This window comes from Mixophyes fleayi, chromosome 3, assembly GCF_038048845.1.
Source record: "Mixophyes fleayi isolate aMixFle1 chromosome 3, aMixFle1.hap1, whole genome shotgun sequence".
Classification (NCBI taxonomy): domain Eukaryota; kingdom Metazoa; phylum Chordata; class Amphibia; order Anura; family Limnodynastidae; genus Mixophyes; species Mixophyes fleayi.
The window spans coordinates 31,745,692-31,863,379 of record NC_134404.1 but is presented as its reverse complement, the minus strand read 5'-3'; the positions used below and the strand labels follow the sequence as shown (position 1 = coordinate 31,863,379).

The 117,688-nt window shown below is 41.8% G+C and overlaps 2 protein-coding genes across 8 annotated transcripts; both read right to left on the bottom strand.

Moving 5' to 3' along the window:
- Window positions 1–16,575: 16,575 nt before the first annotated feature.
- Window positions 16,576–69,148, bottom strand: TDRD6 (tudor domain containing 6). 6 transcript variants are annotated; one of them, XM_075201326.1, is made up of 15 exons: window positions 63,904–69,148; window positions 63,600–63,701; window positions 62,875–62,937; window positions 61,625–61,693; window positions 38,346–38,456; window positions 33,539–33,646; window positions 29,491–30,750; window positions 28,078–29,382; window positions 25,604–25,693; window positions 25,330–25,392; window positions 24,592–24,726; window positions 22,099–22,224; window positions 21,893–21,961; window positions 18,084–18,182; window positions 16,576–17,178 (listed from the first exon to the last, which is right to left on the bottom strand). In XM_075201326.1, the coding sequence occupies exons 1-15, from the start codon at window positions 69,113–69,115 to the stop codon at window positions 17,108–17,110; spliced, it is 8,883 nt and encodes a 2,960-aa protein (XP_075057427.1). In that variant the 5' UTR covers window positions 69,116–69,148; the 3' UTR covers window positions 16,576–17,107. The 6 variants fall into 6 exon arrangements, with proteins under 6 accessions (XP_075057427.1, XP_075057425.1, XP_075057426.1 ...); XM_075201324.1 differs by having other exon boundaries at window positions 28,078–30,750; XM_075201325.1 differs by having other exon boundaries at window positions 22,099–22,221; window positions 28,078–30,750.
- Window positions 69,149–73,536: 4,388 nt separating this feature from the next.
- Window positions 73,537–116,964, bottom strand: SLC25A27 (solute carrier family 25 member 27). 2 transcript variants are annotated; one of them, XM_075201322.1, is made up of 10 exons: window positions 116,827–116,964; window positions 107,023–107,211; window positions 101,163–101,247; window positions 93,595–93,717; window positions 93,182–93,294; window positions 91,993–92,077; window positions 90,496–90,588; window positions 88,441–88,543; window positions 75,539–75,623; window positions 73,537–73,780 (listed from the first exon to the last, which is right to left on the bottom strand). In XM_075201322.1, the coding sequence occupies exons 1-9, from the start codon at window positions 116,915–116,917 to the stop codon at window positions 75,552–75,554; spliced, it is 954 nt and encodes a 317-aa protein (XP_075057423.1). In that variant the 5' UTR covers window positions 116,918–116,964; the 3' UTR covers window positions 73,537–73,780; window positions 75,539–75,551. The 2 variants fall into 2 exon arrangements, 1 of the variants encoding a protein (XP_075057423.1); XR_012689534.1 differs by lacking the exon at window positions 88,441–88,543.
- Window positions 116,965–117,688: the final 724 nt, after the last annotated feature.

The following is a 117,688-nucleotide window of genomic DNA, read 5'->3' as shown; positions in this document are numbered from 1 at the left end:
CACCTATTCATAATATGCCACATAGTTGTCCCCCCTATTCATAGTATGTCAGAGACCCCCCCCCTATTTATGTCATAGTTGTCCCCAATATTGATAGTATGCCACATAATCGTCCCCCCTATTCATAATATGCCACATCATTGTCCCCAATATTCATAGTATACTACATAGTTGTCCACAATATTCATAATATGCCACATAGTTGTCCACAATATTCATAATATGCCACAGTTATTCCCCAATATTCATAGTATGCCACATAATCGTCCCCCCTATTCATAATATACCACATCATTGTCCCCAATATTCATAGTATACTACATAGTTGTCCACAATATTCATAATATGCCACATAGTTATTCCCCAATATTCATAGTATACTACATAGTTGTCCACAATATTCATAATATGCCACATAGTTGTCCACAATATTCATAATATGCCACATAGTTATTCCCCTCTATTCATAGTATGCCACATAGTTGTCCCCAATATTCATAGTATGCCACATAATTGTCCCCCCTATTCATAGTATGCCACACAGTTGTTCCCCAATATTCATAGTATGCCACATAGTTGCCCCCCCCCCATTCATTGTATGCCAGATAGTTATTCCCTCCCCCCATTCATAGTATGCCAGAGAGTCGTCCCCCCCTATTCATGATATGCCACATAGTTGTCCACGATATTCATAGTATGGCACAAAGATGTGCCCCTCAATTTTTAGTGTTTCAATTTTTACCTTTGGAGAGACACATCTTCCGTTCCAGGGAGTTGCTTCAGTAAAGCAGCTGATAACGGATGAAACGGAGCTTCTGTGCATGCAGAAGTTGGTTGCATCTCGAGATACAGCAGCATTTGCACAAGGCATACATCACACATGACAAGTGTGTAAACTTACATCCTACAACAGTGAACACAGTGTAGAGTTGTGTCTTGACAGTGTTCGTAGTAAATGCTAAAATCATATTAGCTTACTTGGACAATATATAGTGAAGTGTGGTATATACAAGAGGGAATGTTGTCTTTACAGTCATTAATAAATGCAAAAGCTGCATTTTCAACATAAAATGTAATAAAATAAAAATTAAATGAACAGCTACAACTTAATATAATATAGCTGCTAATGATGGAAGTGCTTCATACAGTACAGCCCCTAGTGATGGAAGTGCTTCATACAGTACAGTCCCTAATGATGGAAGTGCTTCATACAGTACAGCCCCTAGTGATGGAAGTGATTCATACAGTACAGCCCTAGTGATGGAAGTGCTTCATACAGTACAGCCCCTAGTGATGGAAGTGCTTCATACAGTACAGCCGCTAATGATGAAAGTGCTTTATACAGCACCGGCCCTAGTGATGAAAATGATTTATACAATACAGTCGCTAGTGATGGAAGTGATTCATACAGTACAGCCCTTAGTGATGGAAGTGCTTCATACAGTACAGAACTAGTGATGGAAGTGTACAGTATAGCCCCTAGTGATGGAAGTGATTCATACAGTACAGCCGCTAGTGATGGAAGTGCCTCATACAGTACAGAACTAGTGATGGATGTGATTCATACAGTACAGACCTAGTGATGGAAGTGCTTCATACAGTACAGCACCTAGTGATGGAAATGATTCATACAGTACAGCACCTAGTGATGGAAGTGATTCATAAAATACAGCTGCTAATGGGGGAAGTGCTTCATACAGTAAAGCCGCTAGTGATGGAAGTTCTTCATACAGTACAGCTGCTAATGCGGGAAGTGCTTCATACAGTACAGAACTGGTGATGGATGTGATTCATACAGTACATACCTAGTGATGGAAGTGCTTCATACAGTACAGCACCTAGTGATGGAAGTGATTCATACAATACAGCCCTTAGTGATGGAAGTGCTTCATACAGTACAGAACTAGTGATGGATGTGATTCATACAGTACAGAACTAGTGATGGAAGTGCTTCATACAGTATAGCACCTAGTGATGGAAGTGATTCATACAGTACAGCCGCTAGTGATGTAAGTTCTTCATACAGTACAGCTGCTAATGGGGGAAGTGCTTCATACAGTACAGACCTAGTGATGGAAGTGATTCATACAGTACAGCCCTTAGTGATGGAAGTGCTTCATACAGTACATAACTAGTGATGGAAGTGATTCATACAGTATAGCCCCTAGTGATGGAAGTGCTTCATACAGTACAGAACTAGTAATGGATGTGATTCATACAGTACATACTGTCGAAGTCGTATAATTGGATGAACAAAAGTATATTGGTTAATAAAAAATACGCACGCACACACTCGCATTACAACATTTAGTTATTTATATAATTCATATTCATATTGGTTCCGTTACACTGTAATTTATGAGCAGATAGTATTTGGTTTATTATTAGTCTATATATATTATGATTATATGTACACTTCAGTGATATTCAAGGTTCAGGTCATAGGAAAGGTATCATGCCTAGTATCATATTAAAACCCTATTCATCAGTCAGCAGCTGTCCGGTGCAGTCGGCGAAGAGATCGCACATTGCATACTTTAGTTATTGATATTAGGGAATAAACCTTTGTATGATGTTGGCTATGAAATGCTAATTGTAACTGGAGCATTGGCGGGAAGAAAGGAGCTCATCCCCTGGAGAGACAACCCCCACCTTTGGATTCCTTAGATTGAATCAGCCTATGACCTGTTTAGCCTGGACCCATCTGATGTCTGGACCTATAGAAGCAAGCCACGTCATTTGCATTGTTCTCTGTAACACTAAATGTGTATATATGATCATAGCTGTGCACCCAGATTTCAGTCTTCACTGATCACAGTATTCTAACAGATATACTGTCCACTGGGTCCCGTGGGTGGGCAGCGAGCGCATGCGATAGCAGTGGTATGTATTTATCTTTTGGTATTGGCTGTACTGTACTGTATCATAATATAATAATGTATTGAATTGTTGACTATTTACATCTGCTAAAATAAATTACTTTGTGCGTTAGAAACACAATACAATCGCCTATGCAATGCTTATTTGAAAACGATAGAATTACTTTAATAATTTGGGGGCTCGAAGGTGAGTTACGTTATCGGCAGGTATGCAACGCTTACGGTATTCGGTTCCTCAACAAAGGGTGGATTGACGGACGCGTCCCATATGGGAAAAAACGCAATGTGTTTAAGACCTGTGGTTCACTTTGTGTTGTGAAACCGAATGTCCGTTGTTGCATAGACTGAAGGAACGCTAATTTGAATCTAGGGACAAGAAAGAAAAATGTTTCTTTTTATTGTCGTTTTGCGTTTTAAAGGGTATTGCATTGCATAGAGTATGTGTATTTCCTGCATTGAGTATGTGTATTTCCTGCATTGAGTATGTGTACTTCCGGTATTGTTGCCACGTGTGTAAACAGTCATGATCATAGTCTGTTATATATACATAGTGTAATCACTTGGTTAAATCTCTGAAAAGATAGTGCCATTGTTTGGGAAATTTATTTTCTGTACAGAAAACAAAGGTTATGTGTGTGTATGTGAATGTTATTTATACATAAAGGCAAAAGTATACTGGTAACGGAATATAAGTTTTTGTTCGCGCGCTCAATATATATAATATATATATAATCACGACGCTTACTGATAAATTTAAACGGTGCGAATCGACCGCATGGTAAGGCCGTGATTGAGTATTGAGAGGGCAGCGGGCTTGTTCACGCACACAATGCTCATCACGACGCTTACTGATAAATAATAAGTCTGCATCCTGTCCGCACAACAGCAGTTCTCAATGGGAAGGCGGACAGAGATGGTATAAATTCTCTTTGAACGGTACGATTTGACCGCATGGTAAGGCCGTGATTGAGTATTGAGAGGGCAGCGGGGAATTGTTGAAAATTGATAGCGCTTTAGTTTAGGTGTGTCTGACGGGGCATGGTAAAAAAAAGGTGACCTGACAACAAAGGTTCTGTTCTAGGGCTGAGCAGGATATAAAGAAACCTTTGTGTGAGTGGTGTTCTGTTCTAACATAGAGCAGGTGATAAAGAGACACCACAGAGTATACATGGCATACTCGAAGCGAAAATAACAGGTTTTCGCGGCATTCCCAAATATTAATCACAAAGTTTACTGATAGTTAGTATCCGTTAGTGGTGCGATCGGACCGCATGGTTGATTTAGTGCAGCCGTGATTGCAACTTGGGAGATGTGGGAGGAAATACGCTGCAACCACCGATATTCTTGATTGATATCGGTTGCTAACAGTGGTAAAGTACTCAAACTAGGAAAGGCATTGATATTTTTAAGGGGACGTACCTGTTGAAACTGTCCACGGATAAAAATCTCTAGTAGGTTCTGTTTGAAAGGAGAACAGGTAAAAAGTATTTTTGTGTAGCGTTGAGAAATAGGTTGTTTTAACAATGGATACGAAGCAAACGCTAGAAAAAGTTCATGTTGTGCTGCCTAATGAATGGCCGGTTGGTTCGGCGAAGTATGTTATGTATAATAAATACGGTGCGTATGCAACGGCATACTGCAACAAATGGGTCAAGATGACCCGGGAGTGTGTGAAACCTTTCTCAAACATAGGTAGTTTCGAGGCAGAGGTGTTAAATAATGTTAGAGATAAAGTACGGTTGATTAAATCAACAAAAACGAGAATTGAACATGATGACTGTTTAAAATTGTGGCAACAAGAAGGGTACACGTGGCAAGGGAGCGCGTGCTCAGCGGAAGTAGACGTGGCGCAAATCGCGCGCACAACGGAAGTGAGCATTGGAAAGCGTGGAGAACTGAGCGCATGCGTGCCCTCGCAGCCAAATGCGATTGAGGTGATAGGTACAGCCAATACCAAAAATGTTAAAAATGTAATGAGTAAGTTGTATGATGTCTTAAGTAATGTTTTAGAGGAAGAAGATGTGCCCACAGTCATTTCAGCCATTGCCCATGCCAGTAACATACACGGACAAGGAAAGGGAATGGTTCCACCAGCAGGGGCAGCGGCTGAAATTGGTGAGAATAATGTAAAGGTTATCAAAGGGGGAGACATTCATTGTACTGCAACAGCGATTCCAGCAACTAGTTCAGAACATAGTGATTTGGTAGGCTTATATCCTGTTTGCACAACAGCAGTTCCCAATGGGAAAGCGGACAGAGATGGTGTAGTTCGCATGAAACAGGTAGCAATGTATTTTCCATGGACTAAGACGGAACTATTTACAATTATGTCTGATTTCCCTGATCCTAGAAAAGATTTGGCCAAGTGTCAGAAATTTATTAGACATTTAGGTAATGCACATGAGCCTACTAATAAAGATTGGCTTTAAAGCTTGTCTTCCTCTCGATACTGATATACAAAAGTTCATTAAGGATTGTAGGTTGGAGAAGGATAAACCCTTAACTGAGGATGACAATCAGGATAATATTGGACGTATAATCACAGAGTTGGCCATATATTTTCCAGTGACAATGGAATGGGGCAAAATATACACCATCAAACAAAAAGGTAATGAGAATACAACTGATTATTTTTCTAGGGCTCTAGCGGCCATGATTAAGTACACAGGAATATCAGATATAAGGGTAAATCCACATTATTTCTCTACCATAAGTTAGAAAGTCCGTTGAAAAGGTATGTAGTCAATGTGATACCGAGTTCTTAATGAACAAATGACGGACGACACTGGATTGCACGGTTGGTTTAAGACCCCCTAGTCAAGTATGGGGAGGGGTCATAGTTAGCAAATAGCTAAGGGGATTAGTGGAATGAATACAGCCATTTTCCCATAGAGTCCAATCCAGCTGTCATTTGTGTTGTAAAATCTCCCTTTCTGCATGTATGTTTGTATTCAAATCTTTGTATTCCTATTATTTGTTGCTTTCTTACTTCTCATTCTTTACATCTATGCTAGTACCTCTCTATCTTTCTTTTTCTCTCTCTCTTTCGCTCTCTCTCTCTTTCTCTCTCTCTCCCTTTCTCTCTCTCTCTCTCTCTCTCTCTCTCGTAGAGATAAAAAACAGACACAGTCTCATCAATGGGGCTAAGACATATTTTTATTTTTTACATAAGACAAATTCAGGGATACACACACACTAGATTGACATGAGTTACAGAAAGTCAGGGGTTTTGTTTTCATGTGTATAGAAACTGCTGAATTTAAGCAGAAAGGTTCTGTTGTGGAAATACGATTCATGTTTTATAGATTGCATATCTGTTTTGTTTTTTGTTTTTGTTCGTGCCTCCTGTACAAAATTGTGCCTTTATATGGATGCACAAAGGGTGGAGACAGGAGATTGCTATAGGATAGGCATACAGATATGCATCTCTGTGTAGAACATTGGAGTAGGATTTTTACCACAAGATACAACATAATGTGAAACCCTAGAAAATGTAGAATTTTCGTGTTTTATATTTTTCACTGTTAAACTGACATGTACTGGGTACTGTTATATTTGAAGAAAGTGTTATAGAAATAGACCCCTTTGTCTTTCTCACTTAGTCAAGTAGCTGAATGTGAGGTACTGAGAAGGGCATGTGAGTTGGCAGAGGGAAAATCAATTGATATACATTGGCCTTCAGCATTTTTCTAGTCTAGGGGGCGATGTTGAGTTGACTGAAAAATCTTTTTATAGCAATACCAGCACATGATTAGGACACTACATAGAGGACTTTATACAGTGACACAGTTACCAACTGAAGTAACTGCTAGTAAAGTCCACACTTACACACACGACCATACATGGCTGTCACACCAGGGCGAACATAGCTGTCAAATAGACAGCAGGGTTTTATATGACAGCTAACAAATCTATGTTTTGTTTTGTTTTTCGTTGTATTGTTTTAGTTTTAAAATGTGAACACACACACACAAACATGCACACATACACATATTGGTTAATATATGAAGATTTGTGTTACCTGAGGAATAAACTGTCTGGAAGGTGAAGAGATGTGGTGAGGAGTCTGGCGGACCCTGGAGAGATGGACAAGGTAGACTAGTAGCTCCCAGAGTGTATCTCCCAGACCCAGAGGAGGCAGCAAATGGTCTGGCTCAGCTGGGTACAGAAGGTATGTGCAAGCTGGTAAGAGTATATTGGGGGGCACCAGACATTTCGTCTCAAGCTAGTAGGACGGCAACGTCCTATCTTGATTAAGAGAATGTCAGGAAAATGATACCAATAGAGCCATCCCATATCCCTCCTGCAGATGGGTTTTCCTCCAGGTAAAACAAATCCACGTCATCCAATTACCACCATGCAGGATCCTCAAGTATGCACTGGTGTACCAATGAAATATGTCTGGCTAAAGGTGTATTGAAATGTGTCTAATGTATTACTGTGTCATACTCAAAGCTTTTGTTATTCAATGTGATAGTCCTAGAGTTATAATAGATGATAGGGGTATTCAATTTATTGATAACAGATGTATAATGTATGAGTAGTGGTAACAAATCACATACTTTCAATTAGCCATAAACCAGTGTGAACATAAAGTAGTGGTACTCGGTAGAACGAATTGAATAGAATAAGAGTTGGAACTTGATTGAAGTGACTGATAGCTTCGGCCACTAGTCCTTCCCCGCTACCAAAAGATCACTCCTGGGCATCTTAACCTGTCAGTTTTTGAAATGTTCTTGACCCTTCGTGAGATGAGATTGTAACTGGGAGGCTAGGTTAGACCTTGAGAGAAGGTAAATAGTGAGACAGTAACCAAGAACGTCCAAAACACCGTTTCCTTAAAAGTCACACTAACTGTCAGGATGTTGGATCGGGAGAGTAAGTTGTGGAACAGAAATTTCTTAGGCTCAGGTTATTTGACAGACAGGTACCAGGTGTAGGCTACCAGCATCTCGGCTTCAAGGGTAGCAGAGACACACTGGTGCCCATTCCACCCACTGCAGAAGGGCCAACACTCAGAGAAGGGTCCTAGGGCACTCATGAGTCTGTTCTGGAAGGCCTCGAATGCAGTTAGTAGCACCTGAGCAAAAGGCTAAGACTGTTGTCCAGCATGAAGTTGTAGTTTTTCCTGTTTTGTGTTCTCTCATTTCATTCTCTTCTCAGGACGGTCAATTCTTTTGATTATTAGCATGTGACAGAGGCTGGTTCAGGTAATGATAATGAGGTATTGTGGATGAAGGAGAAGTTAGTAGCATAATCGGTCCAGCCAATTACTCTATTCAATTCAGGGGTAAAGGAAAATTTGGAAACCTTGAAGCCTGGAGAAAGTGTGAGGGGATATTGTCTGAGTAGCCTTACGTCTGTAAGTGCGGCGACCCCATATTTAAAGAGGTACACCCAGCGATGCAAGTCCAGTAATATTCGGACTTGAGCAGGCATCCTTGAGAATGATTATCATTCTTGGGAGGGTAAGGTTTTAGACCAAACAAAGTACTGGGCGTGCTCTCACGTGCCTCAAAGATCTTATCAAGTAGGATTAGTTTTCTTTCCACTAAATATTCTTGAGGTACCCGAATTATGGTACCTCACTAGGGGAAAAGTACAACACCTAGGTCCCTTAGTCTGGAGTCTCCCAATAGTTTACAAAGCGATCACTGTTAAATCTGAGTATTGGGAGACTGGGAAGAACGTACAGACAATAGCCCGCCCACAAGTGTTGATGAAAAGAACTGATGACATTATTAGAAGTGTGTATATTAACGCAAGCTGAAGGAGATTGTATATGACATTGATAGACATAGGATGATGCTATTGATGAACATAAAGTGTTTAAATGTATTCTGAGCTTAAAGACATGCGTTGGACAGATGAACCTGTTAAACTTGAAGAACTGTAGTACAGTATTCTGTATAGCTGATACATGTTCTATTGTACTTTGTATCTTTCCAAATAATGTATTAAGTGTTTTATTGCACCCTTGAAGGGCATACAAAAGGTTATCTCCAAGCTCTAGAAGTGTACGGTTTATAGTAAAAGAAGAAGTCGTTTAGAGGATTAAGACTCTCTTATGATAACTTGTTTAGATCTACAAACAGCGTGGTCATACACCAAGGGGGACTTGTATTACATAACAATAAAACGTGGTACTGAGATCCTGCATATAACATCTTTAAGGTAATAGTTTATTATACTATCAAAGGGTGGACTGTAGAAGTCGTATAATTGGATGAACGAAAGTATATTGGTTAATATTGTTTTGCCGTGCGATTGTGATCTGTACACCACGTAACACGTGGCATGGTGCGACGGTAAAATACTCACGCACACACTCGCATTACAACATTTAGTTATTTATATAATTCATATTCATATTGGTTCCGTTACACTGTAATTTATGAGCAGATAGTATTTGGTTTATTATTAGTCTATATATATTATGATTATATGTACACTTCAGTGATATTCAAGGTTCAGGTCATAGGAAAGGTATCATGCCTAGTATCATATTAAAACCCTATTCATCAGCAGCTGTCCGGTGCAGTCGGCGAAGAGATCGTACATTGCATACTTTAGTTATTGATATTAGGGAATAAACCTTTGTATGATGTTAGCTATGAAATGCTAATTGTAACTGGAGCATTGGCGGGAAGAAAGGAGCTCATTCCCTGGAGAGACGACCCCCACCTTTGGATTCCTTAGATTGAATCAGCCTATGACCTGTTTAGCCTGGACCCATCTGATGTCTGGACCTATAGAAGCAAGCCACGTCATTTGCATTGTTCTCTGTAACACTAAATGTGTATATATGATCATAGCTGTGCACCCAGATTTCAGTCTTCACTGATCACAGTATTCTAACAGATATACTGTCCACTGGGTCCCATGGGTGGGCAGCGAGCGCATGCGATAGCAGCGGTATGTATTTATCTTTTGGTATTGGCTGTACTGTACTGTATCATAATATAATAATGTATTGAATTGTTGACTATTTACATCTGCTAAAATAAATTACTTTGTGTGTTAGAAACACAATACAATCGCCTATGCCATGCTTATTTGAAAACGATAGAATTACTTTAATAATACCTAGTGATGGAAGTGCTTCATACAGTACAGCCCCTAGTGATGGAAGTGCTTCATACAGTACAGACCTAGTGATGGAAGTGATTCATACAGTACAGCCGCTAGTGATGAAAGTTCTTCATACAGTACAGCTGCTAATGGGGAAAGTGCTTCATACAGTACAGAACTAGCGATTGATGTGATTCATACAGTACATACCTGGTGATGGAAGTGCTTTATACAGTACAGACCTAGTGATGGAAGTGCTTCATACAGTACAGACCAAGTGATGGAAGTGATTCATACAGTACAGCCCTTAGTGATGACAGTGATTCATACAGTACAGCTGCTAATGATGGAAATACTTCATATAGTACATCCCCTAATGAAGTAAATACTTCATTATAATACAGCCACAATTAATCACATCAATCATAAGCAGATACATAGTATTGTGGATCGCTATCAAAATCTCATCTTTTGCACCAGCCCTCCATAGATACTCCAATCTTATCAGCGGATGCACCCACATCTAATTGTATCACCATTATATAGCTATAGATGGACATATGCATTTTTGGTGCACCTACTCCCTATGTAAATGCACACTTTATGCAAAAAAAACTGATATATGTCAAACTCTACATGAGCCCCCATCTGTACTTAATCCCAGTGATGTTTACCATGTGGCTCAACACAGCTCAGCCTAAACATATCTATCGCATGCTTAATTAAGTAGAAGTGACAAGCATAGTGATTAGCATTTCTGCCTGACAGCGCTGTACTTTGTATTATTTTACCCTATGGACTATACATACATATATAGTTACATGTAAGTAGTCACGTGGCGTTGTCCATTTTTCCTAAAGGCTTTTATCCAGGTTGTTATTAATGATTTAGTTTGCTACCTATCATGCAATTACCATGGTAACCAGTCATGGCATGATTTAGTGAGCAAAAAGGCTTTGTAACATTTATTGCATAAAAACCCTGCCCCACCTACTTCCTTAGTCATATGACCATCGAAGAGCTTGGTGACTGACTGGCTCAAACTAAGAGATCATGTTACACTCTCCTGGGAACAAGCAGAAACCAAAGGTTTCCGGAATATACTTTTTTTTGTTGTTGTTTTGTAGCGAGTGTCCTATAAATGTAGGCTCAGTCCTAGGTCCTCTGCTGTTCTCTATCTACACCACTTCTCTTGTAAAACTAATAAGCTCCTTTGGATTTCAGTATCATCTCTATGCGATGATACACAAATCTATCTATCCTCTCCTGATCTTTCACCATCTGTGTTGTCTCGCGTTACTGTCTTTCTGCCATTTCATCTTGGATGTCTTCTCGCTAACTCCAACTCAATCTTTCAAAAACTGAATTAATAATATTCCCACCCAAAAACAGAAGCTTCCTGCCTGACATTTCTATTTCTGTTAATAACATGACCATAAATCCCACCACGCAAGCTCGCTGCCTAGGTGTAATCCTTGACTCACAGCTATCATTTATTCCCCACATCAACTCCATATCTAAATCATATTACATACATCTAAAGAACATTTACAGAATACGCACATATCTCACACAAGACACTGCAAAAACATTAATTCATGCACTTATCATCTCCCGCATCGACTATTGCAATTCCCTACTTACTGGTCTTTCAAAAGTTAGACTTGAACCCCTACAATCTATTATGCACGCAGCGGCTAGATGGATTTTCCTTGCAAAACGTTCTTCCTCTGCTGAACCACTCTGTCAGTCTCTACATTGGTTGCCTGTATTCCAACAAATCCAATATAAAATTCTTCTACGAACATACAAGGCCGTCAACAAAATTGCACAGACATACATTTCCTCACTTGTCTCAAAATATCTCCCTACTCGACACCTCCATTCTGCACAAGAACTGCGTCTTTCTTCCACTCTCAGCACATTCTTCCATTCTCGGTTACAGGACTTTTTTCGGGCTGCACCCACTTTGTGGAATTTTCTCCCTCGCACAGTAAGGCTTTCCTCTAGTCTCCAAACCTTCAAGCATTCTCTGAAGACCAACCTCTTCAGACAAGCTTATAGTATTCCTCTACCACCATCTTATTCCATAGTTGCCAACTCCTGGAAACTTGTTTCCAGGAGAGGGGGCGAGAGGGGGTGGGACGAGGCCAATCGCGTCATTTCGGCCCCGCCCCCGCCGAAAACGTAATTTGCATCGCGGGGGGGGGGGGGGGGGGGGCCAAAATGACGCGATTGGCCTCGTCCCGCCCTCCAAAATGGCGTGATTCACCGAGAATCGCGTCATTTGAAAAATCCGGGACGCGGGAGAAATGCCATCTCCCCCGGGAGCCCGACCCGAATTTCGGGAGTCTCCCGGACTTTCCGGGAGAGTTGGCAAGTATGTCTTATTCTCCCCTATTACCAACCTCTACACAGCTAACACAAGACAACAACCCTCTGACCAACATTGGTGCACACACAGCCCACTCAATACTTTTACCTTTGCGTTCTAGCTGGTGATGTAGCACATGCCCTTGTGTTTCAAACTCCCATTGTCCCATTGATTGTAAGCTTGCGAGCAGGGTTCTCTTACCTCTCTGTCTGTATGTATTACCCAGTATTGTTTTATTAATGTTTGTTCCCAATTGTAAAGCGCTACGGAATTTGCTGGCGCTATATAAATAAATGATGATGTTACTCAAAGATCGATTTTGCAAAGGGAACAGGGAGTTATAGGAGAAACTCCTGGAAGCATGGAAGCTTCATGTTCAAAACCATGAAAAAATAAGAAAAAAAATATGTGGGATTGCACCTTAAAATCAAAGACATGGTGGATTTTATAGTGAAAGACTTATAGTATAGCAATTGCCTTCTAAAACTCAGGACTTTTCTGCAATCATTCAATAAAACTTATATTGCATTTTAAAACAGGTTTAATCCACTTGCTGCAGACCAATCGGTAACCATCCCATCCTCTGGTACACAAGGGTTAATATTCTTAGAATTGAGTGTATAAGGACAGGATGACTTTTGGACAGTTTGTAATGATGGAAGTACCAATAAAACATTTTGGTCCTGATTCATTAAGAATAGTAAGGCAAATTTTCTCCATGTTACAATGCAAGGTGTGCAAATTAGTTTTTTATTTTGCACATAAATTAAATACTGGCTGTTTTTCAAGTAGCACAAATAGCTCGATCGCTTTATTTTTACACTGAAATTTAAAGTTTAACTTGTACATGCTCTACCTCAACTATAAATCTGTCATCAGTTTAAATCTACCCCCCCAACTAAAGTAATATGGTTTTGCCAAGCTGCAAAGGCTTTACTTTCCTTAAGAACTCAGGCCATTCATATCTTAAAACACTACGCGTTTTACTATGTCTACAACGTCTGTTGTGTTCGGTGTGTAATATACATACCTTTAGTGGGGAACCTTTAATGGATTTTTAAGGGCTTGGTTGGGAGCAATATATAACTGTTCTGCGTATACTATATGTATGTCTGAGGTTCTGGTTACCAGTGAATTGCTAGACTGCATTCCCCTGAATATTGGTTCTATTGGAGTGGCTGTAAGATATGGGTCATTATCTTGCTGGAGTAAAGATCTTCTACCAAGTCCTGGCTTCCTCCCAGATTGTCTACAGCTTTCTCCATCCATTGTTCACTCTATTTTGAAATTTTCTGAAGCAGAGAGGCTTCTCCATAGTATAAGGTCAGTGGCAAATGCCAGGAGAGATTCATGCACGTCCCTCCAAGACTTGCGAGGCAATTGTACCATGGACAGTATCCCCAATCCCTTTTCTATCAGATCTGCTATAGGGCTCTTGGTGGCCTCCCTCACAAGTGCAGTCCCCACGCTATTATTTTTGGAGTAAGGCCAATTCCACAGCGGTTTCCATTTCTTTAGAGTGGACAGTGCTCCTGGCAATCTTCTGCTACCCTTTCCCTTCTTGGTGCTTTTTAATAGACTTTTTTCAGGTTTTCCAAAGCTTTTTTTCCCAGTGGAGTGGCAACTAGATGAGAGTAGCCATGGGCCATTCAAGAGAAAAACTACCTATTCCGTTTAGTGTGCATCGGCCTTCGGCTACTTACCAGCTTAAGCTAAAACAGATCAGTTTTATCCAATGCACAGACCTGACATAATCTGTTGTTATAGTCAAGAGCAAAACTAAAGAATTATTAGAAGGTGTAATTCCTCTTCAGCACAATAAAGGCCACTAAGAACATCACAGTGTAAAGTTCCTATATGGGTAAAATCTTGGCTATGAAAATGTGTTTTGGTAATAAGGAAGGATGATCGCCCTGAATAGAATAAAGTATTAACAACTGCTTGTATTTTAAAATATGTGGAGGATAAAAAAGACAGACCAGGAGGCGCAACATTATTTAGGGCCTTGAAGTGAAGAACCAGAACATGCATCAAATGTAAACGACAAACATTTAATCGTAACATTATTATTGTTGATTTTTTTGAGGAATCACAGTTGTGTGTAGCACCGGTCAGGGATGATATTTGAGATGTATGAGGTAGAGTTGTAGGGCTTTGTAGTCAAGGGTAACTTGAATTGGATTCTGGAGGACTCGGGTAGTTAGTGTAGGGATTTGCAAAGTGGTGCAGTAGAATGTGGAGAGGTGAGAGAGGAAGATCAGTCTTGCAGCAGTATTTAGGATGGATTGAAGTGGGGATAGATGGATGAAATGAGTGCCAGATAGCAGGCGGTTGTATTAGTCAAGGCAGGAGTGTTGAGAGCAGAGAAAAATTTTGGTAGCATCTTGGACAAGAAGCTTATCTTGGCAATATTTCTAAACTGGAGGCGACAGGACTGGTTGAGACTGAACGAGAGGAATAAAGCAGAGAGCCAAGTCAGATGAGACACCAAGGCAGCGGGCTTGGGGGCGTTATGGTTAGTGAGGAAGATTTGAGGGGAGGTGTGGACTGGGAGGAGGGAAGATGATGATCTCTGTTTAGGTTAGACAGATGGTTACATAGATAGTACAAAAGGGGAGGAGAGGTAGATGTGGCTGTTATCAGCATAGATGTGGTTCTGAAAGTCAAATGATCAAATTAGTTCCCCAAAAAAGAGATTTAAAGGAATCTTTACTTAGCAGTGACATGCAAGATGGGTTGATGCAGTAGTAGCTTCATTATTATCTGTAGCCCTGATAGTAGATGGTTAAAATAATTGAAACAGGGGATGTGTCTATGTCTAATTATCCTGCAGTTACATGAACTGGCCCTCACCATACTCTGTCTACATTTGGCTCTCCGGGCGTAAGGGGGACGCAAGTAAACAACGCACAAAAATCTACATACAGACGTATGTGTCTGCAGTTTTGTTCAGTGTTAATAAATATTACATACCAAAAAAAATTGGTGTACAACCAACTATAACGGAGGGGCTACCTCAGGCAATCTTCATTTATGTTACAGAAGAATCAATACGGACACAGCTATGCAGCAGCGGGTGCTGCGCAGTTGATGTCGCTTTTTTTATTTTTTATTTTATTTCCTCTGGATTACCAATTAAAAAGTTTTACCTCATGTTTTATTTAACAATTTTATATATATTATGATAATGGGGGAGATGGTAGAACTGATGGACGTTAGGACAGAATGCCGGATTACTACGGTATGACTATTATGAAAGGTTTGCTGCCAGATACTAACCAGATCGATATAGGTATGAAGTTGGAAAATAACCGCTATCCGACTGTGTGTGGTCACGAAGAGGCCCCAGCGTACGGCAGAAGTGACGCGGCTGCTGGGAACAAACTCTGAACGGCTGGATCTTTGCCTAATTGGCGACCTGTGTGGGCAGGTAAACTGGACAGCCATCCCGTTACGTGGTGCTCAGGTCATGTGACCATGTGTTGCCAGCTATAGTTCCACAGTAAAGCTCCAATATGTGACAAGTTTTGCCGCTAATAACTTTCCTGGTGGGGTGATTCATATCTTACTGTATAATATAGGCCTGGACAACCGGCAGCCCTCCCGGTGTTGTGATTCTACAAGCCCTAAGATGCTGACATCTAGCATGGTATGCTGGGACTTGTAGTTTCACAGCACCTGCAGAACCACAGGCTGCTGTAATAACTATAAAACAAGGTTTCTCTCCTATTTCTAAAGTCAGCGGACATATTATAGTAATATGAGCAAGACAAAACAACCTTATTGTTTTTTCTCGTTTGGTAAACCATGCCAGATTGTATAACCGGTCCATAAGATGCCCTGTGGTGGGACACGCAGGAACCAGTCACTTTGCTTGAGTCAAGTGGCAATGTACGCCCAAATCGACAGCAACGTGAGCAAATTAAACATAGAATGCAAAGCAGACAGTACGGGCAGCATAACTGTGTTACATAACATGTCTAAATATGATGCTATTACTATATATAGCTGCTGCTTATGTATTGTGAGATCCTGTATGTGATTTATGTATGAATGTTACTAGCGCTGGCAGCCACTGTATGACAGCACAGAGAGAGATGTTGGTTCTTTATATAATAAAACAACTTGCATTCTATTGGACACTTCTTTGCATACTTCAACAACGCTACATCCCCAGTGGTATTCTATAAATAAAATACCCATACAACAATGATACACTTCAGTGGAAAAAAAGAACACAAAAACCAGCCATACAGAAACAATTCAGCTCAACTTTAGTGAAATAACAAATGGATTCATTCTATACCAAACATAAAGTACAGTGCTTCAGGCAAATTACAGGCAAAAGTCAGCCTAGCCTAATTACACACATGTAACGTTACACAAATGTGTAGTTTTTTTCTCAAATCGTTGTAAATGTCAACAGCAGTAATTACCTTTTTTGTTACTAGAAAAACACATCAATACAGTGGTCACTGGACATATATAAAAAAACAAACAAACTTTAAAATAAAACAAAAAAAACCTTAAGTATATCAAGAAAGTCTATGAACAGCACATTGGCTTATAATGGTCAAGTATACCTCACATGACAGGGTGTCTGTAAAACAAAATAAAGACTAAAATGTGCACTGATTAAGAAAAATAATCACTCATGTTAATAAAGAAAAACACATGGTGCAGTGTATGGGGCGCACTCCAGCTCTTTGGTAAATTCAAAATAATTTGAGGTGCAAAGCCAAATATTTTGGTTTCTTTTCAGCTGAATAGACGACCGCCGCGTTCACGGGTCTGGGCTCTTTTCCATCTCTCCAGGAAAGTCCTGGTCAATGTCCACGTGCACAACGTCAGGAACTGGAGACAGAGAATGGGAGTGAAACATTAAGGGTAATAAATCATGTTAAACAGTAGCAGAAAATTTAAGGCAAAGTACATAATCTGTGGCTTTCCAGCAGCCGAGAACTATTAACCCCAGCATGCCCGGTCAGCCTTTGATCTCCAGCATCTGTGGAACTACCAGTCTCAGCATGCCCTGTAGTTCCACAGCAGCGGGAGCGGTAGAGGTGGGTGAATCCTGCATGTAACAGGATGTAAGGAAGGAGCAGTAATGTCTAAGTGGATCTCCGTCTGTATCCGCTGATGATCCACCACACAGTAGACTAAACAGTATATAGCAGTAATATATAATAGTGTAACAATAGTACATAGCAGGTTAGACTAAACAGTATATAGCAGTAATATATTATAGTGTAACAGTAGTATATAGCATGTTACACAAAATAGTATATATCAGTTATATATAATAGTGTAAAAATAGTACATAGCATTTAGACTAAATAGTATATAACAGTAATATATTATAGTGTAACAATAGTATATAGCATATTACACTAAATAGTATATAGCAGTAATATATAATAGTGTAACAAAAGTATAGAGCATATTAGACTAAATAGTATATAGCAATAATATATAAATGTAATAGTAGTATATAACATGTTAGACTGTTGTATATTACTACTGTTGAATGACTTTTACAACAACTGTTGTATTGAAGCCGTATACTGTTATAAACTACCAATGTTATTAATCTGGAAATTGTTATTTTGTAGATTTTTATATTCTACTACTATTATATTAATTATATTGTTTTCTACTACGGTTATCAATCCATATGATCTTATATTCTGCTAACACAAATAGGCTCAGCAGGAAGGATGTGAATACATGGACCAGTCACAGCGTCATTTCACACTCACCTCTGTTTCCCGTCTCTCCCAGAACAGCGTATTCAGGACTATAATCATCCGCCTCATATGTATCATCAGTTAACGTGTTGTCTGCACTCTCAGGTAAATCTGCACACAAGACATTTCTCATTATACATCTGCTGGTCTCTGCTGCAGAGCACTGGCTTACGTTAAAAATAAAATATCTTTCACCTTGTTTATCTTTACATGTCAGATTGTCAACATTTAACACCTTGGTGGTGTTATCCACTTGCTCAGCACTCTCTCTTACATCTGTAGGGAAACGTAGGTGTCACGAACCCGCTCCCAGCTGCCGTGACGTTGGGGTGTTCGCTGAATGAGGTCACACATGATTTCAACCCGCAGTCTCTCTCTACCTATCACACAGGTTATAGACCTACGGAATCGCCCCCAAACACAGCGCTCTCACACCCCCAGACATTTTAGGTTTGCCACCACCTATTGAGTAAGGGCAATAGGACCCCAATATACTGTTCCACACTGGCACACAGGCTTCTAGCTATTCACAGACTAACAAGACCCGCACCAGTGTCTCTTAACTACACAGTCACCTTGTCACCCACAGTGACTTTTTGCAGGTTGTCCTTCCGGCCCCCTTGAGGTCCAGCAACACACAGTACAGCTGGTGAAGATTGCAGGGAAGGTACCACCCCCCCCCCCCCCCCCCCCTCACCCCCCAGAGGAGGATGAACTGGTCTTCTTTTCTGGACAAGCAGTACTAATGTGCACCACCTGGTTGCACACAAAATACCGGCGGGTGTCTCCCAGAACAGGCTTGTGGGTGATGGTGCTGAGGGGGGTGGCGTTGATCCTCCTGGCCGTCCCCCTTTTCAGGCAGACTGCTCTGGCACAAAAGTCCCTCTTTTAGCTGCAGATGCCCGGGTGACAATATACTTGTCAGCCAGTCTAGCTGCTTCCGCAGATGATGTAGGGTCCCGATCCACTACCAATTCCTTTACATCAGCTGAGCACAAAGTGAGAAACTGCTCTTGGATAATTAAATCTTTCAGAGCATCAAAAGGTGGTGATCTTTAACCCTTCAAACCACTGTTTGAAAGAAGTAGACAGTTGCGCCACAAGTGCTGAATAAGTGTCAGAGGCACTGCGTTTTAAATCTCGGAATTTCTGCCTATGCGCCTCTGGCGTGATATTAAAACGCTGCAACAGGGCACTTTTGATTGCCTTATAATCTCCATCCACTTCAGGTGGAAGATCTGCAAAGACCTCTAGTGCTTTCCCTCGCAAACCAGGGGTTAAATACTGTGGCAACTGATCTTTGGCCAGTCCATACTGTCGGCATGGTCTTTTCAAATCCTCGCAAAAAAGCATCCAAATCCCAATCTTTTTCCAATACAGGGAAATTCTCTGGACAGGGCCTGCTGATACCAGCCTCTCTGGCTTGCGTTTGAGCTTGGCAAGCTCCAGCTCATATCTCCTCTCTGCCTCTCGCTCGGCAGCTTCTCTTTCTGCCTGGAGCTCAGCTGCATCCATAGCAGCACGCCTCTCTCTCTCCTGACGGTCAGCAGTTTCCTTCTCCTGGAACTGCTGTATAAGTTGCATTTTAGTTGCAATGTCCGCTGGGCCCAAATACTTTAGGGCAGTTTGCAAATAAACGTCCATAGCAGTGTCCACACATGAACTATTAGAATCATCCGAAATTAATAGTCCTTGGTTTTGAGCAATATCCACAGTCAGGTTCGCTTCTGAATCCTGGCTATGCACTCCTGGGACACCTCTACGACTTGATGCTGATCCCTCTGCACAAGAGCTTCAATCAATTGCTCCTTGCTTTTGCCACTAGTGGGAATTCCTCCAGCCTCACAATGCGAAATCAGCGCCTCCTTTGTCATGCGTTTATATGCCGCAGCCATCTCCTCAGTTACGTTGCAAAATAAAAGATAGCAAAGAAAAAACAGAGAGAATGGAAGGGAACTGCTTTGCACGTATGTCTTCAAAAATAAAGCCGGAGTTTTGTCCTTGTAAGACTATTGTATTCCTCGCAAGGTTACAATCAGCTTATAAGTGTAAGGGTTAATTGCTTAAACCATGCACTTAATACTCTAAGAAATTAAATAATCCCACCGCTATGCCACCAATTTGTCACGAATACGCTCCCAGCTGCCGTGACTTTGGGGTGTTTGCTGAATGAGGTCACACACGATTTCAACCCACAGTCTCTCTCACCTATCACACAGGTTATAGACCTACAGAATCGCCCCCAAACACAGTGCTCTCACACCCCCAAACACTTCAGGTTCTGCCACCACCTATTGTGTACTGGCAATAGGACCCCAATATACTGTCCCTCACTGGCACACAGGCTTCTAGCTATCCACAGACTAGCAAGACCCGCACCAGCACCCAAAGGGTTACCTAGTCACACCTCCAGACTGTTACACAAATGTAAATGCAAACGCACACAGCTTGTTAATCAAATGTATCAACAAATCACACACTGGCATTCCAAGGGTTAACTTGGTCGAGCAATCTCTTCTAATAGGCTAATGGATTTGTTAGAGTATCAAGGACGCAACTTATTAAATTATAGATTTAATATACAAAAATACAGGACATACAGATAAAAAAAATAATGAACAATTAATAGATTGACATAACAAGCAAAACAGTTTAAAATAAAAGGGGTTACATTCAGAATAGCACTTACGTAAATTGCATAATCTGCGCCATTGGGAATTGGCTAGGAAGATGGACAGCTTATTTTCCCCAGAAAGTCTGACAGTTGTCCTTTCAAAACACAGGTTTTTAAGCAAAATGAAATGGGATGGTCTTCACAGGGGCAGTGTTTAATGCTAATTGGGGGCAGGGATGTCCCCTGGGTGTCACTATACTTTGCTCACAGATATTCCCAAAGTCTTGACCTGTTGGTAATTCTTCACAGATATTTCCCAGAGAAATAACTCCCTCTTCAATAAACCGGTCATAATCTCCCACACATTTAAATACTAAACATGATGGAATTATGACAATGTGACATAGCTTTTCCAAAGATATGTGATTTTAGCTGTTCACGGATACCACCCGTACCTGTCATTCACAACCCTGGTGTGATTTCTGCTCCTCAGTATGGAGTGACACCCAGATTTCCCAAAATATGAACTATGACAACATTTTCCTTTGAAGGTAATATTTCTATATACCTGTATAGGCTTTCACATGCTGCCTACCAGGATCTCCAGCTGTGATCGGCCCCACAAAGTCTATTCAAGTGTCTAAAACTAACAGTAAGAGATCTTTGAAGCTGCTAAAGGTGGCATGCTTATCTCCTCACACTGGGATGTGCAAAGCCATAAAACACATTACATCAGACTCTGTCTTTAAATTTTACACTTTAAACTTATCAATGGATTCATTTGATATAACCTATTTACACTGCAGTTATGAATTATCCCTTATAAATAACTGCAAGCTCTCTATGTTGATGACGGTAGGCAAATTACATTATAAAAAGAGGTAGCAGGTGTCTGGTATGGAACAAATGAGCAGTATTCTATATAGTATAACCTTATCCACATCATTGTATTACTGTATCGCTTACTTCATTTATAACTAGTTCCGATGAAAGATAATAATGTACAAATCATGGTTTGTGGGCTGAAAGCATTATTTCCTATGCACACCAAACATAAATGGCTGATTACAGCTAAATAAGACAACATACAATAACAAAGATTATAAATGTGTAATAATATATGAAGCTAGCACACACGTTTATGAAGGTTACATACTGGATCATAGTGTATTATTTGGATATTATAATAGCTGTCTGCGTTTCTCACCTTCAGTCTCTGCCGTTTCTGGCTGATAAAAGTCACTTCTACCTAGCTCTTCAGTGCTGTCCAGTGGTACTTTAAAACAGTAAGAAGAAACATTACAATGTATTCTGCACATGAAGTAATAGAAAGCAGGTATGGATATTGAGCAGAGATGTATAGGGTATTTATGTCACACAAGTGGCATAAGTCCGGGCAGTAAGCATGCTTACCTTCACTCTCCACGCTGTCCGCTTCAACAGCTGGCTCGCCAACATCACTGTCGTACACACTGTCAGTGCTCGCAATCAACACCGGACACGCTCTGTACACTAAGAAGTTGTCTAACCGTCTGGCTGCTAACAAAGATAGAGAAACACAATGTTCTTGTTCACAGCGATCACAGATTGTTATAAAACACTACACATACAACAAGTCTGGGATTAAGTAGAACACCGACTGCGAGCCTGGTCTCAACAACCATCAGTGCCCGACCTCACTAATGCTCTTTTAGATGAATGGATACAAATCTCTACAGCCTTGTACCAAAATCTAATGGAAACTCTTCCAAGAAGAGTGGAGGTTGTTATAGCAGCAAAGGGGGGTGGGGGGGAACCATTTCCATACTAAAGTCAATGGTTGTGGAATGAAATGTTCAACAAGCACATATGGAGGTGATGTTTGGTTGTCCATATATTATTAGCCATGTAGTGTACATTTACTGAAACTTCCAAAAACTCTAATAGCTTATTCAAGCTTGCCTTTACAAGCAATATTACCAGTTTCTACTCTTCAGTCTCAAGTCTTTACCAAGGATTTTTACCAAGTGATGCAGCTTCAGCTGCTAGACTACTACTTTTAGACAATCTTCTAATAAAAGCACCAACTTACAACCTGTACACTCTTCAGCTATTTATTACAAAAAGCTCTCTCTTTAATACTCAAAATCTTGTCTCTTCAAAAATGATTGACAAACTGAGACACAGACAATCAAATATGTACATTGCAACTATAGAAGGGCCAGGCACTGTTTTCACCTAAAATAACAGCACTTTACCTTGAAGCGGTTGCCCTTACACAGATTTATAAGCCTCAGGTACAAGTGACATGTCTAACTCAATGGGAAACATAATCAATGAGATTTCTCCCAACTGATACACTTGTCTCAGAAAAGCCTCAGCATTCTAGACTGGTGGATGACTCCATGACCTCTAAAGATCTAAAACCTTACCAAGCATATGGGAAATTGTTACGGTGGATGAAACTTTACAGGATGGGGAGAAGTTTGGAATTCAAACACACTGCTAAGGCTGTTGGTCACAACTGGAACTAAAATGTTGCATCAATGTTGTGCAGATTTTGAGCAGTGAAAGAAGCCCTTCAGAATTGGGAGGATGTTCCCAATACAAATAGAGTACACCACCACAGATGCAGCGCTTTTAAACATGGGGAAAAACAAGGATTTTGCACTTGAGGATAGCTTGGAAATATTAGTAAGGACAATGCCAAGTTTACAGTACATTTCTGTCATTTATATATCTCTGGAGTAGAAATGCAGAGGCAGATTATCCCAGTTGCCAATCAACTGACCCAGGGGATCGGATGCGTCCACGCAATCTCATGACATCTCGTCTTCATTACAGAAAATTACTTTGCAAATCTTGACCTCTGGACCCTCGGGTATCTCTTATCGATGTTAGCAGCTCCTTGGACATTTTTGGAGAGTGTACTACATCACAGCATTACCCTGATCCAATCCCATCTGACATTCAAGTAATGCTCATTGCCCTGGCTTGACAGGACAGTGGGAGCTTACTCAACGTCCCGGCTTACTATTGCAGGAAGCAATAATCCATATCACAATATGGAGATGCTTTCTATAACTGCTTGGAACAAAACGTCCACGACTGGCCGTAACTTTAAAGCACTCGATGGCATACATAGGGACAAAACCAATAGGCGGACAGGCCATGCTTATTAATACTATATAGTTGGACATACTGTAACCACTGGGAATTTAACCCTATGCCATATATCAGAAAAACAATCTCTATTCCTTGAATAACGTAATCTACTGAAGGTGGAGCAATGGACAAAGTAGAGTACAGACAGCTAATATGACCATTGTTCTTTCATCTATTAAAAGCAGACATCAATAGCACAGATGTATGCTTAAGGCATATTTTGGTTCAGAAAACTATCTGTAGTAAATCAACTAGGAGTAAGGTGAACATGGTTCACACACACACACAGACTAAAGGAACATAAACTAAAAGGAAGAAGAATAAAGCTGACACAACATATCAAAGCTCCTCACTTCAACTTGATTGTTTCTACTTACTATATATAACTAGGTTCTGACTCCACAATATCTCCCATGTACCAAGTTGACTGCGAGGACAAGTCTATATGGAAATATAGTCTGCATCTAGTATACAGAACTTTTTGATGAACCCAAAAGGTTAAGAGGATTTTATTTTGGGTTTCATGAAATACTTCTGGGGGTATATTTTCTAATCTACGGGTTTGAAAAAGTGGAGATGTTGCCTAAAGCAACCAATCAGATTCTAGCTGTCATTTTGTTCACTGCACTCAACAAATGATAACTAGAATCTGATTGGTTGCTTTAGGCAACATCTCCACTTTTTCAAACCCGCAGATTAGAAAATATACCCCTGATCTTTTCAACACCTGGTCATTTTATTGTGCTTCCCTCCGCATCTCACCTTGGTTTTCAAGACAACCCACGTCAGCAATTTCCAGGTGATGAACACCAGTCCCGTTCTCCTCATCGGAGCGGTTTACTGGAGGCTCTGAAAACTCAGGTGTGCTGGAACTGGCATGTGCGAGTTCTCTCATATCTATTGAGCAACAGGTATCACATTGTAATTTACTCACAGTGGATGAGAGGACAAGGCAGAGAAGAGACAGCATGCAAGTGTGACCATTAGCCTTTCATTTATCAAAAGCTCTTCCAGGCATCAATAAGCAAAGAGAGGGAACTCAATTCAACTATTGAGGAAGCACTAAATCAGTCTTCTCTGGATCATTTAAACAGAAATAAAAAGAATAATAATCCATAATCCACATTTGAGTGAAATTAAATATATGGACATACTTATTTGTTATAACAATGGTTATTTCTCCACCATACGCCCACAATGTGAGTGTAGAGGAAGTATGTGGCTGATGATGCTGCAAACTGCATGGCTGAGAGGTAGGGGGGTTATTCGCCCACATTAATCCCCATAAATTAATATAGAAGGAGGTAAAACGTGTTGGGGTTACCACTGACATTTGTTTTAGGAGACAAGATAAAAGTACAATTATTACTTTTAGGATAGGTATCTTTCTGGATTTATGACAGGGAATAACATGTATTAGTGTAGATCAGTGTCTTCAAAACAAGTTAAATGATCTATTAATATACACATATTATCTTCAGAAACATTTACTATGCTGACCTTCATCTTGTAATGCACAAATCTGCTCACATGCGCCAGTACTGTCATCTTCTGGTGTTATATCTGCAGGTGACACCAGACGTCACAAGGATATATGCACTGCTACCCAGAAAGGGAATCAGAAAGTGCTGAGACCAAAGAGGGATAGATATGTTGGAAGCAATGTCTGGCAAACAGGGAGAATGACAGGTGAATGTCTGGAAGAGAGACAGAGAGAGAGAGAGGGAAAAGAAAGGTCTGGGTATTGTGAGATGAGAGGCAGCATGAACCTTACCATAACTTTCTGGAGTGACGGTATCAGTAGCTGTCTCCCTGACAGGGATCCTGCACACATCCTGTACCAGGTCCTCTGGTACTGCATACTCTATAGTACAAATATGGAACGAACAGTGAATGAGAGGACACATATGTAGAGGTGCACACAAAGGAAGAGAAATCAAAGAACATTTTCAGACCATGATAAATTAAAACAAGTAATGATGAACTATAAAGACTAATTCTGCCTTTATAGTGAACATTTTAACATGAATCCACCACTCCTCTTACTTGTGAGGATAAATAGGTTTTAGCCTTATAAGTTGACGAGTCGAGTTGCGCAGTTGGGAGGCGCACCGCAGGAATAGGGCACAGGTAATGGATGGTTAATACGGCTGTCTAAAGAGTAACTGTCACTGCTTACTTAAATGATAGAACTCATTGAGACATAATCATTTAGGAGGTATATGCATAAAGCTGGGAACACACTGATGCAATGATCGTGCAGATCACCAATAAGCGACCGCTTGGTCAGATATTACAAGAGTCATTGTAATAAGATCATTTCTTATCATACCCAAAGCACATCGTATCTGTTCAAAATATTGGGGCCATCCTTTTCAAACAGATCCCTGGAACAAGGGGTACATCCTGCATGTCAGACTTGTAATAAGAGGATAATGATAAGAATTAGACATGGCTAACGTCATTCTGCAGGGAGAGGTCCCAATAACCCAATGGCTACATATGCTTCTTGGCAATGACGAGCCTCAACAAGTAAGATACAGTCCCACTGTCTGCAATACAGGTAAAAAGTCTGAGTTTACACAGCTGATCTAACCCTATAAAACCTAATGCTCATGATAGAGTAATACCTATATGACAAAGCATTCTGGCACACTATTTTGCACGCCTCAATAAGGAACAGCACCCAACTTGAAAATGATGACTTTACCAGTCATTTCATCCTGAGGGTGTCATTTAAGATAACAGTGGAGGTCCTAGTGAGCGTCCCACCACCTGACTTGTATGAGGGGGTCACTAATTAGGACAAGAGGTATGCTGAAGTTGGAGAAACCATTAAACTGTGCTTCCAAAGGGAGGCACTGAGGTACCTTTATATTCTTGTGGGGGTAATGTGAAAATACTTACAGAAGATAAAAAGCACCATTTGGGGATATAGTGAATAGGTGACAGGTTTACCTATGAACTGGAGGAAACATGACACGCTACTTAGACGATTTGGTAGGATTTTACAAAGACGTTTTAATGATACTGAAGGGTTAGGGCAAGACCAGGGGTCGGCAACCCCTGGCACGCATACCAGATGTGGCACGCCGACCACTTCTGTCTGGCACGCCGACCACTTCTGTCTGGCACGCCGGCACTGCAGCGGTCAGACTAAAGAAACCAAAGATACCTAAAACGGAGCTCCGTTTTAGTTATCTTCAGCTCCCGTGGATGAAGATGCAGACTCCAAAGGTAAGTATGAGGCACAGGAGGAACTGGGGGCACTACTATGAGGCACGGGAGGAACTGGGGGCACTACTATGAGGCACGGGAGGAACTGGGGGCACTACTATGAGGCATTGGAAAAACTGGGGGCACAACTATGAGGCACAGGAGGAACTGGGGGCACAACTATGAGGCACAGGAGGAACTGGGGGCACAACTATGAGGCACAGGAGGAACTGGGGGCACAACTATGAGGCACAGGAGAAACTGGGGGCACAACTATGAGGCACAGGAGAAACTGGGGGCACAACTATGAGGCACAGGAGAAACTGGGGGCACAACTATGAGGCACAGGAGGAACTGGGGGCACAACTATGAGGCACAGGAGGAACTGGGGGCACAACTATGAGGCACAGGAGGAACTGGGGGCACAACTATGAGGCACAGGAGGAACTGGGGGCACAACTATGAGGCACAGGAGGAACTGGGGGCACAACTATGAGGCACAGGAAGAACTGGGGACACAACTATGAGGCACAGGAAGAACTGGGGGCACAACTATGAGGCTTAACCTGAATTGAGGGCACAGCTATGTGGAATAAAACTCCGGGGTTTGAGGCATAATATGATCTGGGGCACAACTATGTAGCATAATATGAATTGGGAACACTAGTGTGTGGCATAACATGAACGTATATATATATATATATATATATATATATATATATATATATATATATATATATATATATATGCACACGCACAGTGGTCAAAGATGAGAGTAGTTTTTACTAATAAAACAGTAAAAGAAGGGAGGATGGCATAATGTTGACACAGTGTTGTTTGTTATAATGACTTATGTTTTGGCCAGCTCTGGACTAGAACAATACGTAAACCTCCAAAACAATATATTCTTCAGATATCAAGAATATCTTAGGCAATAGAAGGCAAAGTACAAACAAGGAACAATTCATTTTAGCTTCTGTGGATTAAAAAAACAAAAAAAATAATTATCAAGTAAACATTCAGTTTAAGTACCTTGTTTAGACGTCTGAAGCTTGCAGACAGTAACATTCGTAAGGATCAAGTGTTTTTTCACGGTTTCACTTTTGTTAGTTACTATTTCACTTTTCACAACATCTTTGCTGGTTTCAGTTTTCACATTTTCCAGAATGACTTTGTTACTTATAGTCTCTTCATATTCCCCAATGTCTTTTTTAGCTACAGCTGTCAAAACTTCCACACTGTTGCAAGCTATAGCCTCTTCGGTTTTTAGGTCTTCAATATCGACAGCCTCCTTACTCTCGTCAGCTACAGCCTCTTTGCTTTCTCGGACACCTTCATTAGCTACAGACTCTTTACATTTTATGACATCTTCAATTTCTAGATAGTCTTTGCTAGCTATAGCCCCCTTGCTTTGTGTAACGTTTAGAATAACTAGAGTATCTTCAAATTTCAGATTGTCTACATTAACGAAAGTCTCTTCAATTTGAAAGTGTTCAAGAGATTCTTCCACTTTGTCAGCAATAAAATCTTCACTTTCTGCAATGATTTCTCTAGCTGTAGCTTGTGAACATATCCCAAAATCATCCCTAGCTACAGTCTCTTCAAGCTCCACGATATTTTTGCAAACTACAATCTTTTCAGTTTCCCCAGAGTCTCCACCAGCTAGATCATGTTTACTTTTCTTGATTCCTCTACTAGGTACAGGCTCCTCGCTTTCCAAAATATCTTCATCAGCTACAACTTTTTCATGTCCAGTGATGCCTACACTAGCTACAGATTCTTCCATTTCAAAGTTAACTTCTTTTCCAACTAAAGCTTGTAAATCTACCACATCTTCCCAAGCTACAACCTTTTCGCTGTCCAGGGCGTCTTGAAATGCTACAGCCCCTTCGCTGTCCAGGGCGCCTTCAGCCGCTACAGCCCCTTCGCTGTCCAGGGCGCTTTCAGCCGCTACAGCCCCTTCGCTGTCCAGGGCGCCTCCAGCCGCTACAGCCCCCTCGCTGTCCAGGGCGCCTCCAGCCGCTACAGCCCCTTCACTTTCTTGGACGTCTTCAGACGCTACAGCCCCTTCACTTTCTTGGACGTCTTCTGACACTACATCCCCTTCACTTTCTTGGACGCTTTCAAAAGCTACAGCCTCTTCGCTGTCCAGCGCACCTTCAGAAGCTACAGGCTCCTCGCTGTCCAGCGCACCTTCAGAAGCTACAGGCTCCTCGCTGTCCAGGGCACCTTCAGAAGCTACAGGCTCCTCGCTGTCCAGGGCACCTTCAGAAGCTACAGGCTCCTCGCTGTCCAGGGCACCTTCAGAAGCTACAGGCCCCTCGCTGTCCAGGGCACCTTCACAAGCTACAGCCCCTTCGCTCTTCAGGGCATCTTCAGAAGCTACAGCCTCTTCGCTCTCCAGGGCATCTTCAGAAGTTACAGCCTCTTCGCTCTCCAGGGCACCTTCAGAAGCTACAGCCCCTTCGCTGTCCAGGGCACCTTCAGAAGCTACAGCCCCTTCGCTGTCCAGGGCATCTTCAGAAGCTACAGCCCCTTCGCTGTCCAGGGCATCTTCAGAAGCTACAGCCCCTTCGCTGTCCAGGGCACCTTCAGAAGCTACAGCCTCTTCGCTGTCCAGGGCACCTTCAGAAGCTACAGGCTCCTCGCTGTCCAGCGCACCTTCAGAAGCTACAGGCTCCTCGCTGTCCAGGGCACCTTCAGAAGCTACAGGCTCCTCGCTGTCCAGGGCACCTTCAGAAGCTACAGGCCCCTCGCTGTCCAGGGCACCTTCAGAAGCTACAGGCCCCTCGCTGTCCAGGGCACCTTCACAAGCTACAGCCCCTTCGCTCTCCAGGGCACCTTCACAAGCTAGAGCCCCTTCGCTCTCCAGGGCATCTTCAGAAGCTACAGCCTCTTCGCTCTCCAGGGCACCTTCAGAAGCTACAGCCCCTTCGCTCTCCAGGGCACCTTCAGAAGCTACAGCCCCTTCGCTGTCCAGGGCATCTTCACAAGCTACAGCCTCTTCACTTTGTAGGACACCTTCAAAAGCTACAGCCTCCTCACTTTCTAGGACGCCTTCGCCAGTTACAGCCTCTTTGTTGTCCAGGGCATCTTCAGAAGCTACAGCATCTTTAATGACTAGGGTGCCTTCGCCAGTTACAGCCACTTCACTTTCCTGGGCAGATTCAGAAGCTACAGCCTCCTCACTTTCTAGGACACCTTCACTAGTTATAGCCTCTTCACTGTCCAGGGCGTCGTCAGAAGCTACAGCCTCTTCACTTTCCTGGGCATCTTCAGAAGCTACAGCCTCCTCACTTTCCTGGGCATCTTCAGAAGCTACAGCCTCCTCACTTTTTAGGACGCCTTCACCAGTTACAGCCTCTTCACTGTCCAGGGCGTCGTCAGAAGCTACAGTCCCCTCACTTTCTAGGACACCTTCACCAGTTACAGCCTCTTCACTGTCCAGGGCGTCGTCAGAAGCTCCAGCCTCTTCACTTTCCTGGGCATCTTCAGAAGCTACAGCCTCCTCACTTTCCTGGGCATCTTCAGAAGCTACAGCCTCCTCACTTTCCTGGGCATCTTCAGAAGCTACAGCCTCTTCACTTTTTAGGATGCCTTCGCCAGTTATAGCCTCTTCACTGTCCAGGGCGCCTTCAGTAGCTTTAAAGTCTAATTTTTCCACAAATTCTTCTCTAGACACATCAGTGTCTCCTTCCTTTCTGACTGTAATAAGGATAGAAAACAAACAATTTTATTCTACAAAATTATACATATTATATATAAATTTCCAGTTTACAAAAATTCAACACTTCTTGCATCAATGTCTTATTGAAAAACATAACAGAAAGCCAATCTGCCACCTTCATACCAATTTAACCATTACTTAGTTCAGTATGACATTAATACAGCATCAGAGAAAGTATAATATTTAATATACTATTATAAGGGGTAGATAATTACTTAATACCATGGAGTGAGATTCAATCTGGGGTGAGGTGTCTCCAGAACATCCGCGGAGACACCTCACAGAGGTGCGAGGAAAAATGAGCGCAGATTCCTATTGTAATTGCCAGCAATGCGTGCAGCGCGATTTACGTGCGCCACATTGCCGCCATTTGAATCTCCCCTTTATGTCTAATTATACACAGAAAGAGAAAAGTAACCCATTAGAGGGCTATAAAAAGGTGGCTATATCCGACGTCTATAGTATGCACGTACAGTGATGCTAGAAAGTTTGCGAACCATTAACAATTTTCTGAATTTCTGCATAAATGTGACCTTAATGTGTTCAGATCTTCATCTAGTCATAAAAATAAAGATAACTCAATAAATCAAAATAACATAGAAAAGTATATAGCCTACATTTTTATTCATTTATTGACCAATTCGCAAAATTGAACCTATGCTTTGAGTAAATGGTGTGACCCCCTTGAGCAGCAATGGCTTCCACAAACGTTCATGGTATTGTTGATCAGTCCCGCACACAGGCTTGAAGGAAATTTCACCCATTCCTCCTTACAGAATGGCTTCAACTCACGGATGTTGGTGGGCTTTCTTGCATGAACACCTCGTTTCAGGTCCTGCCACATCATTTTGATTGGATTAAAGTCTGGGCTTTGACTTGCAAATTTCTTCTACTTGAACCATTTTTTTGTAGACTGAATGGGATTAGGGTCATTTTCATGCTGCAAGACCCACCTTCCTCAGAATTTATTGGTACAATTCAGAATTCCTAGTTCCATCAATGATGGCAAGCAGTCCTGGTCCTGTGGAAGCAATTCGACCCCAAACTATGATATTGCCACCACCACCATGTTTAACAGTTGGGATGAGGTTCTTACGTTGGAATGCAGGGTTTGGTTTTTCAAAACATAACATTTCTCACTTAAGATAAAAAGTTCTATTTTAAACTCTTTCGTCTTCCAGTAGTCTTCTGGCTCATCCAGGTGGTCTTTAGCAAACCTTCAACAGGTAGCAATGTTCTCATCACAGAGTAGTGCCTTTACTTCTAGCTATCCTCCCATGTACACTATTATTGTTCAGTGTGCTCCTGATGGTGGACTCATGAACACTGACATAAGCTAGTTGAGTGGGGCCTTGTTGTTGGAGTACGCCTTCTGGGGAAGATTAACAATGGTGATGAATTTTCTCACATATGTACACAATCTGCCCGACAGTGGATTTGTAAAGCCCAATATATTTGCATTTTCAGCATAAGCATCGACAACTCTTTCTGAGATCCTCAGGAATCTCCTTTGATCGAGGTATGGCATGTGTTCACAAAGCTGTGTGGTGAGGACCAGATTTATGTCTTTTAGATAGGGTACGGCCACCAAAAATCACACCCGATTGTCATCCCACTGACTGACACTCCTGATTGTAATTATCCCCTTAACTAAACTGACAGTTCTTGAGGTTACCATACTTTTTCCAACAATGAAATTTAATGTTGAAGGTGCTCTGTTCTACTTAATAGAAAACAATACACCAGAACTGTATAAAATACAATGTTAAAGCAATGGGAAAATACAAATGCACTTATCTATAGCAAATCTATGACATATACAGTACGTTAAAAAAATTAGGAGCACAGCAGACCTTTGTCTAATAAATAATCAATACCATGGAGTAAATATGAAATTGATATTTTACTCAGTAAAAATATATAGAACCACATAGCATTACTATGTACTCAATACTGTGATATGAACAGGGATACGAAATCTGAATCACATACTCATCATTAAAATGACCCAACAGAAGTCAAACATATATAGAAGAACCCCCCTCCCCCTCTGTACTCTTCATAGCCTCAGCGACAGCTGAGAGCACAAGGGTGGTTTCCATCTACCCAGCTGTAAAGTTATAACACTGACCTTATTCTCACTGAATGTTGCATGGTGGTTGGCGTTACGGCATCGCAGCGCTGCGGTAGTGGGTTAGATTTCGACTGGGACCCTGTCCATGTGGGGTTTGTGCTCTCTCCCTGTGTTTACGTGGGTTTCCTCTGGGTGCTCCGATTTCCTCCCACAGTCCAAAAACATACTGGTAGGTTAATTGGCTCCTGACAAAATTGACCCTAGTCTGTGTTTGTCTTCTATGTTAGGGAATTTAAATAGAAAGATCCAATGGGGCAGGGACTGATGTGAGTGATTATATATACTCTATAGAGCGCTGCGTAACATGATTGTCACTCTATAAATAAATGATAAATAATAATGTTGAATCATTTTGATCAATAAATAAATCAAAACTGGTATTTATTTTGTGTCTTATTTGATTTATTGGGTTTTCTTTACCTATTTTTATGATACATTTAAGGTCACATTAATACAGAAATTCAGAAAACGCTAAAGGGTTCACAAAACTTTCTAGTAACACTAACATACATTCATCAGAAATGTTTCTTTTTATATTTGCTAATAGGGAAACCAACCGTTTGTATAAGGTTCCGAAGAAAACAGTGATCCCTGCATATATTATAGCCATGCAATAACAAAAGAATACAAACCTTGTAAGCTGTAATTTGGGAGATTTACAATGAATTCTTCCGAAGTCTCTACTGCAGGAATCACCATTTTCTCAATAGTAGCCAATGCACTGTGTTCTGTAGTGATCTCTGTGTGAAATTAAACAATGGTGTTCAAAATGTGTCTATACAAGTTATTTCATCAAAGGCTATTCTTGCCAGTCTCAGTTTGAACAAAAAAGACAAGACAATTGAATCAGGCTATAAGAAAATACATTTAAGTATAGAGGTCATAGGAAAATATACAGATTACTCAGAAGCGAATATGCTTTTGGACTGTGGAAGGAACACAGAGCAGCTGAAGGTACAGTCAGTTGAAAAATAAGGTGCACCCTGCATCAAATCTGTGTTTACACATATCAGGACATAATTACAAGGCAGCGCCGCTTTAAATTTAAGCGCCGAAGACGCCGAACTCGCGGGAGTTGAAGAAACCGGAGGTTAATACATTTACCCCCTAATGTTTAGATCCCACGGTGGCACAGACACCTGTAAAAGCAAAGCTTTGACTTCGGTAGGTACAGACAAAGCAGAAACCATTATCTAAGCCCTGCTAGAGAAGCTTTGGAGGGCTGTGTAATTATTAGCCAGAAGAATCAAATACAATTTATAAGATGGAAACCTACAGCAAAGTAATGAGACAAACTAAGTATAAACTCTTCAACTGCTGCAGGTATTATTTATCTCTCTTACACACAGAATCTGATCTATAGTAAGACAGCTGTGACAATCTGCTAGATAATGGACCCCTGGTTCCTCCATAGGATCCAACATAACTTTTTTAGCATTAGTTTTACATTATAAAATGCCAGCTGTAATAGTTGTGAAAAGGAATATGCCAACATTAACAATAAGGTCCATTAATAAGTCACCAGCTGTAGGAAGACCCTACTCATGGATAGTAACGGTAATGTCATATAAACAACAACCAGTATCATTAATGTCCAGGGCCGGACTGGCCATCTGGCACTTCTGGCAAATGCCAGAAGGGCCGATGACCAGAGGGGCCGGTCCCCATGTCCGCCGAGCAGCAACACTCAGCGCGCTGCTCGGCGGATGGAGAATCAGTGACAGCCGCCTATGTGAGTAATCACATGGGACAGCACCTGTCACGTGGTTGCTGCTGGAAGTAAGGTAAGTGTCTGTGTGTGTTTGTGTAATATGTCTGTGTGGAAAATAGTGTGTGTGGGGGCTATTAGTGTGGCTATGCAGCAAATAGTGTGTGTGGGGGCTATTAGTGTGGCTGTGCAGCAAATAGTGTGTGTGGGGGCTATTAGTGTGGCTGTGCAGCAAATAGTTTGTGTGGGGGCTAGTAGTATGGCTGTGCAGCAAATAGTGTGTGTGGGGGCTAGTAGTATGGCTGTGCAGCAAATAGTGTGTGTGGGGGCTAGTAGTATGGCTGTGAAGCAAATAGTGTGTGTGGGGGCTATTAGTGTGGCTGTGAAGCAAATAGTTTGTGTGGAGGCTATTAGTGTGGCTATGCAGCAAATAGTGTGTGTGGGGGCTATTAGTGTGGCTGTGCAGCAAATAGTGTGTGTGGGGGCTATTAGTGTGGCTGTGCAGCAAATAGTGTGTGTGGGGGCTATTAGTGTGGCTGTGAAGCAAATAGTTTGTGTGGGGGCTATTAGTGTGGCTGTGAAGCAAATAGTGTGTGTGGGGGCTTTTAGTGTGGCTGTGCAGCAAATAGTTTGTGTGGGGGCTAGTAGTATGGCTGTGCAACAAATAGTGTGTGTGGGGGCTATTAATGTGGCTGTGAAGCAAATAGTGTTTGTGGCTGTGTGGCTATTGTGTGGAAAATAGTGTGTGGGGCTGTGTGGAAAATAGTGTGTGTGGCCCCATGTTGCTATAGTATGCATTTGGCCATGTTCATATAGTGTGTGTGTGCAGTATTTTAATATAATATGTGAGGGAAGGGAGGATCTTAACATAGTGTGGGAGGTATGCTATTTAATGGTGGAGTGAGGGTGGGGGCTAATTATTTAAGGTGAGGTGAAGGAACCGTTAATTTAATGCTGGGGTGGTTTAGGGCTATCAGTTAAATAAGGGGCTGATTTTGGGAAGGAGGGCTATTTATTAAATGTGAATATGAATTATTTATTGTCGGGGATGGTTGTGGAAAATGGCTATATTTATTAAACTTTAATGCTATTTAATTTATTGCTGGGACTGTTTGGAGGGAGGGAAATATGTTTTGAGTAAATGGGTATACTGTTAATTTAATGTTGGGGCTGGTTGGAGGGAAATAGGTCTACTTATTAAATGTGAATATTATTATTGTAGGGACTGGAGGGAGGCCTAATTATAAAACGTGAGTGCTATTGTTTTAACACCGGGGAGTTTTCTAAATCTCATATACCCATTTTTTTTTCAAAATAGGGCGTCCAATATTCCAGGATCAAGACTGAGCTAAAGAAACCAGCTGCTACAAGTGGTGAAAGTGACCAAGACAGGTAGGAGAGAGCAGGACAGTCTGCCAACTGTCTTGAATCTGGTGGGACAGTCCTGAATTTGGGTGACTGTCTCACTTAGTTAGGATTTGATCCGACTGCAAGGACAGTTGGGAGGTATGTCCCGCTTCACAACGTACTGCTTGTGAAGGCAAAGCTGTGTGCTTCTAACAGTAGTGCCTGTGTATTTGTCTAAAATGATAAATGTAATGTATCTTTATAACGTATGTATCAATGCCCCATGTTGGCCACACCCAAAACACAATGAGGGCACGCCCAGTTTGGCGCCGCCGCAGAGTGGCGGCACATGTTTTCTTTCCTGCTGGAACTGGGGTGGGACTGTGTACCTTAAATGCCAGGGCTGATTTTTAGTCCCAGTCCAGCCCTGTTAATGTCCTAGCCAGCAGTAATGCCCTGCCACAAATGGCAATGTCCAATAAAATGCCAGTAGCAGTACTTGGTAATTAACCAGTAATGCCCATTCAAATGCCACCAGAAGTAATTATGCTGAATAAAATGCCAGTAGTGCCCAATAATACACAAGCTGTAATATGGCCAGTAGAACTATCCCCTGCCGTCATCTGCTGCTTCCAATTGGCTGGTTGTCGTGCTTGTAATAGCCCTTCCCCAGATGGAGCAGTCAGCTTGAAATCGCAGGTGGATATCCACCGCCACACAATGTGAAGGTGTATACTTGGCATCACTAGCGGATCTTCCCTCTACACGCTGTGTAAGGAGGGGGACAAATAAATGCCTCTGCCAAATGGAGAGCCCAGTACATGCGGCCATTTGGCACCAGCGCTCTCTATAAGACTGTGTATTACACAGCTAATACATTTACATAAATAATTATCTATTTAGCTGCTCTCAAAACAAAGTAAAATCACTGTAAGACTTTCAAATTAATGAAAATAGTTATTTTCCTATTTTTTGTCAAATAAGTATGTGAATAAAGTGAGGAAATAGAGAAATAAACCTGCCAACCAGTGGCTTTATTTCCTCATGGCAGAGTAGAAAGCCCCTGGTAGGTTTATACCACCAGTTATATTAAGGCACCGTATTCACAGACACTCAAGTGACACATTGCTAGTATTCCAAGCCTTTCATTTTATAGCATACCACAGTAATGCAAAGAGAGTCAGGGGTCCAAAATGAAAAGTGGTGACAATTCACAATATAGCAGAGTTCAAATAAACAATGACAGTGCTGACAGTGTCTCAGGTGTTGTTCCTACAACGGGATCCTTTAATACTTCAACCGGGATCCCACTATAAACCACTAAGGGGGATGCCATTATCCATGAAGTGCTCCTGCACAGTAACAATGGAAGATTACATGCGGACATCGCGCTAGGCTCAGGCGGCACTTAGTAATTCAATCTCCTCCTAAGACTACTTGCACAGGTCTGCAGCTTCCTCATTATATTGCCCAATCTCGGCGGGTTAGAAATCAGTGAGGACATAAAACACTTTATTAATAATGCTTCATCGGGATATCTGCTCAGTGCTGAAAGTAGAAGAGCCCTGATGAACTCCGCCGGTGATGAAGTTTCAGCAGATGTCCTGGTGAGAGCGTACAAAGCTCTTCTACCATCTGGTATGTGTATTTCTATATTCAAGGGATGTGCATAAAATACGGAACACCCCCTCCATTTCTTCTTTATATAGTAAATATATATTTTACATGTTGAAAGAGATCTACATACACATGTAATAATAGGAACCCTTAAACATATGAGAAGTACCACCAAACATGACCATATTTAGCAGCTAGCCACATATTTAACATGCCAGTAAGACTGATTTTGAAGAGTATATGGGCCTGTAAATGTATTAACGCAATCTCTGTTTCCAAAGTGTCACTGCTCCCCGCACAGCCGCCCACAGCTTCCAGAAACAAGGAGAGGGTCCCGTAGGATCCAGCTGACACTGCAGTGGGGTTATCTGTTCCAATGTATCTCAATAGAATGCTAATGCTGCGTTTCATCTTTATTCCCAATGGCTTCTCACTGTGCTACAAACTATAAGTACCTGTATTTTGACCTGTTAGACAATCTACAGACATCACTATGAGCGAATCTTTGGAGCAAACATTATTACCAACTGGAAGCTGATGGCAATGCGAGAACACTGTGGATACATTCACAAGGATCCAAAGTCCATAAAAGGTAAAACCTCAACCTCATTTTATTTTTACATCTATGATTACAGCAAACTACACTATAAAAGTAAACTTACAAGAACCTCCTCATGATAATATTTTTGTAAAATATAAAAAGTGTCTCCTACCAGTGCATTTCACCATGTGTTATACTTGTGCTATGAACTCCTTGTATAAGGTACCTTGCTTTGAAGTATCCTCTGAAATTGCTTCTTCATTAATTAGAACCAATTTCTCACTGAACTGAAGAATCAGACTCTCCAGGGACTCAGAATTATCCCGCGTTAATATTTCTATGGGAAGAGTTTACAAAAATGAGTTGATACCATAGCAAAACCAACTACAGAAATAGATTATATTGATTGACAGACACAGGCAGAGGGGACAAAGAGTGAGGAGATCATGAGAACCTGAAGGTATATTATGTATGTACTATTATAACCAGACAAACATACCCAGTAAATGATTTATACAGACTGCAGCCCTACATCACGTAAAAAATATAAAGCCTCATATCCACTATACCAGGCCTGGCCAACATGTGACTCTCCAGGTGTTGTGAATCTACAAGCCCCAGCATGCTTAGGCAATAGATAGCCAGCCGATAGCGGGTAGGGTATGCTGGGACTTGTAGTTTGATAACACCTGGAGAGTCTTAGGATGGCAAGGCCTGTACTATACCATATAGCTTCACGCAGGGATCGAACCAGGTACAGTATTAGCAGCTGCCTGTAACTCTATCACTGGTTATACCAATATGCCCGCTAGTCTTTCAGTCAACTCCAGAAGCCAGTCTGTAGGGGGCATAACAGTAGAAATTTCCTTGCATACATAATTAGTTTAACAAAACCAAAGCAAATTGGAGACACATATTGGGGAATTGGATAGTCAGTAGGGAAGATGGATGTCTGGATCTGGGAGAATACTAAGGGCAGTGACCGAGATGTGGGTCAATGAGGGTGAGGGTGAGGGTGGTGAATAAGTAGGACAAGATATACACTAAAACAAGAAGGAAAAAAAAGGTGGGAAAAAGTATAGAGGAAATGACAAGTAAATGTAAGTTAGCCAAGACCCAAGGTCATTGCAAACCCCTGTAATGTATTTTGAGTATAAAGTGTAAAACACAGTGGGAACAACAAGAGCCCTTAGTTTCAGTGATTTCTGTAGCACATTCTGAAGGGACAGTAAAGTAAATCTTATTGTGGCTGTCCAAAAACACTTTTAGAACAATCAGAGAACAGGTTCTTAGGATACAGGTTCCCGGTATATTGAGATCCACAGTAACCAACTATGTACTGTGGAAGTGATTACTGTGTAGTGTAAGGACATTTAATGTACTGCTGCATATACAGAGCAGTGATGGGTGGAGATGGGAAGAACAGTGATGAAGTGTGGAGCTCTGTGGTGAAATATTTCCCATTTACATAGGTATATATAGTCAGTATGCTACTCCATACAATTGGCATACACAATTAGGGAAAATAATGTAGACTGAACTAGCCGTCTATTGGCGCTTTGTATATATTATTTTAAATGTATTAAAGGTACTGCAATTTTTGATGTACAGCCATGTGTGATTATACAGGATACTCATGAGTATCTGGCCAAGGAAGGGGATGGAGTTACCTTGACCACCACATTCTTTGGATTGAGTGCAGGGGAGAGTCTATCTGTGTAATGGGAGTTATACAAATGATAAACCAATGTTAATTGAGTATCTGGTGAGAAGGTTTAATTTATACCCATACTACTCCCCAGGAGGCCTCCACGCCTCAATAAAGACCTTTGAAAACAGGAGCTGAGGAACTCTGGTCAAGGATACTCTGTATCTAACAACCTACATGCACCCAGCAAGACAATAATGTAAGGATCCTTAGCCGACTGCTGATCACTGGCCACAGATTGAGGTTGGCAATGATGGTCCCAGCACGGATTTGGTTCCCAAGCATCCAATGAGCAGAATACAGCATTCAGCGAAAGGCTGGGCCAGCACCAAGGAGCCAGCAGGATTTTGTAGCAAAAATATTGCCACACAAAGCGCACCAAAGAGAGAGTTTAGGGATTTTATGCACTTTATATTATACAGCCCCACTGACCGGCACAGTATTCTAAGCTCTCACAGTAAACAAGCAACAGTTACACCACATACCAGCCTGTTCTCCCATTTACCAGCACAAGTAACACAGCATACCAGCCGGTGTCCCTAATTACCAGTACCAGAGACTCCACATACCAGCCTCTTCCCCCATTTACCAGCAACAGTAACACAGCATACCAGCCTGTGTCCCCAATTACCAGTACCAGTGACTCCACATACCAGCCTCTTGCCCCATTTACCAGCACCAGTAACAGCATACCAACCGGTGCCCCTAATTACCAGTACCAGTGACTCCACATACCAGCCTGTTCCCCCATTTACCAGCACCAGTAACAGCATACCAACTGGTGTCCCCAATTACCAGTACCAGTGACTCCACATACCAGCCTCTTCCCCCATTTACCAGCATACCAACTGGTTTCCCTAATTACCAGTACCAGAGACTCCACATACCAGCCTATTCCCTCATTTACCAGCACAAGTAACACAGCATACCAACCGGTGCCCCTAATTACCAGTACCAGTGACCCCATATACCTGCAAGTGTCTCCATTTACCAGTACCAGTGACTCCACATACCAGCCTGTTCCCCCATTTACCAGCACCAGTAACAGCATACCAACTGGTGTCCCCAATTACCAGTACCAGTGACTCCACATACCAGCCTCTTCCCCCATTTACCTGCATACCAACTGGTTTCCCTAATTACCAGTACCAGTAACTCCACATACCAGCCTATTCCCTCATTTACCAGCACAAGTAACACAGCATACCAACCGGTGCCCCTAATTACCAGTACCAGTGACCCCATATACCTGCAAGTGTCTCCATTTACCAGTACCAGTGACCCGACACACTAGCCAGTGTCGCCATTTACCTGGAGCAATGATCCCATATACCAACCTGTGTCCCCATTTACCAGCACCAATGAGCCCATATACGTGCTAGATCCCCCATTTATCAGGACTAGTGACCCCACATACCAACCTCTGCCCACACAGAATACAAAAATGAGAAACTGTACATAACAGGACTTATATAAAATCAATAATAATGATAATACGCCAGTGATATTACTTAGCAAGACCAAAACATACAAATAATAGCAGCAATAAACACTATACCATTGACCACATACATGAAGATCTAATATGCCAGTATTATTGGCCAACAACATATGACTGTAATAACAGTCTCAAGCAAAATGTATTGTCAGAGTTTATACCCCGGAGCATCTAATATGCTATTAACTCCAGGAACATAATATGCCAGCGGAAACCCTCGGCAAGACCTAGCTATGTCATAATGCACAACAACAAATGAAACTTCAAACAAATAGATACACCAAAGTTATTATAAAGTCAGCACTACACAAAATAAATAGGGAATCTTATTGTCCATAGTAGTCCAGTAAAAGGGTGACCTTAAATTTAGTAGAAGCTTAATTCCAGCTACTGTGTCTCACATAAAAACAAGGAACAACATCACAGGGATGAACATGTTCTAGTATCAAAATGGCGGGATAGGCGCTAAGAGAAAACATCACAGAAAGCAGCCATCCGTTAAGCCTAATAACCACTATACAGTGCAGCCTCATACAGAGATTGGGCCAGGTTCAGTAGTAGCAGATTCTTGTAACAAGCTAGGAGAAAACATCAAATAAAGTCACAATAGATCAAATAAAGACAGACTTCGATCTATAAAGCTATAAGCTATACACACTTACTAGCTGCTAGCTCAGGCAGACTGTGGGCACTTAGGTAGTCCCTTTGCCTCTTCTTACTGCAAGTGGGGATCATAGTGCTTGTGGGGTCATTGTGTAGCAAATGAGGGGCACGTGTTGGTATTTTGGGAGGAGTGATAGGAGGGTGATCTGGACATTTAGGGGTTGTTTTTTAAATTTTAGAAAAAATTAAGGATAATGTGTGGTACTTTTACAGGTTGCTGCCTTTGAAGTATGTCAAGATGCCCATCACTGGTTTCTCTGTATTATTGATGCACATATTACCAATGACTTTAACAACTTAGGAAAAAGGAGATGTTACATTAGTATCTGTTTGTTGTTCATCAGTGAATACAAGCCCTCTATTCTGTAAAAAGATAATGAGGTTGGTTTCATCCTCAGTCACCTACCTGTCCCATTTGCAGTTTGTTGAGCAGCAAATTGATGACAAATATGCAGTACACCGTAACAAACAGCTTTGATCAAGTGCAAGTAGACTACTGAATCAATACTGCATGTTAGTCATGGGCAACTGCACATTTGCATTTTATTTAGCCTTAAAAACAGTAAGGTTGTCATAAGAGGATAAAACAAAGATAATTGTTTAATAGCAGTAAACTTCTGTTCTCAATCTAAACCTAAATTAGGGAATTATTCTGACCCAAACTCTCTCTCAGGGTACCCTGTGTCAGCTCCCAAGTCCCATGTCTCTCCAAGCTTCTAGAGAGATTTGCCTACACTCATCTCACACTTTCTTTCCTCACAGTCTACTGACCACAGTCAGGCTTTCATTCCCAACACTTCAGAGATGGAACTGACTAAGGTGGTCAATTATTCCATCTACTGCTACAACAAAAGGCCACTACTCTCTTCTAATTCTCCTGGGCCTCTCTGCTGCATTGTCACCGTCGACCCCTCACTTCTCATACAAACACTGCCTTCTCTAGGTCTTATCTGGTTCTAACTGTCCTTCAGTGTACACCTCCTCTATCTGTTGGAGTACCACATGGCTCTGTTCTTCTCCATCTATACCACTTCTCTTGGAAAACAAGTAAGCTCCTTTGGGTTTCAGTAACCTCTAAGCAGATGAACCAAGTGTATCTTTCCTGTTTCTTTCACCATTCGTGTTGGACAACTTTGCTAGAGGTCTTTCCTCCATTTCATCTTGGACAATCTATTGCCATGTCAAAGTCAGGCTTTTTTAAAAACTGAGTTAATTTCTTTCCTACCAGTCACCACAAGCTACCCAACATCTCTTTCTGTAGACAACTCAATAAATCACAAACTCAAGTTTGCTGCTTACGTCACTCACAATTGTTCTTTGTTCCACAGAACCAATTTGTATCTAAATCTTCAGAATATTCCCATCTCTCACATAAGACATTGTCTGTATTACAAACCTCTCTAGAATACACACATATCTCACATGAGACATTGCTAGAACATTAATGCATGCACTCAATCGCCAGCATAGACTTCTGTAATTCCCATCTCACTGGTTTTGCCCTAAACAGACTTCTACGCCGACAATCTATTCTACTTTGTCATTCCCTACATTGGTTCACTGTACTTTGCATAATCCAATATAAACTACTACTACTTACAAACCCACTAATAAAACAGCCCCAACATGAATTTTTTCCATTGTCCCAAAATATCTCTAAACTTTGCTCTACCCAAGATTTACGCCTCTCAGCCACACATTACCTTCTCTAGAATACAGGGCTTTCCAAAGGCTGCACCCACTATGGAATTTCCTCCCTCATACAAAAAAAAATAAACTCCCCCCTGGCCTCCAAACCATCAAGTTGAAAATTCAACTATTTAGTCAAGCTTTTCAATTAACCCAAAATGGCTACTAAAGACGATTACCACCACTCTACAACAGTTCATTCAAAACGTTTGTTTATTCTCTTTCTGTGATCCCCAAACTAACACATACTTGCCAATTTGCAGTGTGTCCCCTTCGGAAGATCCCAGAGGGGAGAGCAGACTATAAGTGTGGGAGGGGGCATGTTGATGCCATTGCTCCACCGTACGCCGGCCCACTGTCACAATTTGCAGCCTTGTGCTGCTGTGGGTGGGGCTGAAATGATTCACGTCATTAAGCGCTGCCTCCCCCAGAACCCAGAAGGATGTCTGCTCTACCGGTAGTCCAGTCTAACATTGCTGTGAGGCTGGATCACGTAGCCCCACTCAGCACTTTTTCCCCACTGCAATTTGGCTGGACCGATGTTCAATCGGTGGCGCTTAACCTCATGTAGCAAACTCCTAGACTGTAAGCACTGCTCTCTTACCACTTTGTTAATAACCAGTCTTATTGTAATACTCTGTTTGTTCCCAATTGTAAAACCCTGTGGGGTGTGCTGGCGGGAATTGACATTTATATAAAAACTAGTATGAAATGTCTGGAACATTCTTCCCTGCCAATTTGAAATCCTTTTGTATACATACACTATATGGACAAAATAATTCGGACACTTGACCATTACACCAACAGGGACTGTAATGACATTGTATTCAAATACATATACTTTGATATGGAGTTGACCCCCTCTTACAGTGATAACAGCTGCCACTCTTCTTGGAAGGATTTACACAAAATGTTGGAGTGTTTCTGTGGTATTTTCTGTCCATTCATTCTGTAGAGCATTTATGAGGTCAGGCACTGATGTAGGACGAGAAAGCCTGACTCGCACTATCCATTCCAATTCATCCCAAAGGTGTTCAATCAGGTTGAGGCCAGGACTCTGTCTGGACCAGTCAAGTTCTTCCACACCAAACTCATCAAACCATATCTTTGTAGTCCTTGCTGTGTGAACTGTTGGAACAGAAAAGGGCCTTCCCCAAACTGTTGCCACAAAGTTGGAAGCATATCATTATCCAAAATGACTTGGTATGCTGAAGCATTAAGATTGCCCTTAACTGGAGATAAGGGGCCCAGCCCAAACCATGAAAAACAGCCGCATACCATTATCCCTCCTCCACCAAACTTCACAGTTGGCATAATGCAGTCAGGCTGGTAACCTAGACTCTCCCATCTGACTGCCAAACAGAGAAGCGTAATACGTCACTCCACAGAACACGTTTCCACTGCTCCACAGTACAGTGTCGGCGTGCTTTACACCACTCCATCCGGCGCTTGGCCTTGATCTTGGTGATATAAAGACTTGCATGCAGCTGCTCAGACCATCGAAACCCATTCCATTAAGATCCCGCCGCGCAGTTTTTGTGCTTACATTAATGCCAGTGAAAATTTGGAACTCTCTTCAGCTATGGAATCAGCAAAGCGTTGGCGACTTTTACGCACCATGCACTTTATCAGTCATTTACCCTGCTCTGTGATTTTACGTGGTCTTCCGATTCGTAGCCGAGTTGCTGTTGCTCCTAAACACTTCCATTTTCTAATACTATCACTTACAGTTGACCGTGGAATATCCAGCAGGGATGAAATTTCACAAACAGTCTTATTGCAAAGGCGGCATCCTATCACAGTACCACGCTTGAAGTCACTGAGCTCTTCAGGACAACCCATTTTGTATCACAAATGTTAGCAAATGGAGACTGCATGGCTACGTGCTTGATTTTATACACCTCTGGCAACGGGTCTCATTGAGACACCTCAATTCAATAATTAACAGCTGTGGCCAAATACTTTTGTCCATATAGTGTAGTTGTAAATGTTTAGTTTTCTACCTCTACTACGATTTTTAGTTTATATTATACACATGACCTACTTTCCTACTGCCTGCAGTAAATGGCATTGCAGCTTTCAAAATACATGGAATAATGTACCCCATATTGTGAAATATGAGGGGCCACGATAGTCTGGAACTCTATAACCAAAATTTTACCAATTCAAACTGCTCTGAATCTGCTGAAATATCTCAGAGAAGCAGAAACAGCTCAGGACTTCAAGAAGGAATATAAACCAAGCCTACTGCAGCCATTGCTTAACCCGAATCTGAGCCTGTTGCACACTGATGAAGAGGACCTGGGCCCAGGAAGAGACCGGATGGCCCACAGTGTTCACAAAGACATAATATAAACATCCCATCAAGAACTGTACAAGGCGATGGAGAACATTAGAGCTGCATTACTATATAAATATACTGTAAAATGTAACCATTATGCTCCTCGCCCAACCTGGAGCCCAGGGGCTGCTGTATGCAGCCATTTTTCCCAGGGCCCTTGCTCCATTCTTCTCACTGCCCCAGCCAAAATCCTGGGTTTCTCTCAGACCTTTATTCCTCAGCTGATGTCAAATATAAAAGGGTTGAAATTCTGCTTCATAATAGGGTTCCATTTGCCCCTATCCACACGGTGTCAGGCTAACAAAACATTATTCTATCTGAAAAGCCAACAGCAGAGATTCTAAGAGTGATAATGCAGATATTCTTCTCACAAATAAATGCTCTTCAAACGCAATTAACTATATTAAATGTAAATAGGGCCTTCTGTAGTTTTTGGAAAGTCTGGACCCCTCATTTTAATGGTTACTTGTTAAGACAACTTCCCTCAGTGTAATCTGTGGCTGCAGTAACTGTAGTAGTAGGAAACAGTGTATAAACAGTGATATACAGGGCATAAGGAATTCTGTATTGTAATTATGTACACAAGGTTGTTTTGGGGCTGTTTCTAGTTAATATTCTTACACTTCGGAGCCTCTACGAAGTCAGTAAACACCTGCAAAAATATAAAAGGTTGAACATTCTTTTTTTTAACAATTTTTATTGGAAGTTTTTTCAAGTTTTAACAGTATTTAGGTTAGGACATAAATCGCTCAATCAGTATACAAAGTTATTAAGAACTTTTGTTATAATAATATAAGACATCAACATTAGAAATAAAGGGAGGAAGTAGGGGCAATGTACAACAAAAGGGAAAGAGTAGTGGGGGAAAATTAGATTTGGGAAAGAAGGGTGAAGGCAAGTAACGAGGCAAGAGGGAAAAGAAATGGAGAGGGAAGGAAGGGAGGAGATAAAGGAGGAAGGGTCTCAACCCGGTGCCCTAACGAGTCTCAGATATTTAGTATGAAATAAGTTTAATACCATATGTCAGAATCTACCTCAAAAAGGTTTTTGATTGCTCTGCTCCGCAAGAAGCCAAGGTTGCCAGGTATTTTGGAATTTGATAGGTCGGTCATTAAGTATACTCGTAATATGTTCGCAGCGGTAAGTCTGCCAAACCCTATTGATTATTTCAGGCAGCGTAGGGGATTCCAAACGCTTCCAACTTGCTGCAATCGCGCACTTGGCAGCATTGAGAATATGGCTCACTAGTGCTGTTTCATGCCTATCTGCGTCAGGAATTGGTCTGTGTAGGAGTGAATAGGAAGGGCAGGGAGGAATTTGTATTGTGGTAACTCTACGGATAAATTTATGCACCTTTTGCCATAATCTGACCATCTTGGGACAAGACCACCAAATGTGCAAAAAAGAGCCTTCTTGTCCACAGGATCTCCAACAAGAGTTGGAAGCATCTGGAAATATAGCTCTTAGGCGAGTGGGAACCAGATACCACCTGTAGAGTAACTTATACGCATTCTCCTTGGTCCGCACACAGATAGAGCATTTAGCGATTCGAGTCCTGATTTCAGCCCAATCATCATCTTCCAGTTCCGTTCCTAAGTCTTCTTCACACTTTAACTCATAACGACTCTTGATAGGTTGACGAAATGCCACCAGAAGACTGTAGAATGTAGAGATTAAGCCAGTTGGAGGAGATCTATTTTGACAAAATGTTTCTAAAGGCGTAAGTTGATAAAAGTTTTTAAACGCTATAAGAGAGCGAAATAGATGCCTTAACTGAAGATATTGATAAAAGCGTTTATGGGGAATGGCATATATCTGCTGCAGGTCTGCAGATTCAGGAAAAATTTGCATGGGTGCTATATCTGTCAGGAACCAGAGCCCGCGACTAAACCAGTGCTGAGAGAAGGACTGTTGTTGCCCAGGGGAGAAGGCTGGATTATTCCACAGCGGAAACATAATTTCAGGATTCGCTATCAAATGAAAAGCACGAGTACTGTAGTCTCAAATCTGGAGTGAGAAACGAGTAGACGAAGGAAGTGATAGAAGTGGTGGACGGTGTTTGATTGAGATCCATAAAAGGGTGTAAGGCGAGAGCAGTTGGATGAGATTAGCCTCTATATCAACCCATAATCTTGTACCCGGCGGGGAGTGAAATAAAACTAATTGGGTCAAGTGCGTAGCAATGTAATATTTTGAGATGTTTGGGAGACCTAGTCCTCTCTCCGAGGTTTGACGATGGAGTGTACGGACCTGGACTCGGGGCCGTTTGCCTGCCCAGACAAACCATGTAATTTGTTTCTGAAGGGTTTTAAGAGGCAGTGAGGGTACCCTAATAGGGAGCGTCTGAAAGAGATAAAAATTTGTGGAACTAGAATCATTTTTACTGCTGTTATGCGGCCTAGCCAGGAGATATACAGCTTATCCCATTTCTCAAGATCTCGTTTGAGTGTATTCAAAAGATGAGGAAAATTGGCGGTAAAAAGGTTGAACATTCTAAATGTACCCCAATATAAATACCTTAGGGAGGGAGGAAACCTAGAAAGACGGCTATGGAAAGACTGCCCCCTGACAACCTAAATGGCATGTGTTGTTTCTGGGCCCTGTCGTGTGTCTGACCAGCCACTAATGCAGGTGTGGTGTTCCCGCACAGGGGAGAAACATGGGATGTGTTGTTTCTGGGCCCTGTCATGTGTCTGACCAGCCACTAATGCAGGTGTGGTGTTCCCGTACAGGGGAGAAACATGGGATGTGTTGTTTCTGGGCCCTGTCGTGTCTCTGACCAGCAAGTAATACAGGTGTGGTGTTCCTGAACAGGGGAGAAACATAGGACGTGTTTCTTCACTCACTCAAATTAAAGTGCAAAAGAAAAAGAAGCCTTTTTGTTTATATTTCTTTGCAGTAAAACTGTGATTTTCGATGAATCTATAAAAACACATATTGATGAGTCTACTATACCTCCTTTATAGTTTATGTATGACTATCCTACTAGATTATCTAGGTGAACGCTAACATGCCGACCTGCAATAAAGTCTCCTAACTGGAAACACGCTTTTTGGGCAATTGATGGCAGCCTGGCTATATGTTCTCCCTACAACCCTTTGGCTGCCAGATAACCAGCGTTCACCCCAACCCAGTCTTGCTGGCAGTACATTGCCTGATCTGTGTGGACTTTGTATGTTCTCCACAGGTTTCCTCCAAGCGCTCCAGTTTCCTCCAAAAACATACTGGCAGGTTAATTGTCAGCTAACACAATTAACACCAGACTGTGTGTAGGGTAAGGAATTTAGACTTAAGCTCTAATGGGACAGAGACTGATAGGAGTGACAAATATTTTCTGTAAAGCACTGAGGAATTGGTGGCACCATAAATGATCTGTTGTAATGATAATTAATTCTGCCAGTGGATGCAACGGCTCTGCATGTTGGAGACCGAGCGCTCTGGGATCCGGAGATTCAGTCACAGACTAAGCAACCGGTTACATGCTGTGTCAATGTGCACCTTATTAAGTAGGTTTACAGAATTCTATGTTATTGAAACATACAGTACGGATTTGGCACTACCAGCAGTGTGAAGCAATTGTGGCTTTATTACCACAGTTTAATATTTTTTTTAATATATCTATTAGCTTTGTTACCGTTTCTATTTTAATTCCATGCAAGCTATGATGTAACACGTCTATGCTCTTATATGACATACAGTTTCATATCTATAGCCTCTAACTGTGTGAATAAATAAATTGAGTGCTTAATGATTTATCCCCAGATTCCAGCACTTATCCTTGTATCTCTGGTTCTTGCCTTTAATCAAAATATAATCAAAGTAAGGTCTTTGTAGGATTCCTTCTTGTTCTAATTTTGCACTTTTGTGAACATTCTTGGTTTTAACCTAATCAAAGGCTCTTTGATTGAAATGTTGGTTTAATATTAGGACTCCGATAATGGTTTGATATGATGGCCTGATTTTTAGATGACATTGTGCAGCCTTGAAAGACTGCTGTGATTAAAAATCCCATTCAAGATAGATCAAAGGGAATTCATGTACAATTTCCTGTTTTTTTTTTATATATTTGTTGAATGTGAAAGCAATGAAGAGGATGACACTCAATTTGATACTGAGAACATTGGAGCTTATTGGTTTTCTAAGAGAATTGGTATAGATAAAAGCATTGGATTCAGGGCCAAGCCTTGTTGTACGCCAACTAAAAGAGAGGAGGAGGAACTAGAAAAACGAACACTGAAGTAGTAGCTAGACAGGATGAGAACCAGGATAGGACAGTTTCCTGAAGACTTAAGGAATATAGCATTTCAATGAGAGGGGTCAAGTGTCAAATGCAGCAGAGAAGAAGAATTATAAGGGGGTAGTGGCTTTCATATTTAGTAGTGTTTAAATCATTGACAAGAGCAGTATCTGTGGAGCACCGAGAACAAAGGCTTCACTTAAAAGGGTCCAATAGGTTGTATAAGAAAAGGAAAGCCTCTCAAGAAGCTTGGAGAGGAACGGGAGTTGAGAGAGGGCATGGTAATCACAGAAAATTTGGGTCAGACTTTATTTTTTTTTCCCAGAATGGGTGCATGTCTGAATAATTTTAATACAGATGGGACATAACTAATACATTAAGCAAAGTCACAAACACAGAGGCAATTATGCATAAGTAACACAGATGAGCGTTAGTAAAACTATGGTGACCCGCACAGAATGTAGGAAAAGACATAACAGAATGTACAAGGGAGTCAGACAGACAAATAGGAGACAATAGGTAGATAGGACACTGCCCATGACAGTCTACCTGCTAATGGGAGGGGTGGCGAGCAACTAGGAAAGAAATGGTGAGCAAAGAAAGTGGAGGTGCTAGAAAAATGGTCAAGAGGTGGTAGTATAGGCAAGCATGAAGAGATGAGTTTTGTGGGAGTGTTTGACAGATTGTACATTGGGGGAGTCAGGTGAGGCGGGGTAAGGGGTTATAAAGGTGAGGGCAGTATGGGAGAATTCTTGGAGGCAAGTGTGGGAGGAGGTAATTAGAGGCTAAGAGAGGCGTAGGTCAGAGGCAGAGCGGAGTGGCCGGGTGGGGGTGTACAGCGAAACGATGTTGGAGCTGTATCGGGGAGATGTATTAGTGAGGGCAAAAAGTTAGAACTAAATTCTGAAACGGATAGGAAGGCATTGGAGGTATTTACAGAGAGGAGCAGCAAAAGAGGAGTGACGGGAGAGGGGGATGAGCCTAGCCGCTGCATTCTGGATAGACTGATGGTGGGAAAGAGGGGGAGTCAGTAAGGTAGGTGAGAAGGAGTTTGCAGTTGTCAAGACGAGAAATGATGATGAACGAATGGACCAAGATTTAGTTGCTTCCCAAGAGAGGAGGGGGTGGATTTTTTTTAAAAAGTATTTTTATTGAATTTTGATACAACAACAATGGAAAAACAGAATGGTGACATCCTTGAGTAGAATGCAACTTATGACATACTAACTTCAGAGGAAATTCCAATTTCTAAAAAGAAAAACAAAAAAAAAACAAAAACTGAAAACGAGCTGGAAGAGAGGGAAACAAAGTTTGAATTTTTACGCTAGGGATAGACTCGGACAAGGGGAACTTTTAAGAGTTCAAATGCTCAGTCCATGCACTCCAGGAAGGGGTAGATTTTGGTATATTACGGAGGAGATGGCAGGACTTGGCGATGGACTGAATATGACAAGTAAAGCTGAGAGCAGAGTCAAGGGTGACTCCAAGGTAATGAGGTTGGGTGACGGAAAGAGTGATTTTATCAACCATGAGCAGTGTTCTCCCCAGCATTAAGATGCTGCCGGGTGAGGGCAGTTGTAATGCTTTTCAATAATAATGAAAAATGTTAGGCGGTTATTGCCCACACCTGCCAGGGCTGGTCAGACTGGTCGTCAGTGGTCTAACACTCACTGCTGGCTGTAGTGCTCACATAGTGCCTGTTATACTAGGAGAAACAATGGTTTATTCTATTATAATAGGACTCTGTTGGGCTCTAAGAACCGGGTGGCAAGAAAAAATAGCCAGATGGAGCATCCGGGAAATAGGTGCTGGGGCGAACACTGCGTGAAGGGATATATTGGAAGGGATAGGAACATTGGCAGGAAGAAGGATTTTAAGCTTCGATTTAGAGATGTTGAGTTTGATGAAGTGCTGTGACGTCCATGTAGTGACAACAAGGAGGACGAGAGAGCACAAGAGGACAGATAGATTTGCGTGTGGCCAGCATAGAGGTGGTATAGGAGTCCAAACGATTGAATAAGTTCGTTGAGAGAGGTGTGCAGAGAGAAGAGCAGAGGGCCAAACATAGCATTTAGGGACTTCAATAGAGAGAGGAAGAGGGGAGGAGGAAGAGTCAGAAACAGACACTAAAAGGAGCAGACAGCATCCGGAGACAAATCAGGAGAGAGCAGTTTTGCAAAGACCTAGGGAGCGAATGGTGTTCAGGAGAAGAGAATGGTCGACAATGTCAAAAGCAGCAGAGATGTTAAGGAGTATGTGAAGGCAGAAGTGACCTATAGACTTAGCTGTAAGTCATTTGTGCGTGAGTTTTCATTGGAGTGAAGGGGCAAAAACCAGAGTGGGTCAAGAAGAGACTGGGAAAAGAGAAAGTAGATCAGAAGACTGAAGACAAGTCTTTCAAAAATTGTAAAAGTGACTGGGGCTGCAGTATCATGGGCACCAGAGTGTAGAGTTGTAAAGAAAGACTGCAGTGTTAGGCCAGGACAGGGAAGAAATGGGAGCGAGGAGGGGTTCAAGGGAGGTTGTGAAAAGGATGGAGACAATGCTGTTGAGGGAACACTGTGTGCACAACTTAGGGTGAGGAGGCAGGGGGTAAGAAAGGGTTAAGGAAAGAAGATTGTGGTCAGAGAGGGGGGAAGAGAACTGGAGAAGTTAGAGATGCCACAAAGAGGGGTTAATACTAAGTCCAGGATGTGACCATCACGGTGGGTGGCAGATGTTGTCCATTGGGAGAGGCTGTGGGATGAAGTGAGAGTTAGGAGTTTAGAGGCAGCAGTAGCAATAGTAGAGCCGTTAGGAGAACTCCAATGCTACGTACAGTGGGTGATGAAAGCCTAGAGGATCCAATTACTTACATTATTATAACCGTACTAAAATATTTATGTGAAGTGACCACTTGTTTAAATTTGTGTTTTATGACATTATATTGTATTCCATATCCACTATGTACCCCTGCCCTCCCTTACCCCAATATAATGTCTTACCCCTTTTCTTTCTTTTGTACCCTTCTATAAAATGCTTACAACACCCAATAAAAAATTATTCAGTTAAAAAAAAATTACAGTGTCTAACAGAAGTTAGAATCAGCTGTCGTGGTGGTGGGGATGGGGGGGGGGGGGCAGGGAGGTGACTGTGCAATTAGTACAGCACACTGACTAACAATGGGGATATTGCAGGGACATTTCTTGAAGTGAGAAGAAAGATAAGATCAGAGCTCAAAACAGTAACACCAGACTTTAATGTACCCATCATCCATTATCTGAGAAGTGCAGATATTATGATGAAAGCTTTAAAACACATCTACCTATATACATATGTATTCTGCACTTAATAACTATGGATGTATGCATTAATATATTGTAACAATGTATCAATCTACGTATGGAGATTCTGCACTCAGATATCAGAGAGAAATGAATGTCTGCAGTCAAAAGCCACAGCAGCTGTGGTTGGCCACCTAAGCTCCCTGCTTAAGCAGCAGATAACAGGACCGCAGCTCAGCAGTTCAGTTAGGACAGACTCATGGGGGCATATTCAATTGTCGGGAAATCTCGCCTCGTAAAAACTACTACCGTTATTGCGGTAGTAGTTAGCTGGATTTCAGCTCGCGGCTCAGGGATCTGCGAGCTGAAATCCAGCGAGAAAATTACCGTAGTAACGGTTTTTCCGTGCACTATTAACGTAATAACGGTAATAGTGCGCGGACCGTGGGATTTTCGGCGTTTCCGCCGACAATTGAATACCCCCCATGGAATGACAGATGTCAGGTCGTTTAAGAACAACTCTTCAGTTTCAAATTGCACCTGGCAGTCTTACTAGTACCAAGTCATCAACTGTTGCTCTGCAGACATGCATGTGACCTTGCCGCAACATAGTAAAAATACATATTAAAAAAAAATAAATAAGAAAACTCCACCAAAAACACTGCAAGGTCCTGGGTTGACTTTGCATTGTTATTATAAAATACAATCATCTACTTTCCCGGGCTGCAGCGTTACTCAGACTCAATGAGACCACATGAAGGTTGCTATTATCAACCGCCTGGGGCCAGAAACCAGCACAGGGTCTGTAATCAGAGCATGCTGCATGGTACCAAGAGGCCTGAAATTAATATGTCAACTAAAAAAGCACTTGTTCTAATGTGCTGACATCATTTACTACTGTTGTCCATAACAATAAAGCATAATATATATATATATTTATATTTATTTATTCCCAGTATATAGAATAGCCTCCCCACACAGATTACAATATGGCTCCTTATCACAAATGTTTACCACTCTACTGTATAATATTTCCTATACCCCACCGTTACCATTCCAGCCAAAATTACCACCTTTCCAACACTACATCAACGGACTACGGACTCACAGAACAAGGAGGATCTATGTAGCTGGAAGCAGACAGTGACCTGACCGCTCACTAGTTGCAGACCTGGGCCATTATTACATAACTAATCGTCCCATGCGCAGCGACTGCAGAGCGGAGAAGTATTGTACAATACAGAGGCCTGTTATATGATGCAATAGAGCAGAATTAAATTTATCAATTGCAAAGATAAACCAGGAGCGGACAGTATTCAGTAGCCAAAAATGAGAGTGAAATACATAAGAGAGGGAACAGAAGAAAAATTAAAGGCCAGTACAATCTGTCAAAATAACGTGTCCAACCTCATTAATGTCCTAGATCACAGAAACACCAATCTGCTTTATAATCTAGTCAATAACATTTAACAGCCCAATGCAATTTTTTTTGTTAGTATAGCCCCCCGTCAATCATACAATAAAGACCCCCACATGCTCAGTACAGAGAATAGCTACCACACAGTACAAGTCATATGCGAAGCATTCAGTACAGCCCATGCCAAACATATAATATGGCCCTACACCCCTAGTTTATTAATCCTCTAAGTCCCTGTAATGCCACTGTACTAGGCTGTCCATTTAATAACCCAATGCCAATATCCAGTATAGCAATCACATGTACAGCACTACTCAATGTGGAACAGACCCTAAATCCCATGTTCAATACAGTCATCATGCTCAGTATAAAGTATTGATGTATGCCAAGTATACAGTAAAGCCCCACACCAATATACATTATTAATGCCCCAAAAACCAGCAATACCAGTGTGCCGATTTTCCTTAACATGTTACACAGTATAAGAACCAGGCCAAGTAAACAGGATAGCACCATCCATAGCGTATAATACAGCCATCATGCCAAGTAAATTGTATAACCTCATGGCTCCTACATTAATGTCCCAGCTCCCTGAATCCCAATATGCCAAGTTATCTGCTTCATCTCCTTTACAAACAAGGTTGAAATTGCACAAATATGTATGTGAAACAGCTTAGCAACACACTGGTTAATAATTCATTAATAATTTACTCTTTACCATTGTTTACCAGTTAAGAATATTACAGTCAAAAAGTAGAATTTGGAAATTGGGGAAGTGCAAATTATTGTTATCACAGGTCTGCGATGAAAAAGCTTTTTTTAACGAATTTATGTGATACTTATAGATTTTTGGCTTCTGAACACAAAATTGACTCCCGATTTTGCATATCACATCATGTTTTTCTGCAAAATGTGCATTTATAAATAAGTCATTATTTTCATATTCTTTAAAATAATAAATGTATTCTGCCTACATTATGAAACATTGTCTTAAATGAATTTAGTCAGTAGTATAGAACGTTGCAATTCAGTTCTCGTCATAAAACTTCCTCCCTTCAAGTGCCAGATTAAGGTCTACATGGGCCTGGGGCTGAAATTTACAAAGGGCCTAAACCTGATACTGTCTAAAGGAACATTGCACACACACAACAACTACAACTACAAGGTGAGCTGGCGAAGGTGGAACCAAATACAACAGATGCAATACAGTTTTGCCCTGTGCCGGCTCAGTATAACCCCTGCCTACCACCACATACACACACAGTACACACTACACACACACAGTACACATACATTCATAGCTTCTTCAAAAAGAAGAAGTTTAAAAGCTGTTTTATTGCACAATGGCAACACATACGCATCAATACCATTAGCACATTCAGTCTATCTTAAAGAAACATATGAAAATTTGAAAACTGTTTTGGAACTGATTGGACATGCAAGACACAACTGGTTAATATGTGGAGATCCTACAATTTTATGCATGGAATTGGCCAGCAACAAGGTTACACCAAATTCCCATGTTTTCTCTGTGAAGGGGATAGCAGGGCTAAAAATTTTACATTGCTAAAATTGTTTAACTTTCGGCATGGACTTAATTCAAACAAGTGATCTAAAAAATTTTAGGCAATGTCAAAAATTCAAACTACAAAGAAATGGTCAGGGAAATGCTTAATAGTTACAGAAACCTTGGCTGCAATATGAGTTTAAAGGTACATTTCTGGAATTCCCATATTGAGTATTTCCCCGAATAATCTCGGAGACAACAGTGAACAAACAGGGTGAACGGTTCCACCAAGACGTTAAAGATGTAGAAAGAAGATACCAGGGTAGTTGGGACGTCAGTGATGACTGACTACTGCTGGATGATACACAGAGACGACACAGAAAAAACTTATAAGTGAAAAGTGACAAAACGAAGTTTGAAGACAAAAATACAAGATATTAACGATTTTTTCAATAATTATGGTTTTGTTTTTATTATTGTTATTTTATTATGTAATTAAGATAAAAACACAGTGATATCATCTACACTTCCTCGAATTTCACAATAAATATGTCAAATATGAACAATTAAACTACTTGTTTTTTCTTAAAAATGTATGTAACCCTCTTACAGGTAAATGTGATGTGGTATTTTTTTATATACTATTTCTTGATGTGCACAGGAGTATAATTAAGAATATAAAAGTATCATTAAAAAAAGCTTTCAATACCATAAATTTCACAGACCTGTGTATATAGTGAGGGTATTGGGTAGCACACAGTATAAATACAAGAGGGAGATCACAGGGAGCAGCACTACATGGCCTGGTGGTCCGTGTTGGGTCCAGGCGTATAAGTTTTAACTCATGGACTAGTGCAGTGGTTCCCAAATTTTTGCAGCTCGCGGCACCCTTAGAGTCTCCATAATTTTTTCAAGGCACCCCTCCAAAATAATTACCAAGCAGTCCTGTTTTATAAGCAGTTGGGTCCAAAAAAACGTAATAAGTATTTAGATCAGGACAGAAATACTTACCAACACACTCTGTCCCCCCTCCGCATCTCCACACACACTCTGTCCCCCCTCCGCATCTCCACACACACACTCTGTCCCCCCTCCGCATCTCCACACACACTCTGTCCCCCCTCCGCATCTCCACACACACACACACTCTGTCCCCCCTCCGCATCTCCACACACACACACACACACTCTGTCCCCCCTCCGCATCTCCACACACACACTCTGTACCCCCTCCGCATATCCACACACACACTGTCCCCCCTCCGCATCTACACACACACACTGTCCCCCCTCCGCATCTACACACACACACACACACACTGTCCCCCCTCCACATACACACTCTGTCCCCCCTCCGCATCTCCACACACACACTGTCTCCCCTCCGCATCTCCACACACACTCTGTCCCCCCTCCGCATCTCCACACACACTCTGTCCCCCCTCCACATCCCCACACACACACTCTGTCCCCCTTCCGCATCTCCACACACACTCTGTCCCCCCTCCGCATCCCGGAGGCCAGGAAGAGAAGAAAAAAAACCCCAAAACATCCTCCTCTCTCCTGCCGCTTGTCACCGAATGACGGGCGTGATGACGTCACGCCCGACATTCAGTGTGAAACGAGGAGGGAGGATGCTGGGTCCCTGGAACCACCGGACTTGTGCAAGCAATATTTAACTGCACTAGTTATTTATATATAAAAAGTTATTTCAGAAATACGAGGTATGTTTATTAAATAACGAGACTGATTCCACCTAGTAAACAAAGCAGTCAGAACCGGTTATAACTGCATACGCAGTAACCTTGAACCTGTCTGAGCCTGCATGACAAGCTGCAACACTATGACGTTCAGCCGAATGTGAGTCGCCATTTAGTTTGGTTGTGTTTTCTGTAGAGTGCCGAAAAAATGCCAAGTTTAAAAGTTGAACAATGTGTCAATTTGAAATTTTTAGGAAAATTTCACAAAACACCAACAGAATGTTTTCAAATGCTTACTACGGCCTATGGGAAGGACTGCCTGTCTCGTGCGCATGTGTTTGAGTGGCATAAAAGATTTAGCGAAGGACGTCAGAATGACGAAGATGATGAACACCCTGGACGACCTTGTACTTCAAGAACCAAAGAAAATGTAGGAAAAAAAAAATCAGTCAGATTGTTCGAAAAGACCGCAGACTCAGTGTTCGAATGATAACTGAATCCGTGGACATTGAGAGCCGTACGGAAAATTTTGTGTGAGGATCTTAACATGACGAAAATTTGTGCTAAGATGGTCCCAAGGGTTCTCACACCAGAGCAAAAAGAACATCAAGGAATGTTGTGGTGACATTCTGCAGCAATTTGACACAGATCCAAACCTGTTTCATAAAGTAATCACTTGTGATGATACCTGGATCTTCCAGTACGATCCTGAAACCAAAAGACAGTCAATGAACTGGAAAATCACCAAGTCATCACCAAGAATGAAAAAAACTCGTCAAAGCAAGTCAAAATTCAAAGCTATGCTCATTGTTTTTCTCAATATCAAGGGTGTAATTTTGGAAGAATGTGTTCCAGAAGGCACAACAGTTAATCAGCATTATTATAAGGAAGTTTTGCAAAAGCGGAGAGAAAGAGTCAGAAAGAAACGGCCGCAACTGTGGAAAAATGGTTTCTTTCTTCACCAGGACGATGCGCTGCTCACACAGCACTTTCTGTGAAGCAGTTTTTGACCAACAAATACATTACTACACTTGTACATCCTCCATATTCGCCCGATTTAGCACCTTGCGATTTTTATATTTTCCCAACATTTAAATCGGTGCTTAGAGGGACACATTTTGAGTAAGTTGATTCTGTAAAGAAGAAAACGGCAGATATGTTGAAACAAGTGACAGAAATGGATTTGCTCCATGCCTCCGACCAGTGGAAAACAAGACTACAGCGATGTATTAGTGCAAATGGGAAGTATATTGAAGGGGACAAACATTAAATTTGTAATAACAATAAATAAAGGTGAGTTATTTAATCAGTCTCGTTATTTAATAGACATACCTCCTATAATTACATGAGAGCAGAGTGAGAGGGTTTGCAGTATACCTGCTCCTGGGTGGCTAACATGCTTAGTTACATGGCAGGGAAGCCGAAGAGGAGCGAGTATAGAGCAGAATGGACGTTGACTCTTCATGAATTGCACACAGGGCACTATCTGTCCCTAGACACTACGTAAAACACGTATTCCCTACAACGTGACAGAAAATACAACTGCTGAATAGTATTAGACGCAAAATGGAGCTGAAAAAAAAGCTAAAAAACAGACCAACCTCTTCTAACACATATTAATTTCTTTCCTGTTTAAGTACAGTGCTGTACTGAGGTCTGTTACTGTTGGTACTGTACTGTAGTTTATGTACTGTAAACTGCCAATACATTGATTGCATAATAATCTCTGAGCACACCAAGACAATCAGACACAAGGAGGGATGCAATGATTTGTCCTATTACAGCCCAGAGGGCACCAACAAGTCTCCCTACAGGCTCCCTTGAGCATGTAAACCTTCATCTACAGATAACTGCACATTAGATATCTGACATCACACAACTAAATATAAGTTTGTATTTCCAATACATTACAGCTGTAGTTTCTTCTATATTCACCTTTTTACACAGTTATCCACCTTCAGGGCAGCTATGAATATTCATGAGTATTACTGACAGAGAACAGCCCACCCTCCTGGCAGGAGCATGCTCAGTGTGCTGCTGAGAAACATCCTCTGCCAGGTTCCAGTATTCTGGCTCTGAATGATCACATGAGAACAAGGTCACATGATTTTTTTGCCCACACCAAGGGCTGATTTATAGCAGCATTGCCATTATAAAGGCAGACATTTTTCCCAGGGCTCTCTGGTAGTCTCGCTGCCCCGGCCAAAAACACTGGGGTGTGTCATGCCGACGGTGGAGAAGGAGATTGAACCTTGATTGGTCCTTCTTCTAACACACACCCTCATCAGCAATTTTAGGGGGGGGATTCAATTGCCGGCAATGTGTTGTGCGGATATCACGCCGTGCACATTGACGCCAATTACAGAACAAATCTTGGCTCACCTCATAGAAGTGCGGGGTAAAATGAGCAGAGATTTTATAGAAACCTCCACCCCAAAGTGTCTCACGGACGTTCCAGAGACACATTGTGGCTAATTGAATTCTGCCCTTAAAGTGACAAATTTGAATGTTTTAGAATTTAGGTGGTAATGCAGCTTTAAAAAAAAGCTTACGGCAGAGGTGCTCAAAATCCAGTCCTAAAGAGTGACCAACGGGTCAGGTTTTCTGTCTGAAAAACAGGTGGGATAATTACTGACCCAGAAAAATACATTAACTCACCTGTGCATGAAATCCTGAAAACATGAAGTGTTGGTAGCTCTTGAGGACCGAGTTTGGGACCCTCTGGCTTAAGGCACTTATAACTGTGTGGGCCACAGATTTATAGCTGATGTTTCCTAACAATGGTTTGTGTGTTAGCCTTTTACTAAAGTAGTACTGTTAATAATTGATTTTTTTAAGACTGCATTACAGGTGTACTTTAAGGTCGTAAGTTGCATTTCTCAAACCTCTCTGGATGCTAGAAACCAAATTCTTTAAAGCACAAATTGTTGCATATTAATAAACGGAGGAGACCAAGTTTTTCTTTCTAAATGGTAAATTCAATTCACAGCGATACTCGTGAGAATACCGCAGCCCACGCACTATTACCATTACAACAGTACTAGCGCGCATTATTACCATTAGTACGGTAATGTCAACGCTGATTCTTTCTTGCAGCTCCGAGACCCGCCAGCAGAAATACGCGTTAAAATTACCGTACTAATGGCAACAGTGCATGGGCCGCGTTCTTCTCACAAGTAATGCTGTCAATTGAATTCCCCTCCAAATGTAAATAATGGAAACATGACCATTTGTTTTACTATCTACACTGGCATTAGTGCCTGATTTATTAATCAAACGAACAAAAAAATCAGTTCAGGTGACTAATCATTTGAGCTTCCACAATATGGCTCAAATGTTATTTTCTACAGCTTCCTGAAAGTACAAAAAAAAAAAAAAAAATTAATTTTGTAACATAAATAGTCCTTTAAATGCAATATGCGTGACCACCACATGTCAGACATGGTTTCAAGACACAGAAATTGTGAAGAAATCATGAATAACCTTGCTGACGTGATGAAGCGGACTGTTGACGGGCCGGTATCTCAGCATCATCTAGTTCCATCATTACATCTAGGAAAAGAAAAAAAAAAATACTAATAAATAGGAGTACATACAGTGGACTGAAGCAAACCGATCTTAATTTGCAGAGTGTTGCAAAACACACAGGTAGTACCAGAATGTCTGCAATTATGGCCTAATAATTTCATATGAACCTACCGACATCACTGAAGGACAAAATAACTGAAAGAAAAGTCTTAAAAAGGTTGTCTGCAAATTCAGAAGGACCCAATAGACATTTAAAGGTTAAATTGGGTTGTGGGCTGCTAAAGAGGGGTAAGAAGAATCTCAGCTCTTTGTCCAAGTCAGTGGTTCCCAAACTGTGTGCCTAGGCTCCCTGGGGTGCCTTGGAGATCTCACCAGGGCCAGTGGTAAGCAAGGCGGGGGATTACTTGGTAATTATTTTGGCTTAGGGGTGCCTTAAAAAATAATTGGAGACCCTGAGGGTGCCTTGAACTGCAAAAAGTTTGGAATCCACTGGTCTAAGTGATTTGTTTCCTACAGGGGAACTTAACCCCATAAATGGCTAAAATACGCAGTAGAATGCACCCGTATGAATTCACATTCCAGTAAGCCAATACAATACACCAAAGGTGAAGCCAAGCAAGGTGATGCCATTTCTAACGTCTTAAATGTTAGGACTTCTGTGGAACAATGTGTTACGCAATTCATTTTCCGTCACATACCTGTTAAAATATCGGATTAAGAGAGTAGAAAAAAACAAGGCAAATTTCAGCTGAATTTTATCTATGAAAAGACATATGGACTGTAATATCTTGGCCTCAAGGTTAAGTATACCAACTTAAATGATAAGTCCATCCAAAATGTATTTTTAAATTAACATCTGCTGCCCTCAAAAAGCAAAACTGTGGGGGTACAATGCCACAGAACCCTCATATTTCGAATTTACTGTTAATGGGGCAGTATTTGTCTTCCTGGTGACTACTGTCAAGCTAGCAGTGCCTTTCCACCTCCCCTTTGAACACAAATAGGGTCTACACAGAGCCTTCGCTCTATCCAATCAGAGCTCGTCTCAGAAACAATCAGCGCTGTTTGGATTCCAATTCTCCCAGCTTGTCAATGCTGGGAAAAGCAGAGCTGAAGCCTCACTGAACACCATTCATTGCTCTAGTGGCAGCTGTCCATACAGGCCTATAATCAGCATGCACAGAATGTAAGGTGTATACTTCTACCTGGCTCTCCTGCAGCTTGCACAGGAATGCTTGAAGACAATTCTTTCTTCATCCCATTTGAATCTAAAACAAATGACATACGCCACTGATTATAGGAACTAAATTATAAAACATAACACATTCAGGCAATACATAATATACCTAACTTGGCATTGTACGACAAGTAGACACTTTCCCCGTCATTGTGTGGGCTGACTCTATAACTTGTTAGCTGCTGCCACAGAGGAGCAGCCAGAACACTTAGTACCTTGTTTACAAATATCACTTATACATCATTTTATAACCATTAATGGATCACTGTTGCTACTGGGAACAGTGTTGTGCTATAGTAAATTATAGTTATGCACTTAATATACTGAGGAGGTCTAGTAATATTTTCTGTACGTTTGCCAAACTCACTTTTTATAGCAAATTGTGCTCGCTGCTCTAATTACTGGTGGACTGACAGAATTGTTAACTGGTTGATTTAGTAAATGCCAGAGAGCTGTGTGGATAAAGTGTATCACATACACATAATTACATAATATTGTCTGCAATGAACCTTATACAATATATCCTTCTGCAGCCATTTTTTCCCCTGCATTCAGAAAAGTTTAATTATCCACTGCCCACATATATATTCATTTTTCACATAAAAATCACCTATCCCACATTTGGTTTACAGAATTGAAAAGCTACAACAAATAGGTACTCAATGGTAATAAGAGACAACAACAATACATTACCAAAGTCCACGTCATCCTGCAGAACACAGTCCTTTTCATCTACAAGTTCCAAGCCTGCTGTAGCCGCGTCCAGGTGCAGAGCAACAAGCAAATCGGACGTTTCTGTTTGAGAAAATTGTTCAACAAATCAAAAAAGGAGCCAACGCTTTCTACAGTGTGAAACTAAAACAATACAAACACTTAAAAAAAAAATAAAAAAAAAATCCTGAATTCGGTTTAGTGCTACAAAACAGAAAACTTCTTAGAAAATATGTTAAAAATCATTATATTCACATTAGTAAAAGTTTAAAGGGGATAAACTGACCTTTAACCCCATCTTTGCAACTTTCTGCATCATCTTCAGGAAAGGGGCAGACTGTGTCACATTGTAAATCTTCATGTAGGCAGTGTCTTTGGCCCTTCTTTGAAGTAGGCGATTCCCGGGAACCTTCAAGGTGAACTTGAGTTTCTTCTAAAGCCTCTTCAATTAATTCTATATAACTGGATTCAGTGGGCAATTCTGAGACTATATTTTGTCCGATTTCCCAATAACGTCTCATCTCCTCGTTAATATTAACTTCATTGCTCTTAATTCTTACAAATGCCAGAGGAACCAGAAGCAGGTTTTCTTGAATGTTATGCACAGCTACCTCCAAAAGATCTTCAGATACGTTTTCATAGAAATAATTTCTGCCTTCTGAAGTCCAATTTCCTGCCTGAAAATTAAAATCCCCAAGGCAGCAAGGAAAGGACTGGGCAGGAATTTTTAGAAGTGTATCAGAGAGTTGGCGTATAGAATCCACATTAACAATGTCTTCATTCCCGTAGTCAATAAACCTTACGGTCACAAGATCTGCTTCCATTTTGGTAACTATAGCCCTGTACCAGTTATCATCCTCACTATAGAGGACGTTGCAAGGGCTGCCAAGCTCAATTGCGGCAATAAACTCTTCATTTTTAATGGACTGTTCTCCAGCCTCCTGCACTTGTGTTGCTAAAGAGTCGATATCTGCTGTTGATAACTGACACCAGAAATATTCCGGGCTGTCCACCGCACTAGCATAAACTTGTACAGTTTCTCCAGGTTGTGGGAAGTTCCAGGTGAAAGATTTAGTAGAAGCATCTTCCTTGACAGCTTTCTGTTCAATGGCCATTTCACCCACCTCTTCCTCAAACGGTTCTTCTAACAAGTGTGCTCCAGAAGAACTAAGCAGGTCATTAATGCAGCCATTCTTGTCATTAAGAATTACCTCCCACATGATATCATACGGTTTTACAAACTGGCAATCTAACTGGATGTCACTTGTACGTTTGGTAAATTCATGCAGCAACTCCTCCATGCTGGGTGAGGAATCTGCACAATCTGGTCTGCTTAAAGAGCAATGAATACTCATTACAGGGACAGAGCATAGTTTATAGGCAAGTCTATATGTTTTACAATCTGAGAGGACTGAAGAGTTACCATAGTCAATATACTCCACATTTAAGTTCTTTGTGCTTTTACCGGTCACAACTGCGCGATAATATAGTTCATCATCTGCAAAATAGGCACAAACTACATCTCCAACACGGATATCTTTTTCAGGAAGAACCTCAAGTCTGCTCTTATCGCCATTTAACATTTCTGAAACCTCATCAAGTTGGCTGTCCTCTGCAAATTGCACATAAAAGTCAAAAACTGTGTTTGTGTGTGAAATGTACACAGGCAGTTTCATACCAGGGATGATTTGCCTCCTAGGAATTTCGCTGAACTTTGCTAGAGGTGGCTTTGCTGCAGAACTGGGTATCTCTGCAAATGTAGATGGTCTTTCTGACTTGCTTACATTTGGCGTGGTATCTCGACCCACTTTTCTCTCTAGGTATGGACGACTGGGTGGAGCACTCTGAAATGTCATAGATTTCTTTTTCTGAGAATTAGACTCTTGAAACCTTGCAATGTAATCTCTGTTTTCTGTGACATGTTCTGCAGCTACTTGATTTTTTTTGTAACTTGTGTCTTTGTTTCTAAGCACTGGACCGATGTCAGAATTGACGGTATCAGACTCTTTGTTCACAAAAATCTGCTTGAAACTTTTTTTCTCTCTGGTGTCTATATTAATTATTGGTTTCCTTGCTTCATTCTGCTTGGAAATGTGTGGCGGAGTATTGGACAAGCAATTTAATGCAGTTTTTGGTACCCTGAAGCCCAATTTGCTTTTAATAGTTGCATTAATTTGTTCAGTACCATCGTACAGCTCTAGTAGTAACTTTCCATCAGTCTCTTTGGCAACAACCAGTGCCCTCAAAGCTTTGCTCAGAACAGCTTTTTCAAACCAAGACACAATTTCACTTGAAACATTAGATGGAATATCAGGCAAGGAGCATTTTATTGCCTGCATCGGTGAAAGTAAAAGTTCAGATTCACTACACAAAATTGGTAGGAGGTCTTCTTTTGCGACTATTTCAACGTTCCCAAAATCTACAAAGAATATTTCAGCGGTTGTCTTCATGTCAGAGCGGATAAAGCCACGATACCACTGCTGGTCACTGAATTTTGCAAGACACAGAGGTCCAGAGCCATGGGACAATTTCAAATGTTGAGTTTTATTGCAAACATTTGCTATAGCATCTGAAATATTTTCAATAATTTCAGCACTCCGAGAAAGCTGGCAGTAAAATTCCAAAGAAGGGTTAACGTGGGTAATATACACCTCCTCCTCGCTTCCAGTTTTAATGCCATGCATTGAGTAATAAAACGAGTGAAGCTCCACAGATGGTGCTGGGGTTTTGTGCAATTGGCGAGTTGCATATCCTCTCTTTACCAATGTATCACAAACACTGGAAAAGGGTGTGGATAAATCTACAATGTTAAACAATGTTTTATCCAGTGATGCAATTGCAAAAACTGTGCAGTGAAATTCTGACCAGTTAAGGGCTTCACTGACAAAATCACAAAAAACCTTTGTGGCTCCATTATCCCAATTAAAAGGATTTTTACCTGTTGGTGTAATGATGTCATACACACTACACTTAAAAGCTTGAGCCTTTAAATGAAAAAAGTCACTCTTCATTGCACGAAGATTTGAAACAGGGACAGTTTTTTTGTTCCCAAAGTCAACAAACAACACTTGGACGCTGTCTGCCTTTGACATACTTGATGGGACCTCAATAATGAATGCTCTGTACCATAGTCCACTACTTGGGCATTGTGCAAGACAAGCAAAAGCACCACTCTCATAAGGACAGATTTCACATGAGCAATGTTTCTGTATCACATTCATTAAGGCACTTAATTCTAATCTGTGTGCAGAATTCTGACACCAAAACAAGCCAGGGTTGTCTACATGAGACACCGCCACTTCAATTGTTGCACCTGGTTCAAATAACTGTTCTTCAAATGGGGAGTAGTGCAATTCATCTGGATAATCTTCACCTGGACAGGAATCAGTGGTTTCTTGATAGATTGTTTTGGAAGACACTTGATTTAAAGTGGCCGGGCTCAATTTAGTCTGTCCCAATTCAACAACTATAGTGTCCACATCAGAAAAATGAATTACTGGTTCAAGTTCCTCATAATGCACATATCCTGCGTTGCACAATATTTTGCCCACACTTCTCTCTTCTATTCTGGATTGGTCCAGAACTTCAACGGTATATTTATCAGGTTCTTTTGATACAACATAGATAACAAGCTTCTTATCAACTACTGCCACTTTAAAGGCTAAGATGGCTTCATCGCTCCAGGTCTCCTCCAAAGGGGAGATATCAGCTAGACAACACCTATTTGCCAGTGCTGGCAGGTCTCTAAATTCAGCGGGCAATTCCTTAACATTATAAAAGTCTACTATCTCTGAATTTCCATGATCCAAAAAGTATAATTTCACCTGCTTTTTATCAACAGACACAATTTCAGCACGGTAGTATAGATCATCTTTGAACTTGGCACAGCATAGTTGGCCTGGGACAGGTTTTGTAATGATGCCCTCTAATTTTGAGCCACGAGAGTACAGAGTTGTAATGTGGCCTGTCATTTCCTTATTTTTTGCAGAACAGTCTTCAGTATGAATCCAAAAATCAGAGGGATCAATGGCAAATGCCACCATTGCATCATAAAAAGCGCCAATCTTTAGTTCCATAATGGGAAACTCTGGGCTGTAAAAACTTTCCTGAGGCACCTTTGAGTTTTCATTCTTGACAATGTCTTCTTTTGCACATGGAGTCATCTCTGTGGCAACAGGTGTTTTAGTTTGGCAAACCTTCAGGCTTTGAGCCTGCATGCCATAAAAGCAGTTTACGTTAAGCCCATTCTCTGCAAACAAGGTGATAACATATAAGTGTTCATAAGAGTTGAAGAACTCAATCTTAGCAATTACATGTCTTTCATGCAGAAAAGAACGAAGATCAAAAATTAACTGCGGGCTCCAGCCCGTGCCTTCATCCGAAACTCCATACAAAGCACAACGGAACGTGACCACCGGCATACGGAAAAAGTCTGCTGCGAGGTTGCGCAAGCTGGCCAGAGGGACTACATCTCTGCGCCCCCAGTCAACATGGATGACCACGGCCAGCTGCTTGTCCGGGAATATTTCCTGCAGGAGCGACCGGTACCAGCGCCCATCCGTGCCACGGGATGCGCATGGCTGACCTAGGGCCAAAGGTCGTTGATAGTTGGGTTCTCCACAGCTGTTTTGACTTTGGTAGAAATGATGCATGCTGTCAGCGAGCCTCTGCACCTCGTGCGACAGACTCCTTAGCTGGCAAAAGATGCGCTGAGGGTCGGTCACCTGCGTGACCACCACCGGCTCCGTCACGCCGGTCTGGATTTGCGGGTAGAAGTAGTCCATTCCCGCGCCTTGCCACGGGACTCGCTGGCTCGTGACGTTTAGGACGTTGGCAGGCGTCGCCTCTGTGGTTTCTGGCCAGTGGTCGCTGCCACCAGCCTGGGCCAGGCTGCGGTCCACCAGGATGCGGAACAGGGGGTCCGGCAGGGACTTTGCCAGGAACAGAGCCAGGAGGCGTTTGCTGAGCGCCGGCAGGTCTAGTATCACTATCCCCTGGGGGAGGATGAGATCCTTCACTACTCCTTCCACCTCCTGGCCTGGCAGGGAGTGCAGCTGGTTGAGGGCCTGGATGCTCCAGCCCTTCTGCTCCAGGGGCACCAGGTTGGATAGGACACAGCCCAGCACCTGAGGGGGCAGCTGGAAGACGGTGCTGGGGGCAATGCGCAGCTTGTGGGGGTGGGTTAGGGTGATGCTGCCCCTGTCCAGCAGGTAGACCTTGTACTCGGTGCCCAGCCGGCAGAGCACCTTCCCCCGCAGCCACTCTCCGCTCTCCTCCACCAGGTAACACTGGCCCACAGCGCTGACCTGCTCTGCGGGCACCGCGGGGTATCCCGCCACCTCCGCCCGGATCACCGCCCGCAGCCTCTGGTGCTCCTCAGCCCGCTCTCCGACACTGCCCCACAGCCTGACCACCGACTGCTCCCCGCCGGCCTGCACCGACACCACCCGCAGCTGGAGGACGGAGCCCGGTCCCGGCAGCCCCGCCGAGGAGTACATGGTGTCCTGCAGCGTGTGTGAGTGACGCACTTTCCCGCCTTCCGTCAGCGCGAGGGAGGGCGGCTCTGCCGGATGACGTCAGTGGCCGGCGACCAGCAGGGTGACGCCCTCAGAGGGAGAGGAGCCGTGAGGGGGAGGTGCCAGAGGGGGGCATAGAGGGGAAGTCACCCGCCAGGAACCGTCCCAGGACCTCTACATGTGGGTGAGAGATGTCTAGGTGACCTGTGGCTCTCCAGCTGCAGGGGAACTACAAGTCCCAGCCTGCCCTGTCAACTGTTAGCTGGCTAACCTCTGGCAAAGCATGATGGGACTTGTAGTCTCACAACACCTAGAGAGCCACAGGTCGCCCTGGGCCTAGACCAGGCTTCAGGCAAACTGTGGCTCTTTAGCTGCTGGGGAACTACAAGTCCCAGCCTGCCCTGCCAGCTATCTATCCACTGGCAAAGCATGATGGGACTTGTAGTCTCACAACACCTAGAGAGCCACAGGTCGCCCTGGGCCTAGATCAGGCTTCAGGCAAACTGTGGCTCTCCAGCTGCAGGGGAACTACAAGTACCAGCAGTCCCCTGGAGAGCCACAGGCACCCACCACTGACTGAAACCAGCTCACCCTGAGGTGCCCATACTACATTAATCAGATCAGGGCAAACTGAGGTACCACAGCTGCTGGAGAACCACTGGTACCAGCAATCCCTTGGGGAGCCACAGACACCCACCACTGACTGAAACCAGCTCACCCTGCCTTCTGCCTACACTACATAAATAATAAATGGACAATGTGGGGCTGCCACGTTTACCTATATCTGTTTTATATAATATGCTTTTTATTATGCTCTGCATGTTCCTTCTCACTTGCCATGTCTTTTTAGAATGTGATTAGGTACTAATACTAAGCAGATAATTGCAAAAAAAAACCAAAGATTTGGAATTATTGTCTCCACTTCCCGTCCATAGCACCTCAATATTCTGATTTAATAAGCTTGTAAATAACTTTTAAAATATAGAAAATTTGCTAAAATCTCTGTAAAAATCTTAGGTCTATTTATTATAAAGCAAAAGCCTTATTGCTGGTGAAAATGGTTCTTTACGCAAGCGATGGGGCACTTTCTCGCTTTGCCCACAACACTGCTATCATTAATACCTGCCCATTTCTGATGATAACGCACACTACCAGTACAATAAATTGTATTTGGAAAAGTGCATCAAATGAAAAAAGATTAGTGAAATACAGTATATAAATAATAAACTAAAAAAGTGTGGGTTAGTCTTTGTCCTCTCCTCAAATTTGTAATCAGCATAAAAATGGTAGACAGCCTGGGTTGCTTTGTGGTCCCTTGCTGTAGTTTTAGCAGTGCAGGGCTGCTGCTTCAGTGGGAAAGACAGCTCTAAAAAACAGCTTAATCCAGATGCCCTATTATAATGGACAGGGGTTCCTAAGATTCCTGCCCAGTATACCAAAATAAACCTTTTAATAGAATAAAAGACACTCCTAACCCTGGTTCACCACTCTATTAAACATGTAATAAAATATTTTGTTTCTCCTGTCTAGATCCATTGTTATATATATATATATATATATATATATATATTAGCTTAAGTTGTCCGGGTTTAAATCTTTAAGTTATCAATGAGTTGGATGTGACTCAACCTTTTAAAACTAATTAGCAGCTCTTCCAACACACCCATGAGGTAGCTGCCCAGTGTTGTTTTTTTGTTTTTATGTTAAATGTCATCCAAATCCATTCAGTGGAATGCCCGGGTCAGAGTTCTGCCCAGCGTACATCAGAAGGTCCGACCGCTGTATAGTTAGGTCATAAGATTACAGAACTCACAATGGTTCCCTCATAGAAGTCACTCATACACAACGTAGTTTTATATTAGTACCACCTCCCATTTGAGCGCCACATAGAATACTAACGTCAGATCACTTACCGCAAGATGTTATTTAGTTTTTATAACCTACCACTGTATCGAAGTTATGTTGCGCTAAAAGGATTGTTCAAGGAGGATATATCTCTTAAATTTCTGTACATAATAGTATTTGTCATTGTTATGACAGAAGTTAAAGAACAGTAAGTCTGAGAAACAGAAAGTGAAGGACTAATGCTATGGATTACGAACAAGTGGTTACTGAAATCTCATATCAGGAATCGTTACCCATTCTCAGGTGTAATATTCTTTGCTGGGTGCCTACTTTATGTATTTTACTAAGTATTATTTTGCATGTAAGCCGAAAAATGTGTCCGAAAAATACTCTTTTACTTGGACCTTCCAATGCTTTTATGTTTTCACTACATCAGAAACTACATTTGTTCTAGAAATGCTTACTACTTATTTTTACCTTTCTCTATCTTGCCTTTAACAATCGAATTGTGAGGCCACAAGCCAGATGCATTAATATTAGTGTTGCAATTGAAAGATGACGATTGGGGAGGTAATGCTACTTTAATTACAAAAGTGCTTTTTATTCCTCACAGCCATGTACTTGTATTTCATACAGTAAAGCCACCAATGTGGTCTTATGTCAGGAATATTATATAATAATAATACTACATATTTTTGGCTACATGAGCTGTGAAAATGAGATTTTAGCGGCATTATAGAAGCAGACTTACAAAGTCACTGACCACTCTGCTTCCCAGTATGTCTCCTACACTCCACTACATTCTGTATCTGGCTGACAAGTTCTATATGTGTGTGTGAGATACGTGTATATTATAAACTTTTTTTTTGCGTAGCTCTAACCAAGTCTTTATATTTGACTTGTTTTTTGTTTATTTTTTGGAGTGCTGTGTATAATTTCTCCAAATATACACATAATATATTGCTTCATCACTTTCCATGAAGCCCTCCTATTATCTGTGTTTTACAGTCCAGCAGAGACTGCTGAGTCTACATAATGTGAGTGAAACATTTTCAATGTGTTCAGTGCATTGTTTACACTGACGCACTTTTAATATAAATTAAACTTCTGTAATATTAAGCCAAGTAACATACCTGGAAAATAATACTGTAATACTGAAACAAGGGCAGTGCTTCTCTGTCTTACATCACTCTGGCAGCATGGGTGTAACACTTGTAAGTTTATAGTGCACCCAAAACAGTTCAAGAATTTCATCAGTCTTGCACACAGCTGGACTCCAAACTATTAATTATGTGACTTCTGAAGACACCGTTACCGGGATTTATTGAAGTGTATCTTAGCAAAAGTGGTAGATACCATGTAATCAATTATTGTGTTTTTATTTGTATTTACAGTATTTTGTGTTGATCAGTGAATAAAATTCCCAAATAAATCCATTTCAGGGGTGCGAGGAGAAATGAGCGTAGATTTCTGTAAAATCTCCCCCAGGGGATTGAATCTCCCCCTTAAAATGTCTCTGTCACTTCGTCCTTGTAATAACAGAGCGTTAAAAGTGCATTCATTACCGCATCTCTAAGCTGCCAGGCAGCATACCTAGCGCAGGGGGATTTACAGACACATACTCTTCAGCACAGGTCTCTGGGAGGGTAAAATGGATCAAGGAAGGGGAGTGGATCTTTTTCAATCTCTTGCAGTTCTCCACTGTTCGGCCATGTGTGTGACTGAGCGTTTCGTCTGCTCACACCACTATGCTGCCGATTCATTAATTTAAGCCAGGACATGAACATGGTACTTTGATTCATAGTACGCATGACCTGCATACTTTTCCGGTGGTAATTGCTTTCACGATTACCACTAATCCGACATCGACAAGCGCTACAAAGAAAATCAGAATTTCTGAAACACCAATTGGAAAATAAACAGACTTGCCTTGAAGCTGACACTGGAGATCTCCGATTGGATCACCATGCTGACAGCAGGTTATTCCGATTGGACAAGTGTTCGGCACTGCAGCTTGACATCATCGCGACGTCTGTCAATAGAAATTTTAAAGCGGCAATGTCTGGTTAAGTGTTTAAACACTTAACCTTAGGGGTCCCCAACATTGCCGCTTTAAATTTCTATTGACAGACGTCGCAATGACGTCAAGCTGCAGTGCCGAACACTTCTCCAATCGGATAACTTGCTGTCAGCATGGTGATCCAATCGGAGATCTCCAGCGTCGGCTTCAAGGCTAGTCTGTTTATTTTCAAATCGGTTTTGCAGATATTCAGATTTTATTTGTAGGGCTTGTCGATGTCGGATTTTTCCTCATTGGTCAACCATATCCAACTCTACTTTTCATTCATCTGACATGAATGGTACAATTCACTCAGTCTAGTGGCAGAAGAAGTATTCCAGGGAATTGCAATATTACGCTTTGGGAATAAAACTTCACACAAAGCAAAGTGCTTCCTTACAGCGGCAGCACGCGGAGGAATGATGGAATCACCCGGCGTTAGATTTGACATGTATGTAGGTGACGGCTACAATACACAAAAAAACAACAACACACTGACAAGGTTTAAATTATTATCTATATTCACAGTAAATCAAACTAGAGTTAGTGTTTTTTTATGTAAAAATAAACGTTTTAAAAGCATCATGAGTGATCTACACAGTTTGTAACACATGGCGGTAACTGTGTTTTTTTGCTTTTTCTTTTAAATCTCTATTTCTTCATCAATATTGCAGTTTTCTGTAGTCAATATTCCAATATAATCCCATTAATTGCAGCTGGTGAATCACACTGGTCCTTCATATCTGTTATTTCACACACAAAAAAAATAAAGAAAAAACAAACAATACATTATATTAAAGGGTGCAGACAAATCCATAACAGCCTATATTGGGGGGAAGGGGGAATTAGGGTTAATGTAAACAAAAATCACTGGCTTTCTGTTCTCCTTGTGTCATTACGCTGTATTTGTTGCCATAAGCAGCTAGGGTAGTCTCCTGCTATTACCTCCAGCAGACCTGCTGGACAGCGCTGGAGAACATGAAGGGGTGGATTTACTAAAGCTTCTAAATGCAAAAGTGGAGGTGTTGCCTATAGCAACCAATGAGATTCTAGCTATAATTTTTTAGGATGTAATAGATAAATGATAACTAGAATCTGATTGGTTGCTATGGGCAACACCTCCACTTTTCTTTATCAAATCATAAGCAGCTAATATTTTATTGCTGACTACGGAATAAAAGCTAAGCCGAGAAACCATCTTGTATGTGATTGCAGTAATAGAGAACTATAGGATCCAGCACTCAGGCTTCATCCATCATGGCTATGGGAGGTATGGGTCCTGCCTTGCTGCAGCCTTTCTCTGTGTACTACACAATATCGGTCATGACTAATTTTTCTACTAACAAATGAATGTACATGAAGTCTAAGATACGGGGTACAGTAAGGCCCCCTCTGATCTAGCATTAGTTCCTACAGGGGCTTTCTACTTTATTACTAAATCCTCTACCTTCCCAATATTAGTACTTCTGTTGGGGCTCCTGCCCTGGGAACCCCATTATATGCCTTATTCAGCACAGTGCCAGCACTTACAGCCAGGGCTCTGACAATCACTTTGGCGCTATATAGGTCTCTCCATAACAGCGGTGACCAAACAGAGTAGCTTGAAAGCCTTAGAGACGATGTGTCTCATCCCCCCGGCCGTGGAGGGGACGAAGCAGCGCTGACGGTTGCCCGCCATGGTCCCGACACTTACGTATAGCTAACTACAGCAACCAAGTCATTGGTAAACCAAGGGGGGGTATCCTAGTGCCTGGAAACCCCCCTCTAAGTCTGGGGCACTGTATAATTGAAGTGGCTGGCCCTGCCCCCGCTCCACACGGCTCTGCTTGAAAAGGGGAGAGCTGCGTGCACCTAACAGTAGTGCACGCAGCATTGCCTATGTATATTATGGGGATAGGAAGAGTTGGAGAGCAGCCAAGCACTGTCTAAAATTATAACCACGCCCCCATGCATGCTGGTCACGCCCACTGGCGGCGTGGTGTGGAGACCCCCCTCTACAAATCCTGCGTTTGCCCCTGCAAGTAGTCATAGTGGAAGGAGCTCACTAAAGTACTATTATTGGGAAGAGATGGGGGTTTAGTAAGCCCTGTAATTCAGTGGAAAATCCTCATTACGAAAGGTGGAATTATCCTATACTGCCTGCCGTCACTGACTAGAATCAGTGTATAACATAATGTAGATTAATCCAACTCCAGCGATGGGCAGGTCTATTACCCAGCATTGCTTACATTGTCCAGGCTTGTATACATATATAATTCACAAGTAATGTTGGTCTAATCTGTAAATAATATGTGTATAAATGCTGAGTTGTGATGGCATGGCTTCTGTTGTCATTAGGAAAACTCTATTGTACATTATTACAGTAAAGTACTCGGCCTGCGGACTTGTGTCTTTATATGGTCACGGAACTCGGTGACCTGTAACATTCACAGCATTTATAATAAGAGGTACAATGTTCCATATATGTGTAGCACATTTAACACCTCTGTACATTGACTTACCTCGTCAATAGATTCAAAATGAACTAACTCCTACAATTCGTCTTATCTGCTCATATGTCAGCCAGAAGACCAGTGACCAGGGAGCCTGTGAGACAACAGAAGTAGGAAACCATGTAACGTAAACTGCAAGGCTGCTGTGATATTATAACCTTCCCAGGTTGGCTTATATTAGAATACCCCTGTATTTGTCAAGTGTCAGTGAGACTGGCAAGGATGCTATACTGCTAGCTACAGGATGCTATACTGCTAGCTACAGGATGCTATACTGCTAGCTACAGGACGCTATACTGCTAGCTACAGGATGCTACACTGCTAGCTACAGGATGCTATACTGCTAGCTACAGGATGCTATACTGCTAGCTACAGGATGCTACAGTGCTAGCTACAGGATGCCACACTCCTAGCTACAGGATGCTACACTGCTAACTACAGGATGCTATACTGCTAGCTACAGGATGCTATACTGCTAGCTACAGGATGCTATACTGCTAGCTACAGGATGCTATACTGCTAGCTACAGGATGCTATACTGCTAGCTACAGGACGCTATACTGCTAGCTACAGGATGCTATACTGCTAACTACAGGATACTATACTGCTAGTTACAGGATGCCACACTCCTAGCTACAGGATGCTACACTGCTAACTACAGGATGCTACACTGCTAACTACAGGACGCTATACTGCTAGCTACAGGACGCTATACTGCTAGCTACAGGACGCTATACTGCTAGCTACAGGATGCTATACTGCTAACTACAGGACGCTATACTGCTAGCTACAGGACGCTATACTGCTAGCTACAGGATGCTATACTGCTAGCTACAGGATGCTATACTGCTAGTTACAGGACGCTATACTGCTAGCTACAGGACGCTATATTCGGTGCAATGCCAAAATACGATAGGACCAGACAGCCAGTAGGTACAATTCTCACCCAGGTAGCCTCCACATATTATGACTGCTAAAAGCTGATTTTATGTGAGAAACCATTTAATATTGTAACATATTCATTGGTGCTATATAAATAAATAAATGATGATTCATATGTCTACTAACTAATGTCTGTTAATATAATTTTATTATCTGCATCCAAAATTGACTAGTATGGATGAATTATTCTTCCTCTTATTATCTGTGTTGGTGTGTATAATCTTACACTGCAATTTCCATCTTACCCTTGTATGTAGGTAGGGTAGATGGATGAAATATAGTACTTAACTAAACTAAGGTTGTTGATTTTATTTAATATGAGTTGTCTTACCGCTTCTGCTAAAAAGCTTAAATTGCAAATTGCAAACATGGCATATAGCTTATCTATTACTTCACTTTAAACTTGCAGTGTTCCTCCTCTGATGTGTGAGTGCACACACACACACATACATACATACATACATACATACATATATATATATATATATATATATATATATATATATATATATATATATATATATATATAATATAAATGCCTAGTGGCGTGTGTTAGTCTGTGTGTGTGTGTGTGTGTGTGTGTGCGTGTGTGGTGTCGAAGTCAGCTAATTGGATAAAGTCATTTCAATTAAAATCGAGCAAACTTGGTTGTCTTTGTCTGAAAAGGTGCGTATGGTACGCTACGGCGTACAAGGGCACGCTACGGCGTGGAAGGGCGTACGCAGCTACTACACGTGGCAGCAACAGTATTTGGTCTTTTACCATACATTCGCACAAACACGCATACTTGTAAAATAGTACACATTAATGGTAGTTGCAACACATAGTCAGTTATGTCGAAATATAGTATTATTTATATGTTATAATATAAGTTATATGCACATTAGTGAAATATATGGAACAGGTTGAAGGAATCATATCATGTGTGGTATCATAATAAACCTCTTAACATTTGCTACTGTTTGGTTCACTCTGCGAAGGAATCGCAGAGTGCATACACAAGTTATGAATGATAGGGAATTATGAACTACTTAAGACTAAGGAATCTTGGCGGGAAGAGCAGAGCATACCCCCTGGAGAGATGACCCCCTCCTTTGGATTCCTTAGGATGAACTAGCCAATGATTGACAACCTTCCTGAAACCTGGACCAATAGAAACAAGCTATACCATCTGTGGTGATACGCCTGTGACGAGAATGTATGTGTGAAGGTAATTGATTTCCATTTTGCATAAAAGACAGTTTTGAACAACTCTTTGCTGAAGGGTTATTACAGTTTACAATAACAAGGACGATGGTTGATTAAAACGAGAAAATACCAGAAGGATGAGTCATAGTCACAAGATGTGAACATGCTTGAGAAAGTAGGAGTGATGATTTTGATTGGGTCCTCGGCATACAGTGTACATAAGGTGTGCACGAGGAGACTTTAGCAAATAAGAAACAACCCCATACTATTTAACAAAGGGGATTTCCACGGAGAAACCGGAGTTCACTTTGGACGCAGCAGACGTGCTACGTGAGTCCCGGTATTTCCCCGTGCTGATTGCTGGAATTCCCCAATCGAAGATAGGCTTCGGGTGATGCTACAATATCCGGTGATGTATTGATGCTTTTAACTTGATGCTTATATTGAAACTGTGTTTAAGAACGCTGTTATAACCTTTATATTGTTTAATTAACTTAATAAAAAGATACTATTCAAGTTAATTCATGTCTTGACTCTTTAATGAGTGCCTATGCAGTGTAATAGTGAGCGCTGTATGTAGTGGTACTTTTCCACATCTTGAAAGTTGAGGCAAGACACCATCTTCATTGTATTACTGTATTTCTGTGTGCATATAAGCAGCAGCTTCACATCTAGTGTTCAGACATCTTGTCCCCAGACTTCAGGATTGAATGACTGCACACTGGATCCAGAGCGCCTGCGATAAGTAACGGCTGTACTTATTATTATTTCGCTTGAATTATTCTGCTACTTTTTGAGAATAAATCTTTGTGCTTTGGAAACACAAATCGAGGTTCGACAATCGTTATTGGCTTGCGACAATACACACTTAACAATTTGGAGGCTCGTCAGCTTTGGAGGTTTCGTTGCCGATGATACGCAAGACCAATGGATTTAGGTTCCGCAACAAAAGGTGGAGACGCGTCATAAACGGGTAAGAACGCAATGTGTTCAAAACCTGAATTTTACTCTGTGTTGTGAAACCGAATGTCCGTTTTGCATTGTCTAGGGCACGCTAACTAGAACCTAGTGACAAAAGAGAAAACTGTTTATTTTTACTGTCATTGTGCGTTTTAACTGTATTGCATTGCTTAGCGTATGTGTATTTCCTGCTGTGCGTACGCGCACTTCCGGTAGATTTTCCACGTGGTTAAACAATTGATTTGATAGTTATACATGCATAGTATAAATCACTTGTGAAAATCTCTGAAACATTATTACTATTGTTGGGAACATTGTTGATTTTCTGCGCAGAAAACTAAGGTGTATGTGTTTGGTGATTGTATGATTTTGAAGTGAAAGTTGATTTACTGTCAAAAAAAAGACAGGGATATCGGTTGCCATTTGACGAGGCGGGCTGGACAACCGAGGTAGTATACAAGGCAGGTATACTGGCAGCAAAAGCCCTGTTTGAAAAGAGAACAGTTAAAAAGCTTTTGGAAACTTTCTCCCCAAGGGCAATCGCAAGGTTTAGCGATAGTTAGTATTGCTAAGCGGTGCGATCGGACCGCATGGTTTTGCAACCGTGCTTGTGACTTGGGTTGAACGGCTGGAGGCATTACGCTGGTACAAACGGGTATAAAAACTCCGGTACTACCAGTTCAGTAATACTCAACAGATTTTGTGGAGACCCAGGATATCAAGGAGCTGATATTTCCGTTGTCCATAGTGATATTTCTGTGTTAGGAGGTGTGTGGGCGTAGCCTGTGAAACTGTCCACGGATAAAAAATCTCTAGTAGGTTCTGTTTGAAAGGAGAACAGGTAAAAAGTCTTTTTGCGTAGCGTTGACAAATAGGTTGTTTTCACAATGGGTGCGAAGCAAACGCTAGAGATGGTTGATGTTGTGCTGCTTAAGGAAGGACCGCTGGGGTCAGCTAGGTACCTTATGTTTAAGAAATATGGTGCATACGCAACTGCGTATTGCGACAAATGGGTCAAGATGACCAAAGATTGTGATAGGCCTTTCCCAACAATAGGAAGTTTTAATTCAGGGGTACTAAATAATGTAAAAGATAAAGTGTGGTTGATTAAATCAACAAAAGTGAGAAATAGACATAATGATTGTTTAAAATTGTGGCAAATGGAAGGTAACACGTGGCAGAGCAGCGAATGCACAGCGGAAGTAGGCATGGCGAAAAGCGCGCGCACGGCGGAAGTAGTCGTTGAGAAGCGGGAGGGGTAAGTACAGCCGTTATTAAAACTGAAAAAAGAGAAATTGCTAAGTTGTATCCTGTTTTAAGTCAGTTTAAAACAAGTGTATCAGAAGATGAACCCACTGTGATTTCGGCCATTGCCCATGCTGTTAATATGCTAGAGGTTCAGCCTAAGTATGGGAAAGGAGCAATGGCTGAGATAGGTGAAAATAGTGTGATCACTAGGAGTGATAGCGTCCTAAATCTTGAAACAACGAATCCTGTAGTGACTTCTGAAACCAGTGAACCAGTGGGTGCGTACCCAGTCCGCACAATATCAGTTCCCAATGGGAAACCGGATAAGGATGGTGTAGTTCCTTTCAGAAATGTTACAATGCATTGTCCTTGGACTAGATCAGAGTTACGTTCCATTATGACTGAATTCCCAGATCCTAGAAAGGAGTTGGCTAAATGTCAGAAATTTGTTAAGGACTTAGGAAATGCCCACAAACCAACCAATAAGGACTGGCGTGTAGTGTTGAGGGCGTGTCTTCCTCCCAATACTGACATACAAAAATTTGTTAAAGATTGTTTGTTGGATGAAGATGACACCTTGACTGATGAGATTAACCAAGAAAATATAGAACAAATTGTCAAACATTTAGCCATCTATTTTCCAGTAGTAGTAAATTGGAGTAAGATTTTCACCATTAAGTAAAAGGAGAGTGAAATAGCAGTGGACTATTTTTCTAGGGCGCTAGCATCAATGACACACTTTACCGGAGTAACTAACATAAGAGAGGATCCACATCACAGGGAAGTAGCTGTAGGAGTGCTAATGGATGGTCTTAGGGAAAATTTAAAAACCAGAGTACAAACCTCATTACCTAATTGGAGAGGTATCACAGTAGACTCTCTTAGGGAATCTGCTGTGGAACATGACAAAAATATCTTTAGAAAGAAGAGAAAGGTGATAGGTTGATGACGGTGAGTATTCAGGCTTTAGAAGGAATACACACACAACCACAAACATACCAAGCATACAACTCAAGTAAAAAGGTAATGGTATGTTTTCGCTGTCAGAAAGAGGGACACATAAGGAGATTCTATCCAGAAGCAAGGAAAGAAACATCAAGGGGGGAATCATAAGGTATCCTCCAGGGAGAAACACACATAGGCAAGAGAACACACAGCTACCAGCGCATATTATAGCAGTAAATGCTGCGCGGGAAAAAGATAGTCAGCGCTAGGGGTCAGGTCATACCTGTAATCTACAGCCAGTGAGGTTAACTGAGAGTCAGAGAGAAGAACCAACTATGATAGTTGACATAGCTGGTAGGAAAAAAACCTTTCTTGTAGATACAGGGGCGGCCCGATCTGTGATAACCTCTCCTTTCAATCTACAGGTGACCAGTAAAACCATTCCAGCCATGAGGGTAATGGGAAAAGTGTTGCATTATCCACTAACTAAACCTGCTGAAGTTACTATCGGGCCCCTGCATACCAAGCATTCGTTTCTCTTGGCTGCGGCGGCTCCTACTAACTTGCTGGGAAGAGACTTGTTATGTAAAATGGGATGTGTCATATACTGTACTTCTGATGGTGTGTTCTTAGATATACCGGAGAAGGTCGCACATGAGGTACAAGATATATTGGACACCCCTCAAAGGTTAATGTTACACTATCCTGTTATAGAACAAAGTCCATCTCAAGTAAAGGGGATGTTGCTGGAAATACCAGGTTCACTATGGACCAGAGATGGACAGGACACTGGACTGATGGCAAATGTAGCCCCTGTCATGGTCAATCTAAAAAGTGGTAGGATAGCTCCAAAAATCCCACAGTATCCATTAAAACCAGAGGTGGAACTAGGGGTATATCCTGTTATTGAGAGGCTGTTACAACAAGGGATTTTAATTCGTACAGCCAGTACAGCAAATAGTCCCATTTTCCCTGTGAAGAAGAGTGGGGGGAGTGGCTATAGATTAATCCAGGACTTAAGGGGAATCAATAAAGTTGTTGAGAGCCAATTCCCCGTAGTGCCGAATCCAGCTGTCATCCTCATGCAGATTCCACCGTCTGCTAGTCACTTTATTGTCATTGATTTATGTTCTGCTTTCTTCTCAGTCCCTCTTCACCCTGACTGCCAATACCTTTTTGCATTCTCCTACCGGGGAGTGCAATACACATGGACCAGACTACCCCAGGGGTTCATTGACAGCCCCAGTATTTTCTCCCAAGCCTTACATGACTGTTTGCAATCCTTTCAACCCCACAATGGGTCTGTTCTAATTCAATATGTGGACGATTTGTTGCTGTGCTCTGATTCTTTTATGTCATGTTTACATGATACTACATTGTTGTTGCTTCATCTTTCACAAACAGGGCACAAGGTGGCAAAGGATAAATTACAGCCATGTCAGACTAAGGTCAAATACTTAGGACACTGCCTCACTAAGGGGCTAAGACACCTGACAACCGACAGGATTGAGGCCATACAACACATGACTCTGCCGCAGAGCCAGAAGCAGATTCGTACTTTCCTGGGGATGTGTGGATACTGTAGATCCTGGATCCCAGGTTTTTCTATTCTGGCATTACCATTGCAGGACCTAGTCTCTTCGTCAAAACCAGAACGTGTTGTACACACAGAAGAGTCAGAGCAAGCGTTCTTTAATCTTAAAGATAGTCTGACTAGAGCACCTGTATTGGGAATACCTGATTATGAAAAGCCTTTTGAGCTATACTGTACGGAAGCTGATGGTTGCGCAGCAGGTGTCCTCACACAGAAACATGGTGACGCTAGCAGACCGGTAGCATACTACAGTGCACAATTAGACAATGTGGCAAGGTCACTCCCAACATGTCTCAGAAGTGTAGCAGCAACTGCTCTTCTGGTAAGTAAGAGCGAGGACGTAGTATTAGGACATAATTCAACTGTCTATACACCCCATGCTGTATCAGCTCTGTTAAATTCAGCCCAAACCAGACATGTTTCTTCAGCTAGATTCACAAAGTGGGAACTAGCCCTGATGGCACCCTCAAACATCACCATCAAACGATGTAGCACCTTAAATCCAGCTACATACCTTCCATATGTGTCTCTAGAGACACAAAGGGTGGGAGGTGAGGAGACCCTGGTTGATGATGAGTTAGGCAAGAATACTGACACGCATGACTGTATGGAACACCTGAATCAGACTTTTACTGCAAGGCCCGACATACGTGACACCCCTTTAGAAAATGTAGATTTTACGTTTTATACAGGCGGGAGTTGTCATAGACAGACAGAGACGGGAGAGCTATGTACTGGTTACGCTGTTGTAGACGATCAGGATGTGGTAGAAGCTGAACCCCTTGGTCCACCTCACTCAGCCCAGGTGGCGGAACTAGTAGCACTAAGGAGAGCGTGTGAGTTGGCAGAGGGTAAATCAGCCAATATATATACTGACTCTAGGTATGCCTTCGGGGTAGTGCACGATTTTGGGGCTCTTTGGCGTCTTAGAAACTTTACGCCAGCAGCAGGTACGCCAGTGGCACACTCACAACACATAAAAGGACTTCTGACAGCAATACAGTTACCCAGAACAGTAGCCGTCATAAAGTGCAAAGCCCATACCTTTGAAGAAGACCCAGTGTCATTGGGCAACAACAGGGCAGACGAAGCTGCTAAATGGGCAGCAGGGCAACCTATTACTGTATCGACCGAGACTATGATGGTTTTTCAGACATTAGACATGCAGAAACTAATTGAAATGCAAGATTTGTGTTCCCTGCAGGAAAAGGCGGTCTGGAAGGCGAAGGGATGTGGTCAAGAGTCCTCAGGACTCTGGAGGGATGGACAAGGCAAGCCTGTAGCTCCCCGAACGTACTATCCAAGCCTGGCTGAAGCAGCACACGGTCTGACTCACCTGGGTAAAGAAGGTATGTGCAAACTGGTGAGAGCATACTGGTGTGCTCCTGGATTTTCCTCTCAGGCTGGTAAGAAGGCAATGTCATGTCTTACTTGTTTGAGGAAAAATGTCAGAAAACTATTCCAACTGAGCCATCCCACATCCCTCCTACAGACGGACCTTTTCAGGTAATACAAATTGACTATATCCAATTACCACCGTGCAGGAATCTAAAGTATGTGATAGTGTGTATTGATGTGTTTTCCGGTTGGGTAGAAGCATATCCGGCAGCAACTAATACTGCTGTGTTCACTGCAAAGAAAATTGTACAAGACTTTGTATGTAGGTTCGGTATCCCTAGAATCATTGAAAGTGATAGGGGTACCCATTTTACTGGTGATATCTTCCAAAATATGTGTAAACTCATGGGAATCGGTAGCAGACTTCACACCCCTTACCGACCACAAGCCATTGGTAAGGTGGAGAGAGTAAATGGTACTATAAAGAACAAGCTTGGTAAGGTAATGGCTGAAACTGGGTTGGCATGGCCTGAGGCTTTGCCATTGGTCCTCCATAGCATTCGGACCACTCCTAGACCTCCTCTTAATCTGTCCCCCTTTGAGATACTGTTCGGACGACAACCTCATTTGATCGTGAGTCCACAAGACGACTTGAAGTGTAATAATGAAGTGACTGTACAATATCTTATAAGAATGAGTAGACAGCTAAAGCAACAACAACAAAAACTAAAAATGCTGTCACCTGGTATGCCAGAAACGAACTGTCATGATGTTGAACCTGGAGACTATGTTATGATCCGCAATTTCTTACGTTCAGGTTGTTTAACAGACCGTTGGGAAGGCCCGTACCAAGTGCTGCTGACCAGTACTACATCACTGAAGGTTGCAGAGAGAGACACTTGGGTCCATTCCACCCACTGCAGGAGAGTCCATAATCCGGAGAAAGTGCAAGATAAAACTGAGACCGACGACATAGATCTGTAACATGTGAGTCTGTTCCGGGAGACCTAAAGCCTGCAGTCGAGACACCTGAACCAGAAACGTTGACCCAGAACTATCTTTCCAGCGATGGAGTGGCGGTTTTTGTTTTTCTTTTGTTCCAGGATTTTCCATGTTTTTACTCTTTCTAGGACATTCTATTTTTGTGAAGGAGGATAGAGGACGGAGGAGAGTTCTGGTAGTGATACGGATGAGATGGAGGCAGAGGAAAAGTTATTAGAATACTCAGAGCAGCCCATTATCAAGCTTGGTCCGGGGGTTATGAAAAGGTCTGCTAGCTCAGGAACTCGGAGGCAGTGTGAGGGGCTATTGTCTGATGAGTATTGTATCTGCAAGTTTTGTGACTCCCTAGTTGAAGAGAGATGCATCCAACGATGCCAGTCCCCCAGTATTCTGAATATAGGCGGGCATCCTTTGGAGGATTATCACTCCCTGGTGGGTAAGGTGCTAAACCAAACCGAGTGTTGGGTGTGCTCTCACGTGCGGCAACGGCAGCATAATATAGGACTAGTGCCATTCCCTCTAAACATATCCGAAGTACTCGAATTGAGGGGTGGGAGGCCCATAGACGGGAGGTACAATAACACTAGGTCCCCTAGTCTGACGCTTCGACAATACTCCATAGACAGATCTTTGCTGTGCCTAAATATCTCTCATGCAAAACGTCTGGAGAATTGGGAAGCTGACCCATCAGATCAAACAATGGCTCGCCACACTCATTTTAGAGGGAGACTCACAAGGTCACCAATAGGCAGGAATGTTGATGGAAGTCACAAACTAGGGCGTATAACCAAACATAAGAAAGTAGCCATTGGAAAAGTCTCTATAGATAATTGTAAGAATGTCATCCATGCCGACACGTATCTGGAGCAAATGGAGATACTAGGCATGGGTAGTTTTATCAAAACTCTGTGTGATATAATTAATGGGCATACTGTTCCTTATGTTCTCCCTGATGATATGTATTTTGTTTGTGGAAGGAAAGCTTATTCCTGGGTGACTCCGAGTTCCAAGGGCTTGTGTTTCTTAGCTAAACTGGTTCCTGAAATCATGACTATTACTCATGAAGAAATGGTTGGTATTCACAAGACTACATCACCACCATACATACACACACAGTATGAACACCGTGGCAAGAGAAATATGATTCCTGGTGAGGAACCCATAGCTACAAAATTGATTAGTGAAACTGCTGGTTTTCAAGTTATGGTTGCTCTAGATCTCACCAGGACCGCTCGGGGAACATTAAACTTTAAATATATCCAAGACCTAGCTAAATTAATAGATAATATCACAGAGATGTATGATGACACTTTCAGGTATACTGGAAGGGAGCTACAAGTGTACAAGAAGGAGTTGGTGCAACATAGACTGGTACTAAATTATCTCACCTCTAGTACTGGTAGGTACTGTGTGACACTGTCCACCCAGTTCGGTGTCAAATGTTGCACGTACATCACCAATAATACGGATGACCCGAAAGAGGTTATAGACCGGAAGATGGATGAAATTTTGCAACTAAAATGGGAATTTCGAAAGAACCATAATTCTTCGTTATATGAGGTCGGGGAAAAGATGGCAGGTTGGTTCTCGTGGTTGAACCCTGTGAAATGGTTCTCCGGTCTGGGGGAGTGGGTACAGGAAATGGTTGCTAGTGTAGGTAAGCTCCTTCTCCTTATACTGGGTGTCATCTTAGCGATTGGTTTATGTGTCAAATGTGTTCCTACTGTGTTGAAATGTGGAAAATGGTCTCCTAGGAGTAACACTGAGAAAGAGACTGAAAGGGTGGTACCAGATACCGAGATCATGGTCTGTGAAGAAGTATTGTATAATCCTGAACTTGAAACGGTGATTGAGTGATAGTTTGTTACACTATCAAAGGGTGGAGCTGTCGAAGTCAGCTAATTGGATAAAGTAATTTCAATTAAAATCGAGCAAACTTGGTTGTCTTTGTCTGAAAAGATGCGTACGGTACGCTACGGCGTACAAGGGCACGCTACGGCGTGGAAGGGCATACGCAGCTACTACACGTGGCAGCAACAGTATTTGGTCTTTTACCATACATTCGCACAAACACGCATACTTGTAAAATAGTACACATTAATGGTAGTTGCAACACATAGTCAGTTATGTCGAAATATAGTAATATTTATATGTTATAATATAAGTTATATGCACCTTAGTGAAATATATGGAACAGGTTGAAGGAATCATATCATGTGTGGTATCATAATAAACCTCTTAACATTTGCTACTGTTTGGTTCACTCTGCGAAGGAATCGCAGAGTGCATACACAAGTTATGAATGATAGGGAATTATGAACTACTTAAGACTAAGGAATCTTGGCGGGATGAGCAGAGCATACCCCCTGGAGAGATGACCCCCTCCTTTGAATTCCTTAGGATGAACTAGCCAATGATTGACAACCCCTTGGACCTTCCTGAAACCTGGACCAATAGAAACAAGCTATACCATCTTCATTGTATTACTGTATTTCTGTGTGCATATAAGCAGCAGCTTCACATCTAGTGTTCAGACATCTTGTCCCCAGACTTCAGGATTGAATGACTGCACACTGGATCCAGAGCGCCTGCAATAAGTAACGGCTGTACTTATTATTATTTCGCTTGAATTATTCTGCTACTTTTTGAGAATAAATATTTGTGCTTTGGAAACACAAATCGAGGTTCGACAATCGTTATTGGTTTGCGACAATACGCACTTAACAGTGGAAAAAATAAAACCAAGCTGCAGCGCCACCTGCTGGGCGGAGTTATACACTGACCTACTAAATTCTTAGTGTGTGTGGAAAAAAAACCTCAGAAAGGGCTGAAATTTGGTATACTAAGATGTTTTTAATTTGTTAATTTAATTTGTTAATTGTTAAAAGTGTTTATAAAGATTTAAAATATATATATATATATATATTTCTTGAAGGAGAAGTGACAGTTGGGAGTGGTTGGTGGTTGCCGGGGGTGACAGAGCGAGAGGAGTGTGATACTCAGGACCGCTGAGAGAGATCCCTGTGTCTGGATAGACATCTGGATAGATGTGGCGATGAAAATGAAGGATGAGGGGATGGAGAAGAATGATGAGGTGGTGACATGTGGACGAAACCACGTTAAAAAAGGGCGCTTGCGTCGGGAAGTAACGCTCTTCCCCTGAGGAGGCCTGGGCTAGGCCCAAATGCATGACAAGAACCTTTTTAACACCTTAAGTAGCTTGATTTGACTAGAATGCATGAGTATCATGCACGGGTTAACATATATATATATATATATATATAGAGAGAGAGAGAGAGAGAGAGAGAGAGAGAGAGAGAATTAGTTACCTAGGAGACTGCAAGCATTTCATTTAGACGGGGAAGATACAGTCTATTTACCAAACTAAACATATTTTTAGATATTTACCACGCTGGACAGGTTTAGAGCTATTCCATCACTACTCTCCAACAGTACTAAAAACACTTTTACATAATTATTTCTGAACATAATCTATACCAAACATCTCAATATTATTGAAAACACTAAACACATTTTAGACATATATCAGAGTAGCAAGAGTATTTTTTAAAAAAAGAGACTTAATGCAGATCATCTTTTGTTATAAACTAAAATAATTGTTCATCCAAACAACTTGAGAATAACTGCACTATATTAGTGTGTGTTTATTTACACCCCAGCAATAAGCGGTTACCATTCTCATCCAGGTAGGAATGAAGCCTTTGTAGAGGGACAGGAAGCCTTCTCCACATACAGCCTGAATAAAGCAATCGGTGGAAGACTTGTACAAGATCCCCCTGTAACACAGACATACGTTGGCATGAAGTGGACGTTATGATCCAAATAAACTACAACAGCAGAGTTAGTGACCCCCCTCCCTAGTGACAATATTCAAATACGCCTCTCATTCAAAATAGACCTCTAGGAAATATAATTTGCTTGGTATCTCTGTCAATCAATGCTTTAACCAATCTTTTGTAGATCCAGACAGAATTCACACCTGTAGACACACTGTTAGACTCTTGTCAGGGCTCCTCAGTACAGGATAGGGCTTTCTGACTAGTATGAGAATCGTCATAGAGACCATATAACTGGATCAATTAAAACGGACACTTTCATTGAAACAATATAACTTAAGTCTAAAGATAACCATTAGTATGTGGAATCTGCGGCAACTGATATACTTTGTTGGTTAAACCCTATTCTGTGCTTTTTCAGCCCTTTGGGGGGTGGAGGGCTATGTGCAGGAAGAGGGTCCTTGTTCTTTTGGAGGGGGCCAAAGAATCAAGTCCCCAGCTCAGTGTGAGCATTGCTCTGGGTGATTGGGGTCAAGCACCAATAAAAAAACAAAAAACCCTATTCTGTACTGATGGACTCCAACAAGGGTGAAAGAGTATGTCCGCAGGTAGAAATGTTTCTTCACAGTTAGCTAGTGGGATACTCTGACCAGTAAATGTACTCAAAGAGCTGTGACGCAAATTACATTTCCCAGACGTCTATTCTACTGAATTAATCAAGCAGAGAGTATACTTTCTAGAAATTAAGTTGGATGTATAGATTGATATTATAATAAAAGGGCTGATAAAATGGGGTGCGTTGTCTTATTTTAGGCGCAAAGGTTTATTAGAAAACCCTCCCACTTGACTTGCAGCATAGTCAAAGTCCCATAGAATTCTAGCACTCTTGAGATGCAGAATCCCAACCTTTTACATACCCAGTGCTGAAGTAGGTGTACCGCACCTCACTAGACAGTGACCCAATTGGGGGATGCCCTAGTCTGACTAAAGTCCCTCCAAGCTGCACCAATCAGAGATAACTGATCCAGCCATATAAAACTCCCTCCAATGGTAAGACAAACACCCCAAAACCATTTCTTTTGTTTCAGAGATCTTACTGGTTAAGTCGGGACAGCATAGTACAAAACAAGCATCAGTATTATAAATAACCCGATGACTATAGCACAATGTGTACAAATACGGGTGTCCCTATTCAACTACAATGTTTGCACGTTTGGCTAATTATTAAATATAGATTTATAGCATGCTGAAAGTAAATACTGTATATTATTAATCTGCTAGCATGGGACAAGCTAATCATTGCAAGGTCTTGGTTGGCCTCACACAGCTCCAGGATTAGTATATGGATAGCCTTGGTAAATAGCACAATGGTCAAAGTGGGCAAATTCCCAATATGCTCTAGAAGTTTAATACTCAGACTCAGGGAAGAACCACTTTGTACTATCTCTTATCCAACACTAATATATTTATGATGGTCTAGAAAAATTATAAGCCAGTATTGTGTAATATCCTTAGGGTATGACCCAGGTGAATATGTCTGCTCAGGAAATGTGTTTTACTAATTACCTCAATGTTAGAATGTGAATTTCCTTTATGAGTGCCTAAAAACTGCAGTAATATATATATATATATATATATATATATATATATATATATATATATATAATTATTCAACCTGAGAACACAATTTAAATCAGACCTGTCAAGGATTTTTTTTAAACACACTATGGGCAGGAATCCTCTGACCTACACTGCAGGAGGAGGCCGGCGTGGGAACAATCGTAGTAAGGTCTGACAGCTTTACTCCAAGAGCATATTGGGCTGTCAGTATAGAAAACATACTCCTGGGTCGAATCCATCTCTCCTGCTGTGTGTGCCCTGGAGAGAGCATAGTGCATACACACAGACCCTCTTTAAATGCATCGGTAAGATGACCAGAAGAATGTACTCACCGGCCATGCTTGTCTCTTGGTTGGTTCATTATCCTGGTCTTGATGACATCGGCCGGAGTGCCCAACGTCGCAGCCACCAGGCCTGAACAGATGCTAGTCAAGAGGTAACAGTTTCTTTCAGACTTTAAACGCTCTATTGCTTATATACAATTAGTTATCGGCACCCAGATTTTATTATAAATATGCTCACTGGCCTAGAGGAAGGAGCAGCTTCATTGCCTATCTGTGCAAGGTGCCTATGGGAGAGGAAGAAAGCCTTCTGTTGCCAGCTGTTCGCTCATAGCGGAGCACTGGCACATGTAGGGATGCGTCAATGACATTCCATAGGCCAGTTGTCAAATCGGCAGGGCAATTACAAAATAGACACTGCTGTAGTAATCACCTATGATATTGCAATAGGAGATTGCATATGTTTCTTAGATAAAGGCCAATAAAAAACAACTTTGTCCTCTGCACTGGATACCACTCTATAGTATTTGTATCATATCCAAGTGCAACTAAATAAAGGAAGAGAGAAAGGAAAAACAATACAAGCCAATAAATTTACTGCGAGAAGGCAATAATCCTTTTAACCACCAATCTAGCAATATATTAGAAGCACTTCCTATTGCAGGCCAGATCACAGGTATTTAAATCTTGGGCTATAAACTTCAGATCAGAGCAATAAATGAAAAAAAAACCTCATTTTTTTTACATAATACTTATTTAATGAAATGAGTGGGGTTTGCCTGGATGGTGCCAAACAAGCAGATTTCCTGCTCTGACACAGCAGGTAGTAGCTGGAGCAAAGCACTTTCTATGTAATGTTTAATGCAATTAAACAGTTTCTCAAAAAGTGCTCCGGTATTAGAGTCTAAATAATGTTTTTTTTAGCTACAAAGAAAATAATGTTTAATTTCTGCATTTCCCCCCTATTACAATCGATGTGGATTCTGGGATCCAGTCACACCAACATTTAACAACTCCACATGAGCGATTTGCAGCAATATATAGACATTAACAAAAAAGTAAGGAAAGAAAAGCAGAGACTAAAAATTGGTAGCCATGTGTAACAATAACCTGATGGAGATCTTTCATAAAGTTTCCGGTCATGAAAATAGCTCTGACATTTTTACGTCTTTTTCTTTCCTGAAATCAGCACGTGTGACACCAGCCTGAGAGGAGTTAGTTTCCTTCAGTTTAAAGTCCTCATGAATCTGAATGATCAGGATAAGTAAATTATGTGTGATATGTCTGTCCCAGTTATGAATTGAAAAATTATTGGTTCCCCTCATGCCAAAATTAATATAATTAAAATATAGAGGCAGAGGACGCCCCCCAATTAATCTGTTTTTTTGTGGTGCCCTGATCGTCAGATAAGCAAACTATTCCTATTGGAGGCCGCTGCTGTAGGGGGTCCCAGTACAATGGCACACTGACACAGATACAATCACTAGGAACAAAACTACCTGGTTTTTATGTATAAATAAACAACCTATAGAGAAAAGAAGAAATTACCTGGAAATACTGTGGCATAGACTGTTGTCCTTGAGGTTTGTGTTCCTAAGTAGAAAGTGTTTCACAGAATCGTAAGTGGTCAGATCTGGGGGTAAGGTAGAGTAACATGGAATTATTGTTCTGTAAGATCAGCAAGAGATTTGCAGACATATGTGTGTTTCTGGGTTTAGTGCAGAATTGGTTCTTGCATATGGAGCGATATGGAAATTAATTCATGGCTATACATAGAACTTGGAAAAAAAACTTGTCAAACATTGTGCAACCAGAACAATATTTATTAATGATCACAATCCAATCAAATTTGATCCCTTCATAATGTAAATGCCGGTTGGAGGATGACGATGTGGTGGGGGTAGTAAAGGAATGGACGTGTTGCTATTGTTAAGATTTGAATCTAAAATATTAAACCAAACAATAAATAAATAGTACAAAACCCCATACATAGACCTGCTCAGTGTTCCCCTCAAGCCGATTTAATGGTTTAAATGCTCAATCGACTGTTTTGCTGCAAATTAATTCTTCCAAGTATTTAGCTTTTTGCTTAATTACCATTAGCTTTAATATTGTGATAATTTGTTGTTTTTGTCTTTGATGACTTTTATTTGGGTTTTCTTACGGGGTTTACCAGACTCCATATGGTTATGTTTGATCGTTTTAATAATGTTCCGTATATGTATGTTATCACGTATCATTGTTATGATTTTCATTTGCTTCAATAAATGGAAACAATATTTGGAAAAGAAAAAAAAATTCTGTTTTTATGTTATGTAGCAGATGCCTCTCTTACATTACAATCACATTGCCCAATGATCTATTACAATCACCTTGCCCAAAGATCCATTACAATCACATTGCCCAAAGATCCATTACAATCACATTGCCCAAAGATCCATTACAATCACATTGCCCAATGATCTATTACAATCACATTGCCCAATGATCTTTTACAATCACATTGTCCAATGATCTATTACAATCACATTGCCCAATGATCTATTACAATCAAATTGGTCAAAGATCCATAAATTTCTCAGAGAGAGCCACAGGATAACATAATTCAAACAATACAACACTACAATGACTTTAGTCTGGTCATACTCATTTCCTGCTGATATACTATCTATCATCTAAACTAGTAGTTATATTAATTTACACATGAACATATAATCTTTACATAGGGTCCATTTACCTCCCATATTTACCAATGCAGCTCTCTGAACATTCGGCACCCATCCTGCCCACAAGCCACGGATTCCTCCTTTGGAAACGATGGTTACTAATGCATGATAGAACCCTCGGACTCTGTAAATAGGGATGGAAGCTATTCAGATAATACAGTTCATATCTTGTAGATGGTATATATAACCTATACAACATTCAGAATTACCTGTAGAGCAATTGGTCTCCTTGTGTCCCTACTGATGTCACATGAGCATCCCTATTTCCAGTGCATAAGTGTCCTGTATTACTAGGTCTTACCATCATGTGACGCTGTGAGGCTATTCCATGCGCTTTGAACAATCACTGTCCAGATAACCTATGATAGGTCACTCAGCAGCCAATAAGGATAGGCCCCTGGACACCTCGGAATGTCACGCTCACCTGGGCGGTCTCCCTTCGAGCCTTCGCTTCCCCTCCATCTGCATCTGAACTTTCACCAGGTCTGTTGGACTAGCGAAAAACTGGCCGATGGCTCCGGCTGACATCCCACACACCACAGCTTTCCTAAGACGGGAAACCTATATTTATATGCTATATACTTTGCAGAGGAATTGACACAAATATCCAAACATAGGGGGCGATAGTGGACAACATTTCAAAAAGTTTCTGTGAAATACACAAAGGAAAATCAGAATGTTGAGCGTTTCAATTCTCAAAGGATTGAAACATTACTTTGGTCTATTACACATTGTACTTCTCCCCTTCCCCTATCTCATATCTCTCCCTTTCCTCATTCCATTACCCTTCATGTACGTTTACCATGCAAAATATTACCAACCACAGGATGTACTTCCATATCCCTCACTCCACTGTACCTATATATTACTGTTATACTAACCCTCCACTTGATTCAATCTAGAAGTGTTTTTGTCTCCTTCTATCACACGTAATCTTATCAAGTCCTGCTCTATCCCTCCACCCATCATACCTCCTGTTATTTAATATGATCCATCTGCATGTCCCGCTCCCTTCCTTACTCTTCAATCCTCTATTGTGTTACGGTTTCTCCTCTTTCACTCTATACTCCATTCTTTCTTCTGCTTTGTCATTCTCTATGAACTGCTCTATCCCTTTCTTTCCTCCCATTTCCATGTCTATCTCTTTCTCTCTCTTCCATCCTTCCTTCTTTTATTCCATCCTCTGCTCCCTATCCATGTCCGGCTCTCTCCCGTTCTATTCAATCATGTAACCGCTTATACCATCCTCCTCTTCCATCTGCATGCTCTACATTCATCCTTTCTTCCTCTCTTTCTATTCCATACTTCATCAGCTTATTCCATCATCGTCCTCTGTCTCAGTGTATAACGCTCTCTTTTCATTCCATTCTTTATTCTGTTACTCTCAGCCTCTCCTCCCTGTCTTTTCCTGGCCCTCTCTTTTTCAATTCCTTCTGATACTCCATCAGCTCTTTTTCCCTATCTCTCTCCATTTCTACTCCACCTTTACTGCAATTACTCCATTGCCCTCCACTCTATATGTTCTTCCCACACTTTTCTATTCCTCCTCCCTTGTGCTTCTACAGACTCCTCCTGTGTCTGCATATCTTCGCTCTCTCGTCCTTTGCATCCTATCTTCTGTTACTCTATATCTGTCTCCCTTCCGTTATCTCTCCTCCGCTCCATGTCCTCTTTTCTCCCTTTCCGTAATGTACCACCTTCCGTTACATGTCTCATCCACTCCATGTCCTCTTCTCTCCCACTCTATTGTATCCTTTCTTCTGTTATTTCACCCTCCTATATTCCAGGTCCTCTTATGTCACATTTTATTCTATCCTCCCTTCTGTTACCCCATCCTCCACCCCATGTCCTATTCTCTCCCCTTCTATTCTTCCTTCTGTTACTCCACCCTCCTCCATCCCATGTACTCTTCTGGTCCATTTTATATCTTCTTTTTTTCTGTTACTCCACCCTCCTTCTCTGTCTCCATGCTCCACTCTCTCCCCAATCTAACACGATTTTACTACACATACATGTGAGGTTGAAGTGATTGTATTTGCATTTTTACATACAATTACAAATCATATAACATAAGCCAGTATATAAACAGTGTGTATCACTGCACAGCATAAGTAAAAGGCAGCATGATCTAGGCAGATGTGGTTTTATGGATTTATGCAAAGCAAAACCCTTCACTCAGCTACCAAAAGTTACAGTCAAATCAGTTCCGCGTGTGTCTATTGCATCCGAAATGGCCAACGCTGTGATTTAAATCTGCTACCACCTAAAGTGGCGACAACACTGGGCTGTGAGCATGAGGACCAATGAAATTATTATATTATATGTATAAGACATTTACAGTAGAATACAATATCACAAATAGCAAGGATCCATGGGGCATTACCCAATGAACAACAAAATAATACAAAGACCAGACATCTACTAACTAACAAATTATACACAGATAACTTGGTAATGCAGATCAAGTATATCATGGACAGTGAGTCAGAATGATGGGAATGTCCAGCATGAAGTAGGCCTGGGCACAGGAAAACAGGGCTTGGCAAGCAGGCCTAGGGCAGAAGTTAGAGTGAGAGGCAGGGTCGTGGGTTGTTTTTTTGAGTATGGTGGAGATAAGAGCATGTTTGAAGGAGGAGGGGAACGTCAAAGAGAAGAGGGAAAGGTTAAGGAGATGGGTAAAGTGGGAGTAGGCCTTGAGATAGAGGGAGCCGAGGAGGTAGGATCATGGGGACAGGTGGTGAGGAGGATAGAAGGAGCAGATACCAAAGTGAAGTTGGTTCGGCTAGCAAGTGGGGCTGGCACTGGTGAGCAGGCGGGTGGAGATAGTATCCACAGGGGAAGTTGGTAGCGGGGACAAGGTGGGTAGGGAGGTGGAAAGGGGAGAAGGGACTGACAGTAGGAGATGTCATGACGTATGGACACAATTTTGGAGGTGAAGTGGGTAGCAAAGTCGAGAGCGAAGAAGGGAAGAGAAGGGAGTGCAGTGAGTTTAAGGTGGCAAAGAGGTGATGGGGTTGGAGGTTTGGGAGGAAATCAGAGCCCTGAAGTAGGACTGTTTAGAGAGTGATAGGGCAGAACCGTTGGGCACTACAGGAGCATTTTTGAACATATCAGGTAAGTTATGCCGCAATGTCTGCGACTTTTGCTTCTACATTGGTCCTTCCGCTCGCCTAACCCCTGGAAAACGTCACTCAGCCCCAGTTCTCTTCCGGGACTGTGAGACTAACCACACACCCCTGGCGGTGCAGACCCCAGGCTCCGGGAAGCGGTGGAGGACAATCCCTAGATGGTAAAACAGCATTAAGAGTGCCATGCTAAAGTTGTGTCAATATAAGTTATTATAATAATGTTATGTATCCTATCTGCATACTTCATATACTACCAACACAAGCACCACACAGCTAAATAAAAACTAAAAGAAAAAATAAGAGAGAATTGGCTTATAATGTGTGAAATTAAATACGAACATTTATTTTCCTTTTATCAGTGCAAAGCATAAGTAAAACAAAGTACAGATAAGACACATCCAGAGTCAGCTGGATTTTTTTAGCACACTCAGCACAAAAAAAATCTGCTGGTAAAGCTAATCTGTGCCAGTGCCCCCGAAAGACCTCACAATGACGAGCAGGTCGGAGCTGGCTGGATGCAGCATATACACAATTTTACAGGAGCACAAGTCAAGGACTCGACATGGCCAAGTAAATTAAATTGCAAATAAATCTTAACGTGTAACATTTAACCTAGATTTACCTGATACTTTGTTATGCATCTATTATTATTATTCTCCAAAGTAAAAAGTTCATATTTCTTATGGGAATACCAGTATTTGAAGTATGTTATAATGGTCTATATAAAGCTTCAAGGAAGACAAAACCCGAGTACTGGAAATGTTCAAATCTGAACCACTGTGGTTCTGTTTAACAGTACAGTATAGGACAGTGTCTGATAGAGGCCACTAAGCTGAGACTTTAGTCATGGCAGCTGCTATAACATCACTGGCCCTTTTCTGTGTATAATTCACCAATCAACAGTAAGCAGGGCAAGACTTGAAGCCTGTCATTTACACTGTGTCTGCTCTGTTAGAGAAGCACCCCATCTCCTAACATGGCAACCTGCGGCAGAGACATGAAAGCATGGTGGACATATTTAGTGAGGTAAACAAATATAAGAGAAGATGACGCTATTGGTAAATATCCTAACTATAGTCCATATTAAACATACATATTGTTAATCTTTATCCATACCTGGATAAAAATTCTTCAATCGAAACGCGTCGGCAGACAGCGGTGAGTGACGTCAAGACGCACCAACGGGGATTCCATCTGTGGAGTGCTCTGCTCTTTTACACAGCGGTGATTGCGAGAGTGTTACCCGGGAAACTTTTGGCTCGAAATTATATAACAACCATCACGCTTGTTGTTTTAAATGGAGGGTAAGAGGCCATCTATCCTTGTTGAGGGAGTGTCTAACGCTAGAACTTGGTGTACGGGTTTTATCTATATGTTTGTTTCTTTTTATGTGCTAAAAATAAATTGTAAGAGGATTTTACACTATGGAGCATTTTTTCTTCTCTTGTCATTATAATGGTGGAGCGGAGTTTGATGTTTGAAACCAAGACCTGACCTGACAATTTTAATCTATTTACATGCCAATTATTCAGCTGATTCTAGTAAGTGCATATCCTTGACGGGTTAAGAAGATCTGTTTATCACGAGGTGCTTGTGTAATATTATCCACTGAACGGGCTTTTAAAGGAAAGTTTATCCCTCGACAGTTATATTGGAATATACAGGCTGCACTATGTTCGTTTTGTATTTTCTTATATGTACATCCTTTTGACCAGTGGAAAAGAAAATTGGATTCATCACAGAAGAGTGAATATATATATACAGCATTTGGAAAATATGTTTTCATACGCATTGACTTCTAATTAACTATATGTATGTTTAATACGGACTATAGTTAGGATATTTACCAATAGCGCAATCTTCTCTTATATTTGTTTACTTTTATGTGCTTTTTGTACTCATAGGGGAGTGTGTACCATAAGTTGAAGGGCTGCATTTGGTTAGATTGCGCAGACCGACCTTACATATTGAACTGATTCGGATATTTAGTGAGGTACTAACACTTCAGATATAGCAGGTTTACTATTCAGCTCAGTAACACACAACCCTTAATATATATTAATGCCACATACTTGCTCTTTTCATACTGTAACAATATACTGCATTTCATCAATCAAAATCAAAATGGCAATTAAAAGTGAATATTTGAAGGTTCTATGGGAAGGGAGTTGTTTCAGTAATCCGCAGTGTTCCGTTACATAACTATAAAAGACTATGGGGTATATTTAAGAAATAACGGTAGTGCACTAACCGTGTAAATTAGTCCACGATGTTTCCTACTCAAATTTATTAAAGGTGCTTTGCAGCAGATATCATGGATATCTGCTGCTTTGCACTCCTTATCGTTTTTGCGAGCAGTCACCATACAACAGTATGGTGACTGCTCTGGCCGCAATCTAACAAGATTTTTTCGGGAACTTGTTGTGTTAATGTATGCCAGCTGAAGCTGGTGTACTTTATCAGAATTGAAGAAATCCAATGCTGTCAGCTCTGCTCCGAAGAGGGGGGTAAGTATGTTTTTTTACATCACAGAAACAGCAGTTTTTCGGAACTGCTGTTTCTGTGCAGGGTTGTACATAAATGTGAGAAATAGTTCAATCCTTATCATTGCGATAAGGATTGAAAACTACTTTTCACTTTATGTGAATATTGATAAATGTGCCCCTATAACTGATATTTCCACACCTCAGTAAATGAATGGTGAAACTTTGCACCACTGACTGCAGAACGACATTAATTAGAAAGGACTTGTGTAAAGACAGCTGGCAAAATACCAACCCATATTTAATACAGTTTCATGTCCAGACAGGTTACATACACAATCTGATGCATCCGTTCCACTCTTCCTCCTTTACCACTTAACCTTGTGACTATAAAGTGATGCTTTGTTTTCTTCAGTTCTCCCCGTTTAAAAGACTACTTACCATTCCCGTCATGCGCCCCTCTCCCCACCGCCATGCAATCTGTATTCTTTAGCCATCAGTCTCTTAAGAATTTAGAAGGAGCTGGAATCAGGCTGCTTTCAATGGCAAACAATCGGATGGGCGACGTCAGAAATGGGCAACTTTCCACTGTACCCTTCCTCTTCCTGAATGAAGCGGATTTACGTGCATTGGCTGTCAGCCACTCCTGTGTTCTAGTTATTACTGCTGTCTGAGGTGTTGGCTTGGGTTGGGGAGCAATCCCAAAGGAGTCGGGATTACCATTCCCTGGGGAGCCCCCAGATTTAGCCAACTCCTCCATGACGGACATGACTATCAATGTGCAGTAGAGACAGGGGTCAGCGTAGGGACTCAAAGTGGTTTCAGTACAAGGGCCCAGCGTAGAGAGGAAAGGTACAACAGACCCACCGATCAGCAGCACTAGTTACCAATAACATGACCAATATAGGACAATACGCCACCACCCTCTTTCTGTAGTTGATGGAAGAAGGTGCAGTAAAATAAGCTTTAATAAAAAATGGCATTATGGCAAGTAAAGCACCAATATACCGTTCCAAACAGATTTAAATTTAAAAAATTTACAAAAAAATGTAAAATAAATATTTAAATAAAATTCATTCCTTAGATATAGATCTGCATCTTAGTCCTGGCACCAGACATGGCTCTGTACTTTAGTCCAGGCACCAGACATGGCTCTGTACTTTAGTCCTGGCACCAGACATGGCTCTGCATTTTAGTCCTGGCACCAGACATGGCTCTGTACTTTAGTCCTGGCACCAGACATGGCTCTGCATTTTAGTCCTGGCACCAGACATGGCTCTGCATTTTAGTCCTGGCACCAGACATGGCTCTGCATTTTAGTCCTGGCACCAGACATGGCTCTGCATTTTAGTCCTGGCACCAGACATGGCTCTGTACTTTAGTCCTGGCACCAGACATGGCTCTGCACTGTAGTCTTAGCACCAGACATGGCTCTGCACTTTAGTCCTGGCACCAGACATGGCTCTGCACTAGTTCTTTACTGAACTGCAGTTATACCCAGAATCTAGCATGAAGGCACATACAGTCTGCTTTGGTTCACTGAACATATAACAAGGCTCCATTAAGCGACGAGTGAAACAGCAGAACCTATAACAAGAACACAGTTATGAACAAAGACTGCGCAAATCTGATTTATTTACACTAGAGAGGATAGGACTACGGGGAATTATGGTCCCTTTCTATAAATATATTAATGGTGCATACCAAGAATCTGTGGCTTGAGGTCTTGAGGTCCCCACAGAGGACACATTTAATCAGCAGCTATGACAAGGTTTCCATACTGTAGGAGTTGTGAAGCTGTAGGATGCTCTCCCACAAGAACTGGGCTTGGCAGACACTTTAGGAAACGTAAGTATTGGATGTTTTTCTAGCCAGAATATACAGTGTTACTGGCAGTAATAAGACAATGTAGAATACTGAACCAAGGAGTGGTCTGATTGTCATAACACGATCAGGAAGGAATTCTCTCTCTTAAGGATAAGTGGGCTGATTTTTAGTTGTTTTTTTTTTACATCCTCTGGATAAATAATGGTTTTTGCGGATGAAAGGTTGAACTTGATGGACATTTGTTCAACCTAACCAACTACGTAACCATTATTGCAAGTAAATGCACCAATAAAGCCGTTCAAGCACTCTACTACTCCATATGCTACATAGACCATAACATACACTATGCAGTATCCCACTTACATGATTAGGTCCCTGCTCGTCTGAGTACACTGAGAGGTAAGCAGCCTTACCATAAGTAGCATACGTTGGCCTCACAGCTGCACCTCACTCTCCATTTTCCTTACCTCCATTCAACAAACGGGTATTTATTACTAGTAAATAATAAGTAAAAGAACATAAAGGACAGTTAGCAGGGAGATCTGTGCACCTACCACAGCGGAAACGTCTCATTGTCCCCTTTCCCAAGTGCGGAGTCTCGGAGCTGCTCGTAGACCACCATGCGGACTCCGGAGTACACTGTGTGATGTGAAGAAAAACATTCATTAAGAGGAGGGAATCCGGATTACTTACTGTATGTCGTGTGTGTGTCACTCACTAGCAAGCAGTGCATGTACAGCATATTACAGTAACTAATGGCTAGCTGGGGAAAGGTGTCATCTTACAAGTGCCTATTTGTATACTGGGGCTTGTCTTGGTCAACAGTTTCATTAGGGTAGAATGGGGCAGGCTACAAAGAGCACACAGTATGTTTTGTCTGCAGAGTGGCAGGATTCTTCTCATCCATTGTTCAGTGTTACCCCAACATTCCGCTGCAGTTGTTAGCTAGTAAAGTATGACCTCCCCACTCCCCACCTCCCCACTCCACTACAGACAATCGATGCTTCTCCCACATCTTTAGAACAGACTTGATAAAGAGATTAAGAAGCTGAGAATGCAGCCAATTGAGCTAGTGTGACATCACTGGCCTGTATGAAATAACCAATCCACACAGTGGCTTTCTGCAGAGCAAGTCTACCAAGCAGCCAACCACTCTGCATCTGCTCTGTTAGAGGAGCACCTCCCTCCTAACATGGCAACCTGCTGCAGTGGAGGGTCATAGAGCATGGTGGACTAATTTATTTATTTATTTTTTCATGGTGGACTAATTTTTAATAATGAATAAACACTCCAGTTATCTCCAGGTTTAGAATTCACTGTCCTCTCCTGGTAACCTCCTACTTCTCAGGTCGCTCCTTCAGTGTCTCTACTTACGACTAATGCTCCCCTCCTCTTCTTCTCTCTATTGGTGTTACCCATGGCTTTGTGATCGTAACCCTCTACTCTTCTCTCTCTAAACCTCCTCTCTCTGAAAACTTATATACATGTTCCTTCAGCCTCCACTTTATCATCATCATCATTTATTTATATAGCACCAACAAATTCCGTAACGCTTTACAATTGGGGACAAACATAGCAAAACTAATAAACAAACTGGGTAAAACAAAGAGGTGAGAAGGCCCTGCTCGCAAGCTTACAATCTATGGGACAATGGGAGTTTGACACATGAGGCTAAGTCTACATTTTGCATTTCGGCCCAGCCAGGCTGCAAAGGTAAAAGTGACTCATAAGCTAAATGATCCTGTCACACAACAATGTTGGTCAGGGGGTACTTGTCTTGTGTGAAATTGTGTAACGAGTGGCAATAGGGTAAGGTAGTGAGGTTAAGAGGGTGGTTGAGGAATATTATAAGCTTGTCTGAAGAAGTGGGTTTTCAGAGAACACTTGAAAGCTTGTAGACTAGAGGAGAGTCTTATTGTGCGAGGGAGAGAATTCCATAGAGTGGGTGCAGTCTGAAAAAAGTCCTGTAACCGGCAATGGGAGGATGTAATGAGTGTGGTTGAGAGACGCAGATCTAGTGTAGAACGGAGTTGCCGAGTTGGGAGATATTTTGAGACAAGAGAGGAGATGTATGTTGGTGCAGCTTTGTTGATGGCCTTGTAGGTTAGTAAAAGTATTTTATATTGGATTCGGTAGAAAACAGGCAACCAGTGTAGAGACTGACAGAGTGATTCAACAGAGGAAGAACGATTTGCAAGGAAAATCAGTCTTGCCGCAGCCACATCCACCTTTACGCAGATGGCACCCAAATCGTCCTCCCCCAACCTAACATAGTAACATAGTTGATGAGGTTGAAAAAAGACACCAGTTATTGCTGTGTTTTGTCCCTGTGACCGGATGGACTTACTTCGCCACCCGGTCTGTAGAAGGGTTGCGAACAGAGGGAGGTTATTCCTGCACAGTTTATCTGGGTTTCATTCTCACCATCAGTAACCGACTGTTACTGCCCGCTCCTACTGGTATCACCAGATACTCGCCAACTGCGAATGCCAACTGCACAATAATTGTAGGAGAATTCGGCTGCCACCACTGGGACCCTTTGCGGCACTAAGAAACGCGTACCTCTGGGGTAAGTGGTATAGCTGCTGTAATCCCTCTTTGCTGTGGGATCGCTGGTACCTCCTGACCGCTTACTATGGATCAGGACTGTTGGGTAGCGGGCAGAGCATTGACACAGAGACACTGGGTTCAACACAGGACAGCCGGGGAACAGATTAGATTGTAAGCTCTTATCTGTTTTTCACAGGATACTACAGGTAATAGTCTCAGGCAGAATCTTCAAGCAGTGATGGTTTATTGCTTAAGAGCCCAGACAAGGATTTTTACACACCAGTTTGAGGTACCGGTGATCATCCAGAAGTTACAGATGGAATGATACATTACATGGTAAAACATAGATTTTTATATACAATTTTGCAGCCCTTACTTGGCAGGAGGTAACCCAGCCCCTGTCCTAGCTGGCACCGCAAAGTCTGGTATATCACATTCAATAATTACCATCAGGATGTAACATATCCTCTAACCTTGAATTTAACACAATTGTATACTTTAACAGAATTTTCATCTATCTGTGAGTTCTCAAATCACTTGTTGTTTACATTATTCATGTAGTGCATCTATCCTTTTAGCAAGACAGGATACAGGTAACTCCCCCTGCTGTCTAATTAGCCTAATTGGGATTTCCTCTAGAAAAGTTAAATACCTAAATCATGACATACTATTCAGAAGTTACAAAACAAATTTCCTCCAACAATTGGCTATTGCATAAGAAATCTGTACATTTCTAATACAGAAATAGAACACAGTAACAAAAAATCAGTGCATTTGCAATGATATAAATTGGCGACTGTTTTCAATTTTGACCAAAAAGCTGCCAGTCTGCTAGCGTTTATAATTTTTTTAAATCTCCCAGAAGTGGGTTAAACATTTTCAGACATACATCCACTCTGTTTTATACATACTAAGAAAAATCTTCCAGTGTGTACGTTTGTATCTATCTATATCAATAAACCTGAAACATAGCTAGTGAGACAATACTGAGTGTAAAGGAAACGGCAGGAGACAGAGATATGAAGGAAGCTATACAACTATAGCACAGGCAAATAACTGACACTCTGAAAAGGAGTAAGTACCTGCAGTAACGCACGGACACACCCACACAGAGCAGTAATACACAGACACACCCACGCAGAGCAGTAATACAGAGACACACCCACGCAGAGCAGTAATACAGAGACACACCCACGCAGAGCAGTAATACAGAGACACACCCACGCAGAGCAGTAATACACAGACACACCCACGCAGAGCAGTAATACACAGACACACCCACGCAGAGCAGTAATACAGACACACCCACACAGAGCAGTAACACACAGACACACCCACGCAGAGCAGTAACACACAGACACACCCACGCAGAGCAGTAACACACAGACACACTCACGCAGAGCAGTAACACACAGACACACCCACGCAGAGCAGTAACACACAGACACACCCACGCAGAGCAGTAACACACAGACACACCTACGCAGAGCAGTAACACAGACACACCCACGAAGAGCAGTAATACACAGACACACCCACGCAGAGCAGTAATACACAGACACACCCACGCAGAGCATTAACACACAGACACACCCACGCAGAGCAGTAACACACAGACACACCCACGCAGAGCAGTAACACACCCACGCAGAGCAGTAACACACAGACACACCCATGCAAAGCAGTAACGCACAGACACACCCACGCAGAGCAGTAACACACAGACACACCCATGCAAAGCAGTAACGCACAGACACACCCACGCAGAGCAGTAACGCACAGACACACCCACGCAGAGCAGTAACACACAGACACACCCACGCAGAGCAGTAATACACAGACACACACGCTGAGCAGTAACACACAGACACACCCACGAAGAGCAGTAACACACACCCACGCAGAGCAGTAACACACAGACACACCCACAAAGAGCAGTAACACACACCCACGCAGAGCAGTGACACACCCACGCAGAGCAGTAACACACAGACACACCCACGCAGAGCAGTAATACACGGACACACCCACGAAGAGCAGTAACACACTAATAAGGCCACACAGAGCAGTAACGTACCTACCCGAGTACAAGATACGTGCAACTCTAAATAGTCATGCAAATAAGCAGTGTGTCCATTTTCCACCAATACTAATCTTTACTTTACAAATTTACTCATGCACAACTGTAAATCATAAACACACACACTGTAGTAGTACACAAATACACACAGATGTTTTAGCCCCGAGACAATAATCACAAATCTAAGTTTAAAGAATTTTATTAATGCTGATGCAGCATTAATAAGTAACTAATAGAGGGAGATTTTTGGAAGAATTACTTGCAGTCTGAGGCAATAAAAATCAACATTTGAAAAATTAACCAATTAATTCAAATGGGTTTATTGACTACCGTAAAATAAGAACCACAAAGCTTCACTATTGCTAGGATACAACTAGAAGAGAAATTGCCTCACAATTAATATTTTTACTTCAGCTTAGTGTGGTACAGCTAATCAAGGGGGTATCCAAATAATATTCTCCAAATGCCTTAAGCAGCATTATAAGTATATATCAATATATTTACTCAGTGAGGAAACTTTAACAAACATTAATTCTATGTTGCCTTTATTTCCACATACAAATGTCCAAAACTGGTAACAGTAATATCCTTAGGGATAAATAAACATATAGAAATAATAGCCTAGTTACTGGTCCAGAAGCTGGAATGGTGCGTTTAGTGTGACTAAAGGACAAGTACTCATACACCCTCAACATACTAATATTAATTAGAGATGTTCACTGATTCCTGTCTTCTGGTTTTGGATCTAAATTAACGTCGTGTTTTGGTTTTGATTTGGCAAGACCGCCCTTGCGTGTTTTGGTTTTGGATCAAGATTTTTTTCCCTAAAATCCCTTTTTTTTTTATAAAATCACATATTTTTGCTTTCCCCCCCCCCCCCCCCTACATTATTATTAACCACATTAACACTAATTTCAATTTTTGACCACCTCACAGGTCACAATATTATTTTCATACATTTTCAAACAAAGACTGCAGATTTAAGAGACCAAGCCTGCCAGACCTATTTGTATTTCAGCAATGACAATTAGCAATGGAGCTCTCCTCTTTGTGTGTTACCTATATAACACAGTACAATGTGACTGCAGATTTAAGAGACCAAGCCTGCCAGACCTATTTGTATTTCAGCAATGACAATTAGCAATGGAGCTCTCCTCTTTGTGTGTTACCTATATAACACAGTACAAAGTGACTGCAGATTTACACCAAGCCTGCCAGCCCTAGTATTTATATTTCAGCAATGACAATTAGCAATGGAGTTCTCCTCTTTGTGTGTTACCTATATAACACTGTACATTATGATTTAGAAGACCAAGCCTGCCAGACCTATTAATTCTTTCCATATCAGCAATGACAATAGCAATTGAGCTCTCTTGAATGTCACTGTAGACTTTGAAGAACACTGCTACCCCTCCTCTTTCTTTTCTACCTATGACGCTGCCCAACTGCACTAGAACTGCTAAGAACTGTGCTACCCCTTCTGTGTTCCTCTGTGAAATGGCGCTGGACCACCGTGAAGGGCGGTACTTATAGAATCCAAAACTCGAGTGATCCGACGATGTAACAATGACGTTTTGCCTTGTTTTCAAATCCGAGGGTGCGCGAAAGTACAGAGTCGACCCGGCTTGGTACTCGGACCTGCTAAGTTCGGGTGTGTTCGGTTCTCGGGGAACCAAGCCTCAGCATCTCTAATATTCATACTACACTATTACCAAGTAACAAATACAACTCTTGTCAGAAGACATTCAGGTGATTTCCCCATGTGTATGTCCAGAGCTCCTTACCAATGTGGCGGTAGACCGCAGGCGTAGCGCCCTGCCACAGTTTCAGTAATCCTTCCTCCTGCATTATACCGACCGCCGTGCGCACCATGCCTCTGTACGGCACAGCCGAACCTCTGTCTCCATGTTGTTTTAAAGCAGTTTCTCCTTGTATCTGTAGGCGGGTTTTGGTGAGATCCAGTGGAAATGTCACTGTAAATATAAAGAATGTCATATTAACACATTGTCCCTGACTTACACTGATCTCTGACAATGTTATTATAGAATGACAGAATTATAGAAATGTAACATTTTGTAGACAGGTTTTAGACAACGTACAATGTTGTTTCATATAAAGGGGCATTCACTACTGCAGATGGGTCTCCTAATTGTGTTGTGAGCATTCTAAATCTAAATGGTTACAGATGTTCTGGGCCTGTGAGATTTTTAACGATATCTTTTGCTACAGACTGGTCTGAGTATATGGACATTCTAAGGGGGGGAATTCAATTGTAAAGAAATCTGCGAAAGGTGCCATAGAGATGTGAGTAAAAATGAGCTTTATTTTTTACCATAATGCGCGGCCGTGATGTTCTGAGGAACATCGCGGCCAATTGAATCTGCCCCTAAAACTCTAGGTACAGGTTGGTCTGGGCCTGTGAACATTCTAAAGCTGTGATTGGCTACAGGTTGTACTGACCCTGTGAGCATTCTAAAGCTATGATTGGCTACAGGGTGGTCTGGGCCTGTGAACATTCTAAAGCTGTGATTGGCTACAGGTTGTACGGACCCTGTGAGCATTCTAAAGCTGTGATTGGCTACAGATTGTTCTGGGCCTGTGAACATTCTAAAGCTGTGATTGACAATAGGTTGTTCTGGGCCTGTGAACATTCTAAAGCTGTGATTGACAACAGGTTGTTCTGGGCCTGTGAACATTCTAAAGCTGTGATTGACAACAGGCCTTAGTCTGCCCTGTCCTATTCAAAGTCTCTTACACATCAAGGCCTCTTACCCAGTGGAATTAGGTACATGCATTTGATTTATTCTTTTTAACAAATTTAAATGGGCCTGACAATAAACTTTCAGTGTCATCATACCTGTGACTGCTGTTACTAAGGTTTGACAGCATTGCAGTAGCATTCCATTTTTCGGAGTGCATCAAAAATATTGCAAACCTTTTCACTAGTATTTACAAACACTACTACACCCACATTCCGCTGTTAGGAACTGCCCTAGTAAAATCACTCTGAACCCACTTTTCCAGGATATAAAGTCTGGCTGGAAATATGCATGATAGAAACGGTTAAAACATCACTAAACCTATCCACTGTCACTTTAATTGGTTGCGACTTAAAATAGGGATGGACAGAAGGGACGTGATCAGGAGCGCCAATCACAAGTTGCAATTTCTTGATTCCAGCTTACAATTGGTCCCCCAGTCACACCTGGGTTTTTGGCTGAAGGAGCCCTGGGAGAAAAACATCTGCTCAGAGCAGCCTCCAGATCTCTGGCTGGAGAGGAGGGTCCAGCGTAGTGAACTCTTACCAGGTGGTGATGCAGTCTTCAGCCCACCTCCTTCATTAAATTCAGCGTTTCTATGTTTCTCCTAAAATGATGGTTTTTCAAACTTCGCTTATTTACATATGACACCAGTTTGCATGACCAGCATGCAAGGAGGTGTGGCAATAATGTTAGGTCTAGACTGCTCTTCCAATCCCCTTCAAATACACAGGCAATGCTGCGTGCACTAATGGCCATGTGACATCTTGCTGGACATGATTACTGGCCATGTGACATCTTGCTGAGCATTATTACTGTCTATACTACAGCTTGCTGGGCATTGTTACTGCCTATATTACAGCTTGGTGGGCATTATTGCTGGCCATGTGACATCTTGCTCGGCATTATTACCGGCCATATGACATCTTGCTGGGCATTATTACTGCCTATATTACAGCTTGCTGGGCATTATTACTGGCCATGTGACATCTTGCTGGACATTATTACTGCCTATATTACATCTTGCTGGACATTATTACTTTATGCCTCTACACTGGTTGCCTGTTTTCTACCGAATCCAATATAAAATACATTTACTAACCTACAAGGCCATCAACAAATCTGCACCAACATACATCTCCTCTCTTGTCTAAATATCTCCCAACTCAGCAACTCCGTTCTGCACAAGATCCTCCCTCATTACATCCTCCCATTCCCGGTTACAGGACTTTATTCGGGCTGCACCCACTCTATGGAATTCTCTCCCTCACACAATAAGAGTCTCCTCTGGTCTACAAACTTTCAAGCGTTCTCTGAAAATCCACCTTTTCAGACAAGCTTATAGTATTCCTCAACCACCCTCTTAACCTCACTACCTTACCCTATTACCACCCGTTATACAATTTCACACAAGAAAACTACCCCCTGACCAACATTGTTGTGCGACAGAATCAATTAGCTTATGAGTCACTTTTACCTTTGAAAAAAATCAAATATAATGTGTGTCCCCAGCAGATAATCATTCACAACTGAGAACATCAGTTTTTCAATTCTGCTCATGAGGTTTTCAGATCTCATTTTGTCGATGATCTCGGACAGACATTTACTCAGCAGTGGAGAGTAAAGGACTTTAAGGTGTTCAAGCACCAACTTGATGTTGTCGATAAAGTCCCTGGAGGGCAGCATGATTGGGGACATATTAAGGTCTCCCAAGTGTCACTGATGTTACACTTTCTTTATCCATTATTGGGAATTGTTTTATCAGTAAGCGTAATCCGTGTGTCAAGCCAAAAGTCGGAACCAGAAGTCTTAGCCAATAGTCTCTGCCAAATCGTTACCAGTAGCCGTTGCCAGAAGTCGTAGGCAAAAGTCGTCACCAGAAATCAATCACATTTAAAACACAGGAATCGCTCACAGAAAGCACATGATGGGCTGAATCAATATTTTTAGGAACCAGTAGCCAATCCGTTTACTAGGAACAAGTGACATCACTGGGGCATGAAGCCAGTTAAGTCACTAGTGAAACACGCCAAATATTGGTTCAGCCCATAAAATGGCTGCTCCATTGTGTACATGTGCCGAGTCCAGCTTAAAACTATATTTGGATGCAATACACTAAGTGAATTTGGGAAAAATAAGCTATGTTTGATCTAGAAAAATCAGGTCAGGATAGACTCTCTAACATTTTATGACACTCTGGATTACAATAGACAATATTTAGGGAAAACTACTGGTTAAAGGTGACTTTAATGAGCAGCCATTGTCAACACACAGTGGAGGTAGTCATTTTATGTACTGAATGAATATTCAGGAGAAAACGGCCTATCAACTCCATAAAAACAGGAGACACCAGGTGCTTTGTGGGCCGAACAAATATTCATAAGCCGGGAGCCAATCAACTCACTAGAAACTAGTGACATCACAATGGTATAGGTCACCTTAACCAGGACTGTCCTAAAATGTTAGAGTCCATCCCGAACTAATTTTATAAATCTGTATTTATTGGAACTAGAGCCATATAAAAGATATATTTCATAGCATTTTTTTTTTATTTTATATTAACACAAATTTGCAGCAAGCCCGTAGAAGAAGTATAGGGAGGGGTGAAATCAGCAATTCAATTGTTGAACATCGCCTTTCCGCCTATATTATCAAATTGTGATTTGGCTTTATTTTGTTCGCACCTCTGAAGGTGGTGAAGAAGCGTTAAAAGCGTCTACACATCAGTTTAGAACACACCTTTTTTGAGGGGGGGGGGGGGTGGAAATGATAATATAAAAATTATAAAGATGTCTGTAAAGTAATGTTTAGTAAAATTTCTATAATATCCAATTTTTATTTTTTTTGTGTCAGATTACAGTAATATGCATCCTCTGTGGAAAAAATAAAATTGTATGGTCCAAAGAGTATAAAATAACAATTTTTTTGGTGCATATCTCACATTCAACTGCCATCAGAGAGATTTACAAGAGCAGTGAGGAAAACTACAGTGAACTTCACAGCGGAATGAAAATTCCATAGAGGATTTGTATTTTTATTAATATATATATTACTTTGTATAAGCCAGCTAACTTTTTTTATTTTTATCTAGTTCAACATATTTATTTATTTTTTTTACATATAGTTAATTTAATATTTTCGTAATTTGTTAATTTACTAAAGGAGCCATTCAGGAGCACAGTGTGGCTGTATATGTATGGTTTGCTAGGTGAGGGAGTAGAAGAGAATGTGGTAGAAAGTGAGGAGAATGAAGTGGTGGATGTAGGATTGAGTGAGGGAGAGAATGCTGATAAGGGGCAAACGCAGGATTTGTAGAGGGGGGGTTTCCACACCACGACGCCAGTGGGCGTGACCAGCATGCATGGGGGCGTGGCTATAATTTTAGACAGTGTTTGGCTGCTCTCCAACTCTTCCTATCCCCATAATATACATGGGCAATGCTGTGTGCACTACTGTTAGGTGCACGCAGCTCTCCCTTTTCTGTGTGAAGCGGGAGCAGGGTCCAGCCACCTCAATTATACAATGCCCCAGGCTTGGAGGGGGTTTCCAGGCACTAGGAACCCCCCCCCCTCGGTTTGCCTATGCTGCTGGTCCTGCAATGGTTGCATTAGTTGAGGCCAGCCGTTGGATCCTCAGGCCCCGTTGGTACCGAACACGTCGGTTACTTGATGGGGTCCCTGAGGATGAGGTGATAAGACTATATCACCTATTCTCAGATGCTATTTTGTCACTATATGACCTACTTAAAAATGACCTGGCACCAACAATCCCCACAACCCATGCTGTGCCAGGATCGGCAAAGCTGCTTGGGTAATTGCACTTTCTTGCGTCGGGAACTTTCCAACCGTCCAAAGGACGTCGTCAGTAATTGCGGGTTTCTCACAACCCACATTTTCCTACAAGCCCTTGAAAAACAGACTGGGAAATGTATTAAATTTCCTCAGTCTGAAACTGAATGGCGGGAGGTCAAATCGACATTTTATGCGGTTGTACGGAGGCCTAATGTCCTGGGGGCAGTTGATCGCACTCATGTGGCGCTCACAACTCCGCACGGAATGGTAGACAGCATTCTAAACCGAAAGTACTTCCATTCTATGAATGTGCAGGTGGTTTATGATGCCAGAAACAAAATTCGGAATGTTGGTGTAGGATTCCCAGGATCATCACATGATTTTTTTATATTGCAGAACTCAGTGCTGTTCACAAAGTTTGAGCAGGGTCATTTTCCACATGGATGGAGGCTTAGGTAATGTTAGGAACTCCCAAGCCAGTACAGTGAAACTCGGGGATTACTCTGAAGGCCCGGTGTTCGCTGGAGCCCCTAGTGGAGTGATTGGCGGCCTGTAGTTAAGAAGGATCCTAGGTCAAAGGGTCACAAGCACAGATGCAATATCCAGAGACAAGCGAAGGGTCAGACACACAGGCAGAGAAGCAAAATCCGAAATCCAGGCAAAAAGTTCGAGGTCAGAAGAGAAGGGTCACAGGTCCAAAAACAAGCAGAGGTCAAAACACGGGTAGTCAAATCCAAGGTAGCAAGAACCAAACAGATAGCACAAGCAGGCAGCAGGACTGAGGACAGAACGCTATAACCGGCAGTGAGGCTGCAGACCTCATTGCCTTAAATGTACAGGTGAGCCAATCAGAGTCTAGCTCTGCAAATACTCCCAGGAGCTGACTGATGAATTAATTACAGCCTAATAGCCAGCAGGCTATTAGATCCCTCTGCGCACGCGCCCGGCTGTCCCCTGTTGCCGGGACGTGGCGCTACACTGCTGGTCGTCTGGCCGTTGCCTCAGCAATGGTCGGGAGTTAGAGGGAAGTGACGTCCCGGTCGTCATGGTGACGGCCGGGACGCTGGGGCAGGCAGAAAGCGAGCCGCGGCGGCAGCTCGTGACAGGTAAGTCATAAAAAGTATAGCATGTAATCAATTATAAAGAGAATTATAATCAATTTAATGAAACATTACCATACAATAAACTAATGTTCAATTTTTTTTTTTAGGTGATGCAGAATATGGGAGCTGGACCTGGTTGCTGACTCCAGTCATCAATCCTGTCTCTGCTACTGAAAAAAAGATACCAAGCGGCACATACAGCCACCAGAGGGTTAGTTGAAAAAACCTTTGGTGGTATATTTACTAAACTGCGGGTTTGAAGAACTGCAGATGTTGCCTATAGCACCAATCAGATTCTAGTTATCATTTATTTGGTACATTCTACAAAATGACAGCTAGAATCTGATTGGTTGCTATAGGAAACATCTCCACTTTCTCAAACCCGCAGTTTAGTAAATATACCCCCTGGGGTACTTAAGAGGCGGTTTCGCTGTTTACGACAAATCCGGCGGTGCATTTTATACTCACCATCTAAAGGCTGCCTTCTAGTTATTGTTTGCAGCATTTTTCACAATATCTGTATTGCAAATAATTTGGAGGCAGAGATAGATCCTGATGTTTTGAAGCACCAAGACGTTTCTTCAGCTGCAGCAGTGGGTCCGGATACTGGCAGTCATGTGATTGCTGAATTATTTTCATGTATGTAGCAATGGTTTTTTCTGGATGTAAATTTGGTTTTACATACAAAAAAAAAATTTTTTTATTTTTAGGAGTGCAATTTGCAGTTCAGGAAATCATTGCGTAGAGCGACGCGTTTCATTTTCTCTATTCTGGTTAAAATATTTTACTGAAATCTTGTTTGAATTATTGTTGTTAGTAATGGTTTTTGTTTAAAAGATGGACCCAACGGCTGGAGAAAGGAGCCTGAATGAGACTGAACCAGTGCATTTCTGCGCCACCTTCATGGACAGGTAAGTTTCTGGTTGTGAAAGCGCTTTATCTTGTGTCTACTGCTCTATCTGTCCAGGAGCAACGCAAGATTTCTATAGGGGGGTTTCCATCCCACACTACCAGTGTGTGAAAGGAGCATGGCTATCATTTGAGCCAGTGCTAGGCTGCTCTCCATCTCTTCCCATCCCCTTAAAATACACGGGCAATGGTAGCCAACTGTCCCGATTCTGGTCAAGACTTTGTTCCGACTACAAGGATAGTTGGGATGGATGTCCTGGTTTACACTGTACTGCTTATTATGGGTGAGCTGCTTGTATCTACCTGTAGTGCATGTTGCTTGCCCTTAACGAGCAGTACAGTGTGAAGCAGGACATACACCCCAACTATTGTTGCAATCAGGACAAAGTCCTTACTGAGCGGGACAGTCACATAAAATCAGGACTGTCCCACCCGAATCAGGACAGTTAGCAGATGGTGCTGCGCTCTCCTACCTGTTCTTGTAGTTTTCACTACCTGCGTTTGCTTGTCTCTTAAGCTTAGTTGCTGCTTGTCTGGATCCTGGAATGTTGGAGCCCTGGTTAGTAAAAAGGAAGATACATAAAATATGGAAAATCTAGCAATGAGTGAATCCATTTAGGCCTCCCTCCCCCAACCAGCCCTGATGGTGAATCAATATCACCTACATTTAATAATTAGGCCTCCTTACTTGCCCAACATTAAATTAATAATATTAACATTTAATAAATAGACCTATTTCCTCCCTACCAGCCACGGCAATAAATTAATAGCATTCATATAATAATAAATAAATAAATAAATATACCTAATTGCCCCAAATTAGCACCAGCATTAAAATAAATCGCATTCAGATTTAATAGACAAACCTAATTCCCCCCACCATGCCCTGACATTAAATTAATGGCTTTGACATTTAATAAATACACCTATTCCCCCCAAAACAACCCCAGTATTAAAAAAAAAAATAGTATTCACATTTAATAATTAACCCTATTTCCTCCCAAATTGTCCCAATATTAAATAACTGGTGTTCACAATTAATAAATACCGCTCCTTCTTCTAAAACTCAGTCCCACATTAAATTAATATGCCCCAAACCACCTTGGCATTAATTAAACAATGCCATTACAACACCTTAAATTAATAGCAATTACTATGACCCCACTATTAAATTAAATAGTCCTCACAATTAATTAATTTGCCCCACCAATTAATATTTCCCACCCACTATTAAATGATTACTACCCACAATCACCAATAAATGAATATCCAGCCTCCCCCACTATTATGATAAACCCTCACTTACCTTCTTCCATTTGTCAGACTCTTCTGTATTCTACTATGACATGCTGCCTGCCCTGTGAAAGGGCAGGGGGGCTCATACCACAGACGGGGAGCGGAACGGATCAGAACAGATCTGTAGATCCATGGCTGCTCCCAAGAAGGGGACCAACCTGACAACCAGGGGTTTGCTGGCCCAGGCCGCTCGGTCTTACCGCTATTAGGGCCGGGGGGTAGGCCAGCCGGCCGCCCCCCGGATGCAGTATATCCTGTTTTCACCGCGGCCGCATCACATAACATGCGATGCAGCCGCGTCATCAAGGATGTGGCCGCATCGTGTGTCAAGTGATGCGGTCGCCTGTGTGCCCCCCCGGCTTCCCTCTCCCAGCCCGCACCTGCTGACAACAGTTCTGAACAGGGGGTGGGGATGTTTCCAGGCAACAGTGTGTGTGCACTTTATATCATCATCACCATTAATTTATATTGCGCCACCAATTCCGCAGTCCTATAAATAAAGGATAACACTATTGCTCATCCACTGCCGGACATGAAGATGCGTCTACACAGTCAGGGCCGTCTCTTCCATTGGGCACGATGGGCAGGTGCCCGGGGGCCCTGCAGTCAAAGGGGGCCCGTCCGAATCCAAAAAAAATACTTACCTTGCGGTCACATCAGCAGTGATCCGGCTACCTCCCTGGTCCCCTCTTCTGTGCTCGCAGTGAATGCTGCGTGATGTCACACCCAGCATTCACTGCAACCACAGCACGGAAGAGGGCAGAAGAGACTCAGCGGCGCGGAAAAAAGAAGAGGATCGGACTTAAGGTAAGTTAAGGGGGCCCCTATATATATATATATATATATATATATATATATATGTAAAAAAAAAAGTGATTATATATAATCACGTTTTTTTTTACATATATATATTTTTTTTACACACACACACACACACTATATATATATATATATATATATATTTTAGGGGCCCGGTACCAGAGCCGTAACTTAGAATTCTAGTGCCCTGGGCGAGAAAGACAAATGCCGCCCCCCTAGTCCTCAATTTTAGCCAAATTAACCTAAAATATTCCTAAATTGCGCCCCCTTCAGCATTGCGCCCTGGGCGGTCGCCCCTGTCGCACAGCCCTAGTTACGGCCCTGCCCGGTACACTGCATTGCCCGGGGGCCCATAAAGTTGTTAAGGTGGCCCTGTACACAGTTGTGTTCTTACACCTGTATTTTGAGCTGCACTTATCTTACGATACATGCAGATGTACCTCTAGCATATAGGATATACAGAAGCTGCACACAGAGCAATGATACAGCAGTCATGATAATCTAGTAAATTTGCACCAGGCTTAAGAAAATATGAATATACCAAGATATGTGTAACCTAAAGTAACACAATGGTCTATTGTAATTCTCAAAATCTGTCATTCTGCATGTACAAAGAACTGCACAGGGCCAATTCTCGTATTTTATATGCTGGGTGTAATATCAGCTCTTTCCTCTACATGTATGTAGAACTGCAGAGAACCTTGTTGTGTAATGGATGTTACATAGTAAAGCAACAGCAGCAACACAGACCCATTAAGAAATATACATAATGACATTCACCTGTGACTTTCTAGCTGCTGTGGTACTACAAGTCCCTGCATGCCAGGCAGTGGTGATAAATGGCTATCAAGGCACGCTGGGACTTCTAGTTCTACCCTGTAATCAGAAGGACAGACAGACACTATCGGTACCTAGCTCGGCCACACTGGCTGCACAGGCGGACAGGACAAACTTGCTGACCCGGGGCCATGTGTCGGGCACTGCCCTGTCCTCGGGTGACATGCCCAGCTGCAGGGTGCAGGGAGCATGCAGGGCACCACCACGCTGGTCACATGGGGCGTCACGTGGGGCGCAGAGGACGACGGGACATGTAGTCTTAGCAGGCAGCTGTGTGTTTGGCCATCAGCTCACAGTTACCATAAGTGGGGGGTCAGTAATGTGTGATTTATAAGTTATGCAAATGTCATCACTACACAATAATATTACTATTATCAATAATAATGTCAAGGACTAATAATAACTGCAAACTCCATGAAGAGTTTACAAGACCAGTCCTTATGATAAATAGACATGCATCATGTTATGGTAGGAAAATGTGGCACCTCTTTACCAGGAATATAACTTACAATGTGTATTTAGCCATAACTAATATGATTACTTATGCATCCAGTTGGCTGGAGGTTCTTCTATTTACCTGATATGGGGCATAAGATGAGGTATAAGTTGCACTCTTTTTTGGCATTTTTGGACTTTTTTTTGAGTAAATATGTGTCCCAGTTTTTCATTTCAAATTTATAGACAGACTCCTAGTCATGACATATTAATGCACAGTACTGTAACTTGTGAGAAAAAATATATCTTTTCATTGCTTTGGTTTGTTAAACTTTAGGAACCCAATGGGCCTGATTCATTAAGGATCTTAAATGAAGAGGATCCTTATTTCAGTCTCCTGGACAAAACCATGTTACAATGCAAGGGGCGCAAATGACTGTTCCGTTTTGCACATAAGTTAAATACTGACTGTTATTTCATGTAGCACACACATATCAACTT

Excerpts from the sequence above, each read along its gene's own strand:
- SLC25A27 (XM_075201322.1), bottom strand. The coding sequence starts at position 116,917 with ATGTCACCCGAGGACAGGGCAGTGCCCGACACATGGCCCCGGGTCAGC. Across the intron at positions 93,718-101,162 it reads AATGAGACGTTTCCGCTGTG|GAAAGCTGTGGTGTGTGGGA; the intron begins GTAGGTGCACAG and ends TTCCCGTCTTAG. Across the intron at positions 75,624-88,440 it reads TTCCTACCTGGATGAGAATG|GCTCCCTGGTCACTGGTCTT; the intron begins GTAACCGCTTAT and ends GTTGTCTCACAG.
- TDRD6 (XM_075201324.1), bottom strand. The coding sequence starts at position 69,115 with ATGTACTCCTCGGCGGGGCTGCCGGGACCGGGCTCCGTCCTCCAGCTG. Across the intron at positions 61,694-62,874 it reads GCAAGCTGCAGGAGAGCCAG|ATGTAATGATGGAACTAGAT; the intron begins GTAGAAGTATAC and ends TTCTTTTCCTAG. Across the intron at positions 38,457-61,624 it reads CGCTTCATCACGTCAGCAAG|AAATATTAACGCGGGATAAT; the intron begins GTTATTCATGAT and ends CTCTTCCCATAG.